At 42.4% G+C, this 123,334-nt stretch overlaps 3 protein-coding genes across 9 annotated transcripts; 1 reads left to right on the top strand and 2 right to left on the bottom strand.

Moving 5' to 3' along the window:
* Positions 1-2,733: 2,733 nt before the first annotated feature.
* Positions 2,734-59,411, bottom strand: SLC7A6 (solute carrier family 7 member 6). 3 transcript variants are annotated; one of them, XM_084644541.1, is made up of 11 exons: positions 59,289-59,411; positions 57,435-57,514; positions 46,311-46,880; positions 39,066-39,191; positions 36,706-36,850; positions 27,094-27,217; positions 8,561-8,664; positions 7,433-7,529; positions 5,649-5,798; positions 4,546-4,729; positions 2,734-3,558 (listed from the first exon to the last, which is right to left on the bottom strand). In XM_084644541.1, the coding sequence occupies exons 3-11, from the start codon at positions 46,840-46,842 to the stop codon at positions 3,467-3,469; spliced, it is 1,554 nt and encodes a 517-aa protein (XP_084500667.1). In that variant the 5' UTR covers positions 46,843-46,880; positions 57,435-57,514; positions 59,289-59,411; the 3' UTR covers positions 2,734-3,466. The 3 variants fall into 3 exon arrangements, with proteins under 3 accessions (XP_084500667.1, XP_084500668.1, XP_084500666.1); XM_084644542.1 differs by lacking the exon at positions 57,435-57,514 and adding an exon at positions 48,037-48,118; XM_084644540.1 differs by lacking the exon at positions 57,435-57,514 and having other exon boundaries at positions 59,289-59,410.
* Positions 58,686-90,650, top strand: LOC311528982 (uncharacterized protein). 4 transcript variants are annotated; one of them, XM_084644545.1, is made up of 6 exons: positions 58,686-58,897; positions 61,021-61,072; positions 74,363-74,437; positions 86,108-86,205; positions 88,961-89,567; positions 90,157-90,650. In XM_084644545.1, exons 5-6 carry the CDS (start codon positions 88,982-88,984, stop codon positions 90,285-90,287), a joined length of 717 nt encoding a protein of 238 aa, XP_084500671.1. In that variant the 5' UTR covers positions 58,686-58,897; positions 61,021-61,072; positions 74,363-74,437; positions 86,108-86,205; positions 88,961-88,981; the 3' UTR covers positions 90,288-90,650. The 4 variants fall into 4 exon arrangements, with proteins under 4 accessions (XP_084500671.1, XP_084500670.1, XP_084500669.1 ...); XM_084644544.1 differs by having other exon boundaries at positions 74,359-74,437; XM_084644543.1 differs by lacking the exon at positions 58,686-58,897 and adding an exon at positions 59,107-59,247 and having other exon boundaries at positions 74,359-74,437.
* A 5,008-nt stretch (positions 90,651-95,658) lies between these two features.
* LOC311528916 (receptor-interacting serine/threonine-protein kinase 2-like) lies at positions 95,659-116,356 on the bottom strand (the record flags this gene model as incomplete). 2 transcript variants are annotated; one of them, XM_084644421.1, is made up of 12 exons in its annotated part: positions 95,659-97,038; positions 98,384-98,590; positions 100,354-100,513; positions 100,694-100,762; positions 101,886-101,971; positions 102,902-103,063; positions 106,049-106,098; positions 108,011-108,153; positions 108,346-108,501; positions 108,753-108,906; positions 112,440-112,617; positions 116,233-116,356. In XM_084644421.1, the coding sequence occupies 12 exons, from the start codon at positions 116,354-116,356 to the stop codon at positions 96,716-96,718; spliced, it is 1,812 nt and encodes a 603-aa protein (XP_084500547.1). In that variant the 3' UTR covers positions 95,659-96,715. The 2 variants fall into 2 exon arrangements, with proteins under 2 accessions (XP_084500547.1, XP_084500548.1); XM_084644422.1 differs by lacking the exon at positions 98,384-98,590 and having other exon boundaries at positions 116,233-116,324.
* Positions 116,357-123,334: the final 6,978 nt, after the last annotated feature.

Genomic DNA, 123,334 nt, shown 5'->3' with positions numbered 1-123,334 from the left:
ATTGGATGCTGTAGCTCACAAAAGCTTATGCTCAAATAAATTGGTTAGTCTCTAAGGTGCCACAAGTAACTCCTTTTCTTTTTGCGAATACAGTTTTGTGGCTATTTCCCTTGCACTAGTAACGAGTAAGGCTGTAGTGACAGCAAAGCAACTTTTACAGAAATAACGTGGGTTATCTTTTATTGGACCAACTGTTGGTGAGAGACAACCTTTTGAGTTTACACAGCTCTTCTTCAGACCTGTGTAATCACAAGCTTTTCTTTCAAACAGAAGTTGGTTCCATAAAAGATATGACCTCACCCACCTTGTCTCTAATATCCTCGGACTGACATGGATACAACACTACATACAAACCTCCTTCTGTCAATATCAAACTGAAATACAGGTTTTTGTGGTGTTTAGCTTGAAGATTGGCCACAAACATCAACTAGCATTCTCTGCTAGAGCTCTAGTGAAGTCCTGTGGGAGAAGTTACACTAAAGCAATGCCACGGATTGAATCAGGGGACAAAGAAGAGTTCAATAAATCATTCAAAGCAATTGCAACTTGTGTGAGTGAGGTTAATGTCTTCAATAAATCACTCAAAGTTCTTATTTTAAACTCTATTCTTTCTCCCCTGATTCAGTCCCTGGCATTCTACAATCAAGAGTAGTTAGGCAGCTAGTAGGGTAGCAACTGGTGCAGCGTGCACGTCGGTGGTCTAGCAATGTTCACCAAATCTATAGTGAGTGTACACTATGATTTTTGGGAGACCTGGCTTGAGGGTTAGAACTAGAGTTACTTTTTAGGCCATGAAAGTTTAGGAAATCATCCTCTAACCTCAGTTTGTGGAATTTGGTCAAAAATCATGCTGTCTTCCATTACCTAAAACTAGGAAAAGGACTTATTGCCATTGTATAAAAGACTTCTGAAAATGTAACTGTGGTTTAGGATCAAATAAAACTAAAGTCTCAACTCTCACCTTACAAGTCTGCCTCAAAAAACTCATTTTCTTTTCCTACCTTTGAACACTGCCTGCTAATAGTCCACTTCTACTCCTCCCCCACCCCCATCATCCTTCCTCTGTCAGTATTTCCATAGCACTGCTTCTTTTTTTCCCCTTTGCATTTAAGTACAGGAGAGCCTATGCAGTGGCTAATAGGACGCTGATTAAGTGATTTTAAATTTAAATTAATGAAAACCATTGCATTTATCAGAATCTGACTTATAGCACTAACTGTAAGGAGCACTTAATTCCCATCACTGAAAAGGACTTCAGCATAGTTGAATTTGAGACTTTTTTTTTATTTAAAGTTAAAGCCTATCCTAAGCCCTCCCAGAAGCTATGCGCAAAGTTCTTAATAAAACCACAGCATGTTGGAGAGATCTTGAACTGCCTACTATAATCCTTTAAACAAATCTCCAACTTAAATGTATAGAATTTGTCATAATAGTACATTGGATTGTAATAAGCCACAGCAAGATTTAAATGCTAAATGCCACTTTTTATTAAATGATCAGATGAAACAAGGAAAAGGTTTGAGGTTTAAATAAACTCCTGGACTGGACTTTGCTTCAATTTACTAGGAATAAGATGGTAAATTAAAAGTATTGCTTTCTAAACCTAGCAAAAACCTGCAAGTTTACATAAAAATAAAACTACAATTGAGATGACGTACAAGTTATGGCACACTTAAAATAAGTGCCAGAGAACTAAATACCTCTGATGATGATTTAAAATATAGTTGGAGATGTTAGACTCCAAAAGAGACGCTTTCAATTCAGTGTGCTGTTGGTTTGATGGGATTTATTTTAAACCTCACTCTTCAGCTACAGAGAAATAAATTAGCATGGAATAGAAAGTAACTAAGATTGCAAGGTTCCCATTTACCTAGTTTAAAAAAAGACTAATGTTTTAAATAATAAGTTGAGATATAGCTAGTAAAATATTTAACAAGATTGCAAAACAGGTTCATCCCACTGTGTGCCACAAAGAAGGCACAACACAAGCCCCATTTTTGCAGCTGTATTTCATCTTAATTTAGCGATAGTTGTGACAAAATTGGTTTTATAGTATTTGAATCTCTCAAGCACAGGCAAGTAAGCAGACGTGTATCCATACTGCACCACAGGACTATAGTTTGCTGTCTCGCTAATCATAATTTTGAACCTCTAAAACCTTTAACTTCTAAAACCAAATGATACCCAGGTGTTTCAGCTCTCAATTTGTGTTATATTTACAATATTGTCTAACACTGGTATGTAAAGTGACTAGGAGCAGACCCAGCAAGAAGGTACGATTAGAAGAACCCCAGTACCTTGAAGGTGATTTGATCTTTACCTCAGTAGTACAATTATTTCTAACTTTTATTACTAGCTGTTGAGGTGAATTAATAGCACATCAGATCAAGAATATGTTTCCCCTTTCCCCACAATGTTTCCCACAGTTGAATGCTATGTACAAATAGATTTCTCTTCTGTGCCAGTTACTAGTATATATCTAATATTCAAACTGAGATGACAGCTGTGGTATTACAAGTCTTTATAATATGTAAAAGTATTGCCTCTGGTGAACAGTACTGAAAATCAGAAACTGAAAATTCTAGTCTCTTTGCTGTAACCATGCTTGTAAACTCATTTAAGAAACGATTAAATATGGAAGCTTAAGTTTTTGCCTCTTAAGTATTTTACTTTTTGGGGTTCTATTTGAACCATTTAGAAACAAATCAATCATCACCACAAAACCAGTAACAATCCATACATAGATGTAACATTTTAATCAAGTCTAAGTTTTTTCTGTAAAAAGGCAATTTGGAGCATGTGAAAGGTGCAGAACAAAACGGCTTTGGAGACTGAAGTTCTCTCTCTGCAGACCCCACCACTTTTCACTGAAATGATAGTTTCTAGAGGAGAAAGGGTAGGTCAGTCTTTATATGCCAATTCAATCTGCTGCAACTGCCAGTGATGAATGTTTGTTATGGACGCTTGTCTTCTGGGATAAGGGGCAGATTCCCAAGCAAGTCACTTCACATAGCCCACTGAGCATCCATCAGATATGAATGGCTTTTGGTCACTTCTGACTTAAGTTTTGAATTGTACTTAAAAGGATTCATTATTCTGCTACCTAGTTCTCCAATGTACGTTTAATTTGATCACTCAGCGCTACTATTCTAGAATCTGTTTCCCCTCTTACTACTTAAATCCCATTTTTAAGAGATTTTCCATTGGCCTCAAACAATAATGAATAGTTCAGACACCGTTTCCATGTCTGAAGTGACTGGCTAATGATTACTCATAATAATGTGAATTGACAGTACTTCAACTACAGACCAAGATGCGCCCAAGCATTCCCCCTCTTCAGTTTGAACAGCTGGTATATCCTGGCTCCAACAGTTCTTCAGTTGCCACATATTTCCTGTTGATCCTTTTTGTTCCTGTTAGTAACTCTTGCTTGGTTCTCTGCTGTTTTTGGAATTGCTTTATATTTTTAGTTAGTTTTGGTCTCTAATTTCTTATCTTTACTGTCCATCTCTGTCAAAACACTGTTACAAAGTACCTGGATGTCTCGAGTGATAGCACCTGCATAGGAAATTGAAGATAATACTTTGATATTCACCTGGTTTATCATAAAAGCAGCAAATTATTTAAACAGAACTTTAAGCCAACTGGACTACATATAGATCAGTGAAAGTTAGTCTTGAAGTGGGTTTAGTTCTATTTTCTTTAAAATATACCACAAAGAGGATACATTTGCAACACAAGGTAAAGTTCCATTTTTGGTCTAGTCTGACTTTTTTTTTTTTAAAAACAAACCAACAGTATGTTTAAACGCTGTCCTAATGGTGACATAGTTTTTTCTCCCAGGATCCTGTAGGGTATACAATACACTGAAATTTGTTTTCCCTGCTAAAAGAGAAAGATAAGGCTTACAAACCAAAAGCTTCAAATAGTGTGTGGGGGAAGGAAAAAGGACTTCTGTATACGTTTAAGAAATTAATAAGGTTTGATAATTGATCCATGCACTGACTGATGAAGCCATGTGACCTATTTCATTTAAGGGAGGATTTATGAACAACCCCTGTGGGAACTTTTACAGAACTGTAAAAAACAAAGCAGTAGGCTGCAAGAGAAGATTGAGTAATCCTTAACTGGACAATTCAACAAAGGGATACTGGCAGGCAAAGCTCCAGAGAAGATTTTTTTTTTTGAATAGCATAAACATTACATATTTTCAAGCAGCTGATCAATCTAAGCTCCAACTAAAGTGAAGTAAGACAACATGTTTGCTTGAGTCCAGAAAGATTTAGTGATTTTAGAATTACAGCCAGCCTTGCTTTAGGATTTAGATTTTTCAATGTGTTTAATAAGATACACATATAATGAGACTGATAGAAGCTATAAAATATACACTAAATGTAAAATACAGAAATAATGAAATATTCCCCCCCCACCCCCCAATCACTGCCATTCAGCTCATGTATGACCACTCACACTAATTTAAAATTTATTGTAAAGGTCTTCATTCAAGTCTAGCAAATAGTGAACTTCCAATCTACATGTGCTTACCTAAGATGTTGTTGATAAATGGAGGCCTTCTGGATATGGGCAAGTAGACTCCAATGAAATAGACTGGAATTCCAGATATAGCAATGCCAATTCCGATCAATGAATTAATGGTGTCACTATACAGAGGCACCACCACCAGAAATATTGAGCATATACAGAAAACTATTGGGAAAAACAGGCCCAGCTGTAGAAAAGGAGAAAAAGATTAGGACATTCTTGGAATGCTTTCATATAGCAACAGTTACATGCATTCTGATGGGAATGCGATTTTCTGTAATTGCAATTTTCAATACATAACATTTTTCCAAATCAGGTTTTTAATTCCCATACACACAACAGCACAGAGTGGACTTGTATTTGGCTAGTTAGAAACATGTTAAGTGGATACAAGGACAGTACTCCATACAGCAGACCCACAGAACAGTAGCTAAGATTCACATGTGCAACAGTGTAAGATTATATCTATGCAATGTTGAAAGAAGCTTTTTACTGCAGCAGAGTGGCTTTTAGACAAATCCACCGCACTGAGACATTGCCTTTCGAGAGTCAAGAATGGCATGGTTAGTTTAATGAAGTGCATCAAACTTTACCAGAGAAAGGTGCTAAAGGAATTAAGAATTCAGACATACCACAACAGCTCCAAATATTGCCTTGGTAGCAAAGGTGCTACCAGCATGATTAATTTGCCCTCCCTAATTTTCACACAATAGTGCTGGGACTAAGGAAGAGGGGAAGAGCGATAGAAAGCCATAATCCATTGGCCTATAATCCAAAGAGCAAGAGTAGCTCCTGATTTCAACCACATGAACCATTTATCAGATGGCAGAACGATGAACTAGTGATTGAACTGAAAAAATGAAGAGGAATATCCGTCAGTCATTTTCACCTAGTAGTTGAGCCAGTCTGCTAGAACAGGAATATTTACTGAGCATTTGACAGCAACGCACGGCATTTTACAAAATGCCCTGAAAGTTTACAATCTAACACTTCAGACATAATGCATATGGGTTCAAATTTCAGACAAGTGCTGTAGGATGTATTGAGGGAGGGGAAAGATCTTAAAAATAAACTAATTCTGCTTATATTAATTCATTAATTTGTACCTTGAGAGGCCTGGGTCGATCTGGTTCCTTCCAGCGGAGGTATAATTGCCCAGCTATTGATAGTCCCACAAAAAACCAGTAACTGAAACTGAAGTAGTTAATAAGCTGGAAAACATCTTCTACAGTCAGATAAATGAGGGCCATAGTACACTGTTGGGAAAAAACATGAGTATCATGAAGAACTATAAGTGACATTGGTTTTTCAAGTTATTTTTTTGCTTTGTATATTAATGTCATCTTTCATGCCGGAGTTCTTTATATGATTATATACTTACAGACTTCACCCTTACAGAAATGAACTTTTGGGGTGGAAACAATTATTTCTGATTATTCCTAGAGATGGGATTTTACTGAGATTTCCCAAGGTGGTAGGGACACAAGGATTACGTTTATTCACTTTCATCTTTGGTGAATTGCAAGAAAGTGCTGAATTTAACAAGAAAGTCCAGCTACCTAGTGTGACAAAGTTCCTCCTCTGCCTTGGTGGGTCCTGTGCTTATTGGCGGATTTGTTCACCTCAGAGGTTCACAGCAGCCGTCAGTTTGGCCACTTTCGTGGCTCAAATCTGCCATTCACTCATCACTGGCCAGCACGAGGAAAAGGAAGAAGAACAATCCCTGCAGTCTCTGCTGATCCACCTAGTGGATCGGGGAACAGGCCAGAGACTGTCCCCTCTGGTGGAACCCACAGTCCAGGTCAACTCCTCCGGTATCAAGTAGGGAGTTGGAGGGATGGGGGAACCCGGGCCTGCCCCCTACTCCGGGTTCCAGCCCAGGGCCCTGTGGATTGCAGCTGTCTACAGTGGCTCCTGTAACAGCTGCATGACAGCTACAACTCCCTGGGCTACCTCCCCATGGCCTCCTCCCAACACCTTCTTTATTCTCACCACAGGACCTTCCTCCTGATGTCTGATGTTTGTACTTCTCAGTCTTCCAGTAGTACGCCTTCTCCCTCTCAGCTTCTTGTGCCTCTTGCTCCCAGCTCCTTGCACGCACCACAAACTGAAGTGAGCTCCTTTTTAAACCCAGGTGCCCTGATTAGCCTGCCTTAATTGATTCTAGCAGCTTCTTGATTGGTTGCAGGTGTTCTAATCAGCCTGTCTGCCTTAATGGTTTCCAGAAAGTTCCTGATTGTTCTGGAACCTTCCCCGTTACCTTACCCGGGGAAAAGGGACCTACTTAACCTGGGGCTAATGTATCTGCCTTCGATCACTCTCCTGTAGCCATCTGGCCCGACCCTGTCACACTAGCTACTGACAAAGATGCTTAATGTATTTTGACCCTGTAAGTAAGTTTACCAGAGCATAAAGGAGTTCATAAACAGCTGGATTTTTACTTTACATAATTCAATCATATCCTGATGACTAAATAGCCTGACTGTATTATCTATTTGATTTGCTAACAAGAAGTCAAAGAAAATTTAAGATGGATCTTAGACTAGCTTTAGTCTTACCTTGTTCATGAGAAATGGAAGTCTGCAAAGAACTGCACCCAACAGCAACAAAGCCAAAGTATTCAGTCACTTTATTCCCGTTCCAGTTTTCTTTATAGTTAGAGACTTTGTAGTTTGACTTACGTTAAGAATTTTTAGGAATTATCAACCTAATGTAACTCTCCAGAGACTAATTAATTGTTAAGTCATACAAGTGAAAGATCATTTAATGTAGTATACAGTACAGACCTTATCTGTCAATGAACTCCAACCCAAGTAAAAAAATTCCTTTTTGGATCTATTTCATATCCCAAATACTTCCATACAGCTTAAAAGCAGCAGCAGCAACTTACATTAAAGAGCAGCGCTGGTACAGGTGTGAACCTCCCTATATGGATCATGGACAATAGATCAGGGAGATGACCTTCCCGGGATCCTACAAAAAATAGCCTGTAAAGGACACAAGAAAAAGTAAATCTTGACCCAAGGAAAGAGAGAGCGCTGTGTAAAAACGTGTTATGAGAACAACCTCAAATAAACTTGCATGTGTATTCAACTATTCTTGTACTGTATGTAGGTCTGTATAAGTAAATCTCTACACATTACTGCTGTTTGTTTTTTTTTAAAAAGGTAAACTTCTGTAATTACTGAAGTAGGTTTTCATTGTTATGAGGCACAAACCATCCACAATTACAGCTGTATACAGTTAGTTAAACATTCTGGTACAATTTTAAGTATTGACATCAAGTTAGTAATTTTCATGACGTAACAATGAGAAATGATTTATGATCAGATCCTGAAGGAGGTGACTGTACATAAGAATGTCTATAAATTATAACAGTGTTCTAAGTTTATCTATTGTGTAATTTCAAAACAACATTTCTTTTCAGTAGGGGGAGGTTAAATATGCATTTTAATGGACAAACAAGATTTTATAGGTATTATAAAAACTCTTTTGAAGCTTGTACTGGTCATGTCTGTAGTCAATGCATAGGAGAAAGTTTCCATGACATATCTGAAGCTTTAAAAAGGCTGTCATACAAATTAAAACGTTTAAAGCTTCACACACAAGATCACAAATGTATTACATTTTTACACTTTAAACACAGTATTTAAACAGGAAAACAAGAAAATTAAGTTATTAACTCCACAAGAAAACTGGAGAATAATCAATTCTTGACCAAGGGCATGAAACAATGTGGTTGATTACCTACTATACAACATTTATTATACCTTACAATGTATTGTTCATATTGCTATGCAGTCACATTTTGGGAGTGGGAGGGGATACGGGGGGAAGAAATGGGACAAACTAGTGATACGGAATACACAAACTAAAAAGTCTATTGAGGACAGTTATTTTATTGCGATATTCTTTAATGGCATGGACATTAAAAGTGTTCATCTATTTTGTGTGTGATACACTAAGTTGGCCAAGAGTGCTTATGAACATCTTAAAACAGAACCAAAATGTGTATTACCTAGATGATGCTAAAATTGATGCATTAAGTCCACCAAAACATGAAACAGCTACAGCAACAGGAACTGTCCAGCTGAAAATGCCGAACACCTGGTCAGCAAATGTCTAATGAATGAAGACAAGGGAAAAAATTAAAATGTTTGCAATGGCAGGACATAAATGGAACAGTAAAATTAAACCTGTTTTTAATAAGATTTGTGTGAGAAAAAAACCAGCATTTAACACTTCTATTAATAATCTTCCACAGAGCTGTATAAATTGGCAGCAATTCCTTTCACCTATTTTAGTTATACACAAAATGAAGCTCAAGTCAGGCAATTTAGTTTGGGTTTACTGCTCAGTGAACCCAAGAAGTCTTTTCTTTAAGCAATTCACAAAGAATTGTGCTCATAAATATAAGACAGATTTCTAAATTGCTTTGGTTTCTCTTGCTCACCCACATAATATGCTGTGTGATACACCTTAATTATAAAAAGTCAACATAACAGACTGGCTTCCAGAGCAACAAATAAATACGGCTCCAAGGGGAAAAACATACATACAATCTGAGATCCAAATAGGAAGGTGTGCTTTGCCTTCTGAAATACCAACTGAGGGAACTTCTTCCCAAAACCCTCACATGAGCATTTCTATAAAGTTACTGTTCTCTAAGCCAGTCTATAATCCTTATTTTTCTTTTCCCTTCTACTCCCTCCCCCTCTCCCCAAACTAGCACATTCTGTCCCTTAGGCAGCCCTTCCCCTTCTCTGAACTGCAAGGGCTTTGGTCCTCAAACACCGTAGCTGGCAGAGCAGCTTCCTCACTGCTGATGCTGCCAGACCACTTATGTGCCATTGCAGTGATTGCCAATACCAGTGACTCTAGAGCAAAGTGGCCAGGCGCACAGGATTTCTTAGTAGGTGAATGAGCAAAGCCTCCAGATGCCAATGCTCTGGAAACTATCATGCAAATGTTTAATAGCAGAATTTGCTAAAGAGCATGTTGGATAATGTCCTGTTCAGCATAATCTATTTCCCCCAGGTGAAGGAAATTGGAGAGAATCTCTTAGAATATCTGGTCTCAGAATATTTAAAAAAAAAATCAAGTGGATTAATATATAATGAAAGACAATTGCTTAGATACAATAGTTTCTCTCCCCCTACCTGGAGTGTGCGCTAGAGGATGGAAGGGAAGCCATGCCCCCCGCCCCCCAAAAAAATCCCTTATCCTCCCAGAGTTGTGTTCAGCTGGGGGGGAAGAAAGCCTTCATTCCAAATATGGAAGCTATCAATTAGGGCTGTCAATTAATCACAGTTAACTCACGCGATTAACTGAAAAAAATTAATCGTGATTAAAAAAGCAAATCGCGATTAATCGCAGTTTTAATTGCACTGTTAAACAATAGAGTATCAATTAACATTTATTAAATATTTTGGATGTTTTTCTACATTCATATATATTTTGTATTCTGTGTTGTAATTGAAATAGAAGTGTATATTATTTTTTATTACAAATATTTGCACTGTCAAAATTAAAAACAAAAGAAATAGTATTTTTCAATTCACCTCTTACAAGTACTGCAGTGCAATCTCGGTCATGAAAGTACAACTTACAAATGTAGATTTTTTGTTACATAACTGCACTCAAAAACAAAACAATGTAGAACTTCAGAGCCTAGCAGTCCACTCAGTCCTACTTCTTGTTCAGCCAATCGCTAAGACAAACAAGTTTGTTTACATTTACAGGATATAATACTGCCATCTTCTTATTTACAATGTCACCAGAAAGTGAGAACAAGCATTTGCATGGCACTTTTGTAGCGGCATTGCAAGGTATTTACGTGCCAGATATGCTAAACATTCATATGCCACTTCATGCTCTGGCCACTATTCCAGAGGACATGCTTCCGTGCTGATGGTGCCCGTTAAAAGAAAAAAAAAAAAGCGTTAATAAAATTTGTGACTGAACTCCTTGGGAGAGAATTGTGTCTCCCCGGCTCTGTTTTACCCACATTCTGCCATATGTTCCACGTTATAGCAGTCTTGGATTATGACCCCACACAAGTTGTTCATTTTAAGAACATTTTCACTGCAGATTTGACAAAACGCAAAGAAAGTACCAATGTGAGATTTCTAAAGATAGCTACAGCACTCAACCCAAGGTTTAAGAATCTGAAGTGCAGTCCAAAATCTGGGAGGGACAAGGTGTGGAGCATGCTTTCAGAAGTCTTAAAAGAGCAACACTCTGATGTGGAAACTACCAAACCCGAAACACCAAAAAAGAAAATCAACCTTCTGTTGGTGGCACCTGACTCCAGATAATGAAAATGAACATGCATTGGTCTGCACTGCTTTGGATTCTTATCGAGCAGAACCCATCATCAGCATGTCCCCTGGAATGGTGGCCGAAGCATGAAGGGACATATGAATCTTTAGCACATCTGGCACATAAATATCTTGCGACACTGGCTACAACAGTGCCCTGAGAATGCCTGTTCTCACTTTCAGGTGACACTGCAAACAAGAAGCAGGCAGCATTATCTCCTGCAAATGTAAACACACTTGCTTGTCTAAGCAGTTGGCCGAACAAGAAGTAGAACTGAGTGGACTTGTAGGCTCTGAAGTTTTACATTGTTTTGTTTTTGAGTGCCCTTTTTTTGTACGTAAATCTATATTTGTAAGTTCAACTTTCATGATAAAAGAGATTGCACTACAGTACTTGTATGAGGTGAATTGAAAAATACTATCTCGTTTTTTTACAGTGCAAATACTTGTAATCAAAAAAATATAAAGTGAGCACTGTACACTTTGTATTCTGTGTTGTAACTGAAATCAATATATTTGAAAATGTAGATAACATCTAAAAATATTTAAATAAATGGTATGCTATTATTAACAATGCGATTAATCGCAATTAATTTTTTTAATCGCTTGACAGTCCTATCAATTATTTCTTTGCTGAATTTTATCAAATGGCACATTACTTCTATTATACCATTTACTGGAAAAAACTAGTAGTGATGGCAGTGGCTACTTAGTGTCTTGCATTATATCAATCAATTGCTGCACTAAATCATTCTACGTCATTTACAGGCTACGAATGCGCACTTTTTTTTATATCTATAAAGGAAGAAACAGCTAGTTGGTATCCAAGTGAGTGTCACAGCACACAACTAGTTGCAGGAGATATCAACCTTCTTTGTTGCACATACAGTAGGTATTTTATATTTCTGTATTTACATAGTACATATGTAGGTATGCATGGTCACCTAAACATTTCCAGTAACTCCTCCCCAAATTGTTTCTTTGTTTCCTTCTTCAGCCTCAAGAGCAAGATACCAAATAGCAAGAGCCGCAAAAATCAGTCCCTGCTTCCTGCGTGTTTTCTGTCTTGTCAGTCATAAATATTCAATTTCAGGCTAACAGTGAACCACTAGCTGTTAGTATTTTGACCCCCACAATACGCCCTTTTCAGGTGGCTTTTCACTCATGAAACTATGGACTAAGCCGGTCACTCAAAATGGGTAAATATTCAGCACTGCACTTTGTTCACAGTGTACAAAGACATCTGGAGTTAAAGGTGGACTGAAATATTTTTAATTGGCTTCTTCTCAACCACCACCTAAAGCAGCACAGAACGCTTCATCTCCCATCTTCCTCAGTTGGCTCTAGACGTAAGCGATATCTCATCATGGCCAAGATATGTGCAGTTTAAAGAAATTTCACGAGGCCCAAGTTGGGCAAAATCTGAACTAGAGTTTCAGGTTTATTTTTTCATGTGACTGAATTTTTGTAAACACAAAACAAAGCTTGCCTATCCTTGAGTACCCTGTCCAAACTTTTAGACAGCAAAGTGCTTTCTCCAGCATTTAAGTAGTCCAGCCAGTTTAAGGTTCTGAACTCAATTCTGCTTAGCTGCATGTGATGACCTGCAGTATAAACCAAAATGTATTCCATCTCTATGTAACTCTGAGCAAATTTAATTGAGCATCAGCACAGGGGAATGAATTTCTTGATACGATGTGCCAAAGCAAAAATGTATTCATGCTTACAGAAGTCTGCACAAAAAGGTTAAAAGCTACTCAGGGCCTGACTACATGGTTGTTAAAAGCATTCTGTGGGGGTGTGATTTCTAAAATGAACTAACATGCTGGACTTGAACTGGTCCATGCAGACTTTGCTAGTAGTAGTACTACATTAAAACACACCAGGGGACCTTTAGTGTATACCAGAAAGGTCTTAATGCACAGCAACTTAGCGTGCTTTAAAAATCACACCCTCTTACAGCACATTATCCCACTGTGTAGACAAGTCCTTAGACAATTGCATAGGTAAAACTTAAAGTTGCCTTTCCTTCTTAAGTCTCCAGAAAAATTGTACACCGTGGTATAATTCCCTCATTATTAAGCAGCTACAGAGGAAAAAGTGAATGCAAAAAAAGAAGACATTTGCTTCTTTAAATGGTCAGATTTAAGATCAACTATTGCCCCAAGGCTCCAAAGAAAATATTTAATGTGATACCTCTTGCTGCTTCATATTATTCATATTCACTTGTTAAAAAGGTCACCAAGATTATTCTTTGTAAAGAGCCCTCAGTTCAAAATACAGAAATCCAGGCTTTATTCTGTACTGTTTGTGTCTATAACTACTTTGATTTTTAATGGGGCCCTTTTTTGCGTTTTCATCATTTTGTTTTTATCTTTTCCAAATAAATCCTAATTAAGGTTTCCTTTGTAGGCAAAAGATGGATTAAATCCGTTCATGTTAGCCACCAGAAGGGGGAAATAGTAAAGTCAGGACAAAAGCCAAATCAATAAAACTTATAGGAATGTGTAAGAAAACTTAGATAATGTATTAAGGTGAACTTCAGAGTTCTCTCACTGCTTCCATGAGGGTGGAGAGAGAGACAGAGGATTCTGGCCTCAAAAAGGGAGAAAACAGCCTTCCAAATGTGAGCAATGAAAACTGACCATTGCAAGGATTCAACATATAAACTTTGTATTGCCCAGCCTCTGGCTCTCCCCTGTCAACATGGTTCTTTCTGTGTGGGAAGTACAAGTGCAAAGCTGACGCTAATGTGGCTAAAGGCAACATTAATAATGCTGCAGCTATCCGCTGTCTCAAATTGGGGCTTTTTTGCAAAGAGTGGTTTGTCCTCTTGCTGTCATCCAGAGACCCTAAGGCACAGAGCTGTCTGCAGAGGTCACTCTTGCATAGGAACATGCAGCATTGGCTTCATGTCTCCCCACCTACTTCATTTGGAATTTTCTGCCCTAAATTATTTGCTTCTTTCCTTCTTTGCCTCATAGAATGAAAATACAGCGTGTAGACAAGAAATCCCCCATACTGAAACAGATCATGGCCCTGTAAAAAAGCAGTAGCATACAGGACATCCACAAAGACTATACCCTTCAAAACAAGAGGTAACTGCCTCTCTCTAAAGCCAGAGATATGATACCATGTGCAAAGAAAGCAAAGCTATTTTGGGATTTACATAATCCAGCCTCATAGAAGCTGTCATGAAAGTCTGCCAACTCAGGAGGCTAAGTCTACTTATCTGTCCTTCACAATGATTGATCAAAATAATTATAAAATTTTCCTTATCCAATAGGCTACCTATTGCTTGTCCATCAAAAAAGTCCTTGAGTAAAGGAGAATTATGCAAAGCTGATTACAGTCCATTATACCAGATGATAAAAATGAGTGGGAGGAAACAGAAGAGGGTACATAAAGGAACTGAATAGTGCAAAAATCTGACTGCAAAAACTGGGGGCTATTAAGTATAACAATAGATTGTTATCCCTATGGTATCGTTCTCCAGCCTGGATTGCCCAATTCAAATTGACTGGTAATTCCAGTGGGTATCTTTCTTGGTCTTCAAACATCCTACACATGGAGTATGTAAACTGATAGGTGCCTCTCTTGTATCATCAGATCCATATGCCTATTGGAATTAAGGCAAAGCCAGCTCAGAGGAATCAGGTGAACCAGGAATCAAGGAAGAACGTGATGGCTGATGATCGAATAATGAAGGAATTTTGAAAGATTCTTCAGAACAAATAAGCTGTGTCAAGAGATGAAAATTCTTACAGACAACTGTTGCAATAGAAGAAGAAGAAATCTGGTCTCCAAAGTTGAGCAATCCAAAGACCAAATGAAATTAAGAGACTCCAAAATTTAAATCTGATGAAGGATATGATTAAAAACCCACACACCACCGCACAACTAACTATGGAACTCTCTTCCACAAGATGTCACAGAGACAAAAAGCTTTCTAGGAGATTACAGAGACATGATGGGTGAGGTAATATCTTTTATTGGATCAACTTCTGTTGGAGAGAGAGAGACACAAGCTTACAAAGAGCTCTTCAGTTCTTGGAAAACTTACTCAGAGTGTCACAGCTAAATACAAGATGGAACAAATTGTTTAGCAAAAGTAGTTAACACATTTCAAGGGACCATTCAAGATGAAGACACCTGTTAATATAGGTGATTTGACATTTATATGGATGATTAACAGCTAGAGTTACATTAGCTAGAGTTACAGAAATAGATGATAAATTTATAACCTATACAAATTCATACGTTAGGATGCAAGTTAACCAACTGCAGTTAGGAAGAAATCCCCTTTCCCTCCCCTCCCCCATCCCCAATAGGTAGGTTGTCTGTCCACTATGGATTTTCCGTGGGAGGGAACCATTGTGTTATAATTTAAGAACTCTTAAGAAGTTCAGTTTGCTCTACTAAGCATATCTTCCACAAGATATTTCAGCCAAATTAAGTTCTTCAAGTTTGTCAGTCACCTGAACTTTCTGGTTAAATTTTTATTTCCAGTGGTGCAAATTCAACAGACAAAGCATAGATGAAGAGCACCTATCAAATGTGTTTTCTAATTCCATAGTTGCAGTGAATAAGTCTGCCTGGTTTCTTTGTTACTTCCAAGACAAAAATGCATTTTTTAGTTCATAAATGCATATTTATAAAATCTTTCACTTCCACAGGAAGACTCAATTTCTTACAACTTTTGTTGTAAATTATTCTGTAAACCAGCAGGTATCTTCAAGATTGTGCTATATTTTTCTTTGACAAATGATAAAAGAATCCCTACACAGTTACTCATGGCAGTAAAATTTTATGGAGGTGCAACAAAACCAGCCACATGAAAAAAACATTATACTTGTATTTTGTGGGGGGATCATGGAAGGGGGGCAGAGAAATACTAGAACAGGGATCAAAAACAACATCATCAAGTGCAATGGCACAAGAAAAAGGATTAGAGACTGTTTTCCATTATAGGCGTGATTACTTTTATGACAACGTATCCTCAATTAGTAAATGAGTCATGGAGCTCTCATCTGAGAGCTGACCAACTCCATTTTACCTACCACTGCTTCTGGTGAATGTTCAAGTTCATTTTTACAGACATGTGAAGCGGTAGTGACAAGGGAAAGAATGGCGCATTTGAGGGAATATGCAGAGGGTGACAGAAGGGCCTACCTGGAGACAGCTATTACAGAAGCATTTAGTCCGCCATAACAGGAGAAAACCAACATTATGGGGATGGTCCATTGCATAAATCTCAGGGTTTCTTCTGAGAAAGTCTGAAGAGCAAGAAGCATTAAGATTAAATCATCATCCTCACTATGATCTGACAAGTCCTGAACTAGAACTGTTTCTATAGCCAGAAAACAGTACAAGAAATAAATGAATTATAAATCTCTTCAGTTATGGACAATGCCTCCCTCCCAACTATCATACTATAGACACACGTGTATTTGTTTCCCCCCGCTAGCAACCTTAATTCTGAATTTCATTTTAAGACCACCTTAATGAAAGAACAGAAGCCAGGAGCTTCTAGCTGTACATTTTTCAGCTGAAGTGCTAGCATTTTTTTCCGACTGAAATGTTATGACAAATTAATCCCAGAAGAACGATCACAAAATTAAACACTCAAAAAATCTACTTTGTTAAAACACAAAAGCCTGATTTATTAAATCTGTTTTTCCTGCAGTGGGAAAGTTAGTTTGGCTTCTTGACTTTAACAGCTGGACTCAACATCTGAACAGGATTTGCAAGACTACTACTCTGCCCCCTGAAATGCTGAAACAACAGTTCTGTACAAACAGTTCTATTTAAAGAAGTCTGACTGGAAGCAGTGAGAACTCCTCCAATAAAATGTTGCCACAAAACAAAATTCACAGGGTACTTCCATGTTTTAGGATCTGTCCCATGTTCAGTAAGCGAGGGTTGCAGGAAGAGAAGAGTCCTACATTTATTTTAGGAATGTCAACACAAGGACTTTGTCTTCACAACATTCAGTTTGCGCTGTAACAAGATGACAAAGATCACCAGACACTGACACTGCAACAAATCATGATGTAACACTAACCGTTCCAAAACACCACTGTCCTAAAAGGTCTTTAGTGAGGGGGGGGCTTTAAAACCTAGTGAGGAGGGCTTTAAACTCGGTTCACCGGGGGAAGGAGACCAAAGCCCTGAGGTAAGTGGGAAAGCGGGATACCGGGAGGAAGCACAGGCAGGAATGTCTGTGAGGGGAGGGCTCCTGCCTCATACTGGGAATGAGGGGCGATCAACAGGTTATCTTAAGTGCTTATATACAAATGCACAAAGCCTTGGAAACAAGCAGGGAGAACTGGAGGTCCTGGTGATGTCAAGGAACTATGACGTGATTGGAACAACAGAGACTTGGTGGGATAACTCACATGACTGGAGTACTGTCATGGATGGTTATAAACTGTTCAGGAAGGACAGGCAGGGCAGAAAAGGTGGGGGAGTAGCACCGTATGTAAGGGAGCAGTATGACTGCTCAGAGCTCCGGTACGAAACTGGAGAAAAACCTGAGTGTCTCTGGATTAAGTTTAGAAGTGTGTGCAACAAGAGTGATGTAGTGGTGGGAGTCTGCTATAGACCACCGGACCAGGGGGATGAGGTAGATGAGGCTTTCTTCCGGCAGCTCACGGAAGCTACTAGATCGCATGCCCTGATTCTCATGGGTGACTTTAATTTTCCTGATATCTGCTGGGAGAGCAATACAGCGGTGCATAGACAATCCAGGAAGCTTTTGGAAAGCGTAGGGGACAATTTCCTGGCGCAAGTGCTAGAGGAGCCAACTAGGGGGGGCGCTTTTCTTGACCTGCTGCTCACAAACCGGGTAGAATTAGTGGGGGAAGCAAAAGTGGATGGGAATCTGGGAGGCAGTGACCATGAGTTAGTCGAGTTCAGGATCCTGACGCAGGGAAGAAAGGTAAGCAGCAGGATACGGACCCTGGACTTCAGGAAAGCAGACTTCGACTCCCTCAGGGAACGGATGGCCAGGATCCCCTGGGGGACTAACTTGAAGGGGAAAGGAGTCCAGGAGAGCTGGATGTATTTCAAGGAATCCCTGTTGAGGTTACAGGGACAAACCATCCCAATGAGTCGAAAGAATAGTAAATATGGCAGGCGACCAGCTTGGCTTAATGGTGAAATCCTAGCGGATCTTAAACATAAAAAAGAAGCTTACAAGAAGTGGAAGGTTGGACATATGACCAGGGAAGAGTATAAAAATATTGCTCGGGCATGTAGGAATGATATCAGGAGGGCCAAATCGCACCTGGAGCTGCAGCTAGCAAGAGATGTTAAGATTAACAAAAAGGGTTTCTTCAGGTATGTTGGCAACAAGAAGAAAGCCAAGGAAAGCGTGGGCCCCTTACTGAATGAGGGAGGCAACCTAGTGACGGAGGATGTGGAAAAAGCTAATGTACTCAATGCTTTTTTTGCCTCCGTTTTCACTAACAAGGTCAGCTCCCAGACTGCTGCACTGGGCATCACAAAACGGGGAAGAGATGGCCAGCCCTCTGTGGAGATAGAGGTGGCTAGGGACTATTTAGAAAAGCTGGACGTGCACAAGTCCATGGGGCCGGACGAGTTGCATCCGAGAGTGCTGAAGGAATTGGCGGCTGTGATTGCAGAGCCATTGGCCATTATCTTTGAAAACTCGTGGCGAACGGGGGAAGTCCCGGATGACTAGAAAAAGGCTAATGTAGTGCCAATCTTTAAAAAAGGGAAGAAGGAGGATCCTGGAAACTACAGGCCAGTCAGCCTCACCTCAGTCCCTGGAAAAATCATGGAGCAGGTCCTCAAAGAATCAATCCTGAAGCACTTGCATGAGAGGAAAGTGATCAGGAACAGCCAGCATGGATTCACCAAGGGAAGGTCATGCCTGACTAATCTAATCGCCTTTTATGATGAGATTACTGGTTCTGTGGATGAAGGGAAAGCAGTGGATGTATTGTTTCTTGACTTTAGCAAAGCTTTTGACACGGTCTCCCACAGTATTCTTGTCAGCGAGTTAAGGAAGTATGGGCTGGATGAATGCACTATAAGGTGGGTAGAAAGCTGGCTAGATTGTCGGGCTCAACGGGTAGTGATCAATGGCTCCATGTCTAGTTGGCAGCCGGTATCAAGTGGAGTGCCCCAAGGGTCGGTCATGGGGCCGGTTTTGTTCAATATCTTCATAAATGATCTGGAGGATGGTGTGGATTGCACTCTCAGCAAATGTGCGGATGATACTAAACTGGGAGGAGTGGTAGATACGCTGGAGGGGAGGGATAGGATACAGAAGGACCTAGACAAATTGGAGGATTGGGCCAAAAGAAATCTGATGAGGTTCAATAAGGATAAGTGCAGGGTCCTGCACTTAGGACGGAAGAACCCAATGCACAGCTACAGACTAGGGACCGAATGGCTAGGCAGCAGTTCTGCGGAAAAGGACCTAGGGGTGACAGTGGACGAGAAGCTGGATATGAGTCAGCAGTGTGCCCTTGTTGCCAAGAAGGCCAATGGCATTTTGGGATGTATAAGTAGGGGCATAGCGAGCAGATCGAGGGACGTGATCGTTCCCCTCTATTCGACATTGGTGAGGCCTCATCTGGAGTACTGTGTCCAGTTTTGGGCCCCACACTACAAGAAGGATGTGGATAAATTGGAGAGAGTCCAGCGAAGGGCAACAAAAATGATTAGGGGTCTGGAACACATGACTTATGAGGAGAGGCTGAGGGAGCTGGGATTGTTTAACCTGCAGAAGAGAAGAATGAGGGGGGATTTGATAGCTGCTTTCAACTACCTGAAAGGGGGTTCCAAAGAGGATGGCTCTAGACTGTTTTCAATGGTAGCAGATGACAGAACGAGGAGTAATGGTTTCAAGTTGCAGTGGGGGAGGTTTAGATTGGATATTAGGAAAAACTTTTCCACTAAGAGGGTGGTGAAACACTGGAATGCGTTACCTAGGGAGGTGGTAGAATCTCCTTCCTTAGAGGTTTTTAAGGTCAGGCTTGACAAAGCCCTGGCTGGGATGATTTAACTGGGAATTGGTCCTGCTTCAAGCAGGGGGTTGGACTAGATGACCTTCTGGGGTCCCTTCCAACCCTGATATTCTATGATAACTGGAAATAGATGTCAGCCTTTCCTGAATTCTGAACTCATGCAAAACTGAAAGACCAAAGATGATCCTACCCTGCATAAGACTGAAGACTTCTGCAGTGCCGGTTTGTGTAGCTCATTTCAGGTTTGCCTCAGACATGAGTGAGCTGTTCCAGGTTCCATTTATACAGGTTCTTATATTGCTCTCATCACTTTTGTATCTGAGCCCCTTTCAGTAATACATTAAGCGACTAACATCTGCCCTGTAGGTTTGTTCTTGCTCCTCCTCTCCCCAGAGAGAGAAGTGTGTGCAGTATAGCATTTTGTTTTAGATTCCCCATGCCAGCCTCGGTCTGTGTACTGGAGGGCAGAGGCAGGGAACAGAAAGATCTGGTGTGAGAACACAGAACAGTTTTCCCCCTTTTAGTTTCCTGACCTTTGAGGATTGTTTCCTAAAGGAAATAAGGAAACTGACTCATGGTAACCATTTGCAAGTAGGAAAACTGCATGTGCAAAAGACCCGAACAAAACAAAACTGCTGAGTGCATAAAATTCTGTGCCACTCTCAGAAAGCTTGTTTGTCAAAACAAAAACATTGGGTGAAGTCTGTTCAATTTGATCAAATACATTCAAGTGACCTGCGCTAAAGGAGTGACTACATCAACTGGAAATGTAATGGGGTACTCTAATTTCTGGTGGTGCAATAGATAGCAGTTTGTGTTATGTTTTTTAAAGTGTCTTTCAATTCGGCTTTCAGTGATAATCCTTCTGGCTAGTCCCCACTGCAACCCACATTGCTCCTCTTAAATCATTTGAGATGGAAAATGTCTTCCCTTTTCCCAGGGACAGAAGATGCTGCTGCAGTGCAAGGTACAGAGTGGAATCGTTCATTCAGTAAGATCTTAAATCACCGAAATCATGCATGGCATATAGTCCACTGCATGGATATGCTCTTCTGGATATACCCCAGCCTCTTTGGCCGGATCTACACTTACAAAATTGCATACCCACCTTCCAACAGTGCAGCTACGCAGATCAGAAATTCATGACAGTGGTGTAGATAAGGCACAAGCATTTTCACTAGGACTTACACTGCTCCTTACCCTAGAGTAGGAGCTGCAACAAGGCTGGAAAAGGGTACAAATTCTGCAGAATAGGCAAGGACAAAATGTGTTCCCTTAAAATTATACTAATATGCCAAGCCTTCTCTCCAGATTGGGTTCAACCCCTTGATCTCACACCTCCTGTTTGATGTGTCTACACTCACAACCTTTCTAGCTATAAAGCATCACCATTGCAGCATCAGTGGAAGCTGTAACAGACAGGGACTAGGTTTGAGGACTGTGGTAAAGATGCCCGAGTCCCATCTATACTATAGTTTCCATGGCTGTTTACACTGGTGAAGCTGCATAGGCAGTGAATTACCTCTCAAAAGTTTGCAAGTATAAATGCAGTCAAGGGTTAAAGTAACAGCAATATTTCTATTTACACAGCCCCAAAGGTGTGCTAGTGATTTCAGTGCTGAAAATGAGAAGAGTTGAGGGACCTACCAATTAACAAGTAAGAACTGGTAAAAAGATCCATAAACCCAGATTGAGTGAACTCTTTCAATATGCCTATTCCAACAATCAATGTTGCATATCAAAGAAATTCTAATCAGGTTTTAAGTCAGAAAAGTACAAGATTCACAAGCAGATAAGGGAATTTTAAAAAAGGTTACTTAACAAAATAACTTTTGTTCTCCAAAATATATTACTTCCATATATTACACTGAGAGATCATGTGCTCTTCACTGTGTGACAAACTCATTTCAGAGAATCTCACCACTGGGAAGGCATGTGCATGCATCTCTGTTCATGGAGTTTAGAACCAACATTTTAAGTCCCCAACTTACATAGTTCTTCTCTAACTTCAGGCTCATACTTTAACTCTCCAAAGTAGAGGAGAGAAAGGAGAGTCACCTGAATCTGCAGAGGCAATACATTTGGAGAACAACTTAGGCCAGTAAGCAACCTCTTCTTCATAACACTGTTTCTGCAGATACTCACAGTTAGACTAACTAACAGTGGCAAGTCTCAGCAAGAAGGCAGAGTATGAATAACTGAAATGTTGGTGAAAACACTGCTCTCCTGAACGACAACCTAGTCTGATCTGACTCCGTATTGGGAAATAAGAGAGAATATACAAAAAGAAAAGGAGTACTTGTGGCACCTTAGAGGCTAACAAATTTATTTGAGCATAAGCTTTTGTGAGCTACAGCTCAATTCACTGGATGCATTCAGTAGAAAATACAGTGGGGAGATTTAGATACACAGAGAACATGAAACAGTGGGTGTTACCATACACACTGTAACAAGAGTGATTAGGTAAGGTGAGCTATTACCAGCAGGAGAGTGGGGGGGGGAAAAACTTTTTGTAGTGATAATCAAGGTGGGCCATTTCCAGCAGTTGACAAGAACGTGTCAGGAACAGTAGCGGGGGGGGGGGGGGGAGGCGCTTGGATCATAAACATGGGGAAATAGTTTTACTTTGTGTAATGACACATCCACTCCCAGTCTTCAAGCAGAAGTTAATTGTATCCAGTTTGCAAATTAATTCCAATTCAGCAGTCTCTCGTTGGAGTCTGTTTTTGAAGAGAGAATATGCTTTGTGAAGGCATGCATCGAGCTTCAGGGAGCAGCATTGCAAATCTCAACAACCAGCACATGACAAATAAATACTGCAGAAGTTATTACTCCCCTGGTGAAAAGGGCTGTAGGTCCTTCTGGTACAATAAGCACACTGTCTGAAAGCAGCGACCCATTACTGCCTCTAATTAGAAGTTCTTAAATTAACAGGTGCCAAAGAAGATGCCTTCCTACCAAACTGGTCTTTTTGGAAGATATCAACACAACCAAAGAGAGTGGGTTGGATGCTGGCTGGTAAAGTCAATCAGGCTCCCAGTTCTACACTGCAAGAGAAGTTTGCAGTGACAGGCTTCAACACCCAAGAACAGTAATAGCCAAATGCAGAAGATGGGTCTAGAAAAGCAATCATAATGGAAAGGGAACTTCAGAAATTATAAACCCAAAAGGATAACTGCTACCTTGGCACCAGACCACCTTGCCAACCAGAACGTAAACCGCAAGGGGTACTTCTCAATGGTGCTGCAAGCATTGGTGGATCACAAGGGACATTTCACCATCATCAACGTGGGATGGCCAGCAAAGGTGCATGACGCTCGCATCTTTAGGAACTCCGGGCTGTTCAAGCAGCTGCAAGAAGGGACTTACTTCCCAGACCAGAAAATTACCATTGGGGATGTTGAAATGTCAATAGTTATCCCTGGGGACCCAGCCTAACCCTTGCTCCCATGGCTCATGAAGCCGTACACATGCAGCCAGGACAGTAGTAAGGAGCAGTTCAACTATAGGCTGAACAAGTGCAGAATGGTGGTAGAATGTGCCTTTGGACGTTTAAAAGCTCGCTAGCACTGTTTGCTGATTAGGTCAGACCTCAGCGCAACCAACATTCCCATTGTTATTGCTGCTTGCAGTGTGCTCCATAATATCTGTGAGAGTAAGGGGGAGACTTTTATGGCAGGGTGGGAGGTTGAGGCAAATCGCCTGGTGTCCGATTTTGAGCAGCCAGACACCAGGGCGATTAGAAAAGCACAGCAAGGCGCGCTGCACATCAGAGAACCAGTTTCATGACTGGCCAAGCTTCGGTGTGACAGTTGTGTGTATTTCTCCTTGATGCAAACCCGCCCCCTTTGCTGATTTTTATTCCCTGTAAGCCAAGCACCCTCCCACCTTCAAAATAAAGTAATTATTGTTTTGAAACCATGCATTCTTTCTTTAGGTTAATTAAAAAAAAGGGAGATAACTGACAAGGCAGCCCAGGTAGGGTGGGGGAGGAGGGAAGGATACGGCCACATTGCTTATTGTAGCCACACTACAAATCAAACTGTTTGAATGACAGTCTTCTGTTGCTTGGGCACATCCTCTGGAGTGGAGTGGCTGGGTGCCCGGAGCTTCCCCACCGCATTCTTGGGCATCTGGGTGAGGAGGATATGGAACTTGGGGAGGAGGTAAGGTGATTGTACAATGGATGCAGTGGGGGTCTGTGCTCTTGTTGGATTTCTTGCAGCTGCACCAGATGCTTCACCATGTCCGTTTGCTCCCCCAATTAGCCTTAGCATCGCCTCCTGCCACCGCTCTTCGCGCTCACTTAATGCTTTCCTAGTCTTTAACGCTGAATGCCTCCATGCATTCAGCTGTGCCCTATCAGTGTGGGAGGACTGCATGAGCTCGGAAAACATGTCATCACGAGTGCATTTTTTTGCCTTCTAATCTGCGATAACCTCAGGGACGGAGATGATGGGGGAGCCTGGAAACATTTGCATTTCTGGGTCGGAAGATAAAAAGGGAGAGTAAAATTTAAGATGATACATTTCTGAGAACAAAACAGAGACTCTTTCACAGTGAATCAAGCAATTCACAGCAGACAGCACATGTGCTTTAGGTACAAGGTCGCATTTTGCCTTTTATATTGAGGGCCTGCTGGTATGGTGACATCACACGCGGCTGGGCAACACAGTTCGGTTTCCAGGCAGCCATGGTAAGGCAAAAGGGTATGCAGGGTTGGCTTCTTACACATAAGATGTGGGAATGGTTTCAAACTGCAGCACCATCCTTTCCCATAGCAAGCAATAGGTTGGGTTTCACAATTAAAAGGAGGGGCTGCAGTTTTTGGATGGATGTGCAGCATACACCTCCCCCCACCCCACAGCGTGGCTATTCTCTGGGATGATCCCTTTTAGCCAAGCACAAACAACCCAGCATGAATGGGGTCCTTTTACTATTCCCTTACAAAAATTCCCCTATTTCAACCAGGTGACCATGAATGATATCACTCTCCTGAGGTGAGCACAGAACGATATAGACCAAATGTTGCTTGAATGTGACCAAAACCCAGGACCATTCGCTGCCATGCTTTGTGCTGCAATGATTCCAGAATAATTTCAGAGTACCTGCAGGAGAGCTTCATGGAGATGTCCCTGGAGGATTCCCGCTCCATCCCCAGACATGTGAACAGGCTTTTCCAGTAGCTCTACTGGCCACGAATGCATCCCAATTCTTCAGGGCAAATCTAACATTAAACATTATTGCTTTTGAACTCTGTACTGTAGTTACAAATGTGCACTCACCAGAGGTGCCTTCTCCAGCTTCAGGGTCGGGGATCATGCCTTCGGAGGGTATTGGCTCCAGGGGGACGAAAAGGTCATGGCTGCTGGGGAGAACAGATTCACCGCTTGCCTGTTGCGCATTCTCCTCCTCCTCCACAAAATCCTCCCCTCTGTTGCGTGAGACTCCCCCCCTTGCAGGTGTCCATGGACAATGGTGGGGTAGTGGTAGGGTCCCCTCCCAGAATGGCATGTAGCTGATCGTAGAAGCGGCATGTATGGGACTCTGATCTGGAGCAACCGTTTGCCTCCTTTGTCTTTTGGTAGGCTTGCCTCAGCTCCTTAACTTTCACGCAGCACTGCTGTGTGCCCCTGTTATAGCCTCTCTCCACCATGCCCTGTGAGATTTTGGCAAATATATTTGCATTTCTTCTTTTTGATCGGAGTTCTGCCTGCACAGAGGCTTCTCCCCATACAGCAATCGGATCCAGTGTCTCCCTTTCGGTCCATGCTGGAGCTCGTTTGCAATTCTGGGGGAACTGCATGGTCACCTCTGCTGCCAAGTTCGCCACGCTGACCAAACTTGAATTTCATTTCCTAAGTTCCCGGGGCTTTTCCTGTGTACCTGGCTAGTGCATCGGAGTTCAAAGTGCTGTCCAGAGCGGTTACAACAGAGCATTCTGGGATAGCTCCCGGAGGCCATTACTGTCGATTTGCATCCGCACTACCACTAATTCGACCCAGCAAGGTCGATTGTAGCACTCACCAGGGAGGAGTACAGAAATCAATTTTAAGAGCCTTTTAAGTCGACAGAACGGGGTTGGTTGCGTGGATAGGTTGATTTTAAAATCAACCTATCGTGGCTAAATTCGACCTAGCCCCGTAGTGTAGACCAGGCCTTAGTTTTGTTCTGAGTAGCTAAGCTCAGACTGAGATTGAACAGATCATTTGAAATCACTGGAATCTATTTGCTGTGATGCAAGCCACCACAGTTCATCACAGTCAACACTGGGATTTAGTTTTCATAGGGGAAATTTTTTTTAAAAACCACCCCATCCTTTGTAAACTGCCGACTAAACTAAATCTCACCCATCTCTGTTTAGAGCTTAGTTTGTTGCATTTTAAAGTTGATTAAGCTTGTACAGTCATACAAATTTCTTAATAAGGTTTACTATAACAATTGCCCTACCAGCCCAATGATCAAAATATAGAGGATATATTGTATCTGTAAGAAATTATATTACGGAGAATAGGTGAATTACTGAATAAAACTTAGGGTACTTTAAAAAAAATCCCTACACAAATGAGCATCCAATCCTTCAAATTCAGGATTTTTTTTTTTCCCCCTCAATTTTGTACTTCTGTTTTACAGAAGAATTGTAGGAATTGATGCAATTTTAGTAGGGCTAGGAAACAATGAGTGATAAAACTTGGTTAGAGAGTAGTACAAATATTAGCATGGCTAAATTGCAACATTATCTATTTGCAAACAGATAACAAAGCTACTTCACATTGAAGACAGATTAGTTAGTGTCTCAGTACAACATTTTTCAAACACATTTCAAGTTATTAAAAACTATAGCATAAAAATGACTAAGAACATGCTAAGTATTAATGATTCCTATTATTATTCTTTAAATACCTCAAGGAGCATACACCTACTCAGAATCTTTGCAAAATATGCCAGTGGCTTGGATTAGGTGCTGGTTTTAAATAGGATTGCTATTAAGTTAAAAGAAACCAATACACAGTATGCACATTCACAATATTTGTGTTTAAGACCAGATTTAAGTATTTAGGATAAATTAATTATTCAATTGGTCTCCCCTTCTAGATTTAGGGGAAAATATACATGGCACAGGAAGGAACATGAGTGACCAGGGACTTTACCTACAATGTGCACAAGTAGTAAATCTATCTCTAAAATATGAAGATTTGACAATACAGCAGTATGGTATATATTTGACTTACCACCGCCACAGCATCACTAGAAAGAACAGCATTAATATCCAGCACTGTATAGTAAGCTATGTTGGTCAAAATATAGATAACCGTCACAATGGGCATAGAAATTGCAATAGCCAGTGGCAGATTCCTGATGAGACAAAAACAGCAAATAGGCTTGGGAAAATTCTAGGGTTTTAAAAAATATATAATTTCAACAAATATCAGTATTTATTTTTAAATTGTTTATTTACATGTCTACAGTTGTGCAAAATTACGGGTTAAATTTTTTCCCACTTTTTAAATAGATTTAAATTTTCACAGTTGCAGAAAATTATGGGGGAAGTCAGACAATTACACTAAAAACACTAAATACAGATTCAAAAAGTTAACGCTTTATAACCGTTAAAACAAACTGTCAATGTAATATCCTTAAATGAAACTCTAATAAGGTCTAAGTAGCATTTTTCTTACTTTGCCTATCTGTCAGTGTCAGATATCATAGAATCATAGAATATCAGGGTTGGAAGGGACCTCAGGAGATCATCTAGTCCAACCCCCTGCTCAAAGCAGGACCAATCCCCAATTTTTGCCCCAGATCCTTAAATGGCCCCCTCAAGGATTGAACTCACAACCCTGGGTTTAGCAGGCCAATGCTCAAACCACTGAGCTATCCCTCCCCCCTCAATGGAAATATCTAAGTTATTTAGAGCTAGACTGAGCTGATTACATTTGATAAATGTTTCTAATTGAATGCAAGCTCTTCTTCTTTCAAAAACCTCCTGTCAAAACAAAATAAAATTTTGAAAAAATTGTCACTCGTTCAGGGTGGCAAAACCAGCAAACTGGATCAATAGAGAGTGACAAACTCCAAGTCAGCCTTTTGCATTTGTTGGATTTAATATTTTAAAGCGTCATTTACCTTTTAAAAATGAATTTGGCACAGAGTAAGGATTTTTTCATTACTTCCCTAATGGCACTAAAAGGGGATTCAACACCATTACAATGTCATCACTATCACAAAGTCAAATTACTGTGGCAAAATGTCAGTGCAATACAAAGTAATTAAAAACTCTTTAAAAGATAAGAGACCATGATTCTTGGGACTGTTCTCCTAGAGAGTGACTAATGCAACGCTCATGGTTCAAAGATCTGAGCATCGTAATAGCTAGTGGCTGAGATCCATCCAGAGAGCAATTACTTACTTCAAATACCAGTTTAAGCTAAAGTTTAATGATGTGAAACAAGAACAAAAGAAAAGTGCCAGCTCCGCAGAGAACAAGAGAGAGAAAATGGGGACTATATTATAGTTACCTTTTTCTCAGCAATAGCAATAATTTTCATTGCACCAAAGATTAACCAATATAATTATATCCCACCACACTCTTGGAGAACAAGCAATACAAGGATCATTCCTGAAATATATATTACTAATAGACATATTTAGTAAATCTAGTACCCCAGTGTGGTGGGGTAGCTGCCCCACACAGGCAGAAGGATTAAAGCAGCCCTGGGGAGGCTGCGCAGAACCCAGCCAATTAGAAGAGTCTTATTGAGCCAGCCAATAGGGAGAAGGCTTAGTGGAGCAGCCAGTCAGGGTCAGGCTGGCCTATATAAGAAAGGCTACTGAGCAGAACAGAGGCAGTCTCTCCCGGGAGGGTAAGGGAGAAGGACTGGCTACCCTGTAGGAGGGTTGAGAGCAGCGTGAACAGATGTCCCGATTTTATAGGGACAGTCCTGATTTGGGGGGTCTTTTTCCCTTATATAGGCTCCTATAACCCCCACCCCCGTCCCGATTTTTCACACTTGCTGTCTGGTCACCCTAGTCAAGAGAGAGACAGCACCTCGGACAGAGCAGTGCTGGAAAAGGGAACAAGAGGAAGCTCCAACCAGATGGCTGCCAGACTGAGGCCCTGATACAAGGGCGGAGAAGGTGCTAGGGCTGTGGGGAAGTGGCCCAGGGAAACAGATGGTGGAGTAGGAGGAGGGGCAATACATGGCTGCCAGCTATAGGGTCCCTGGGCCAGAACGCAGAGTAGTGGGTGGGCCCGGGTCCTCCACTTGCCACCAAGGGGAGTGGCCAGTGCATGCACTGCAGTTTGCCACTGCGATGAGTGGACTGCACTGAGCACTGCCAGGTCACCCGGGGGGGAGCGGGGAGAGAACCGAGTGGAGCACAGTCCAGGGAGCGACATGGGTCCTAGAGGTGGAGGTGAGAATGACGACAGGCGAGACACTACTAGATGAGGGCATGTTGGTGAAACAAGAGCTAATTCCTAGGACAGCCAGCAGGAGGCACCGTGGTGGTGAGGCCTGTCCCATTACACTCAGGCAGGAAATGGAAAACAGAGGAGATGCCTTTCAAAAACAAAACAAAAAAGAAAAAACACAAAACTACAGAGGGGTATTCATCGTCCCCCTTTAATCCCCTAAAAATACTATGCAGAAGATGGAAGAATCAGGGTATTTTCAAAATTTTTCAAAACTAGAAAGAAGCTGCAAGTCCAAACCTCAATGTCTGATAGAATATTTTACATTCTCTTGTCAAAGAACTCGGGCTTAAAATTGTATGTGGCTTCCCTGTGAGTATCCTAAATATTAATCAAAGGTTGCGTACTCTCTCTCACATGGCTGCCATCCTACACCTTGACCTGAAATTCACAAAGGCATGGCTAAAAGGGAATGCTAGAATAGGAAAAATTATCTGCTTACCTGAAAATTTCCATTGTGCAAGTAATAAGGTCCACAGATCCATTACCATGGGTACTCCAACCTGCGTGCAGCTTTCGGGCAGGATCAGACCTGTCATTCCCTAGCATCAGATGATGCATCACCTCTTGAAATTCCCTCCAGTTGAGAAATTCCACAGCCAAGATAATTCAAAGCTACTTTTTTAATTAGAGATTGTGTTAAATATACTTTGAGGAAATACAAACATTTCTCCTATGGCCGTGCATGGTATATTCTACCTAATCACAACAAACCCAAATACTGGGCTGTCAGTTTCCATCTGTATTGTGGATGATCCATTTGTCTCCAGAGTGAGCTGAATCTGTGGATCTTATTACACAGAAAGATAATTTTCAGCTAAGCACAGATACATTTTTCTCTTCTTCTTCTTCATGCTAAGGTCTACAAATTAGGGTTGTTGATTAATCACAGTTAACTCACACGATTAACTAAAAAAATCACAATTAAAAAAGTTAATTGCAATTAATCGCAGTTTTAATTGCACTGTTAAACACTAGAATAGCAACTGAAATGTATTATATTTTGGATGTTTTTCTTCATTTTCATATATATTGATTTCAATTACAACACAGAATACAAGGTGTATATTATTTTTGATTACAAATATTTGCACTGTAAAAATGATAAAGAAATAGTATTTTTCAATTCACCTCATACAAGTTGTCATAAATATAAAGGGAAGGGTAACCACCTTTCTGTATACAGTGCTATAAAATCCCTCCTGGCCAGAGGCAAAACCCTTTCACCTGTAAAGGGTTAAGAAGCTAAGGTAACTTCACTGGCACCTGACCCAAAATGACCAAAGAGGGGACAAGATACTTTTAAATCTGGAGGGCGGGGGGGGGGGGGGGGGGAGACGACAAAGGGTCTGTGTGATGCTTTTGCCAGGAACAGATCAGGAATGCAGCCTTACAATTCCTGTTAAGTTAGTAACTAATCTAGCTAGAAATGCGTTAGATTTCCTTTTGCTTAATGGCTGGTAAAATAAGCTGTGCTGAATGGAATGTATATTCCTGTTTTTGTCTCTTTTTGTAACTTAAGGTTTTGCCTAGAGGGATTCTTTATGTTTTGAATCAGATTACCCTGTAAGGTATTTACCATCCTGATTTTACAGAGGTGATTCTTTTACCTTTTCTTTAATTAAAAGTCTTCTTTTAAGAACCTGATTGCTTTTTCATTGTTCTTAAGATCCAAGGATTTGGGTCTGTGTTCACCTGTACAAATTGGTGAGGATTCTTATCAAGCCTTCCCCAGGAAAGGGGATGTAGGGCTAGGCGGGATATTTTGGGGGAAGACGTCTCCAAGTGGGCTCTTTCCCTTGTGATACTGCATGGCCAGAGGGCAGCAGGAGAGTGTTAGAAGGGAGCCTTATTCCCTGTAGAGGGAGAAAGTTTGCTATAGATTAATTCATAGATACTAAGGTCAGAAGGGACCATTATGATCATCTAGTCCGACCTCCTGCACAACGCAGGCCACAGAATCTCACCCACCCACTCCTGCAAAAAACCTCTCACCTATGTCTGAGCTATTGAAATCCTCAAATCGTGGTTTAAAGACTTCAAGGAGCAGAGAATCCTCCAGCAAGTGACCCGTGCCCCATGCTACAGAGGAAGGTGAAAAACCTCCAGGGCCTCTTCCAATCTGCCCTGGAGGAAAATTCCTTCCTGACCCCAAATATGGTGATCAGCTGAACCCTGAGCACATGGGCAAGGTTCACCAGCCAGATACTACAGAAAATTCTTTCCTAGGTAACTCAGATCCCACCCCATCTAACATCCCATCACAGGCCATTAGGCCTATTTACCATGAATATTTAAAGATCAATTAATTACCAAAATCATGTTATCCCATCACACCATCTCCTCCATAAACTTATCAAGTTTAATCTTAAAGCCAGATAGATCTTTTGCCCCAACTGCTTCCCTTGGAAGGCTATTCCAAAACTTCACTCCTCTGATGGTTAGAAACCTTCGTCTAATTTCAAGTCTAAACTTCCCAATGACCAGTTTATATCCATTTGTTCTTGTGTCCACATTGGTACTGAGCTTAAATAATTCCTCTCCCTCTCCGGTATTTATCCCTCTGATATATTTATAGAGAGCAATCATATCTCCCCTCAACCTGAAGCCAATTAAAGCACCTGAAGCCAGTCACCTGATAAAACCCCCCTGCTTCAATCAGACAAGGGAAGGAGTTGAAGCAGAGTGGATTGGTGTTGGAGCAGAGAGCAGTTTGGAGGGAAGCAGAGGAGAGTTTGGAGAAGTGCTGCGGTGGGCTAAGACCACCAAGACCTAGGTAAAGGGACACCTGGTTTGTGCAGAGGGAGAGCACGAAGCCCCACAAGCTGAAGAGCAGGAGAGGGAAGTAGCCCAGGGGAAGGAACCGCTAGTTCAAGCAGTTTACTGCTATCCCTAGGGCCCCTGGGCTGGGACCCAGAGTAGAGGGTAGGCCTGGGTCCCTCCCTCTCCACTCCCATCCTCTAGGACACTAGAGGGGCAGTTAATACCCCAGTTCAGGGGCGAGAAACGGTGCCCTGAACCCTCCCCAAGAGGAGAAAGCGTGAGACCCATCAAAGTAGTGCCGGTAATTTGCCACACCCTGTTTTGTTTTAAAGAGTTGGTGGTGGCAGCATACGGTTCAAGAACAATGCAAAGTCTGTACTTTAGGGAAGTTTTTAACCTAAGCTGGTAAAAATAAGCTTAGGGGTCTTTCATGCAGGTCCCCACATCTGTACCCTAGAGTTCAGAGTGAGGAAGGAACCTTGACACAAATACTGTAGTGCAATCTGTCATGAAAATGCAACTTACAAATGTAAATTTTTTGTTGTTGTTACATAACTGCACTCAAAAATAAAACAATGTAAAACTTCAGAGCCTACAAGTCCTCTCAGCCCTACTTCTTGTTCAGCCAATCGCTAAGACAAACAAGTTTGTTTACATTTACAGGAGATATGGCTTCCCTCTTCTTATTTACAAAATCACGAGAAAGTGAGAACAAGCATTTGCATGGCACTTTTGTAGCTGGCATTGCAAGGTATTTACATGCCAGATATGCTAAACATTGATATGTCCCTTCATGCTTCAGCCACCATTTCAGAGGACATGCTTCCATGTTGATGAAGCTAGTTAAAAAAAAATAATGCATTAATTAAACTTGTGACTGAACTCCTTGGGGGAGAATTGTATGTCCCCTGTTCTGTTTTACCCGCATTCTGTCATATATTTCATGTTACAGCAGTCTTGGATTATGAACCACCACAAGTTGTTCATTTTAAGAACACTATCACTGCAGATTTCATAAAACACAAAGAAGGTACCAATGTGAGATTTCTAAGATTAACAGTCCCAGTCTTTAATCTCTTCTCATACAGAAGCTGTTCCATATCTGACAAACAATGGAAAAGGTGGCCAGACAGTGAGGCACCCTGATAAGCTTTACAAGATTTCATCCCTGCCTCATGCTCCAAGTCTGACAGAGAGGCTGCAGGTCACTTTATTTACGGTTTCCAGATGCAGAGAAGCTGATCACCAGCCCACCAAACTGCTTTACCATGAATGAGATATTTCTTCGTGTAGGAGTACTCTGCTAATCCAACTTTGCCAAATGTGTTTTGATGTTCATCTCCCCTCTGGTGGGTAGAAGACTTTGCTCCACCCAGGATGGGAGAATCTGTCTCTGGAGTAGGGTTGATCATGTTCTTCCAAGTTATCATAAAGATGCTATCAGAAATGTTGATGGTCATGACCTAAACAGGTCTGTTACCAATGTAAGGAGCAGTGCTCTGAGACATCAGTGAATTATTATGTTTCAGCTGATGGATGCTTTGCTCTCTTTCTAGTACCCATTCTCTGAACTAAACCAGAGAATGGTACAAACACCCCAAAACCAACAACCTTAATTCTCTGCATTCACCAGTTGTGGGAGCAAAGAACATATAATGGGAAGTAGATCTCTTCCAATGAATGAGACAGGGCAAGATGCAGAAGGAGTACCCAGAATTAGTGGATAGGTATATCAACTCTGGATCCCTGAGGCATGCTTGCACTTGAAATCAGAATTCCCAATAGGCTTAAATAAGAAATAGATTTTTTATGTGTGACACCACTTGTTTTCCATTATGGCAATAATTTATTACAAGTCTTCTGAGATGAGACCTTTTACCTAATGCTCTTTATCATCTGTCCAAGCTTATAACTGACTTCCTTAGTGTCACGCATTTCTGGAATCCAAGATACTCCAGAAACTGTATCACTGTTTGTTTCAGCTTCCTCTCTCTACAGAGCCCCAATCAGAAAAACAGTCTGGAAAGAAAAGCAAATTTCCTTTTCCCTAAAGCCTATATTGCTATCCTGGAGAGACCCTGAGAACACATGTAAGATCAAACGGTAATGACTGAAGTTGGGAAAAGAAAAAAGGCTGCCATCCATCTGCAAAACATAAGACCTAAAATGGGACTGTCCTCAAAGAGGTTGGTCTTATTTGTCTCTCCATCCCCACATGGAGCCCTTCTGGGTGTCTCAAGGGAGGTACTGATCTGGGGGGGGCTCAATAATGGGCTCCCATAAGCTCGACCCCTCTGTTGCATGGGATCCACATGGGGCAGATGGACCTGTTTCCCCTGGAGGTCTCAGCATAGGATATGAAGAGGGGTCCCTGGGGGGATGTTAAAGAGGTGGCAGCAGAGGGTGAGAGTTGGAAACAAACACCCCTTACTGCATTCTGGCATTGGTAGGGTCCATGTTGTGTCAAGTACCCTCCACCTGACCTGAGAGGTAGGAGGGATTCAGCTTTGCAGTCAGAGGTATGGCTGCCGGTGTGACCTATATGGGGTTTTAGGCATGATCTTCCATCTGGCATGCTGTCATTCTGGCTTTGCTGCCCCTCATGCAGCTAGGGAAAGAGGCTGCTTGCCACTGGAGCCTGTTCTTTTCCATTTCTACGTGCCTCCTTTCCTGCCAGGGGAGGGAGCTGAGGCAATCCAGTCTGGCCTTGGCTGTATTTTGCCCAGCAGAGTTAGCCTCTCTAATCCAATCTGGCTCCTTTCCTGCCCAGGGAAAGGTAACAGAGGTGACTTGTCCTTCACATCTTAGCCCACGCAATTGCATTCTGCCCATAGAACAGGACCAAGCTCCAAAGTGAGACAGGCCTTTCATTTTGCCTTTTCCTCAGCTTAGCTCTGCTGCTAAAGCCTGCAGGGGCACCAGCCACTGCAAACACCTCAGCAGAGGAAGCAGAGCTGAGGGGACTTTCCTCAAAAAAATCAAATGCAGTTCTAGGACATGGCTGGGAATTAGACAGACACAGAGTGACAGAGAAAGTCAAACAATTCAAAATAAAGAATTTTCATCAGAAAAGCTCTACAGCCAGGAGGTCTGGTTGAACCTGCCAAGCACCATGGAGGCAGGGTAAAAAAAAAAAAATATGGAGAAACTTTAGGAGGAAGGGCATTCTCCTGTTGCCAATGACCGAGAGGTCTGGTTCTGCCCCCAAACTGGAAGCAGCCTGAAGTACTCATTGTAATGGATCTGTGGACCTTAGCATGAAGAAGAAATGCAGACACGTCACCTCATGAAACAAAAAAGCTGGAACAGCTCTTCAAGGGCATTAATCTTCAAGAAAAAAAAGCCCAGGGACCTTTTCAGATGTAATTGTGGACTAGAACTTTCACAGGACAAGTATGAGACAGGATGATTATGGAAAAATTCTACCATACTCAAAGACATTTCATGAGACCAAACACCTCCTTATTCTTTTGAGCATTAGTATAATATGGGCAACTAAAATTTGAAGCTTGCTTTATGAGTGAGAGTCACTGCCAGGAATAAAGCCTGCTGCATTAGAAATTTGAGCTTATGAACAACATATGGATGTAAAGGAGGTTTCATCGTCTTAATTAAACGTTCCTAGCAGAAAACTTGTTTTTAAATGATATCCAATAGAAAAAAGTTACTTAACTGTTAACTCAGCAGATTATATTATCTTTAAGAGGAAGGTGGAAAGATATTGCAACAGCACTCAAAAGGGAGTTTTTAAAATCAATTTTCTCTGCCAACAGATGCAGAAAGACAAGATGACTAACGTAAGCACAGAGCATTAAATCTCTTATGGGTAGGTGTACAACACTCACTAGCAAAGTGGTTTAAAAGAGACATTGTCAACCTGAAATTTAGTCAGTTAAAAAAAAAAAAAAAAAAAGAGAGTTGCTAATTGTCATTTTGCAACAAAAATTTTTAAAGGAAAACGTGTGTCTCCTTTGCGGTGTGAATGCTCAAACAGAGCAAACTGACTAATAACGTATAAAGCAAGCCGGCTGGGGAAAAAAGGAACTCCCTCCCCCCTGTCTTTTAGCTATAGCAATCTTAGCTGTTACTTGTAATAAGTAAAAACAAGTCAGACAGATGTGAATTTTACATTAACCATTTCTGTTTAATGACGGAGCTACACAATTAACTGACTTGTCAGTCGCACATTTTCAGCATTCACCTGTGTGTTGGGATTATGTTTTGAGACTTTGAAACTGTCTAGGCAATTGCACAGATAAAAACAATGGTGTGCACCATTTACACTGCAATATTATAGTTTATTTGTAAAGAACTATCCATGATACGTAACTGCAAAGTAACGATTGCTAATCAACTAGTATGCTGTAGTCATCAAGACTTCCTTATTTTTAAAGTGTTTCAGCCATTAATAAACCTTATGCTTAATAATCCCCTGTTGGTGATCCATTATAAAGTTGAGTTGTGTGTCCACACAGAGTAGTTTTACAATAATCAAATTCCTTGTCAGCTCAGAACACATTTCAGTGAAAAACAGTCACTACATTAGTGACTTAATAACAGTCCAAGTTTAATTAAATAACATCCTTAAAAAAACTGGATCCTTTACCTTTCTGCATTTTTGATTTCTTCTGTTACAAAATTAAGGGTGTCCCAGCCTGAGTAAGAGAACAGGGCGGAATACAGTGCAAGAGAAATGTCTCCTAGGTCCCAAGAAGATCCCTCAAAGGAGTTCTGAAAGTGTCCTGAATGTCCTGGGGGGGGGGGGGGGGAGAAATACATATGCATTATGGTATGACATAGTAAGTAAAAATGTTTTTTAGTTTGATATGCAAAAGTAGCAAAACAAGCCAAGAACTAGGAATTTTCACATTCCTTCAAGATCACTTATTGACCCATCCTTCCATTCTGCCTGTTACAGCCTTGAGAATAAGCAGGGCACTTAATTTTATTAAAAAAAAAAAAATCTATTCTATGGAGAACTCAGAAAGCATTATTATTATGCAGCTAAATACCTGACCTGTTCATAGTTACAGCAGAGACAGATCTGAGGGACAGTGAAGTACAGGCTTGTAACCCAAAATACAGTTCAATCATACTTGTAACAGCCTTGGCAGTATCCTTTTGGCTCAAGCCATTGTATACAAATGAAATGGTACAATTCTATGGGTTATACCATCTCTGAAATTCTGAACCACTTCGCCTGTGAGAGTCAAAACTAACCCTTTTATTTATTTATTTAGGGGTGGGCAGGGATGACTGTCTCAAAAATACACGCAAATTCATAAAATCAGTCATTTATCCAAATGGATAAATACCTGTATTTCATTTTGTTAAAGTTCTGATTGATTTGATGAGTTATAGTTACTATCATAGGTTCAGACTACTGTCCATTACATTGTAAACATTTAAATGCATACAAAAAGATGTGACGAGTCCATGAATTTGTGCATATTAAGAGGTAGACCAATTTAGTTTAAGTATCGAAAGGGCCAAATTGATAGTAATTAAGGGAACATAAAATGTTGTTAAATAATGGTAGGGACAAAATCTTCCAAAGTACACTTAAGTCTTGTGTGCTATCAATACTACTGCGACTAATATCATTTACGTCACTCTTCAACTTGGAGTGAGTTTTTTCCAACATGTGCTGACATTGTCAGCACTGTGGCAATACAATAGCAATATAAACATTTTATAATATTGACTACAGGAAGGTGAGTTACTATCTTGTACATTCCAATGCCCAAAAATATAGCTACAGTTCTAAACACCTTGTACTTTTTACAGCAATATGTTGCTATTTGTAGGGTGGGAAAAGCAGTTTATAAGGCATTGCCAAGGTTGACCAGCCCAAATATTTGAGTCCTTTAAATGTGTCACTGCATTGCTCTCCTCCTCAGTATCTTGGATGACACTGAGGAAGATGGAGCAACAGTCAAGTTAGGAGCAGGGAAGAAGGCAGGCAGCATCCAGGATGTTAGTGGTAAATATATTAAGGTCAGTGGAGCAGCCAATGGTGCAGAGGTATTTTGTATTGAAGTGACACACTGTGCAGTAGTGCTCATATAGGCACGTTTTGTTCAATACCGGCCCAAGAATAAGGAAAGAACGTGGGGTACAGTCCCTCAACAATGACTTCACTCTAAACACAAAGCATAATTTGGGCAAAGGACACATTTTTCATAATTTAAAATTGGGTTGTGTACTTTTTTGAGCCAACACGGAAAGCTTCCAAAACACACAGGAGTAAAACTCAAAAAAAAAAAAGTTTGATGGAAAACAACTTTAAAATATTATGACTAATAAAAAGAACCAGCAATAAACTATTTAATGCTGAACAACAAAGAAAAGAAATCAGGAACTAATACTGGGCTGATACTCCTTCTATAGATGCAGAACACCCACCTTCAGAGGCACACATCTAAGTGTATAGCTCCTTTTAAATGGCTTTGAGTCCATTCAACTTCACAGATAGATATCAGTGAAGATATACTCTGAAGAGAAGTATTGCAATTGTACAGTTTTGTGTAATTGCACATCTTATCCAAAATCCAGATTACAAAAAGTTTAGATTGAGGTTCAGTGAACCTCACAATATTACTAGACACTGGAGACATCATATTTCTCTCTTCAAACTGTATTTTGCAAGTTCTGCATGTTGCTGCTTGCTATTTCATTCCACTAACCATTCCAAACCAGAGGGTGTAAAATTGCTTAGGTGTGTTAGGCTAATTCAAGTATGATCTTCATTCACAACACTGGCCAAGTTGTTAATATCTGGATGGATATGCTGGACCTTATTGCTTAATAGAGAGATCTGGTATTACATAAATATAAATTTAACATTACAGATTAATTTAAAAATACTGTTTTGCAGCTTCTATGGATGTTCCTAATGAAAACCAAACTGATTATTCCCCAGCCTTATTGCTGCACACCAACCTCTAATTAGTTTTATAAGCTTACCCTGGCATAGTCTAACAATTCCTGTTACGATGATGACAATAAGGGCAAGGACTTTAGCATACGTGAATACATCCTGCACCCTTGTTCCCCATTTAACATAGGCACAATTTATAAATGTTAGAAGACCTAGGAGACAAAAAACGAAGATGAAAAGGAAGTTATACATGAGCTTTGTTAAGCACAGATTTTAATTACTGTCCATGTCAGTTATAGATGCTAAATTTAAACTATGCTAAAATAAGCTTAAGAGCCTGGGAAAATTAAACTAAGCAATGTTTACTGGTACTCACAACATATTGTCTTACTATTATGCATTGCTTAATTTATGACAAAAAACAAGAGTGGGAAACGTCAGTTTTCTAAAGACATTTTAGATTCTTTTTGCCGAGGACAGGAAGAAAGACCCTCCACCACATGTCAGACCTGCTGGGCCTGTTCCCATTTTCCTGGTTTTACCCCTCATTTTTGTGGCCCCATTCTGCAACCATTATTCAAGCCAAAGGCAGCAGAGAATGTCCTTTCATTTTATATTTTAAAATAATGTTCTGGTTCACCTCCAAACTTTAGACCAATGTAAAAAATTGTAAGTTAAATTATTTGGCCCTTTTCTTGGTAACTTGAAGATTAGTTTAACATCCCAGATAATTTCATAGGTTTTATAGTCTTTAAAATATGAAATTTGGAAAGCCAAAAATGGACATTGATGATTCTCTTGATATCAATTGCACATTTTAAGACAGTTGGAAAAGACAAGGTTAGAACAGATCTGACCAATTAGCAATGTAAGCTCCACAGATAAGGCAACATTTGACTGATGGGAGATTTTTTAAATTAAAACTGGTGTTAGTGTGATGAAAATGGAAATAAGGAGACACCTTGGGGAACACAAATTCACATTCGTGTATAACAGTACTTTAAGATTGGTTCTTCAAAGAGTTGAACCCCTCTGGCTATATACAATGTATTCTTTTACTTAAATTATGTAGAGGTTACCATTGTATTTTCCTTCAGTATTAGCTATTCACAGACTGCTCAATTCTAAATGATACGTTACAACATAAAGACACACAATATTTGTACCATATTAAGTAATGTTGTGTAACCTGAGGATATTTCCCAAATACCTCAATAACAGCCCTATTTGACAACTTTAAAATTATTTGAAAACATTCAGTTCTGTCTCTTTGGGAACACACTCCCGCTCCCCCTCCCCCTCTAATCTCAAGTATTCCAGCTAATTGTGGCTGTCTAAGCAGCAGTTCTGCAGAAAAGGACCTGGAGATTACAGTGAACAAGAAGCTAGATACGAGTCAGCAGTGTGCCATTGTTGCCAGGAAGACCAACAACATCTTGGGCTGTATTAGTAGGAGCACTGCCAGCAGATTGAGGGAAGTGATTATTCCCCCCCCCCACCTCAGCACTGGTGAGGCCACACCTGGAGTATTGCATCCAGTTTTGGTCCCCCCACTATAGAAAGGATGTGGACAAACTGGAGAGAGTCCAGCGGAGGTCAACAAAAATGACTAGGGGGCTGGGGCACATGATTTATGAGGAGAGGCTGAGGGAACTGGGGTTATTTAGTCTACAGAAGAGAAGACTGAGGGGGGATTTGATAGTAGACTTCAACTACCTGAAGGGGGGTTGCAAAGAGGATGGAGCTTGGCTGCTCCCAGTGGTGGCAGATGACCGAGCAAGGAGTAATGGTCTCAAGTTGCAGTGGAGGAGGTCTAGGTTGGATATTAGGAAACACTATTTCACTAGGAGGGTGGTGAAGCACTGGAATGGGTTACCTAGAGAGGTGGTGGAATCTCCATCCTTAGAGGTTTTTAAGGCCCGGCTTGACAAAGCCCTAGCTGGGATGATTTAGTGGGTGTCGGTCCTGCTTTGAGCAGGGGATTGGACTAGATGACCTCCTGAGGTCTCTTCCAACCTTAATATTCTATGACTTTAGATTTGCCCATGTAACCAAATTTATCAGATCATCTCTTCTCTGATTGCTGTTGCTACACACTACACTCAGTTTGCGTTATTGCTCTATTGTATTCATTTTTTCCCTCAAATATTTTAAAATATTAAACAGCCCCTCCCAAAGTACCATCTGAATATTCAGGGATTATATAGCTGTATCTTTATTGTTTTTCTATAATTCAGAGTAATTTTTGCACTATCCAGATTATAATTAATCTATTTCAATCCTGCATTTTTGGCACTTACCCAGATGCAGATATTGGCACTACAAACAATATATAGTTAGTGAAATTAAATTGTATTTTACTAAGCTTTCTTACTGAAAAAACATGGTATTATAAGGGTTGTGACGGGGCAAGGCCAGATGGCTATAGAAAAGTAGTGGGAGATAGATATATTAGCTTCAAGGTAAACAAATCCCTAGAACCAGGATAAGTTAAATGGCAGCTGCTCCAGGTCAATTAAGACACCTGGGGCCAATTAAGAACTTTCCAGAAGGCAGGGAGAACACTAGGTTGATTGGGACACCTGAAACCAATCAGGGGCTGGCTGAAACTAGTTAAAAGCCTCCCAGTTAGTCTGGTGGGTGTGAATGTCAGGAGCTGTGGGAGGAAGTTGTGTTGTTAGAGAGAGACTGAGCAGTACACACCATATCAGGCACAAGTAAGGAGGTGCTGAGGTAAGGGTGAAGTGGAGCTTGAGGAAGTGGGGTCTGCTGTGGGGAAGTAGCCCAGGGAATTGTATGTGTCGAGTTTCTAAAAGGTCAGCTACCATAGCTGATGCTATTAGGGTCCCTGGGCTGGAGCCTGGAGTAGAGAGTGGGCCCGGGCTCCCCACTTTGCCCCCCTGATTAATCACTGAGACTGGGAGACAACAGAGACTGTGCAAGGGAGGATAGCTTCTCCTTACCTCCCTTGCTGGCTTATGATGAAAATGGCTCAGTAGACTGTGACCCTTGTCTCTAGAGAGAGAAGGGTTATGTGGAGGGTCACAGTGAGCCTCTGAGGCTAGCGAAATCTGCCAGGAAATGCGGGACCCATGGAGACAAGGAAAGAGTTTTGTCACAGGGTATCAAACAATGTAGTCACATTGACTGAAAGTGATAATTATATACAATTATAAAGCTTGGTTAAAGAGCCATAACCCAACAAGCTAAAAAAGGGGGGCAGCACACGGAGATAGGAATGTACTTAGTCCAGTTACCCCATGGAAGAATAATAATTCAAAATTAATAAAAAACCAAGGGTAATGATCCCATACAAGTGAGAGACTGGTGAACTTGAAAAGTTGGCAACTGAAAAGGATGAACCACATTTCCTTCAACTTGTCAAGACTGGGAAAAACAGAGGTATCAAATTTTGAAAATCATGACTGTAGGAGCTCCTGAGAAACACTCAAGGGAAAAAAACTGGTATCAGATCTGCCTTCCAACATAACCAAATAGTAGTTTTTGTTACTCTATAATAAACCATACTTATGTGAACAGGATTTTTTATTCTAGCCAACAGTTTTTAGGTAATTTTCCATGTGCAAATGATTTTTTATGAAAAATTTTCCTATTACAAAGATGTTAGAACATTTGGTCTGTTTTCATGACAATTTGATTGTGAAGTGCTGTCCTATCTCTGGAGTTTAAAAAAAAAAAATCTAATTAAGAATCTGAACAAACCAAACTCTTTCATTGTTAGACTATGCTTTTTTCTGGTTACTAAGGGTATGTCTACACTTACCATGGATCGACGCTGTGGCGATCGATCCTCCGACGGTCGATTTAGCGGGTCTAGTGAAGACCCGCTAAATTAACAACAGATCGCTCACTCAGACTCTGGTACTCCACCAGAACGAGAAGCATAAGGTAAGTCTCCCGTCGACCCAACGCAGTGTGGACACTGCAATAAGTCGACCTAAGCTACATCGACTCCAGCTATGTTATTCACGTAGCTGGAATTGCGTAACTTAAGTTGACTTAACCCCGCAGTGTAGACCTGCCCTAAGATTGCTTCTATCAATTTTGTTGCAGCTGTGGTCAATTTGCTAGCTTATATTGATCACATTGTAAAGTGTGCCTGTGCACTTTGAGAGAATATCCCACGATAGTAAAGATTTCAGAAGTGAGTGGTAAAGTGTCACAACATTTGGAATTTTCAGGAAACAGATCTTGCAGTATATCCGCTAGTAAACAACTTGTATTTGTTACTGTATATATTGGGAAACAAAAATCCGCATTTTTGCACAGAAATTATCCAACACTTTTCAGACACACTGCTCATGTTGGTTTTCCTTAACAAGTTAGTACCCTTCACAGATTTTATTTGATTCTCAATGTTAGGTTGCAAGCTGCTGCCAAGTAGCAAGGGAGGACTTCTGTAGTGACCGAGCTACAAATAAAAGTAGTGCGGTGGAGCGAGGTCTAGCAAGGAAGTCGCGTGGTTGAGGGCAGGATTTTAAAGCACACAACTTATTTCTAAAGCAAAGCTTTTCAGCAAATGTTTGTCCCTGCTACCATAACCACAAAGGAGACTAATTTAGGACATTACTTTTCCTTCTCCAAGATAGGCACATCTTAGGATCTAATGCTAGGTTAATCAAGCATGAAAACCCTGGCCTCTTCAGCCAGAAAGAATCTGTCTGCTTTTCTCTCATTTCGGTCTTTAACATAAGAACAGTTATACTAGATCAGACTAATGATCCACCTAGTCCAGTATCCAGTCTTCCAACAATAACCAGTGCCAGATACTTCAGAGTGAATGAACAGAACACAGCAATTTACCAAGTGATCCATCTCCTGTCATCCAGTACCAGCTTCTTGCAGTGAGAGGTTTAGGAACACCCAGTGCACGGGGCTGCGTTCAGGACCATCTTGGCTAATAGTCATTGATGGATCTATCCTATATCAACTTATCTAATTCTTTTTGAACCAAGTTATATTTTTGGCCTTCACATCATCCTCAGGCAACAAGTTCCACAGGAGAATGTAGGTTGTGTGATCTACTTTCTTTTGGTTGGTTGGTTTCTTGTGTTTGTTTTAAATCCGTTACCTATTTTCATTGGTAACCCTTGGCTTGTGTGTTATGTGAATGAGTAAATTCCTTCCTTATTCACTTTCTCCACATCATTCATGATTTTATAGACCTATCATATCTCACCCCTTAGTTATCTCTTTTCTAAGCTGATCAGTTCCAGTCTTTTTAATCTCTCTTCCTATGTAAGCTCTTCTTTACCACTTAGAATTTTTGTTGCCCTTTTCCAATTGTAATATCTTTTTGAGATGGGGAGATCAGAACTGCACAGTATTCAAGGTGGGGTCTTACCATGGATTTATATAGTGGCATTGTGATATTTTCTTTATCTATCCCTCTCCTAACGGTTCCCAACATTGTTAGTTATTTTGTCTGCTGCTGCACCAGAGCAGATGTCTTTAGAGAACAAGGACGCCAAGATCTTTCTTGAGTGAAAACTGCTAATTTAGACCCCATCATTTTGTATGTATAGTTGGGATTTATTTTTTCCAATGTGCATTACGTTGCATTTACCAACACTGAATTTCATCTGCCATTGTGTTGCCCGGTCACTCAGTTTGGTAAGATCTCTTTGTAACTCTTCGCAGTCAATTTGGACTCAACTATCTTGAGTAATTTTGTATCATCTGGAAATTTTTCCACCTCACTGTTATCACCCCCTTTCCCAGATTTATGAATGTGCTGTACAGCCTAAGTCCTTGGTGGACCTTGCTATTACCTCTCTCCATTATGAAAATAGACTGTTTCCTATCTTTTAACCTGTTACTGATCCATGAGATCAGTTTCCTTATTGTACAAAAGGGGATTTTCAACTATCAGAGCCTTATAAAAAGCATATAATTTACAATTGTAGGCACAAAAGGTATTTTCTCTTCGGTATGATAGAGAAGGAAAGATTAGTGAAACTTTACTCACTCACCCACGGTGGATAAAAATATATATTTTTTAAATCAAAAAGTTGGATTTTTAAATTTGAAGTCACTGGCTAAGTACTAAACCAGCTTTTGATAGCTATAGCCTCTTCTGCAGGCGCTCAAAGAATATTTTCTTCTTTAAACCAGTTCAGTTGAACAACTAGAGTTCAATCAAAGTTGAAAAACTGTTTGGAAGTTGAAAAAGCTTGTTTTTCTCTTCCAAATCTGTCAATAAAAACAATGAGGATGAGATCTACTAGTTCTAAAATCTTGAAGGACCTGGTGACCAGAAACAAAATCAGTCCAATTCATTAAGTATAGCTAATACTTTGTTTTATTAAATAGTTTTAAATAAGAAACATGCTGTGATTTTTTTTCCTTGTGTATCCACCACACTTCAGGTAGTTTTAATTTAACAATAATTTGAAAATGCTGGTTTTGTGCATTAATTTAATTTCAATGTCTTCTAAATGCAGCTAGACACAAATCACAAATAATTGATCACTCTCTGTAATAAATAAATGTCATTCATCTAAAAAGTGTAAAAATTAAGAATCGGAATAAATGTATTTTAAGATATAGAATTGCTTAAGTGTGTATACATATAACATTCTCTGAGTTAGCAAAAAGTACCAAAATTAGTATACATTTAGTATTAATAAACTATATTTAGTTGCAAACCACCATGTTTTAATGGTTATACCAATCAACAAGAATCACATTTTTTCTTTAGGAAAAGAACTGAAAAGTACAAATGCAAAACAAGATTGATTAAAATAATGGATTTTTAAAGTTTCCTGCTTGCAGATTTAAATAATTATAGAAATCACCTTGATTTAAAAATCAATCCACCCAGCACCCCCCTCAAACAAACAAAGTTACTTGAGTCCCAAAAGATAGGCCTCTGTCAATAAAGCTATTCCCTGAAAGTGACATTTAAAAGTGAACAGTTTGTGTTTGAAAGCACACAAGGTTTCTAATAAGAAATTGAGTTTTCTGGAAGTCATAGAGAGAGGAAGAGACACAAAGTTACATAAACCTGGCCTCTCTGTTTAAAGATGCCACTGCTAAATTCTGCCAGCCATAATTAAAAATTCCCCCAAGAAGAATCAGGACTTGAACTAAGTTTTAGTTAAGAGTGAAAGATTTTGCCTTTAAGATGTCAAAATATCCTAGTCATGCACATCCAATCTATGCTGATTACCTGGAAACCATTTCCTTTCCTTACTTTAACTCAACCCATTCTAGATTCAGAATGCTACAGTTCTGGAATCTAAACAGGATTATATGTAATAGATGTTCAGTCAAAATAATAATCACATTAGTTTTCATATAATACTTACATATACAAGCAGCTGCGATGAGACGACAGGCAACATAAGGAGGCTCACAAGAAGGGAAGGCAGGCTGCACAATGTAGTTAGCAAAGGTTATTGCAATAATTGCCTGACTAGTTGGCTCAACAATTAATAATGAGGTCCATAAGCGAATAAAAGCAATAAAGCCCCCAAAAGCCTCCAAGATATATGCATAGCTGGCTCCTGACTTGGTAATAGTGGTTCCCAGTTCAGCATAGCAGAGAGCTCCAAACACTGAAAAAATCCCCCCAGTTGCCCAGATTATTAGCGACAATCCATAGGAGGCACTGTAGATGAGAACTCCTTTAGGCGAGACAAAGATACCTGAACCAATCATGTTGCCTACAATGAGGCTGATTCCATTAAGCAAAGAGATTTCTTTCTTCAGCTGCATTGTTTCTTTGTTTCTTTCATACATTTCACAGCTGTCACTTGAATCTGGCTTGCCTGCTTCCTTGATGGGAGAGTATCCAGCCAGTGAGTTGTGAGCCACTGCACCATTTGCCCTTTCTTCCATTGTGGAATTGTTGTGTATTCTCTAACACCAATCCCAATCTAAAACAAAATTACAGACAGCTAAAAATTAACATAACATTTTGTCTAACCCTTCACATCAATTCTTCTTTCTGCTTGGAGCGTAGGACTGACTTGTGTAACCTCAGATATCCCTCTTTTGCTACCATGTGCTATATGATTTTGAATGAGGGTAAATCTTTGGATGGTAAAACATGACATTTGAACAAGTAACAGTCTCAAAATATCCTAGAAGAAAAAAGTGAAAAGAAAAATAAATGGTGCTGATTTGCAAGGGGTGGGGGGGTGGGGAGTTGTGGGGAAGCACAGAACAGAGGAAATTCAAAGGTCATTGACACCCGTCAGTCGAACTGGAAAGATCAAAAGGGGTAATGGAGGTGTATAAAGAGAAAGCACAGTACAAGAAAGAACAGAAGGTGGAAGTAGTGAAGACAAGTTTATTACAATATAAAACACATTTCAATTAAAGTTTTATTCTTTCCTCTTCCATAACTAATTGTTTTTAAAAGCGCCCAAGAATACAAAAGTGGAAAAAAAGGTGTGGATAAAGCTTCTGAATGGTTCATATTTGATTTTCCTTGACTTCAGAGCTGAACATCTTACACCTCAAGTCTCTAGAGGATCTTCCCCTCCCTCCTTAAAAAGGATCACTGCTGGCCTTAACACTTAAACATAAGATTATACTAATATCAATTCTGAAATACAGACAAGTTTAGAGATGAAACAATCTTTAATTTGCATTGACACTAGCTTTCATTCAAAATCTAACTTCTGATTGGATTATCAGAAGTTTCATAAGAACGAGCCTACTCCTTTCCTAAAAATGTGCTATCATTTTCATATGCCCTTGCCAAGCACTAAATCCTGAGTGCACATTTCAGTGGCCTACTGCAGAGCAGAAACATGCAAGTCTGGGTGAGATTTGGCAAAGCAGTTGCTCTAGCAGAGAAATCAACTATTTTATCTTGCATTATATTTTCTTTATCACAGAAGCTTAATTAGGGGTATTTCATTCCAAAAGTAAACTTTTTATCTTGAAATTGATCCTGGCACTAACTTAGTGAAGAGGGAAAAGGCACAAACAAAGTATTTATGGTCTGATTTTCAGTAGGTCCAACATATAATTATGCACACAATTCAGTATTTGTGCCTGAAAGTAATTAATAGATGCATCTACCTGGGCATACAAGTATAAACACATTTGTCCATGCATTTATGGTCATTTTCACTCACTCTTTGTTCACGCAGTTAGATTCTTCCTTTTGAAAAAAATCAAATCCTTACTTTGTAGATTATAATGTTGACAATATAACAATGTAAGTTAATTAAAACATTGACCTAATATACTTAGAACATGTTCTTACTCTTTCAAGCCATTTTAAATATTTTAAACCAAGGGAAATAAATATGTAATCTACATGGAAATGGCATGTAAAAGCCATTTACTGGAATGGAATATAGCCTGTTCACATTATGTCCAGTATAAGCCTTCTATCTCTTTTCATAAAAGAGAAAATGCAGTAAGTATCCAAAAATAGTATTATTTACATAAATTAAAATATTGACTGCATTTGAAAGACTATAATATTACAAATAGGTCTGCTGAATTATTACAAATCCTCCCTTAAGGCTTTTTTAAAGATTTAAAAGGTTTAAAATGTTAAACTTTTATTCTGTCAGAGCAAACAGTAATGGCATAATACAGTCAAACTCAGCCATATTTGGAAAAGTCATCCCACACAAACTTCTGTATTACAGAATATACCTGTGGTAGAGCTCCGCCCTTCTCCTTGTGGGTCCCGCGCTTCTAGGCGGTTTATGCTAGCCTCAGAGACTCACTGTGACGCTCCACATAGCCCCTCTCTCTAGGGCTGGGGTTACAGTCTACTGAGCCCTTATCATAAGCCAGCAAGGAGGTTGGTGAGAGAACTCCCACAGTCTCTGTCCCTATGGGCTTATTCCCAAACAGTTTAGCCTCCTGTCCTGACGGGGGCCTGTCTTCCCGTCCCAGGAGGTGTTTCTGTAGTGGCAGGTTGGGGGGAACCTGGGCCTGCTCTCTACCCCGGGTTCTGGCCCAGGGACCCTAATAATAACAGCTGTTGGCAGCTGACCTTTCACTGCCAGACTTGCTACATTTCCCTGGGCCACTTCCCCACAGCTCTCCCGCTTCTCTCTTCTTCACCCTTACCTTAGGGCTCCCTTACCGATGGCTTGAGGGCGTCTTCATTAACTAGCCCTTCAGCCACACTGCCTCTTCCCTGGCTCTCCTCTGCCTGATGAGAGTGAGCCCTTTTATAGTATCAGAGGGCCTTAGAGTCAGGTGGTCACTTTAGCTTAATGGCCTCACCTGACTCTTTGCAGGTTAATTGGAGTCAGGTGTTCTCATTAGCCTGGAGCAGCCCCTGCTCTGGTCAGTCAGGGAACAGAAAACTGTTAATCCAGTGGCCAGTATATCTGCCTTCTGCTATACCCAGCTGGCCTGGGTCTATCACAATACCATCACAAGTAAAAGAAAAGAGTTTCCAAAAAAAAAAAAAAAAAAAATAAAATTTAAAAACTGGATTTATTCTCCCCAAATGTTAAGGGTTCTGAAAGGTTCAGGATTTCCCTCCTTCCCCATAGTTATCTGGCATTTATTTTCAGAGGAAAAAAGCCCAACCAGAAAATAGGTCATGGAAAATTTGTTCCAATATAGCCATACACTCACAGTATGTTGAAACATAGCCTCTTCCCCCACTGAAATCTAGGAAGTGGAGGCAAAGCCAGGTCTGACTGTTTATTTCATTTTAGCACAGACAGAGAGTCTAAGGCCCATAATCATACCAGCTCTTCTACATTCCTATCAGTGCTGTAAAAACTATTTGGCGAGACGACGTTGACAGTCAAGGATGTTATTTGCTAGTGAAGATATAGATAAAAGCTTTCCTGATTAAGAGAGCCTACCGAGTCTTGAGGAGCTAATTCTACTGTAATTATAAAGCACTATGGAAATGGATTTGTTTAGTCTATAACTTTGTGGATGCTAGTTTAATAAGCAGTCCTATATTTAGAAAACTTTTCCATCCTCTGTTATCCCACCATTTCTCCAGTGGGCTGGGCTCGTTGACTAGCTGATGCCAAGCTTTAAGTGTCTGAGGGAATTCACAAACACATAGTAAGAACTTCCATCACTACAATAATTAACATCAGTACAGCCTCTTGACAGACCCAGCATATGCCTATCCCAACCTTCTCTCCCCTCCCAACCTCCAAAAAAAATCAAAGGAAGAACTCAAGTTGCTTTCTCTATCCCTTCTTCAAAATTAGAACTGCCCTCTGCCTTGTTGTTCTACTCTGGCTGATTTCTTGTTGGTGTTGTACCAGAAATGGGCTTTGAAAAAGGACTCATGATATTTAAAATTTAGTCTATTGGAATGCTTTTAAAGACAGATATGACTATAAATAGTTATAATTTTGCTAAGAGATTAGACTGGCTAATCACAAATAGTAAATACTGCAATATTTTTGTTTTAAACATAAAAAATAGCTAACAATCAACCCTCAATCCTAGTTTGCATCATCAAATTGTTATGACAACACCTGGTTTATCATTAGAGATCAGTTTCAAAGCTGATATTTTTTTTCTTGCTTCTACTTTGAATCAAACTGGACACCTGCTGGAACTATGTTTAAGATAGCAGCCCCTTCTGGGTAGATACACTAACCTCTAATTCAGAGGCTCTCAACCAGAGGTATGCATACTCCTGGTGACACGCAGAAGTCTTCCAGGGGAGACATCAACTCCTCTAGATATTTGCCTAGTTTTACAACAGGCTACATAAAGTCAGTACAAACTAAAATTTCATATAGATAATGACTTGTTTATACTGGTCTATATACTATAGACTGAAATGTAAATGAAAATTTATATTCCAATTTACTTATTTTGTAATTATGTGCAAATATGAGAAAGTAAAGAATTTTTCAGTAATAGGGAGCTGTGACACTTTTGTATTTTTATAAACACATAGTTTTTAAGTGAGGTGAAACTTGGGGTACACAAAACAAATCAGACTCCTGAAAGGAGTACAATAGTCTGCAGAGGTTGAAAGGCACTGCTCTAACTCAGTGAGGATACTGAAACCATTGCTAGGACATCTAAATGCTATTTTGAAAATACTGGGTATTTATTCTTAGTTTTGTATAGTCAAGCTATAAAATAGTACAATATTTTAAAGCACCCACTTACACCATGAAACAAGATGTGCTGCAAGAACTCCTCTTAAACACAATTTCAGGAAATATTTGCAGTGTTTACGGTATTCTTACACTGGCCAATATAACTGCTTCTATTGAAACAGCTTTCAAAACATGGCCTGTTTCATTGTGTAGACAGGGTCTTAGTGACTCAACAAACATTGTTATGAACTTATTCACACACAAACCCTAATCCTGCAGAAAGATGGTGGATTTAGACTTTCGGTACCAACTCAGATCAAAAGCCACTCAAGTTTACATTCAAATGCTAATCCCAGAGACATATTTAAATACTGTAACTGGAAACCCCTGGTCCAGCCACGATTCAAATCCCTTCACTTGCCCTTGCCACCACCCCAAACTTAAGTTCCTTGACTACAAGGTCCTACATAACTTAGCTTCTATCTATCTGTTTTCATCTGTTACCATACTCTGCTTTGCTCCACACAACTGCTACGCTGTCCTCTCACACTAGTCTACATTTTCCCATATAGCCCTTTCTGTGGATAATCTCACACTGAGTCTGCTCCCCACCTTCAAGCCCCTTCTGAAGTCACAACTGTAAGTGTTTACTAAATGGTAAATCTTGCACAAAATGTGGTATTAATACACGCACATAACAGTTCACTCAGTTAGTTAGATGCAAGCTATCCTCTAGTCTTATATTGTCAGTTATGACTGGTGGATCTTTAGTACAGGGACTGCTTGTTTGTCTATATAAATATCTAGAATGCTACTTGTGCTATGTAAACAATACAGATAAAGTGTCTCTACAAGCAGTACACCTAATCTTAACTGGCACCAAAACTTATCAGTCTCCATCTAACCAAAGAAGAGTGTAGAATGCAGAAAAATATTAGTGAACAAAACTGAAGCGGTGTCAAAGTTAGAAAAAACACATACTGAGAACAGAAAATATTTACTAAAACCCAGGTTTCTGCCAGAGACCATTATTAGGCACAGAAAATAGAAGGCTGGGAGAGAAGGAGACAAAGGTGCAGTGCAGTGTTTTCTAGTACGTGACAATTCCAGGTTCATACTCCCCAGCATGCCCATTTAGCTCAATGCCATATACCAGCATGTCACTGGCACAATGTTGTTTTATTGCTGAATTATTACTCTCAAATGATTTTTTAATACCTTTTAAAATCACTTTAGGTATCCTAAAGGTCAGAAAGCAGGATACCTCAGTGGGAACCCCAGACACAGAATTTTATTTCCTACAGAATTTTAAGAGGCTGGATGTAAGGAAATATTTAAAAGTAAGGAATAAGATCTTTCCCCAGTGGAAGTCTATTTGTATGGCTCCTGCTCTATAGCTAAATCCATGGTAGTTTACAACACTACCAAAAGACCCATGAACTTCAATTAACTACAGTTCAAAGAAAGGTTAGGGGATGTTAACATTAAGTCCCTTGAGGTCAGGATCCCTAACTCTTCCAGACCTGGGATGGGAGCCACTTCCTCTTCTCTCTCTCTCTGGAGGTGGATTGGGTTACAGCACCTGACCCGTCACTGTCAGATCCCTCCACAGCTGATGCCTCCCTCCCTGCCCAGAGCTATGCAATTAGCGCTGTTAAAAAAATTAACATATTTTGTTTTCAGTTAATCACAGGCATTGACAGTGATTGATTGACAACCCTAGTTGACACTATAGTAAAGAACGGAATTATCAGAGACCGATGAACACAATACGGTGGGGAAGAGTCAACATGGCTTCTGCAAAGGGAAATCATGCTTCACCAATCTATTAGAACTTTTTGAGGGGGGTCAACAAACACCTGGATAAGGGTGATTCAGTGAATATAATGTATTTGGACTTTCAGAAAGCTTTGACAAGGTCCCTCACCAAAGGCTCTTAAGCAGCCATGGGATAAGAGGGAAGGTCCTCTCATGGATCAGTAACTGGTGAAAACATAGGAAACAAAAGGCAGGAATAAATGGTCAGTCTTCCTAATGGAGAGAAGTAAAGTGCGGGGTTCCCCAAAGATCAGTAATGGGACCTGTGCTGTTCAGTGTATACATACTTGGTCTGGAAAAGCGGTTAAAACAGTGAGGTGGCAAAGTTTGCAGACTGTATAAAATCACTCAAGATTGCAGTCTGCTTCAGATTGAACTAAGAGTTACAAAGGGATCTCACCAAACTGAGTGACCAGGCAACAAAATGGCAGATGAAATTCAATAATGATAAATGCAAAGTTATGCACATTGGAAAAAAATCTTAATTACTCATACAGAAGAGAAAGATGTTGGAGTCATCATGGACAGTTCTCTGAAAACATCTGCCCAATTTGCAATGGCAGTCAAAAAAGCTAACAGAATATTAGGAACCATTAGGAAAGGGATAGATAATAAGACAGAGTATCATAATGCCACTATATAAATCCATGGTATGCTCACATCTTGAATACTGCATGCAGATCTGGTCACCCTATCTCAAAAAAGATATATTGGAAAAGGTACAGAAAAGGGCAACAAAAATGATTAGTGTTATGGAACAGCTTCCATATGAGGAGAGATTAATAAAGCTGGGACTTTTCATCTTGGAAAAGAGACAACTAATAGGAAAAATGATAGAGGTCTATAAAATCATGAATGGTGGGGAGAAAGTGTTTTTTACCCATTCACATAACACACAAAAACCAGGGGTCATCCAATGAAATTAATGTGCAGCAGGTTTAAAACAAAGATAAGGAAGCAATTCTACAGGTTGACTGTGCGTTGTGTGAAGAACTCATTGCCAGGGGATCCTGCAAAGGCCAAAAATATAACTGGGTTCAAAAAACATTAAATAAATTGATGGAGGATAGGTCCATCAATGGCTATTAGCCAGTCTCTGGGTGTCCCTAAACCTGACTGCCAGAAGCTGGGACTGGGCATCAGGGAATGGATAACTTGATAAATTGCTCTGTTCTGTTCCCTCCCTCAGAGGCATCTGGCACCGGCCACTGTCAGAAGAAAGGATACTGAGCTACATGGACCATTGATCTGATCCAGTATGACCATTCTTATGTTCTTAAGAATGACATCTTTCTGTACAATCTAGTCTTTGCATTTTTTTTTCCCACATAAAATTGGAAGACGCTGCAGGTTCACTATATAAGAAAATGGAAGGAAGAGGAGCAGTTCTCAAACTGTGGTTCAGGACCCCCAAAGTGGGTCATGACCCCATTTTAATGGAATTGCCAGAGCTGGCGTTAGACTTGCTCAGGCCCAGGGCTGAAGCCAAAGCCTGAGCCCCACTGCCCAGGACTGAAGCCGGTGGTGGGCTCAGGCTTTGGCTTCAGCCCTGGGGGGTGTGGCTCAGGTTACAGGACCCCCACCATCATCTAGGGCTGAAGCCCTCAGGCTTTGGCTTCGGCTCCACCCACCTTGCCTAGGATGGTGGAACTCGGGCTTCGGTCCCACCCCTCAGGGTCATGTCGTAATTTTTGTTGTCAGAAGCGTGTTGAAGTGCAAAGAATTTTGAGAACTGCTGGATTAGAATGTTAAAAACATTAGGGGAGGAAGGTTTTTAGTTGGATCCTGGGGTGACGGATTCTTCTTAAAAGTGAGGGGGACCATGAGGCTCGACCCACTCTGTGGTCCCTGCCCCTACTCTTTCCACTGAGGCTCCACACACCACCACCACCCCCGGCCAAGCCAGAATCCAGAGCCCAACTGGGGAGCTTGGATCCCTCCACCTCCCCACAGCTGCCCGCATGGCTCTTACCCTGAGCCGGCTCTGGCTTCCAGGCTGGCCAGGGCCTCGGGGGCAGAACAGCCGCAGCCAGGCCGTGGCAAGAGCTGCCTGGGCAGCTGTGGGGAGCCACAGACCCTCCACCTGCCTTGGGCAGGGGGCCTTTAGGGTGGGGACACAGGCTGGGGAATGCTCTTGCCCCATCCCCCCAGTCAGGTGGAAGGTCCATGGCTCCACAGCTGCCTGGGCTCTCCGGGACACTCTTACCCCAGCTGAGCTCCAGTTTCTGGCCTGGCCAGGCGGTGGGCCCTCAGAAGGAAGAGGAGGGGCAGGCCCATCCACTTTTTAGCACCCCTGGCTGGATCACATTTACTACTGGAGGAATTCTGTGCCAAAGTATTAAAAATTTCTGAGCACAAATTCTGCAAAATTCTGCATATTATTTGTCAAAATAACACAATATAATCACACCAGTTTCAATTATTTTGGTAATTTATTTCAAAATACCTGTCAGCGAGTACATCTGTAATAACAGACAATAGAAGTTTTTTGACAAATAGATTCTAACTAGACATAGATACAGAACTCTGAATAATAATTAATTTAAACTACAATACAGAACCATATTTCCCTTACCATTCAGAAGCAGTGCAAAGGCTTGAGGGAGCTGGGGTAACAGAGGAGCTGAGGGAGAGGGAAGTAATTGCTGGGAGGGAGAGCCTGGGTATGAATTTGGAGAGTTGTTGAGTGTGGATTGGAGAAGTTTGGAACAGGTTTTGGGGGTGGGGGGGGAATAGCGTCTCCATGTGTCCTTGCACCACCACTCAGTGAGCCTTCTCCCCTCCATCCCCAGGTGGCCCTGCACCCCCCTGTCCCTATGTGGCCCTGTGCCTCCATTCCCATTCAGCTCCTACCCCAGTCTGTCTTCCCCCAATAGACCTTATGAACCCCAGTCTGTTAACCCCCCCAGCAGTCTCATGTGCCCCACACTGTCTGTGCCCCCCATATCTTATGTCTCCTGACCTGGCCCCACCGGCAGGACACTACTATGAAGGTAGCCTCTTTTCTTCCCTATCAGCAGCTGGGACTGGCCCAGGAGCAGCTGCTCTGTTCTAGCACCACAGTGGCCCCTGGTGGGTAAAAGGCATAACTGCAGCAACTTTCCAGTAGAAGTTACTTTTTGCAGGGGGCCAAAAAATTCTGCTCAGCACAGGAATTCTGTGCATGCACAGTAGCACAAAATTCCCCCAGGAGTAACATGTTGCAAGACTGGTTTACAAGTTTGCCACATCTTTACACCATTTTAGAAACCTGTCAAAACTAGTTAACGACAGCAGTCTTACCAAAATCCAACAGAATCATATGAATGTTGAGTTTTTAAACCAAGTCTCTCTAAAGTGACAAGCCAAAAAAGAGTTATGAAAATGTCCTATATGGGAGTACTTTTCTGAACCCTTTTATATTCCACTTCTCATTTGATTTGCCTCAAATTTACCAGAAAAAAAAATCCTGACATAAGAGCATACAAATAAAATTTCTGGGAGATTGGTTTAATTACTGTGGAATTGGGGATTGAGGTGTGTAAAGCATCTTTAAAAAGACCAATTTTTGGAGGAATGCTAGTCTTCTATTCTAAAATAATGCAAGGGTAAAAAGGTTTGAGGCAATACTAAAGTCCATTAAAAGCAGAATTTTTTAAAACTATCTTTGATATGAAATTCATTTCACGTTATTATTTAAAGGGTGTGTTACCAAACTGGATATTTTTTAAAAGTTAGCTAATAAAAATCCAATTGTCCCTTCTATTAAGGTTCTGATAACAGCATTCATCACACCTGTATATGCATGCAGTCAAACAGAACAACCCACATGGCTAAAAGGAAGACTAATTTTAACTTCAATAAGCATAAGAAAGCCAGAATGGTAGTTTCAGAACTAAAATGGCAGGGAATCTACACACATTAGACTTATTACTGGTTGTGACACACCAGAAAGTTATAATGCCTAGTAACTACATTACAGGAAGAACTGTATCTACGGACGTTCACTGTGATTTGAGTCCTTTCTGTACCACAGCAACAGGGATACATCTATGAGCTTCACCTCAATTCTGTGAAAAGATCTTGGTCACATCTCTCCTTACTAACAATCAGAAGTTGCAAGAGATTTCAGATGTTCTGAAGGGAAGCCAACTGAGGCTACGTTTACTCTGCACACCTTACAATGGCGCAGCTGTGCTGCTACAGCTATGCTTTTGTAAGGTGCGCAGCGTAGCTACTCTGTCACCGGGAGAGAGATTGCCCAACAAAATAAACCCCGCCCAATGAGGGGCGGTCGATTCGTCAGCAAGAGAGCGTTGACACCGGCATTTTTTGTCGTTAAAACTTCGGTTGTTCAGAGGTGTGTGTTTTTTTTCACACCACTGAGCGACAAAAGTCGCAACAAAAGTGCAGTATAGAGAAGGCCTAAGTGCTGTAACACCCTGAGTACAGTAGAGGGTTCCCTAAATTGACCAACTCTGTGTTCCGCATTTTAAGGAGACCTAAAGTTCTTCTATTTCAGTTTAAAAAATAAATCAGACTCAAAGATACTTCAGAGTCTGGTAAGCTCCTTACAGCAGGGGATGGGTCTTACTCATTTGTGTAAATGTAAATACTTACAGTGATATAACATGAAGTTTTCATTCCTACTACAGATCCCCAAAACTGCCACAGGCCTCTCACACCATGCTTTGAACCTGCTATAGATACATATGGCTGAGAGCCCAAGCAGACACTGACAAGGTCTCAGAAATAATAAATAATTAATAAATAAATGAATTAAATAAAAGCTCCAACAGGTGGATCTCAGAGGAGTCATCTTGAGGTGCCTGTAGGATGCTAAGCTCGGAATGGTTTCAGAGTGGTAGCTGTGTTAGTCTGTATCCTTGTGGCACCTTAGAGACTAACAAATTTCGTAAGCTTTCGTATACTTTGGCCAAACCAGGCAGTCTCTACGCAAAAGAATAAATGGACACAGACCAGACATCAAGAATTATAACATTCAAAAACCAGTAGGAGAACACTTCAATCTCCCTGGACACTCAATAACCGACTTAAAAGTGGCAATTTTTCAACAAAAAAATTGAAAAAACAGACTCCCATGAGAAACTGCAGAACTGGAATTAATTTGCAAACTGGACACCATCAAATTAGGCCTGAATGAAGACTGGAAGTGGATGGGTCACCACAAAAACTAATTTCCCTCTGCTGATACTCACACCTTCTTGTCATAGAATCATAGAATATCAGGGTTGGAAGGGACCCCAGAAGGTCATCTAGTCCAAACCCCTGCTCAAAGCAGGACCAATTCCCAGTTAAATCATCCCAGCCAGGGCTTTGTCAAGCCTGACCTTAAAAACCTCTAAGGAAGGAGATTCTACCACCTCCCTAGGTAACGCATTCCAGTGTTTCACCACCCTCTTAGTGAAAAAGTTTTTCCTAATATCCAATCTAAACCTCCCCCACTGCAACTTGAGACCATTACTCCTCGTTCTGTCATCTGCTACCATTGAGAACAGTCTAGAGCCATCCTCTTTGGAACCCCCTTTCAGGTAGTTGAAAGCAGCTATCAAATCCCCCCTCATTCTTCTCTTCTGCAGGCTAAACAATCCCAGCTCCCTCAGCCTCTCCTCATAACTCATGTGTTCCAGGCTCCTATTTACCTATTGTCATCTGTTTGAAATGGGCCACCTTGACTGCATTGGCCTCATTAGCACTACAAAAGTGATTTTTCCCTCCCTTGGTATTCACCCCTTCTCGTCAACTGTTGAGACTAGGCCACTTCCACCTTAACTGAATTGGCTCCTTAGCACTGACCGCCTCCCCCCCACGGTAAGGCAACTCCCATCTTTTCATGTGCTGTGTATTTATACCCACCAACTGAATTTTCCACTCCATGCATCTGATGAAGTGGGTTTTAGCCCACAAAAGCTTATGCCCAAATAAATGTGTTGGTCTCTAAGGTGCCACAAGGACGCCTGGTTGTTTACGCTCTGAAGGAATCGCTTGTCCAGCCACAGAGCCTCAAAACCTGCACCCAGACAAGGCGTCAGCGACCCAGCCCAGCTCACAGCGGGGAAAAGGTGGGTACATGAGGCGGGGGTGAGGGGCTGGTCGCTGAAGCTCAGGGCTGGCAGCCGGATTTTCCCCTCCGTCCTCAGCGCCTGGCTCCGCCGCTACCAGAGGGGAGGGTGGGACGGGAGGCGGGCTCCTCGCGGCTGCGGGCGATGCGCGGCCCGATACCGGCACTGGGGGCCCGCACGCCTCCTTTCACAGGGGGCGCTGGGAGGAGACGGCCGCGGCACCTGAACCGACCCAGGGGAACCGGCCCAGCCGGACCCCCGCAGCCCCCCGGGGGCCCGGCCACAGCGCCAGGCGGCTCGCTTGGGCTGGGTCCCTCCGCCCGTCTCCAGCCCCCGGCCCCTTCCCTGCGGTGAGTTTTACCCGCGCCCCGGCTCCCGCAGCCCCCGTTACCTCTCCGGCTCCCCGCCGTGACCGGCCCGCTCGCCGCAGCCCGCGGGATGCTCGCAGCCCGCCCGGCCTCTGCAGAGCGGCACGTGATACCCGGCCAGCCCTGCCCTGGATAGTGGGGGTGGCTCAGGCACCGCCTCCCGCCCTCTGCGCCGGGGCCCTCACCTCAGCCATGGCGGGCGAGCCCCCCCGCCACCCTTCTCGGGTGTGTCCTACGCTGCTCCCCGCGGGCGATTTGCGACCCCGCCCCGCAGCAGCTCTGGCCTTGACCCAAGGGCAGCCTGCCCCTTTGTGGGGAGCAGCACTCGCCTGCTCTGGGGACGGGGACTTCCCCGCCAGGCGCGGTAAATCCTCCCCCCAGCAAAGGTAGGGAAGGGTGGGTACATGCTTACACGCCCAGGGGCGGAAAAATCAATCTCCTGAGGGCTCCAGAGAGCGTCCACCGCGCTGGGGAACCCTAGGACTGGAGGAAAGTAGGGTGACCAGCTGTCCTGATTTTATAGGGACAGTCTTGATTTTTGGGTCCTTATATAGGCTCCTATTTACTCCCCCCCATCCCAATTTTTCAGATTTGCTGTCTGGTCACCAAAGGAGGAAGGGAGCACCATGGAGCATTTAGGCCTTTCCCCTACATTGAGGCAGGACTAAGTGTTATCTAGAGCAGTGCTACTCAACGTGGTGGTCCGCGGACCGGCACCAGGCTGCGAGCCAGCGGCTGCCGGTCTGTGTGCACATTGGAAAAAAAAATTGCTGGTCCCCCACCTCAGATCGCTTGAGAAGCGCTGCTCTAGAGGATGGTTTCCACCCAGTGGTACGCATCCCCCTGGGGATGTGCAGAGGTCATCCAGGGGGTACATCAGGTCCTCGAGATATTTGCTTAAGTTTACAACAGGCTAGAGCCCTACATCAGGACTGGGATCTCCTGGGTCCCACCAGCCCTACTGCCATAATAGCAGGAGAAAAATTCAAGAAACACAGGAGGAAATGGGGATTTTTTTTTTTTTTTTAAAAATGGTCCTTGTGCGCTAACATGAACGTCTCTGCCAGCAGCCACTACTCTCCAGCCACCCACCTTTGAATGCAGCACCACCACCAACAGCAGCACAAAACCATGGCTATACCAAACCATGCCCCTCTTACTTCTGCACTGCAGCTGGTAGTAGCACTGCCTTGAGCGGTCTTGCTCTGAAAAGGGTACTGTAGTTTGGAGAGGTTGAAAACAACTGCTCTAGATCATCCTGGACAGGTGTTTGTATTTGGTAAAAAGAAAAGGAGGACTTGTGGCACCTTCGAGACTAACCAATTTATTTGAGCATGAGCTTTCGTGAGCTACAGCTCACTGAAAGCTCATGCTCAAGCTCATGCTCAAATAAATTGGTTAGTCTCGAAGGTGCCACAAGTACTCCTTTTCTTTTTGCAAATACAGACTAACACGGCTGTTACTCTGAAACCTGTATTTGGTAAAACTATCCCACCTCCTCCAGGGGTAGGTAAAGGAGATTCCTAGTGTTTGTGGCATCAAAACAGCAGCCTGTGCAAACACTGCACACACAGCAGTAAAACAATCTGCTAGTGCATATGTGAGGTATATTATACTTCTGTGCAAGAGCGTACCATGGACGACAGAGGTTTACTTCCAGAGGGGCAAATTCATCCTGTTTTTACCCCACCGCAATTAAAACAGGATACATTTGGCCCTGGAGTCTAGCCACTGGTTTCTTTGACTGTTTTTTAGGAGAAGTCCAGGGAAGCCAGGCACACCAAGGTCTGCGGAACTGCCGATTAAGGTAAATGGCCTGGCACAAGGTTTAGTAAATGAGATTGCCCTCTTTTGCTGTGGATGGCAGAGGGAAGAGAAGAGTGGCAGGTGGATGAAGGTTTACAAACTGGTAATTTGGGGTGGGGTGTTATGCAGGTTCCTTACATGTTCTTCCCCTAAATAAGTCACTGATTGTAGAATGTCTGTTCCATAGAACTTCAGACTACCCCCTTGCTCTTAGGGTTTCCCATTACTAGCCCTTGTGCTGTTACTAGCTAGGTAGAAGGAAGGTGAGCCTCTATCTGACCTTGCTTGAGAAAGTAGCTGAGGACCTCAGGAGCTAGGGTAGTCGTGCTCTGTCTGACTTTTAAAATCATCTAATCCATCCCTCTGCCAGTCCATGGTCCCTTTCTTACATGGGTCATGGGGTGTTTATTGACCGTAAACAATTGGTGTGCCTGTCCTGCTGCTGTTACATAGGAACCAACTTGACAAGACATACTGCCTCAATACCAGTGTAGAAACATTAGGTGGAATTCAGACAGTTCCTCCTAATGTTTAAACCCTCCCGACTTCTCATTTTCCAGACATGTTGAGCCCTCTGAAATGATGCACCACAGACAGTGGTAATTCAGGCTTCTCTCCCTGCCCACATGCCTTACCATTGTTTCTTATGGTAACAACTTTTAGTCACTACTGATTAACTTGCTGCTTCCTGTCATGCTAGAACACTCTCTCCTGTACACAGATGTTTCATTGCTGTACCCTTAGTTACTAACAGAAGGTGATTGTATGTAGGAAGGAGAGCTGGGGGTAGATATAAATTCTTGCTAGAGTGCCTGGATAGCTGTGTAATAAACTGCATTCATCAGAGACAATATTCAGTCCTCAGCATTCTGGGCTCATGAAATTTCAGATAATTAGAGCATTGCACCATTAGAGCTAAAAGGATAGACAGATTGTTCTGCTCATGCTGGAGATAGAGGATGAAATTTCATTTTATGACCTCAGAAGAGATTCCTTGGAGCAGGGGTGGGCAAACTACAGCCTGCGGGCTGGATCCGGCCCCTCAGGGCTTTGGATCCGTCCCACGGGATTGTCACTCTTGTGGCGCCGCCAGTCCCAGAAGCGTCCGGTACCATGTCCCTACGGCCCCTGGGGGAGGGGAGGCAGAGGGCTCAGTGCCCGGCCAATGGGAGCTTTGAGGAGGTACCCACAGGCAAGGGCAGTGCACTGAGCCTTCTGTCCCCCAAGCCTGCCCTGGCGCATGCTGCTGCTACCCTGGAACTGCTCCAGGTAAGCAGCGCCAGGCCGGAGCCCGAACCTCTCCTGTACCCCCACCTCAACTCCCTGTCCTGAGCCCCCTGCTGCACCTTGCACCCCTCCCTGCATCACTGCCTTGAGCCCCCTCCTGCACCCCAACCCCCTTCCCTGAGCCCCCTCATAAACCTGTACCCCTCCTCTGCCCCAACCCCTTGCCCTGAGCCCCTTCCTGCACACCGCACCCCCCCTACACCCCAACCCCTACATTCATGGTCATGCATGCAATTTCCCCACTCAGATGTGGCCCTCAGGCCAAAAAGTTTGCCCACCCCTGCCTTAGAGAATATACCAACAAGATACTTTCAGGACCTAAAGAAGGAGTTGATAAACCCTAAACACTTGTCATATGGAGGGCTTGGGATAAGAAGCTACAATTATTGCTCAGTAATGTGAGCCAAGAGCAGTCCCATAGAGGTACTCATAATTTAAAAACACTTATTACAAAGCATAGTGCTTAAGTACATTGAAAGCAGGAAGCCTGCTAAACAACCAGTGGGGCCACAGGAAATCGGGATGCTAAAGGAGCACTCAAGGAAGATAAGGCCATTGCAGAGAAACTAAATGAATTCTTTGCATCGGTCTTCATGTCTGATATGAGGGAGATTCCCAAATCTGAGCCATTCTTTTCAGGTGACAAATCTGAGAAACTGAGGTGTCATTAGAACAAATTGATAAATTAAAGAGTAAGAAGTCACCAAGACCAGATGGTATTCACCCAAGAGTTTGGAAGAAACTCAAATATGAAATAGCAGAACTACCAGCTGTGGGATGTAACCTATCACTTCAATCAGCTTCTGTACCAGATGACTAGAGGATAGCGAATTTGACACCAATTTTTTTTTAAAAAAGGCTCCAGCAGTGATCAACAATCACAGACCAGTAAGCCTAATGTCAGTACCAGGCAAATTGGTTGAAACTATAATAAAGAACAGAATTATCAGACACATCAATGAACATGATTTTTGGGGGAAGAGTCAACGTGATTTTTGTAAAGGGAAATCATGTCTCACCAATCTACTAGAATTCTTTGAGGGGGTCAACAAGCATGTGGACAAGGATAATCCAGTGGATATAGTGTACTTAAATTTTCAGAAAGCCTTTGACCAGATCCCTCACCAAAGGCTCTTAGGCAAAGTAAGCTGTCATAGGACAAGAGGGGAAGTCTTTTCATGAATCGGTAACTGGTTAAAAGATAGGAAACAAATGGTAGAAATAAATGGTCAGTTTTCAGAGTGGAGGTAAATACTGGTATCTCCCAGGGGTCTGTACTGGGACCAGTACTATTCAACATATTCATAAATGAGCTGCAAAAAGGGGTAAACAGTGAGGTGGCAAAATTTGCTGATACAAAACTACTCAAGATAGTTAAGTCCAAAGCAGACTGCAAAGAGTTGCAAAGGGGCAAAATGGCAGATGAAATTCAATGTTGATAAATGCAAAGTACTTCACATTGGAAAACATTCTTAACTACACATACAAATGATGTAGTCTATATTAGCTGTTACGACTGAAGAAAGACCTCTAGATAGTTCTCTGAAAACATCTGCTCAGTATGCAGTAGCAGTCAAAAAAGCTAGCAATGTTGGGAATCGTTAGGAAAGAGATAGATAATAAGACAGTAAATATCATAATGCCATTATGCAAATCCATGGTATGCTCACATCTTAAATACTGCATGCTGATCTGGTCACCCTATCTCAAAAAAGATATATTGGAATTGGAAAAGGTATAGAAAAGGGCAACAAAAGTGATTAGGGTATGGAACAGCTTCCGTATGAGGAGAGATGAATAAGACTAGGATTTTTCAGCTTGGAAAAGAGATGACTAGGGGGGATATAATAGAGGTCTATAAAATCATGAGTGGTGTGGAAAAAGTGTTATTTACTCCTCATAATAGAAGAGCCAAGGGTCACCAAATGAAATTAATAGGCAGCAGGTTTAAAACAAACAAAAGGCAGTATTCCTTCACAACACACAGTCAACCTGTGGAACTCTTTGCCAGAGGATGTTGTGAAGGCCAAGACTAACAGGGATCAAAAAAGAACTACATACGTTCATAGAGGATAGGTCCATCAATGGCTATTAGCCTGTGTCATAAATATAAAGGGAAGGGTAAACCCCTTTGAAATCCCTCCTGGCCAGGGGAAAGCTCCTCTCACCTGTAAAGGGTTAAGAAGCTAAAGGTAACCTCGCTGGCACCTGACCAAAATGACCAATGAGGAGACAAGATACTTTCAAAAGCTGGGAGGAGGGAGAGGAACAAAGGGTCTGTCTGTAGTCGTCTTGGCCGGGGACAGAACAGGAATGGAGTCTTAGAACTTTTAGTAAGTAATCTAGCTAGGTATGTGTTAGATTATGATTTCTTTAAATGGCTGAGAAAAGAATTGTGCTGAATAGAATAACTATTTCTGTCTGTGTATCTTTTTTGTAACTTAAGGTTTTGCCTAGAGGGGTTCTCTATGTTTTTGAATCTAATTACCCTGTAAGATATATACCATCCTGATTTTACAGGGGGGATTTCTTTATTTCTATTTACTTCTATTTTTTATTAAAAGTCTTCTTGTAAAACACTGAATGCTTTTTCATTGTTCTCAGATCCAAGGGTTTGGGTTTGTGGTCACCTATGCAAATTGGTGAGGCTTTTTATCCAACATTTCCCAGGAAAGGGGGGGTGCAAGTGTTGGGAGGATTGTTCATTGTTCTTAAGATCCAAGGGTCTGGGTCTGTAGTCACCTATGCAAATTGGTGAGGCTTTTTACCAAACCTTGTCCAGGAAGTGGGCTGCAAGGTTTTGGGAAGTATTTTGGGGGGAAGGACGCGTCCAAACAGCTCTTCCCCAGTAACCAGTATTAGTTTGGTGGTGGTAGCGGCCTGTCCAAGGGGTAATATTTTGTACCTTGGGGAAGTTTGACCTAAGCTGGTAAAGATAAGCTTAGGAGGTTTTTCATGCAGGTCCCCACATCTGCACCCTAGAGTTCAGAGTGGGGGAGGAACCTTGACATGGTGGCACAGTGGTGGGATTAACCTGAAATCATTTTGAGATCCAGTTGAGATTTTTTGAACTAGAAATACAGATTTTAAAAAGGAATTTTTAGGAAGTCCAGAAGGCAGCTTTGAAACTGAAAGCAGCTTGGTTTCTCTCTGCTTTGTGGCCAAGCAGAGACAAAAGGGGATTATCTTGTGAATTGCAGGTTTTCTTGCCTGGAGGCAGGGTACTTAACTCCTGCAGGGAAATTCACAGTCTTCCAACCCAGAGGTTTTTTTTTTTCTTTTCTTCCTAAAAGTAAATAGGGGGTGTGTGCTCTACCCATTTGCCTGGAGACAAAAGTGGCAGGGTTTTTTTTTAGGATTTTGATTTTTTTTTTTTGTTTTACAAGGAGCACAGGTTTGAAAAGAAATTTTTTTTTTTCTTTGGGCTGGGTAAGCAGTTTTCCAAGTAGTTGGAGGTTTTTTGCTTTAATTTGGGCCCAGAGCAGAGACAAGGGAATTGTCTTTTTCTGTAGGCTGACAATCACTATCAGAGAATAGGTACTCTATTCCAGCACAGCAAAAGTTTACAGCCAAGTTTTGTTTGTTTATTTCTAAACCTCGGGTGTAAAGTTAGTTAAAAACAGAGAGGTTAGAATGGCCAAATCCTCAGCTCGACTACAGCTGGAATTAGCCAAATTTCAGGCTGAGGAAAAACAAAGGGAACATGAAAGACAGATAGAACTCATGCGGCTGGAGAAGGAGGTACAGGAGGCTGCCCACAAGAGGGAAATGGAGGCAAGGAAGCATGTGGAGGAGATGGAGAGGATAAAGGCCCAGCAGAATATACCAACAAACCCTAGCAATCCTTCTCCAGGTACCACTTCCCATCCCAGAAAGTTCCCCACCTACAAGGCAGGTGATGATACTGAGGCCTTCTTAGAAAACTTCGAAAGGGCCTGCCTTGGGTACAACATCTCTACTGACCAATACATGGTAGAGCTGAGGCCGCAGCTCAGTGGACCCTTAGCTGAGGTGGCAGCTGAAATGCCTAAAGAACACATGAACAAGTATGAACTGTTTAAATCCAAGGCGAGAGTCAGAATGGGGATAACACCCGAGCAGTCTCGTCGGAGGTTCAGAGCCCTAAGGTGGAAACCAGACATGTCATTTACCCGACATGCCTACCACATTGTAAAACATTGGGATGCCTGGATATCAGGAGCAAGTGTTGAATCTCCAGTAAATTTGCCCTTCCTAATGCAAATGGAACAATTCTTAGAGGGTGTTCCTGAGGAAATAGAAAGATACATCCTAGATGGGAAACCCAAAACTGTAATTGAGGCAGGAGAGATTGGAGCCAGATGGGTGGAGGTGGCAGAGAAGAAGAAAACTGGTCGCAGTTGGAGCGGAGACCAGAAGGGACCACCCCAGACCACACCCTATTACCGGGGGCCGCCCAAAGCCCCACCTACCTCCCAAAGAACCCTCCAGACCCCTTATCGTCCCACCACCCCGTTCTCCAGCAACCCACCTCGCCCCGGTGACCCGTCAGCTGGACGATGTTTTAAATGTAACGAGCTGGGGCATGTAAAGGCCAACTGCCCCAAGAACCCCAACAGGTTACAGTTCATTGCACCGGAATCACACCAGAGGTCCACAGGCCCAGATACCTCCCAGATACCCTTGGAGCGGAGGGAAACTGTGAGTGTGGGTGGGAAGAAGGTCACCGCGTGGAGGGACACCGGAGCACAAGTGTCAGCTATCCATGCTTCCTTAGTGGACCCCAATTTAATCAACCCAGAGATCCAAGTGACGATTCAACCCTTCAAGTCCAACTCTTTCAATTTGCCTACAGCCAAGTTGCCTGTCCAGTACAAGGGCTGGTCAGGAATGTGGACTTTTGCAGTCTATGATGATTATCCCATCCCCATGCTGTTGGGGGAAGACTTGGCCAATCATGTGAAGCAGGCCAAGAGGGTGGGAATGGTCACCCGCAACCAGGCTAAACAAGCCGTGAGGCCTAGCTCTGTTCCGGAAACTTCTATCAGGACCCAGTCAGAGGTGATGGACCTGGACCCCAGGCCAATGTCTGCAACAGCAGTAGTGGATCCAGTCCCAGAGACCCAGACGGAACCAGTCCCAGAACCGGAACCAGCCAAACAACCAACACCAGACCCCGTGTCAGCACTGAATCCAGTACTTGCAACCTCAACACCAGAGGGCCCCACCGAACCTGAACTGGCAGCAGCCGATAACCCTACACAAGAGGCTCAGCCGGAGCCTGAATCCCAACACAGTGCACCAGCGGAGAGCGGTTCACAGTCAACAGAAACAGCTCCATCCCCTATATCGCTTCCAGAGGGACCAAGCCTAGGTCCACAATCCCATGAGGAACTGATGTCTCCAGCATCAAGGGAACAGTTCCAGACCGAACAGGAAGCAGATGAAAGCCTCCAGAGAGCTTGGACGGCGGCACGGAGCAACCCACCGCCTCTCAGCTCTTCTAATCGATCCAGGTTTGTTGTAGAAAGAGGACTTTTATACAAGGAAACTCTTTCTGGGGGACACCAGGAAGACTGGCATCCTCAGAGACAGTTGGTAGTTCCAACTAAATACCGGGCCAAGCTCTTGAGCTTAGCCCATGATCACCCTAGTGGCCATGCTGGGGTGAACAGGACCAAAGACCGTTTGGGGGGGTCATTCCACTGGGAGGGAATGGGCAAGGATGTTTCTACCTATGTCCAGTCTTGTGAGGTGTGCCAAAGAGTGGGAAAACCCCAAGACCAGGTCAAAGCTCCTCTTCAGCCACTCCCCATCATTGAAGTTCCATTTCAGCGAGTAGCTGTGGATATTCTGGGTCCTTTTCCGAAAAAGACACCCAGAGGAAAGCAGTACATACTGACTTTCATGGATTTTGCCACCCGATGGCCGGAAGCAGTAGCTCTAAGCAACACCAGGGCTAAAAGTGTGTGCCAGGCACTAGCAGACATTTTTGCCAGGGTAGGTTGGCCCTCCGACATCCTCACAGATGCAGGGACTAATTTCCTGGCAGGAACTATGAAAAACCTTTGGGAAGCTCATGGGGTAAATCACTTGGTTGCCACTCCTTACCATCATCAAACAAATGGCATGGTGGAGAAGTTTAATGGAACTTTGGGGGCCATGATACGTAAATTCGTAAATGAGCACTCCAATGATTGGGACCTAGTATTGCAGCAGTTGCTCTTTGCCTACAGAGCTGTACCACATCCCAGTTTAGGGTTTTCTCCATTTGAACTTGTATATGGCCGTGAGGTTAAGGGGCCATTGCAGTTGGTGAAGCAGCAATGGGAGGGATTTACACCTTCTCCAGGAACTAACATTCTGGACTTTGTAACCAACCTACAAAACACCCTCCGAACCTCTTTAGCCCTTGCTAGAGAAAACTTACAGGATGCTCAAAAAGAGCAAAAAGCCTGGTATGATAAACATGCCAGAGAGCGTTCCTTCAAAGTAGGAGACCAGGTCATGGTCTTAAAGGCGCTCCAGGCCCATAAAATGGAAGCATCGTGGGAAGGGCCATTCGTGGTCCAGGAGCGCCTGGGAGCTGTTAATTATCTCATAGCATTCCCCACCTCCAACCAAAAGCCTAAGGTGTATCATATTAATTCTCTAAAGCCCTTTTATTCCAGAGAATTAAAGGTTTGTCAGTTTACAGCCCAGGGAGGAGACGACGCTGAGTGGCCTGAAGGTGTCTACTACGAAGGGAAATGTGCTGGTGGTGTGGAAGAGGTGAACCTCTCCATGACCCTTGGGCGTATGCAGCGACAGCAGATCCAGGAGCTGTGCACTAGCTACGCGCCAACGTTCTCAGCCACCCCAGGACTGACTGAACGGGCATACCACTCCATTGACACAGGTAATGCTCACCCAATTAGGGTCCAACCTTACCGGGTGTCTCCTCAAGCTAAAACTGCTATAGAACGGGAGATCCAGGATATGTTACAGATGGGTGTAATCCGCCCCTCTGAAAGTGCATGGGCATCTCCAGTGGTTCTAGTTCCCAAACCAGATGGGGAAATACGTTTTTGCGTGGACTACCGTAAGCTAAATGCTGTAACTCGCCCAGACAATTATCCAATGCCACGCACTGATGAACTATTAGAGAAACTGGGACGGGCCCAGTTCATCTCTACCTTGGACTTAACCAAGGGGTACTGGCAGGTACCGCTAGATGAATCTGCCAAGGAAAGGTCAGCCTTCATCACACATCTCGGGCTGTATGAATTTAATGTACTCCCTTTCGGGCTGCGAAATGCACCCGCCACTTTCCAAAGACTTGTAGATGGTCTCCTAGCGGGATTAGGAGAATATGCAGTCGCCTACCTTGACGATGTGGCCATATTTTCGGATTCCTGGGCAGACCACCTGGAACATCTACAAAAAGTCCTTGAGCGCATAAGGGAGGCAGGACTAACTGTTAAGGCTAAGAAGTGTCAAATAGGCCTAAACAGAGTGACTTACCTTGGACACCAGGTGGGTCAAGGAACTATCAGCCCCCTACAGGCCAAAGTGGATGCTATCCAAAAGTGGCCTGTCCCAAGGTCAAAGAAACAGGTTCAATCCTTCTTAGGCTTGGCCGGTTATTACAGACGATTTGTACCGCACTACAGCCAAATCGCTGCCCCACTGACAGACCTAACCAAAAAGAAACAGCCAAATGCTGTTCAGTGGACCGGAAAGTGTCAGAAGGCCTTTAACAAGCTTAAAGCGACACTCATGTCTGACCCTGTACTAAGGGCCCCAGACTTTGACAAACCGTTCCTAGTAACCACAGATGCATCCGAGCGTGGTGTGGGAGCAGTTTTAATGCAGAAAGGACCTGATCAAGAATTCCACCCTGTAGTGTTTCTCAGCAAACAACTGTCTGAGAGGGAAAGCAACTGGTCAGTCACTGAAAAAGAATGTTATGCCATTGTCTACGCTCTGGAAAAGCTACGCCCATATGTTTGGGGACGGCGTTTCCACCTGCAAACCGACCATGCTGCACTAAAGTGGCTTCACACCGTCAAAGAAACTAACAAAAAACTTCTTCGGTGGAGTTTAGCTCTCCAAGATTTTGATTTCGACATCCAACACATCTCAGGAGCTTCTAACAAAGTGGCTGATGCACTCTCCCGTGAAAGTTTCCCAGAATCAACTGGTTAAAATCGTCCTTGAGATGTGGAAAATATTGTTAGTCTTTATGTACTTGGTAGTATATTTAGAGATGCATGTGTCTTATTAACTCTGTTTTCCTAGAGCTCCAGGAAGAAATCCCAGCCAGTGTTTCACCCTAGCTGAGATTTGGGGGGCGTGTCATAAATATAAAGGGAAGGGTAAACCCCTTTGAAATCCCTCCTGGCCAGGGGAAAGCTCCTCTCACCTGTAAAGGGTTAAGAAGCTAAAGGTAACCTCGCTGGCACCTGACCAAAATGACCAATGAGGAGACAAGATACTTTCAAAAGCTGGGAGGAGGGAGAGGAACAAAGGGTCTGTCTGTAGTCGTCTTGGCCGGGGACAGAACAGGAATGGAGTCTTAGAACTTTTAGTAAGTAATCTAGCTAGGTATGTGTTAGATTATGATTTCTTTAAATGGCTGAGAAAAGAATTGTGCTGAATAGAATAACTATTTCTGTCTGTGTATCTTTTTTGTAACTTAAGGTTTTGCCTAGAGGGGTTCTCTATGTTTTTGAATCTAATTACCCTGTAAGATATATACCATCCTGATTTTACAGGGGGGATTTCTTTATTTCTATTTACTTCTATTTTTTATTAAAAGTCTTCTTGTAAAACACTGAATGCTTTTTCATTGTTCTCAGATCCAAGGGTTTGGGTTTGTGGTCACCTATGCAAATTGGTGAGGCTTTTTATCCAACATTTCCCAGGAAAGGGGGGGTGCAAGTGTTGGGAGGATTGTTCATTGTTCTTAAGATCCAAGGGTCTGGGTCTGTAGTCACCTATGCAAATTGGTGAGGCTTTTTACCAAACCTTGTCCAGGAAGTGGGCTGCAAGGTTTTGGGAAGTATTTTGGGGGGAAGGACGCGTCCAAACAGCTCTTCCCCAGTAACCAGTATTAGTTTGGTGGTGGTAGCGGCCTGTCCAAGGGGTAATATTTTGTACCTTGGGGAAGTTTGACCTAAGCTGGTAAAGATAAGCTTAGGAGGTTTTTCATGCAGGTCCCCACATCTGCACCCTAGAGTTCAGAGTGGGGGAGGAACCTTGACAGCCTGGATGTAAAACCATGCTCTGAAGTGTCCCTAACCTCTGTTTGCCAGAAGCTGGGAACGGGTGACGGGATGGATCACTTGATGATTACCTGTTCTGTTCATTTGCTCTGAAGTACCTGGCATTGACCACTGTTGGAAGACAGGATACTGGGCTAGATGGACCATTAGTCTGATCCAGTATGGCTGTTCTTATGTTCATAGGATTAGACACCAAAATTAACCGATTTCACAACAGTCATGTGAGGTAGATGTGTTATACCCATCTGTAAGATGGATATGGGCATAGGCACAGTAAATCACTTCTCCAGTGTCACTCATAGGCAGAGTCAGGTATAAGCCTCTAGTCCTTACTCCGGGTACCCTTCTTTGAAGCCTCTAGTCCTTACTCCGGATACTAGAGAAGGCTACCCTGGCCCTGATCTTACAAACATTGACATATAAGTAAGTGTACAGACTTGAATAGTTTCACTGAGCCTATCATTTTTAGCCATTGGAATATTTACCAAGGGTCATGATAGTGATGTAGAATCTATGCCATTATGAATTTTAAAATCAAGACTGGATGTTTTTCTAAAAGATATGCTCTAGGAATTATTATAGGGAAGTTCTATAGCCTGCATTATACAGGGGGTCAGACTAGATTATCACAATGGTCTCTTCTGACCTTGAAGTCTATGAGTTAATATTTCCAGGACTTAGCATTGAAAATTACATCTGTTCAGGATGTATGTTCTATTAAGAATGTATAGTTTTGCAAAGACAAAATAATAGTGCCATAAGCAAGCTAAAATATAACCTGCTAACAAAATAGCAGCTAGGAATATAAAGAATATTGATTGGATATAAGCGTATTTTAAAATGTACATCTTCTCTTGGGAAAAAAAGGTGTTGTCATAATGCGAGTTAGCTCATACATGACAATTATAGCAAAAAATAAGGCAGTTTGTAGTTTTTGCTTGACTTAGCAAGTCAAATTAAAGACTACGGAGAAACCTAGAATTTTCTTCACACAGCCTTTACCACATATTGGTTAACACCAGGTAAGAGCACACCTTTGTCTCCTCCCCCACCCTGCAGTGAAGATAATGCCAAACAGGGCTTTGTGAAACTTTCTGATGTATCTGAGTTTTACCATTTTTATGAGCCTTTAGTTCTGCAGCTGCTACTAATCTCCATTTCCCCTTTATCAGAGTCCCCTTAAAAACTCACATTTTCCACTCACATTCTGAGCCCTAAGTCCTTTGATTCACTGTCCATCAGGCTGGCAACAGAGTTTGTCAAAAACAGAACTCAAACATCCCAAAACAAATACAGTCTTTCACCAGCTCTAGTTCCACATAGTCTCCTATTGGGCTTCCCCACCTTACTATCAGACCACCTACCTCTAGCAGCCAGAGCTGCTACTTCCATCCATCCATCCAAACAAACCCTCCCTACAACCTCTGGATGCCTTTTATATTTGAATCACCTGATTCCTCTCAGATGGAGCTCATCTTGTAACTAGGGCTAGCTCAACCCCAGGCTCTCCAGCCCAGGGGCAAGTCACCCTGTTACAGAGCCAAAGATTTCCAATTAAACACATCAACACAGAAATCAATTGAGCAAACTCAAAAAAAAAATCTAAACATGAAAATCACTAAACAAATGAAAATAAAACTTGAAGGAAAACCAACATACAAGACTCATGAAACTAAACAAAAGATCAAAATCTGACAAAACCAGGGGAATATCTGCAAGTAAGAGAAATCCAAACACATTAGCCAATTATTAAACTGGTGAAATTTGTCCTGATATGAAGGGCCAGCATAAGCCCTTCCATACCATTTAACATCCAAGAAGGCAGGGTGCCATTGCTTCTGCATCCCCTGTATAGTGATAGTCCAGTGGAAATGGGCCTGCGGTAGGCCAATAGGATTGACAGTGACATGGAACTAGATGACCCAATACCCAGTGCAAATGTCATAGAGGAGCTGCTTATAGTGACACATTGGTGAGTACTTATCTGGCCCACTGCTGAAATTCTGCTATCAAAGTTGGGTGTTGGGGTCACTTTCCAGCTTCTGCTGATGTTCACTGGACACTCCTATAGTATTCTTGCCAGAGATTTGTCCTTGGGGCTCATAAATATGCTTTGGAAGAGAGAATGTATTACCTATGGAATGGACCAGATTTGACCAATTGGTAGATTTTCCAATTTCTAATGGGACTCCTTCCTCATAAGATGTTCATGCCAACCTCATCACCTAAAACAGTACAACCTGAATTCAGTGCACTACTGTCCTTACAGTCTGAGTAACTTTCAGGAGAGCAATGGAAATATTTCAAGCTAATGATTTTACAAGTTTTAAGTGCTTTTGTCACTATTTTGGGTTAAAGTTATGAATGGCTTTTTAAAAAAAGGAAAATAAATTAGTATATTCTCCCTTAGTGCTTCACATGCTTTTCTGGAACAAGGATTTAACATTGGATTATTGGGAAAATTTTGAGGTTCTCTTTCCTAATACATGGGCAGCACATCACTGGTACTGCAGTTGCTATCCTGTCCATAAGTATTTATGTTTCATACCCTGATTTAGAAACTAAGAATCATTCTTGTTAGGCAATTGAAGGGCCTGTTACTTGCTCTGCTTTGCTATAGATGGATGTAAAGATCATTATTCTTACTGTTCACCCCTGTTCCCCAGTGCTTCATTTGTGAAACAATATTCTACACAAAACAAAGCAACTTTTGTGCCAACAACAGAGACCTTTTTTTTTCTTTTTTTTTTTCAAGAAAGTAGGTGGTTGGAATATTAGGTGTGACAGAGTGTTGCAACAGAATCTTAACAAGACCATGTGTATGCCCACTTCAGGTAAGCATGAGTGCAAGCACCTTACAACAGACAAAATGTATGCAATGTTGAGGGGGGAGATAAAAAAAATGCAGTTGAAGATTTAAAAATATAAATGTCTACATTTGGGCTTCTAATTCTATATTTAAGCACTTATTTAAATTGTCTGATTATTCCAAAGTACTGAGCAGCCAGCAGCTTCCTTTGTTCGGATGCTTTGGAGGCTAACTTTAGGCCCTTATACTGAAAATCTTGGTCTCATTCACTAGTCTGCAAAAGTTCATAGAGGCTGTGAAATAAACTCTCCGATCCCATCGTCCTTCCTCATTTCCAACGCATCTGCCTCTGTTATCTTTCAAGTAACATTTTACTTATTATTGCCTGACATTATCCTTTTACCCATTTTTGTCCACAGTCAAAGGGTAGCTGGTCTCTGTGGACAGACAGAGCCAGGCTCCCCTGGAAATTCAGCTAATTAAAGAGGGCCAGGATAGACCTGGGCCTACAAAGGTCTGTTAGTGGGCATCTGAAGGAAGGAAGAACTGAGACAGGCTGAACCCAGCACTGGCAGAGGAAGCTGTACTGGAGTGGACCTAACTTCTGTGGCAGTCCCTAGAGCAGGGGTCTCAAACATGTGGAGTATTTCCTGCGGCCCACCATAGGCACTGACTCCACCAGCAGCCAAACTCCTCTCACCCCCTGCCCCTCCCCGAATGCACTGCATCCCTGCTCCTCCACCTACCTCCCAGCGCTTCTCGCCACCAAACAGCTGCTTGGCAGTGCTTAGGACTTTCCAGGAGGGACAGGGGAGGAGCAGGGATGCAGCACGCTCAGGGGAGGAGGCAGAGAAGAGATGGGGCCGAGGCAGGGATTTGGGGAAGGGGTTGGAATGGGGGCAGGGGAGGGGTGGGAAGAGGTGGGGCAGTGGTGGGGCCTCATGGAAGGGGTGGAGTGGGAGCGGGGCTGGGGGGAAACGGGTGGCTTTAACTGAAGTAATTTTAAAAGTAAATGCGTGTTTTGTCATTGGAGTGAGGTGCATTACTGAGTGTTTATATTTTATTAAAACCCCTCTTCGCATTACAGTTTTAAAAATGTTAATACATTGACTTTTAATAGGATATTATATTACTCTTCATTTTTTTCGTTTTTGACTATACTTTTGTATTGTTGTATGGAAAGGTTTCAGTGATGCGGCCCTTGGGCCAATGTGCTAGTCCTCATGTGGCCCTCAGTTTGAGATCCCTTCCCTAGAACAAGAGGCCAGGGAAACAGCCCTGTGGCTGCTGCTCCAGGTGGGGAGTAGAGCTGAGTGAAGCTGGAAGGCTGCCAGGAACTAGAATGCCACCAGAGACCCCTAGAAGACGTGACCCTGAACCTGGGACCAAGAACTGGGTTAAGACACAGTGTTCTGTTCATTTCTTAACCTCAGTTATGAAAAATAAACCTCCTTGACTGAGACTGGGCATGGCAGTGTATGCTTTGGAGCCAGGGAGAAGCGATGGCCCTCGGTGACATCAACACTAATCAATAATTACTGGTTTGTTGATACACACAACTATCGTGCATGAGTCCAGTTTCTACTCCTTCAACTCTGTCCATGCTGTAGAGCTGAGCTGGGGAGTGACATCTTTCAAAGGCTGAACACAATTTCCAAATGATACCAAGAAGACCCTTGAGTGTTATGGGTTTGGTAAACGTTGTTGAAATTGGTGGTTGTAACAACCAACCTATGTTTGGGATAAAAGTAAGATGCCCTTAAGCCAATTTATGGAACAAAGTAGCTGAAATACTAGGAGCACTGTCCAAAACAAAAGCACATGGAAGACTGGTCAGAAACAGAGCCATTTGGTGGAGAAGTTTCACTGGTTATTGTTATAGGAGAAGTTTGTGTGTGTGTTTGAGGAAAAATAGGAAGAACACAGGAGAAGCTGATAGAGAAGCAGCAGAAATCCAATGACACAGCCATTGGGAACGTAGCCCTGAGAAAAGCCTAAAGAGACCTTTGAAACTAAGTGCTGGCTGGAAAGGGGCTTGGAACACTGAGCAAAGAAGATGTCACCTGCTGTTTTACTCCTGTTGTGTTAATGGAAACAGGAGTATGTACATTCTTTGCAAATAGTATTACATCAAAGACATACCTGACTCCAATATCAGTTTCTCCTAACTCAAACAACATGCTAGCCTGAATTTTGGCTAACTTCTTCAGCCAAAAAGGTAACAGAAGGAAAGCAACCAATCTGCCAGTGTAATCTATTCCTTTTAAGTCCTTCTTCAGCATCCTTCTGGGCAATGTCCAAGGCCTCTTTTTTCTTTTATAGTCTACTATTAGGTTCTTTATTGGAATTCAGTGGAATGTTTATGGTTTCTTTAATCTGCCTTTGAGACTTATTTGTGCAAATTGATCACTTGTAATTTTGAATGTTTTAAGATTGGTTGTCTTTATTATGGAGACACCTAAAATTAACTACATTTAATGAACACTATTAAACCACATCCTTGGCTCATGTAAATTGACATAACTAAGCTTGGCTCGTGTAAATTGACATAACTAAATTAAACCCACTGAGGATCTAGCCTACTCCAGTGTAAAGAGAGAACACAAGTATAACTTCCTGGAAAATCATATAGCAGTTGAAGCCTCTGTTTCACCAGAACTTATAAAAGAGCAGGGATTTGTGCAGATAGTGTTTACTTATCCTTGTCTGACTCACAGGCTGATGTACTAGACTGGAGTCAGGAGAATTCTCACAATTGTTTTGAAAAATGTCCTATTTGCCCACAGTTAAAACAAAAGGATTTCTTTTGTTAAATCTTGGTATTGGTATTCTTTGGGTCATTGAGGAGTGAATCGTGTATCTGAAGCGGACGTTTCAGAACTTGGCTAGGTCATCTGCAGTCCCACCAACCACTGCTCAGCCAGCAGATATTTCCCCTTCCAATCTATAAGTATATAGATAAATAAAAAACTCTGTTACAAGAAAAATACAAAACTGACTATAGTGGAATATAAATGACTCTTTCCCCATCATGACATTTAAATAAGAGAAGAATTGATAAATCATATTGGTTGAGACAATTTAACTAATACTGTTTGGCTAAAATCAAGCAATATTCCCAGTATACAATTAAAATAAAAGAAATTAGTTTTCCCCACCCAGTTTTCTGTTTCTAAACTTAACACTGGTATGGTTTCCCTGTTGAATTGTTAACAATATCACTGATCTGCTGCAAAATGCTTCAGATGTAGGGGAAACCGCCTGCTTTCTGCTCCTGGGGCTCAGCGTCTCCAAACCCACACAGTACACATGGTCTTTTGCAAAGCAGCTGCCCTGACTACTGGCCTCATAGAACCTGAGTCCAACAACAAGAAACCTATTAAGCATATCCAAAACAACCACAACCAATTCCTGAAACTTCTGAGCATCCAGTGCTAATTGTGCATCTGCCTAGCAACAATGAACCAGACCCAACTCATTCCTACCCTTCCTCACCCATATATCTCTTCAAGAAATATTTCCCTATTAGGCAAATGGGTTACACATCTGAAACCCTTCCTTGTTATAAAGGAGTCCATTTTCATTTTTCTCTAAGCCCCTTTGTAGCATGGGACTGCACTACAGTAGGGATTCTTTTTGGTTTAATGGTACTGAGGAGAGCTTTAATTTCTAAACATTTAAAAACCCTCATTTCTACAAGGTCCAAATTTAGGCTGTCTTTAAAAATAAACTTTTACAAAACGTAAGCCCAACAGGCCTTTCCCTAAAGTTCTGACACTGTTTGCAAATCAAAATTTGTAGCATAGTGCTACTACATGATAACCTGAACATGAAATTATTGGGATTCTTTCTCAGACATTTTCCCAAGAACTCAGTTTGACTCTAGACTTCATTACCCAGGTATTTTTATTTGGCGTACAGCAATGCTATGCTGAGTTGATTAGACTTAAATGCAGGGGGATGGATACAGGGAACATCACAGATCCAAAGTTACACAGATACCCACTCTTTGTATATACGTTTACACATCTCATTGCATTTACTATACATAAAGCTATGATTTTGTCACGGAGCTTGTGGAAGTCACGGAATCCGTCACTTCCAAAGACCACAGTGACTTCAGCCCTGGCAGCTGGGAGCTGCAAGGTCCTGCTGCCTCCTGCAGTTGCAGGGAGCTGTGAGGTACCTCTGCTGCCTAAGGCAGCGGGCCCTCAAGCTCCCAGCCCCCATGGACAGCAGGGATAGCCTGCAGCTTCCAGCCACTGTGGCAGGGCAGGCAGACGCCAGCGGCTCCCCTCTAGCGCGGAAGGGCAGGGGGACCCTGCAGCTCCCCTACACTGCGGTGAGTAGGGGGACCCTGGAGCTCTGAGCTCTACTGTGTGATGGGGGACCCGGAGTTCCCAGCCACCCTGCAGCTGCCCAGTCCCTTCCCATTTTATCATGGATATTTTTAGTAAAAGTCAGGGACAGGTCACAGGCTTCTGTGAATTTTTCATTCTTGCCCATAACCTGTCCCTGCCTTTTACTAAAAATATGCATGACAAAATCTTAGCCTTGACTATATATGGTTCATTACACATTTTTGGATTGGCTTGGTTACATGGTAGGGACTAATCCTTGTTCACACACTGTTGACACTGGACCTACTCTTTACCTCATCTTTACATTCCTGACTTATCTTGTCCATTATCTTGTTTGTAGTAAAGAGTTCCCTCAGTGTTCCCCCTTTTAGTTTGAGAGAACATTACATTCTGTCTCCTAGCTTACTTACCCATTTACTTATCTTAGCACAAATAGTCCCTTTTCAGCCTGCTAACCAATTTACCTCCCTTCTCCTGTCTTCCAAGAAATGAGGCATCCCCCATGTTTAATTATTTATGTCAGGTCAAGCCTACAATCCTAAAGAAACTAACTACAAACTGAATATAAACAAAAGTGAAACTGACGAGTCTATACTCATCCTCAAAGCTAAGTGATATGCAAAAAGTGAGGAAAGTGCATAAATAGTCTAAAGTCCAGAGTTTGAATTCTAAGTTTTAATAACCTGGGTGTTAATTGTAACATAAGGGAATGTGTGGGTTTTCACAAATATAGGATTCAATCCTGAAGACTTTTTACTTGGTCCTTACTCAGACAAAGCTCCTCTTGACTTCAAGGAGTCTTGCCTGTGCAAGGATTTGACTTGTAGTGTTTAACCCAGCAGTACCCCCTTTAAAACTCAAATGTGTAACAGCATTTTGACAGTCTGGAAGATTAAGTAAATTCAGTTTTTTAAAACCAGATGAGGATTTGTTGCAGGCCCACGTATGTCATGTCCCCCTGCAGTAGGTATCACAGTCATGTGAAATGGTTCCAAATTTCTGTCTCCAAGCAGACATTTTTGTTCCAACTTCTGTTCTTTGCTAATGTTAAAAGGCAGTCAGCCCTAAAGTGATAATTACAGATGACTTTGCTAGCTTTCTTAATGTGATTTCCGGAGCTCCCAGCACTCCATTATGTATGGTCTCCCCTTTGCTCCTTTGTCCCACACTTGGCTTTTGGTTGCTTGATGCATACAGTGTGTCCCACTGAGCAAACCACAGTGGACTAATTTAAAAACTACTTCAAGCTATGCAAGATCCTCACACATATGAAAAGCCTTTAAAAGCCATATGGTTGTTTACTGTGAAGTGCCATAAAATTAAACTTTCAAAAACAAAGCTCTGTGCATATACTCCTAAGTATATTTTAGTCCAGGGAAAAAGCTGTTACTTCTGTTGTAGGTTGCTACTAATCTTTTTTCCAGTTCCTAATGGTCATTACTGAATACTACATAAAAGAGCTTTTTGAATACTGACAATTTGATTCCATCAGATGTGATTACATATAATGGCAAAACTGGAGACATTTACCCTTAAATTTACTTGATCCAGAAAATATAATTGAAATACGGAGCCAGCATTAGTGAGTTTATATCACAGTTCAAAGAGAAAAGGAGTACTTGTGGCACCTTAGAGACTAACCAATTTATTTGAGCATAAGCTTTCGTGAGCTACAGCTCACTTCATCAGAAAGCTTATGCTCAAATAAATTGGTTAGTCTCTAAGGTGCCACAAGTACTCCTTTTCTTTTTGCGAATACAGACTAACATGGCTGTTACTCTGAAACCTATCACAGTTCAGTCAGTGTGACAAGGGAAACCAAACCTCATGCCTCTGGATGTAATATGATTGCCTGAGGCGTTCAGGAAGATGTTTTTGTCTCCATATCATAATATAGCATAATTTGGGGAACCTTGACCTTCTCTTGAAACTTAATGGCCACTGGAATCAGGAAAATAGTCTAGATAGGCCATCAGATCCAGTATAACAGCATTCGTGGTCAGAATCCTGCAAAGTTCAGATGCCACTGGCTTACTTTGTATGATCCAGACCTGTGCTCTTAAAAGCTGAGACTCTCATGGTCCTCCTTTTAGTGTTTAGCTGTTACTGAAGTGCTTTTGGAACAGTGGGGAACCTCTCTTCCCCTCTTTGGATTTGTGAAAGTAGAATGAATTATATTGAAATTATAATTCATTAAAGAAATGCTACTTGAAGGGTTTGAAATATAGTTGTCAGGAAGAGAAACATTAAGGAGTGTGAGACAATGGGTCCTCAAACTAATTAACTTAGAGCTTCTACTGAGCTAGGAGATTGGTAAACGTTAGTATGCAAATAAGATATGTATGAATATTTGTCAGTTTCTGCTTTCTTTTGTCTCTTATGTTAAATTGGCTTTGGCTTAGCTGTATAAATAAGTTATCTTGAGCCTCAGAGAGGGGCTCACATCTGGGTGTATTAGCAAAGCGCTTTGCTAATCAACAGAGTGGTCTGACAAATTATGTGAGTCCTGAATCTGACTTTGACAGATTCAAGTCAGACAGTCCTACACTGGTGATGATCTTCTGTTTTGTTTACTTTGCCAGTGTGTTTACAGCTCCACAGTTGTTGTTGTTGCCGTGCCTGTGAGATCTAGCAAACTCAGCCAAAGACAAGACAGACCAAAAGATTTCATCTCATGTGGCCAAGCTACTCAAAAGTCACAAATTAAGATCAATTCCTGTGAGTCATCACCTCCACAGCTAGCATAATTGGTACTAGTTGGTGCAAATAGTTGACACTGTCACATTCTAAGAACTGTTGTAGCCGTGTTGGTCCCAAAGTATTAGAGAGAGAAGGTAGGTGAGGTGTAATGTCAGAAAAGTATATGGGGAGATTAAGCTTCCCTCCCTTTCTCCCTTCCAGGTGATAATTGTAGGTAATGGGCTGAGCGAGAATGAGAGTTTACATTTCTGGTGCCCACTTTTGATTAATGGACTTTGACCTCCTAGACTGCCAATCAACTACCTTTTACCAGGACTGAAAATTCATTTTCTTTTGTCTTAAAACCAGACAAAGAATTAGCTATAATTACCAGAGAGATTCCATTTTAAGACATGAAGGAGGGTAGCCAAGACTATTCCTCCCACTGAATTACAATAAGAAAAAGGAGTACTTGTGGCACCTTAGAGACTAACCAATTTATTTGAGCATAAGCTTTCGTGAGCTACAGCTCACTTCATCGGATGCATGCAGTGGAAAATACAGTGGGAAGATTTTATATACACAGAGAACATGAAACAATGGGAGTTACCATACACACTGTAACGAGAGTGATCGGGTAAGGTGAGCTATTATCAGCAGGAGAGAAAAAAAATCTTTTGTAGTGATAATCAAGGTGGGCCATTTCCAGCAGTTGACAAGAACGTGTGAGGAACAGTAGGGAGGGAAAGTAAACATGGGGAAATAGTTTTACTTTGTGTAATGACCCATCCACTCCCAGTCTTTATTCAAGCCTAAGTTAACAGTGTCCAGTTTGCAAATTAATTCCAATTCAGCAGTCTCTCGTTGGAGTCCGTTTTTGAAGCTTTTTTGTTGAAGAATTGCCACTTTTAGGTCTGTAATCGAGTGACTAAAGAGATTGAAGTGTTCTCCGACTGGTTTTTGAATTTTATAATTCTTGACGTCTGATTTGTGTCCATTTAGTCTTTTACATAGAGACTGTCCGGTTTGGCCAAGGTACATGGCAGAGGGGCATTGCTAGCACATCATGGCATATATCACATTGGTAGATGTGCAGGTGAACGAGCCTCTGATAGTGTGGCTGATGTGATTAGGCCCTATGATGGTGTCCCCTGAATAGATATGTGGACAGAGTTGGCAACGGGCTTTGTTGCAAGGATAGGTTCCTGGGTTAGTGGTTCTGTTGTGTGGTTGCTGGTGAGTATTTGCTTCAGGTTGGGGGGCTGTCTGTAAGCAAGGACTGGCCTGTCTCCCAAGATCTGTGAGAGTGATGGCTCGTCCTTCAGGGTAGGTTGTAGATCTTTGATGATGCGTTGGAGAGGTTTTAGTTGGGGGCTGAAGGTGATGGCTAGTGGCGTTCTGTTATTTTTTTTGTTGGGCCTGTCCTGTAGTAGGTAACTTCTGGGTACTCTTCTGGCTCTGTCAATCTGTTTCTTCACTTCGGCAGGTGGGTATTGTAGTTGTAAGAATGCTTGATAGAGATCTTGTAGGTATTTGTCTCTGAGGGGTTGGAGCAAATGAGGTTGTATTGTAGCGCTTGGCTGTAGACAATGGATCGTGTGGTGTGGTCTGGATGAAAGCTGGAGGCATGAACTGCATAGCGGTCAGTAGGTTTCTGGTATAGGGTGTTTATGTGACCATCGCTTATTAGCACCGTAGTGTCCAGGAAGTGGATCTCTTGTGTGGACTGGTCCAGGCTGAGGTTGATTGTGGGAAGGAAATTGTTGAAATCATGGTGGAATTCCTCAAGGGCTTCTTTTCCATGGGTCCAGATGATGAAGATGTCATCAATGTAGCGCAAGTAGAGTAGGGGCATTAGGGGACGAGAGCTGAGGAACCGTTGTTCTAAGTCAGCCATAAAAATGTTGGCATACTGTGGGGCCATGTGGGTACCCATAGCAGTGCCGCTGATTTGAAGGTATACATTGTCCCCAAATGTGAAATAGTTATGGGTGAGGACAAAGTCACAAAGTTCAGCCACCAGGTTTGCCGTGACATTATCGGTGATACTGTTCCTGATGGCTTGTAGTCCATCTTTGTGTGGAATGTTGGTGTAGAGGGCTTCTACATCCATAGTGGCTAGGATGGTGTTTTCAGGAAGATCACCGATGGATTGTAGTTTCCTCAGGAAGTCAGTGCTGTCTCAAAGATACTGGGAGTGCTGGTAGCATAGGGCCTGAGGAGGGAGTCTACATAGCCAGACAATCCAGCTGTCAGGGTGCCAATGCCTGAGATGATGGGGTGTCCAGGATTTCCAGGTTTATGGATCTTGGGTAGCAGCTGCTGCCAGCAAGTTCCCTCCGTTCTGAGCCCTGTCGTGTCATTTCCCTCCCCCCCCCCCGCTCTGTGGAGATGGGGTACAAGAGCAGGGGAGGGGGACACCCTGACATTAACACCCCTCTTCCCCCACCCTCTGCACAGCAAGCAGAAGGCTCCCGGGAGCAGCTCCAAGGCAGGGGGCAGGAGTAGCACACGGCAGTGGGGGGAGGGACAGCTGAACTGCCAGGCAAGTGATAGCCTGCTGGGCGGGTGCACAGGGAACTTAGGAGAACTGAAAGGGGGCTGCCGGTCCACCCTGGTTCAAAGCCCCCACCAGCTAGCTGCAACAGGCTGCTCTTCCTGCAACCAGTGGACAAAGCAGGCGGCTGCCAAACAACGTTATAAGGGAGCATCGCGCAACTTTAAACAAGCATGTTCTGTAATAGATCAGCAACATAACAACGAAACAACATTAACCAGGATGATGTTAAGTGAGGAGTTACTGTAAATGCTATTCTATTATTGTTTAAATAATAGAACATGTTATTTATTGTTTAAATAATAGAATACCATTTATTTAAATATTTTTGATGTTTTCTACATTTTCAAATATATGCATTTGTATGCATTTTTTTGCCAGTGTGACTCAGCCTAGAGGTGGAGAGCCTAGTTCTCAGATTAGATGACAGTTCATACATAGCCTTCTCTAACTACAGTCATTCTACTGAGAAAGCCACCAAAGGAGATAATTATGTTGCTTATTTACTCACTGCTCAGTATGGGCACCCAAGTCCTATCAATAGCATCATGACAATCAGGAAACAGGGTGGGCAGGAGAGTTTTCCTACGTGCAATACATTCATAGGGCTAGAGTGTCGACACTAGAGGGCAGTAGCTTTAGGCACTCCCCAGGATAGGGTTACTTTGACTTGCGTCTACGCACTGCAGTGTGGATACCACAGCCCAAGGTTCAAGCCCAGGTCAGAAAATCCTCAAGCTATGGTTAGAATGCAGTGTAGATTCTCAAGGGTTCCCTGACAGAGGTCAGCTGACTTGAGTTCCACTAACCATAGGCTTACATTGCTGTGTAGACATACCCACAGAGCTCTTTTTCAGGTCTGGGAAAGGAACTCCCAGCATCACAGCAAAATGCAAGGTGGAATAGAGTGTTATAAGCTAATATAAATCAGATTCCAGTTTGAGAGTAATACACATTTAGACTGCACACTCTGTTATTCCTTGAAGAACAAGGGAAAATATTTCTACCTATGCAGAGTTGACAAAAGATAAATTGTTAGAAGTAACTATTACAATGAATTGACCTTTGCATGAGGCCTAACATTCTGTTTTTTTCTGGAGTTTCCAGACTGCTGAACACTTAACTTCTTTACCTTAATGCTATATTAACTCTGAGTAAATTAATCTTGGCTAAATTCTATGGACTAAATGGAAAATGCTAAGGCTAAAGGAAGTGCACAACTTTGGACCTTGTGCACTATAGAATCCCAAACTGCCCTTCCTCCCTGCTGCTGGAAACCCTTGCCCATCCATTAGTCCATCTTCCCTGCTATTAGGTCTTGAACCATGCCTTTGGCTGGGAATCAGCATAAGGGCATTGTATCAGAAGCCAAGGGCAAGCAAAAACTAACTTGTCCAAGCAGAGCTAGCAGAAGTGTGAAGTGGGTGAACCCGGGGAGGAGGCCACACTTGTCATGGTGGGAGATCTCACCTTCTGTTGAGAGAGGAGGGAGAATCTTCTTCTATTGGAGAGAACAAGATTTCACTTGGTTTAGATTAGACTGAGTCATAGAACCAACCAAAAATTATAGTAGGTATAAAGGAAAAGATGGTTGCTACCAATTGAGCAATGAAACTCCCAATTCTGAACTAGCACACTCCAACTAAATGCAGAGTGCAATGTTTTCCTTTCTCACCTGGGACCCTGGGTATGTAATTTAGTGACTAGCCCATGTTGCCACCCGTGCTGTGGTTGCTTCATTGCTGTTGTTATTTGAGTTAGTTAAATCAAAGCTAGCTCCGGTGTGTCAACATGTGCTGCAGTCCCACCTCTGATTACAGTGTAGATATTCCTATCCTCTGAGTGCAACAGAATTGAATTAGTTCATAATTAACCTGCCTGTGCTCAGGACCGGCTCTAGGCACCAGCTAAGCAAGCTGCTGTGCTCTAGAATGTTAATCTTTGCAATCATAAGCCCTATGGAGAAAAGACAGAGGAAATGTTGAAAATGAGTGCTCCTTAGAACACTTCAGGCCTCAGGTTTCTAAGAGTGAATAGGTTTTTATTCATGTAAATAACTAGCCACCATTTCATTTAATCTCTTATTTTTGTCCATTAGGTAAGGCCTACCTGAAATCTCAGCAAAGCAAATGGCTGTATGGCTCCGCATATCTCTGCAAACTGTGATCTGACTATTTTTGGGTGTGTGACCAAAAGGTAGGAAACAATTTATCACTATTTTCAGAGTAGCAGTCATGTTAATGCATCCGATGAAGTGAGCTGTAGCTCAAGAAAGCTCATGCTCAAATAAATTGGTTAGTCTCTAAGGTGCCACTAGCACTCCTTTTCTTTTTGCGAATTCATCATTAGAAACCCTTCCCAACCCCATTCTCATGTTGGGACAAGAGTTAGAGGTAAATCATCTGAACCTGATCTCTCCCCCACCATTTTTTGCCATTTTGGGATCTCACAAAACAAAAGGCTTGGACTGGCAGGAATCTTTTCTTAATAATAACACATACCAAACTTAACTAGATAGTAAATGTACCTGGCTAGTTACACTAACTTTAATAGAACACAGATAGTTCATTAGCTATTTCCCTTGCAGGCCTGTCAACTAGTTTAATTTATGATAGATTGACCTTCACATTCTAGGAGACCTGTTTAAGTTGGCCCCGTCCACCTAACCACATGCTAAGCAAAATGAGTGCATTTCCAGGCAAGGAGCTACTTCCCAGGATAAAGAGGAAAGATGAAATAATACTGAGGCTACCTGAGCACCGATATCACTGTGGAAAAAATAAATAAAGGAATGGAAGGGCAAAGTAATAAGACTTAATTGAAGGAGAATGTAACTAATAGCTCTGTAGCACTATACACATTATTAAATAATAGTAATCCAGTGTGCTAAATCTTTAGAGACAATCCAGCAGAGAAGGACTCTGCCTCAAAGAGATTACAGTCTAACACTCCCAATCCTGCTAATGCTTACATATATGCTTACCTTTACTCACACAGGTTCTCCCTGACTACTCACATGCATAAAACTAAGCATTTGTGTAAAACATTTACAGGAATTGAACCTTAGATACTGGGGTGCAGGCTCTGGGAGGGAGTTTGGGGGCTGGGGTGTGTGGGTGGGAAGGGGGCGCAGGCTCTGGGAGGGAGTTTGGGGGCAGGAGGGCGTGTGTGGGGAGGGGATGGGATGCAGGCTCTGGGAGGGGGTCAGCGGGGGCGGCACTTACCTGGGGCTCCAAGGCGGGGCGGACCAGGGGGCCTCCGTGCGCTGCTGATCCCAGGCACCGCCCCTCCAGCTTCCCATTGGCTGCAGGGAGGGGCCAGCAGGCAGGCAGACGCCACTCAGCTCCGCTGTGCTGCCGGGGCCCTGGGCCATTTTAAATTGCCAGGGAGGGGAAGCGCCTAGGGGAGGCAGGTGGAGTGAAGGAAGAGACCTGGTCCCAAAACTGCTGGAGCCCCACGGGCTGCATTGGGGCGGTTCGTGGGCCGCAGATGGCCCATGGGCCGTGAGTTTCAGACCCCAGCTCTAACGTGTTTTGACAGAGTGTAACTTGGTCCCATGTATACTAGGCTTGTTGGGTCTACGATAACAATGGCTTTTTTGAAGTATATGTAAATATTTTATCTTGAAAGTATACTTGATGCCTTGCCTGGTTGCACCTAGTGTGTTCTCTGCCTTGTTCTATAAGAGGTTTGCTTCCATAAGGAAAACTGAAGGATGCAAAGTCGTATGTTATGCACATCAGCCAGGAGGCAGATGATGAGAAAGGAGTTCCCTTGTGTGAGGGTGCCCAGCTGAGGAGGAATAACTGGGCTGGATGTACAAAGACAGGAAATTGGCAGCAGGGGTGCTGCAGAGAAGTAGTCTGCAGTTGCTCCCTGGGGGAAGGGAAGTGTGTTTGGGGCGACAGAGATAGGTAGCCTACAGTTGCTCCCTGGGAGGAAGGAGTTTGGGCTGGTAAACCCAGAGAGGGGGAAAGCCAGGAAGGTAGGAAAGGCTCTGGGGAAAAGCATCAAGGTATGGGATAGGGAACCCAGAGTAGGGGGCGGGCCCAGGTTCCCCTATCAGCCACAGGGGATAGGGAACCCAGAGTAGGGGGTGGGCCCAGGTTCCCCTACCAGCCTCAGGGCAAGAGACATGAAACAGAGAGTAGACTGCCTGGGACAGTTTGCCTTGGAAGACTTCAATACCCTGGAATGGGAGGACCATAGTGAGCTGGCAGGAGGGCCACGTTGTGAAGAGGAAGCTGCAGTTCCTGGAGAAAAGGGGGCCTCAGAGAGAGAGAGAGGACCCAGGATGGAGAGACTGCCAGAGGAGAGTGCAGTTCCTGGAAGGAGCTAATCCCCAGAGCAGCCAGGAGGAGGTGCCCCTAGCAGTGAAAGGATCTTGTGACACTGTCATAAAAAGGTTTTGTCACGTTCACATGATATTGGGTGCCAATGTAAGCAATTAGATGGCTCCGCCACAACAGTTCACCTCACTGAGTTGTTTGATGATTTTAAATGGCTATTCCCAGGAAGCCTGGAGTATATTCCTCCACACTGACTAGCTGACTTCTCAGCTGTTTATAACTTGTTTTCCCTCTCTCTTTTTGCTATTCCCTTCCTGAAAAGACTGAGCCCTGGTCTACACTATGACTTTAGGTTGAATTTAGCAGTGTTAAATCGATGTAAACCTGCACCCGTACACACAATGAAGCCCTTTATTTCGACTTAAAGGGTTCTTAAAATCGATTTCCGTACTCCACCCCTGACAAGTGGATTAGTGCTTAAATCGGCCTTGCCGGGTCGAATTTGGGGTACTGTGGACACAATTCGACGGTATTGGCCTCCGGGAGCTATCCCAGAGTGCTCCATTGTGACCACTCTGGACAGCACTCTCAACTCAGATGCACTGGCCAGGTAGACAGGAAAAGAACCGCGAACTTTTGAATCTCATTTCCTGTTTGTCCAGCGTGGCAAGCTGCAGGTGACCATGCAGAGCTCAGCAGCAGAGGTGACCATGATGGAGTCCCAGAATCGCAAAAGAGCTCCAGCATGGACTGAACGGGAGGTACGGGATCTGATCGCTGTATGGGGAGAGGAATCCGTGCTATCAGAACTCCGTTCCAGTTTTCGAAATGCCAAAACCTTTGTCAAAATCTCCCAGGGCATGAAGGACAGAGGCCATAACAGGGATCCAAAGCAGTGCCGCGTGAAACTTAAAGAGCTGAGGCAAGCCTACCAGAAAACCAGAGGGGTGAACGGCTGCTCCGGGTCAGAGCCCCAAACATGCCGCTTCTATGATGAGCTGCATGCCATTTTAGGGGGTTCAGCCATCACTACCCTAGCCGTGTTGTTTGACTCCTTCAATGGAGATGGAGGCAACACAGAAGCAGGTTTTGGGGATGAAGAAGATGATGATGATGAGGTTGTAGATAGCTCACAGCAAGCAAGCGGAGAAACCGGTTTTCCCGACAGCCAGGAACTGTTTCTCACCCTGGACCTGGACCTGGAGCCAGTACCCGCCGAACCCACCCAAGGCTGCCTCCTGAACCCGGCAGGTGGAGAAGGGACCTCCGGTGAGTGTACCTTTTTAAAATACTATACATGGTTTAAAAGCAAGCATGTGAAAGGATTAATTTGCCCTGGCATTCGCGGCTCTCGTGGATGTACTCCCAAAGCCTTTGCAAAAGGTTTCTGGGGAGGGCAGCCTTATTGCGTCCTTCATGGTAGGACACTTTACCACTCCAGGCCAGTAACACGTACTCGGGAATCATTGTACAACAAAGCATTGCAGTGTATGTTTGCTGGCGTTCAAACAACATCCGTTCTTTGTCTCTCTGTGCTATCCTCAGGAGAGTGAGATATCATTCATGGTCACCTGGTTGAAATAGGGTGCTTTTCTTAAGGGGACACTCAGAGGAGCTCATTCCTGCTGAGCTGTTTGCCTGCGGCTGAACAGAAATGTTCCCTGCTGTTAGCCACGGGGAGGGGGGAGGGTTGAGGGGGGTAGCCACGCGGTGGGGGGAAGCAAAATGCGACCTTGTAACGAAAGCACATGTGCTATGTATGTAATGTTAACAGCAAGGTTTACCCTGAAAGACTGTAGCCACTGTTTTATAAAATGTGTCTTTTTAAATACCGCTGTCCCTTTTTTTTTCCCACCAGCTGCATGTGTTTCAATGATCACAGGATCTTCTCCTTCCCAGAGGCTAGTGAAGATTAGAAAGAAAAAAAAACACACTCGTGATGAAATGTTCTCTGAGCTCATGCTGTCCTCCCACACTGACAGAGCATAGACGAATGCGTGGAGGCAAATAATGTCAGAGTGCAGGAAAGCACAAAATGACCGGGAGGAGAGGTGGCGGGCTGAAGAGAGTAAGTGGCGGGCTGAAGAGAGTAAGTGGCTGGCTGAAGACAGGGCTGAAGCTCAAATATGGCGGCAGCGTGATGAGAGGAGGCAGAAGTCAATGCTGAGTCTGCTGGAGGATCAAACCAGTATGCTCCAGTGTATGGTTGAGCTGCAGCAAAGGCAGCTAGAGCACAGACTGCCACTACAGCCCCTGTGTAACCAATCGCCGTCCTCCTCAAGTTCCATAGCCTCCACACCCAGACGCCCAAGAACGCGGTGGGGGGCCACCGGCCAACCAGCCACTCCACCACAGAGGATTGCCCAAAAAAAAGAAGGCTGTCATTCAATAAATTTTAAAGTTGTAAACTTTTAAAGTGCTGTGCTTAAAGTGCTGTGTGGCATTTTCCTTCCCTCCTCCACCACCCCTCCTGGGCTACCTTGGTAGTCATCCCCCTATTTGTGTGATGAATGAATAAAGAATGCATGAATGTGAAGCAACAATGACTTTATTACCTCTGCAAGCGGTGATCGAAGAGAGGAGGGGAGAGTGGTTAGCTTACAGGGAAGTAGAGTGAACCAAGGGGTGGGGGGTTTCATCAAGGAAAAAAAAGAGAACTTTCACACCGTAGCCTGGTCAGTCATGAAACTGGTTTTCAAAGCTTCTCTGATGCATACCGCACCCTCCTGTGCTCTTCTAACTGCCCTGGTGTCTGGCTGCACGTAACCAGCAGCCAGGCGATTTGCCTCAACCTCCCACCCCGCCATAAACATCTCCCCCTTACTCTCACAGATATTGTGGAGCACACAGCAAGCAGTAATAACAGTGGGAATATTGGTTTCGCTGAGGTCTAAGCGAGTCAGTAAACTGCGCCAGCGCGCCTTTAAATGTCCAAATGCACATTCTACCACCATTCTGCACTTGCTCAGCCTGTAGTTGAACAGCTCCTGACTACTGTCCAGGCTGCCTGTGTACGGCTTCATGAGCCATGGCATTAAGGGGTAGGCTGGGTCCCCAAGGATACATATAGGCATTTCAACATCCCCAACAGTTATTTTCTGGTCTGGAATAAAGTCCCTTCCTGCAGCTTTTGAAACAGACCAGAGTTCCTGAAGATGCGAGCGTCATGTACCTTTCCCGGCCATCCCACGTTGATGTTGGTGAAATGTCCCTTGTGATCCACCAGAGCTTGCAGCACTATTGAAAAGTACCCCTTGTGGTTTATGTAGTCGCCGGCTTGGTGCTCCGGTGCCAAGATAGGGATATGGGTTCCGTCTATGGCCCCACCACAGTTAGGGAATCCCATTGTAGCAAAGCCATCCTCTATGACCTGCACATTTCCCAGGGTCACCAGCCTTGATATCAGCAGATCTTTGATTGCGTGGGCTACTTGCATCACAGCAGCCCCTACAGTAGATTTGCCCACTCCAAACTGATTCCCAACTGACCAGTAGCTGTCTGGCATTGCAAGCTTCCACAGGGCTATCACCACTCGCTTCTCAACTGTGAGGGCTGCTCTCATCTTGGTATTCATGCGCTTCAGAGCAGGGGAAAGCAAGTCACAAAGTTCCATGAAAGTGCCCTTACGCATGCGAAAGTTTCGCAGCCACTGGGAATCGTCCCAGACCTGCAACACTATGCGGTCCCACCAGTCTGTGCTTGTTTCCCGAGCCCAGAATCGGCGTTCCACAGCATGAACCTGCCCCATTAGCACCATGATGCATGCACTGGCAGGGCCCATGCTTTCAGAGAAATCTGTGTCCATGTCCTGATCACTCACGTGACCGCGCTGACATCTCCTACTCGCCCGGTATCACTCTGCCAGGTTCTGGTGCTGCATATACTGCTGGATAATGTGTGTGGTGTTTAATGTGCTCCTAATTACCAAAGTGAGCTGAGCGGCCTCCGTGCTTGCCTTGGTATGGCGTCCGCTCAGAAAAAAGGCGCTGAACGATTGTCTGCCATTGCTCTAACTGAGGGAGGGGCGACTGACGACATGGCTTACAGGGTTGGCTTCAGGGAGCTAAAATCAACAAAGGGGGTGGCTTTACATCAAGGAGTATTTCAGGCAGGACTTCACGGAGGGTTCCAATAAGAAATGGTGCACCTAAGTTATTGTTCTTATTGGAACAAGGAGGTTAGTCTGGCCTCTGATTGATATGTGGCTAGATTTACCTTGCTGCACCTTCCCTGTGAGTGACTGCAGTGTGACCTAGAGGAATGAGTCCCCTAGATGGGGGCGGGGGGGAAGCAAATGAGTACAAAAGAAATCTGGTCTATTTCTTGTTTTGATACACTCCATCTATCTTTTACATCTTTGGCTGGCAGCAGACGGTGCAGAAGGACTGCATGCCATCCACATCTCATGGCTGCTCAGCAGAAGATGATGCAATAGGACTGCTAGCAATCCGTATCGCCTGCCTGCTCACCATAAGATGGTTCAATAGGACTGACTGCAGGACTAAAGAGAATGACTTGATCAAGTCACTCCAAATTTAGTCCCTGCGCTCATGTCTGTCCAGGCGCTCCCGGCCGATGTGGCCAGGAGCACCTCAGACATGACGATGACGGCTACCAGTCCTATTGCACCGTCTGCTGCCACAAGGCAATGGGTTGCTGCTACTGTGTAGCAATGCAGTGCCGCGTCTGCCAGCACCCAGGAGACATACGGTGACGGTTACCTGAGCTGGCTCCATGCTTGCCGTGGTATGGCGTCTGCACAGGTAACTCAGGAAAAAAGGCGTGAAACGATTGTCTGCCCTTGCTTTCACGGAGGGAGGGAGGGAACGGGGGCCTGATGATATGTACCCAGAACCACCCGCGGCAATGTTTTAGCCCCATCAGGCATTGGGATCTCAACCCAGAATTCCAACGGGCAGCGGAGACTGCGGGAACTGTGGGATAGCTACCCACAGTGCACACTCCGGAAGTCGACTCTAGCCTCACTACTGTGGAAGCGCTCCGCCGAGTTAATTCACTTAGTGCACTTAGAGCATTTTCTGTGGGGACACACACACTCGAATATATAAAACCGATTTCTAAATAACCGACTTCTGTAAATTTGACCTAATTTCGTAGTGTAGACATACCCTGAGACTTTTCTCTGTGCTTTTCCTTTCTACGGTACTTGCTTTCACTATTTTTGGCACTTTGGCAGTTAACGCTGTCATAGATCCCACAGATGCTGCCATCATATGCCAGTTTCGAAGTAACTACACCTGTGGTCCCTCAAGGGCACGCATTTAAAGATTTCTGACTCCCAGCAGTCACCTCTTTTGGGTGGAGACCCATATCTCATTCCCTCTGTGTGGAGATTTTAAGGTTGTACAGCTCCCTGACTTACACTGATATCCCCAACAAGCCAGACTGCCTGAAAACACCAGCACCTGCGCTTTGCTTTCTCTCTGAGGGCTATGAACAGTGTATTGCCAGCAGTTATAAGATACCATATGGCTCTTTTTACCTTTAAGAATAAATGTGCTTGTTCAGAAACAGAGACAACAAATTAAAATAATAACAAAACCTACATGCATACTAAAAAGCTTACCAGAGGTCACCCTCAGTTCTAACTTAGGGCTCTGGTAAATTTCAGTTGTTCAAAACCCACAACATGGGTTTTCTGCATGGACCTGTCTTAGAGCCAGAACCAGAACTAAGGCTGGGTATATCAGCTGTTCCTCATGCAGCTCAGACCTTTGACCCCAGCCTTCTGTGACAAATAATCAGCAGCCAATGACCCTCTTCTTCGGGGGTAGTTTCCAAAGGCTGGGGTATTGCATAACCAGAGTTGGGGAATTTGCATTAACCTCTCCCTAGGAATTCCCCCACTTAACACTTATTGTCCCAGAAGTCCATACATGACCAGCACATTTTGAATATAGTCTTTTTAACTTCCAGGTCTCACATCTACCACATCTTCCCCATAGAGAGGTTACATACAATCTTGGCCTGCAATAATACATAAACTTAATAAGGAATTCCAGGGATATTGCAGGAAATTGCCATATCTGTCACAATACCCTCTTGTACCTGATAATCCCTTTTCCATCTTGGTGTTTAGTATTTACGTCCTTCAGGTACCTCTGAACAACTATTTTCCCCCTCTCCCTCAGTCCTCACATCAATCCCTTTAATGTCAGTAGCTCTTCTCTGGACTTCAGGCCACATCTGTCCATTAATTGGATGCCCAGAGCTTAATGTAATATTCCAGTTGTGGTCACGCCAAAACCATATAGAAGGGAATACTACAGTCATACTCCATTACATGAAATCTGTGAACCCAGTCCCAAAATGCACTAGGCCTTTGTTTAGCTATATCACAAATTCATAGAGCTCTGCAAATGCACAGATAGCGGCTTTATATCTATGGAAATCCACATCCGCGGATCATTTTTGCGGATTGCATGCAGATACAAATTTTATATCCATGCAGGACTCTACAAATTCACGTGCAATTAGCTGTCCACTACTTGGTCACTATTACTGCTTACCTGATTTCTCCCACATTGCATCTCTGGGGTTCAGATTTTCAGCAGATGTATTAGACAGCATTTTTTAAAGATGAATCTGTATTATTTTCCGACTATTTCTATCTACTTGCTCTGCTTTATTTCTGAGGATGCTAAACATTTAAAAGACCACTTAGGAAGTAAATCTATTATATTAATAGATATTTATATAATGGATTTCACTTAATATGCAGAAAATACAGTGTTAGTATGGGTTGCTGAGGTTCTCTGTAACTGCATGGAAGTAAATAGAAGTGAAAGTTTTGTGCAAATCTGAAATCTTTCAGAAACTGATAGAGGATATGGGTGGACAAAGACTAAGATATGCATTAAAATCAGGCACTCATTTCAAAATATATCTTAAACTAGGGTTGTCTACTGCCCCATCAATGTTATATAGAAGTTTAAAAACTCCAGTACAACAGTTGAATGGATTCCTGATATTTGAGTCTTGACAGTTGTGCTTCCTTTCACAGAAAGAAGGAATACAGTGGAGGGACTCTTTCCTTTTTTGACCAGTGACAACAGCCCTATGTTGTACCAAAAGCTGTTCTGTGGTCTGTTGGAGAAACAGAAGTCTCTCATTTAAAATGTAGCATGAAACATTAAACTTCTAAGAGCTAGAAAGTTGGCCCCCTCAATAAAGTAAAAAATGACATTTCTAACATACTTTGACACTGCTTTAAATTTTAGCCATTTTTATAGTCACAAAACAACCTTAAGACAGTTTGACTGAATTTTCTAAAACATTTATTTTAAAACTTCTAAAGCATTGGTTTCAAATTATATCATGTGGAATAAATAATCCCTTGTATAAATATACCTTAAAACACTCTACTCCTGCCTTTAAAATTCCAACACATCAAACCATAGGATTACTTGAACATCTTGGAAAAGAAAAGAACAATTGCAATGCAGTAAAACAAAACAATGTAGCTTGGCATCTGAAATATCTATATATCTTGTAATGATAATGTTCTTGGGCTTATCCAGTGTTGTGAATATTGCAGGCATCCCACTGTGCTTTTGAATGGAGACACCTTGTGCACTTCATTTTCATTTTAACAAAGATAATCTTTGATGTTAGTATCTTTGCTCACAGTTCAATGGAACTGTCCTTCCAAAGTGGTCAGTTTGGCACCTCTTATCTTACAGCTTAACTTCACATTGTATACCTGTAACATTCATAAACGGAACAACATTAACATGCTGTATCCAGGTAACTTTAACCTGTTTAGGGCCATTTTATTGCAAAAGAGTCTCTGAATTTGCACCTGCTAAAATGTAAGTGTGCCAGTTTACAAGGACAAATGAGCATTCGTGCAAGAAAAATTTTTAAAAAATTGTTCAGTTTGCAAGATGTTAAATGTAAGAGGCTCGTTTGAAGAGATCCTGAAAACTTATTCCTTAATGATTTTCACTCTCACTGCAACAGCTTGCTTGGCTGTTCTTGGCTGTTGGCAAAAGCAGCTTCTTTCTTCCTTCCCAGGCAACAGCCCATCGTTAAGTGCTTTCAGACTTGGAAGAGCTTACCACCAGCCTTCCTCTCAGCCGTCCACCAATAAGTCACAATCAATTTACCTCCATTAAGAAACCAGGAAATAATAAGTGACATGTGACTTGAACTAGACTCTGGCATACTCCCATAATCCTACCATCTCAGAGGTCCAAGTTGGAATATATATTACCAGGCCCTGTTATTTCTGCAGGCAATGGGTGTCTCGAACTCTTAGAGGACTAAAGTCACTGAGCAGTAGGAAAAGGAACAGACTTTTTAGTCAGTGGGTAATGAGAAATGAACATGAATTAATGTCATTCCACGTTACCAGTGCACCGATCCATGAAATATGCCATGAAAAATAACTTAAGTCACTGCAGTCGTCTATTTAATTTAGCAGGGCTGTCTGTGATGTGGCTGCCTCGTGCCAGAGGGCTACATTTGCTAGTTGAGAGCACAGTCACTACGATCTGAGCTGCCCCCTCTCCAAGGCAGAGGCAAGTGTCCAACAAAGCACGAGCACGGCTGGTCAGGGTGGGGAAAGAGGTGATCATTTCATAGTCCATTTTAGACAACACTCGCTGGGAGCGAAGGACATCAAGGATGTGGTTGAGGCGCCCTTCTGTCATGCAGCTCAAGATAGTCTGTCGCCCACAGGCTAGGATCTGGCAGCAGTTGCCTTTGCAGCAAGGACCTTGAATAAAAAGGAACAAAATTAGATATGCCAAACTGTCAGACTTTTTTTATTAAACTGTTAGCTAGTGGCAGCATTAATGTCAAGAATGAAGTGACTAATAGAAATGTAAATTCAGTGGAGCAACAGGAGCTGGTAAAGAGTTCATTTGCTTGCAGTCTTTGTTCAAAACTAGCACAGAAAATAATATTTAGTGAGCAAGATGACTTAAGGGGAGGGGATTCCCAGGTCTGATCCTGGTAATCTATCATCTGTATAACTGTTATGTAAAGTAGTTTAGCTATGTCTAGAGAGTATTAGTCTGCTCAGCAGAGGATGGAAGCGCAGACGGCACCACAGGCAGATCTGAAGGATTGTACTGTTCCGTACTTTCATTGCTTCAGTGGGAGATGGGAGCATCTTAGCAGATGCATACACCAAAACCAGATCTATGCAGAAACTCTGCATTAGGCTGCCCTTCCAGTAAGGGAAAGGAAATAAGAAAAGGTCACCTGTACTTAGGAGACCATGCCTCAGTCTTCCTAGTCTGTTACCAATTGGGCCATGAGTTGAATTGTCTTAGTTTACAGGAGGTCTTTTGTTGGTTTGCCCAGAAACCATGTCCCCAGCATCCAACAGATCAGAAGAATGTCCAGCTTGTTGGAGATCACCATGGTTCATTTTGTCAAAGTGAAAAACTTGTTTTTTACAAACTTTTTCATTATGGAAAAAAGAGACAGCTTTCGCAGACCAAAAGTCAGCCTTATTCACAGCTGCTCAGTAGGAAGATTGAGGCCTTTTTTGGGTCTAGCCCAAAGAAAGTATAAAAACAAGGTGGAGGGGAAGTCTTTTTCCAACTAATCTTTTGCATCCCCAAGAACTACCTTGCTGGAGGTGTGAGAAATTGTCACAATAAAAGGTTAAACTCCATACAATGGTTTTTTCCCCCATTTGTTATAAACTCTGTGGGCCTGTTTCACCACAAAACTTGCTATATTTTGTGAGGTTTTTCTTTAGACCCCTTTCCGGTGAAAGTCGACTTCTGAACAATGTGCCTATTCTGAACAACAGTTCGCTTTGAAGGCCAAAGTCTGAGCTTTTAGTAACACAGGAATTGCCAAACGGAGCAGACTCATGGTCCATCAAGTCCAGTATCCTGTTTCTTACAATGGCAAGTACCAGCTTCAGAGGAGTTACACTAATTACCAGTAAATACACAAGAGTATGGCCAAAGTACAGTTTTTATCTGAGACATTGGGTAAAGTGTGGCAAAGTAGAATATTACTATACCACATTGATATTAGCTTCTGGTTTTTGGACCAAACTCGACTTTAAGAAAGGATCAGCCTTTTCTTTGGAATCTCACCTGTTAATGTTTGTTCACACTGTGTGCTTTGAAATTGGCTATGATGGGGGCTGTGCTCAGGTGACAGCAATAACTGTAGTGGCTGCTGCTGCCACACCTTTGGGTCCCTTTGACACTGACCACCATCTTCTCTGCCTGCATGTGGATCAGAGGTACAAGGGGTGGGAAAGGAATGCTGCAGAGGTGATTCTCTACTGCCTGGCTGAGCTGTGAACAAATAAAGATGGGTGAGATAAGACTTTTAAACTGGACTACAGCTGAACATAGTAGGGATTCATCAATGGATAGTTCTGGATCTCTAATTAAAACAGAGTTTAGAGGACTAACTTGTAGTAAATATTACATCCTGTGAACACTTGCTGCTAGATCCTCCCTCTTATGAATTTTTGACATTTGTTATGTACATACTCCATCTCTCAAACTTTAAGAAAATTGTTTTATGCAAGAGTATGAATGATGAATTCCCAGGAGTGGAGCATCATCTTTTCATGCAGCATACCACCTCTGTTACACTACACATAATGGGACTGTTGTTTAATGGCCAAATAATAAATTTGTATTTGTAAAATTAGAAATGTATAAGGGACACTAAACTTAAATCATATATTGCAAAAAGAATTTGCATGGGTTACTGAATTAAAAGTGGAAATTTTTTTTATCTCATCTTGAATATTGTCAATCACTTTTGTTTAGTCAGCTTGTTGGTGCTGTAGTGTTTGGGTCTCATACTTTTTTCCTGTCCCAAAGAGCTACAATCTTTTTTTGTAATATGTTTGTACAGCATCTAGCACAATGGAGCCCTGGTCCTTGATACAAATAAATTAATAACATTGCAATCGAATGTCTAGCTCAAATGTTTCAACTGAGTTTTAATTCTAGAAACTCTTCTGTGGGTTGTAGATTTTATAAAAGGTTTTTAAAAATGTAAACTTTGGGCTACATCTAAGTTGTGAGTGTCCTTTTAACTTGTTGATTATAGTTGTGGACTTATGTAAATTTGTGGATGAAGTTGAGGAAAATCCTGTTCTACCCAAAAGAAACAGCCACTAATTTATTTCAGTACTAAGTATTAAGAAACATGTATCATAAGTCCCATGTATTCAGATGTCACCAAAGATAGATAATAGATTTTCTGTGGCTCAGATCTTGTAAACAAAACCATCAAAGAACAAAGAAGAAATGTTTAAGTCAACACCTCCAGTCTGCTTATATACATGAAATACACGTGGATTTAAATACTTTGTCGAACATTTGCCAAGACAAGCCCACAGTGGAAAAACAGAAGGATATGGTTAGGTAGGAATGGCTAACATGAATCATTCATGGACTTCTGAAGAGACGGGACTCTTCCAAAGCAATTACTTTCTAATGTGGAGACATTTGACAGCAGGTATTAGAAAGTAGAGAAAAGCACTGTGGTGATTGAGGGCCATATAAGTACCATTGTAGAGGGCTAGACTCACTCATGGTGACAAAGGCAAAAGAAATTGCACCTCTTTGTTCCAGCAGGGTCCACTAGACCCAGGATAGATTTGCTCTCTGAGGAAGAGCAGCCAGTTCTTGAAATGCCAGGGAAGGGCAGCTTTAAGTTATGGTCAGAGCACCACCAGTGTCTTACTGGTGGAGGGTGTTCAGAGTATACAGTAAATCAGCAAATTCTATGGCTGCCTGGTTTACCCCACTGAACCCAGTGAATGTCCACTCAGGTATGGGAATACACTGGCTAGCTGTGAGTTCTCCCAATGGAGGAACAGTTGCAAAAATCTTGCACCACTGCTGTTCTCAAGGCAGACTCTTCTACTGCAGTGGACTCTGTTGCTCTGGTTATATCAAGAGTTATATCACAGTTGCACTCTGAAGAGGGAGACATTTGGCATGTTTTTATGGACACTGAGCCGACAAATAATTGTTTAATATTTTTATAGTACTTAGAGGTAAAAATATTTTAAGATGGTCTCAGTCCTGCATACCTCTTTTTTGTGTTGTGTTTAGCGCTGTGATATCTGCAAGTGCCATCTGATTAGCCTTCTCTCTTCCTGCAGGGCTGTCAAGAACAGTTGACAATCTCTGTGCTGTTAGAGGGACTCTCTTGTCGATAAGCTGGTTGCTGTTTTTCTGTGCACAGAGGACCTGACAGGGATGAAAATGGATAAGAAATTACTTCTATCTTCTTGATAGAAAAGACCTGCCTTACTAGGCAGCCTCCCTTAGGGAGTCTAAGTGCCTAAGTCACTGTTGATAATGGGACTTAGATACCCTTGGAAAATTTTCCTCCTCAAGTACATATGTAAGAAAACACAGTTTGCTTACCTCTAGATTGTGCACATGTGTCTGAAGCATGTGTGGAACTGAGCCTTTGCTGGCATTTACTGCTCTCTCCTGAAACAAACAAAAAAATACACTTACTTAGTAAAATATACACAACGTTCAGTCCAAATGAGACTAAAAAAATCATACATTGAACATTCATGCTGGTACTGCCAAAATATCAGGCACATACACCACATGATCTGCAGCTAGGAGTAAAATCACCCAGAGTACAGTTCTATTACCTACTGAAACAATATTGGGTTGTTTTGCCTTTCTCTACAGATATTTATTTCGTACTCATAGCTGTGAGCATTGGGGAAAGTAGGGCTTTTTTGGTGCATTACAAAATCACGTCATAAATGTCATGCCACCAAAAAGACCAATGCCTGGGAGCTGCTTCTCCTTTTCTGGGGTACTTCTACATCTGGTCTTCCGCAAATCACACATCCCATTTCTCAAATTGCAGCCTCTACAACTTTTGAGTTCAGAAGAGGTATAAAAAAAATCTCCCAAAATCTGGGATGTAAAACTATTCTCATCAAGTCAGCACAAATGAGGTAAAACCAGGAGACTTTTCGCATTTTCACTTCACAGACTGTGAGTTTAGTACCATGAGAAATCCCAGCTGCATCAGTATCCTGTGCTACCTTCCCTTCAGGCTGTACTGACAACTGATCTCAATCCTGACATCAGATATTGCTCTGCGGTCCCAGACCTGGACCTGATGAAACTGAGACTAATATTCACTCTCAGCTGTGTGGTGGCCTGATTGATCATGGGAATGGACACTAGGATGAAGCTGCATGTAACCTCAGACAGAAACTGACTTGGGGACTTCAGAGATGAAAGGCTAGTTCACTAACACATCTGGTTAACCTAGAACCATCCTTCTATTTGCTATTGCTGAAAGAACAGTGTGAGGGGGCCCAACTGTCTGTGACTCACATACTTATCAGTAATACAGTATGGAGAGTCTCACTTGTGAATCCTGGATTAGACTTTTGAAGCTGAGTTTAAATCTTGGATTGACGTATTTTAGCTCTATCTGCTTTTAGGGACTGATCTTCAAATTTTAACTTTTAGCCCTTTGAAGCAATAACAAAGAGACAAATTCCTGTTTGATTTCAACGATGATAATCACAGAAAGCAGGCAATGCAATTGTATGGGACCAAATCTGAATTTTGCACTAACCTTTGCATCAATCAAACTGTAGATTGCGCTTGAAATCTTCTCCTTGCTAAAAGTGCTCAAAATTCTCTTTAAGAGTTCCGCACATTCTTTGGAAAGAAAAATGCATTTTAAATACAGGATGTATGCGTATCCAAATAAGCAAATATCTATGCACCAATGTGCTTCCACTGATTTTATTATTCTGTTGCAATCATATTAAAAACTTTAAAATCACCTCTAAGTAACTTTGCCTTATATATTTTTATTTTTTGATCTAATATAAACAAATTAGGATCAGATTTTCAGAAATGTGCACAGAAAAACCTGCATATTTGTACCTAATTTATTCATGATTGCACAAAGCAATCACAGTAAAAGCATGTGCAGATGGCTAGTTGGACACTTCTGTGTACAGGTCTGAAAAATCTTGGCCATAGTTTGTCATTCGTGTTTCAGGGCTGTCTTTTTAGAAACAGAGGATTAGATCCTCAGCTGGTATAATATAGCTACTCTGTTTTAACCAACAGTGGGATTTGCTCCAGTGGGAATGGTGATTAATTTGAGATGGGACTGTTAAAGGTAAATCAGCCATTCTTCAAATACTGAATTTAGCTGGCAATCTCCAGTAATTTCTAGCCTTTATCTATGCTAAACTTACTACACTATATTTAAACTAAAAATCTTGAAATGACTAAACCACCACTTGAAATGACTAAACCACATACAGGAGGGCATGGCATCTGAATTAAAAAAACCCCAAACCAAAACACAACAGTATTCTGGTGACAGTGCCCCAACCGTTTCATCCCGCGCTGGGGTTACAACATTCTGTTGTGCCATCATTACTGTAGAATGATCTAGGACATTAAAGAGACAAGGTGGATGATGTAATATCTTTTATTGGACCAACTTCCGTTGGTGAGAGAGACAAGCTATTGAGTTCACACAGAGCTTCAGGTCTACAACAACACTGCATTAATTAGGACACTCAAACTGTTTGTTGTAGCAACAAGGGGAGAGCAAATACTGAATGTTACCTGCAGTTTGGGGCCTGTAATCTGGGTCTTGGTGCCAACACAGGATGATGAGCTGTAACAGCCTGTTTCTCTGGGGCAAACTGTTCTGTTTATACTCTGCTTCAGTCCCAGGCCGCAGGCCGTTACAGACTCCCGTCACAACTTCCAGCAGGTTTTTTTTGCCTGCCAGAGAATGAAAAAATGTTATTTAAAAAACCCTCAGAACTATTTTAAGATGTTGTTTAGTACAGGTTATTTTCTGTATTTTAAAACTAAGACTACTCTTTAAAAACAAAAAATAAAAACCCAACAACACATTCTTAAGTAAAGCTGACCAACTGTGACAATACTCATTTATACCTACTGGCAGCAGTCCATTTATTTCTGGTTAGAAGGGTTGTTTAAGCAATAAGTCACAACTGGGTATGCATGCATAACTGGTAACCTGCATGCACAAATACCCTATTTGCAGTTATAGTTACTGTGTGAGAAGCCTAACCACACAGTTCTGTATGCAATTCTGCATGCAAATTTTAAAAAATTATTCTCTTCATGCACAAAAGAATCTAATTCCTCTGGGCAGCTACAAAATGGCGGTGAAAAAATATGAAAGCACTGCCTTGCGTGAGTATATTGTGCATAATATTTTTAATCTGAGCCTGTAAAGTCTGTCGAAATGAAAGCTGTTACATACATAAAAAACAGAGTAATCTGCTAGGTGACTTGCAATCAGCAAAGCCAAGACACTGGCTTATTCTGAGATCATGTACACACACACAACTCACGAATGTGATTGCAGAATTACAGCATGCTGCCCCCCTCACCTCTCCCTATGGCATATGCCTGCGTATTCTGTACTTGAGAGCCAGCCAATGGTTGAAATATACAAGTATGTAATTCTCATCTTCATTCATACTAGAAAATGAGAAGCTGAACTTGAGGAGCATTACATATGGAAAATGAGGTGTATATGGGGTATTTGTTGATGAATTTTGCAGGAGCCCTGCATGTCTTGAGAAAGCACTAGGGAAGTTTGAAGAGATGTAAAATCATGAGCCTGATCACTTGTGGTCATGGCACTCTTTGTAAGAATGAGGATGTTTGCTAGCCTTGATGTAATGGCCAGATTCTCGCTGGGGTAACTGCATCCTGCCTGCTTTCATTCCCTCTGCAATTTTAAACTTTGAAATTTTTAAATTTTAAATTTTTAAATTTTAAATTTGAAACTATCCTTCATTTTTTGTCCAAAAGGGTTGTGCAGTGTTAGTGTGTGTTGAATAGTTATATGTTCCACTCGAGAGATGGTGAGTGAAGTGATTCTCATAAATAAATGTGTGTGTTAAATTGTAAAGAACTTTAGGGTCCTTTTGGGTGAAAGGTGCTATACAAATGTAATGTGACTTGTTTTAGAGTAATATTTAATAGAAATAGTCATTAAACAATTGCCAGGAAAAGTTCCACATCTTGCTGCTTTCAAAACCCCTGATTCTTGGGTTCTGTAGTGTTTAGTGCACCGTAGGCAAGCAGGTAGTTTCCTTTTCTTGGACCATGTAGTGAAAAAGAAAGTCCCATAGATAGATAGACCTGGAGCCCTTGCCATTTTCCAGATAGAGGAGAGTACTAACTGTAATGTAGTTTGATAATCAAGTACAGAGGCACATACTTCTTCACATATGACTGCTCAAACTGAAATCTCATTGTTAGAGCAATCAGCTGTAAGAGAAGGAGTAAGAAGGATCATATTCAGGAACACGATACAGCACTGTCACTGTCATAGAACTTGAGAGAATAGAAGAAACCGATCCCTCTTTAAAGTATGTTTACTGTAAGTTAAAAGGAGCCATTCTTTAAAGGAATGAGAATGGAACAGGAATCAGCACTCCAAAGTCTAGTTCTCAGCTCTGGCTGTCATGTTAAACAAATCATTTACCACTGCCTCAGTTTCCTTATTGGTAAAATGGGGGTAATTTTCAGTCTATTATACAGTGCTTTAAAGATCTACAACTCTGTAAAATTCCTTATTTTCATTTTCTGGTATAAAATATGCAGAAAGTAGCATATTTCATAGTAATTTCAGTCTAGCAGGAACTAAAAGTTCCTATTTGAGACCTGAAACTCTCACTGATTTTTAAACATGTATAAAAGCTCAGTTCTACTCACTGGACAAGTTACTTGCCACTAAGGGCATGTCTACACTGATGCAGTTTCCATCTTGAGTAGGCATGCCTGCACTAGCTCTGATTGACTGGGATTGTACCTGATCAGGTAGCCCTTCCCACCAGTCATGCTGCCATGGCTACATTTTAATTTTTATCTTCTTAGTTGGATCAGAGCTAGCATGGGTGTGTCACTCAAACTGGAAATTATACTCTCCAGCTCCAGTGTAGACATACCCTAAGATGCTGCCTAATGTCAGTATGCTGGATTGTGATGTTAGTATGCTGGCTGTCACAAGCCAAAGAGCTGTTGCTATGCATTAAAGTTAAGCAGAAAGGTCAAAATAACAATTTAATAGAGTGCTACAGTGAACAGGCTTAGGTAGTACATAGTAAAAATTATGCCATTAAAGCTACCCCTGAGACGGTATCTGTTTCTTTTACAAAAAGAATCTTCATTTGGGGCTAGGACTCTCTACAGGAGATGCAGAGCTATGGAACTGTGCATTATTGGGATACACAGTTGGCAGAATTTGATTTTTTATAATTTTGACAGATAATACTGTTTATTTTTAAATTTTTCCCAATTTTATTGAATTTTTACAGTTGCACAAAATTATGGGAGTGTCAGACAATTGATGGTAGATGTTGAGGTTCAAAAAGTTAAAGTTTTAAAACCATTCAAACACAAATTGCCAACATCACATGTCAAAATATACAAAGTAAATATCTTTAAATCATACTCTAATAAGTTATCAAGCAGCATTTGTCTTACTTTGCCTATCTGTAGATTTCAACTATCATTGGAAATATTTTTGTTCGTTTGTATGTGTACGTTGAAATCAATATTTACTGACACTTACTGATCAAAAATTAATCCTTCCAAGCACCGTAATAGGGATTTGAGATAAAGCGAGGTCTGAAAAGACAGGTCTGTTGGTATCAGTGTTGCTTAGAGGAGGATAAATTCAGAAAAATATAATTAATCATCAAGAAAGAGAGAAATACGTACCTTCAAAAGGTTTCTGCCTGCTTACGCTTTCCCAACATAGCATTCCAAAGCTAGAGGCAAACAATAATGAAATTGTGCTTGTTAATTTGGAATCTGTGTTGGTGTTATGATTACTTACTGAAAAATTGAGTTCATTAGTTCAAGGGAAGGGTATTTTCCATGTTACGCTAAGTCAGGGGAGGGCAAACTATGGCCCGCGGGCTGGATCCAGCCCATCAGGGCTCTCAGTCGAGCCTGCAGGATTGCCAGTCCTGTGGCACAGCTGGGCTAAGGCAGGCTTCCTGCCTGCCCTGGCCCCGCGCCGCTCCCGAAAGCGGCTGGCACCATGTCCCTGCGGCCCCTGGAGGGAGGTGGGGGAGCAGAGGGCTCTGTACGCTGCCCTCGCCCGCAGGCACTACCCCCTGCAGCTCCCATGGCCTGGAACGGGGAACTGAGGCCAATGGGAGCTTCGGGGGTGGTACCCACAGGCAAGGGCAGCGCATGGAGCCGCCTGCCCCACCCCACCCCCAGGAGCCACTGCTGGACATGCTGGCCACTTCCAGAAGCAGCGTGGGCCAGATCAGGCACGGAAGCCTGCCTTAGCCCAGCTGTGCCACAGGGCTGGCAATCCCGCACCTGCCTTAGCCCCACTGCGTGCCGCTGCCACCCCAGAGCCGCTCGAGGTAAGCAGCATCGGGCCAGAGCCCAAACCCCTCCTGCACCCAAAATCCCTGCTTTGAGCCCCTTGCCGCAACCCTCCTGCACTCCAGCCCCCTGCCCTGAGCCCCCTCCCGCACTCTGCACCCTCTCCTGCACCCCAACCTCCTGCCCTGAGCCCCATGCTGCACCCCTCCTGCACCCCAAACCCCGGCCCAGAGTCCCCCCACACTCCACACTCCCTCCTACACCCCAACCCCCTGCCCTGAGCCTCGAGCTCCCTGCAGCATCCCACACCCCTCCTGTACCCCAAACCCCTGCCCTGAGCCCTCTCCTGCACCCCGCGACCCCTCCCACACCCTGCACTCCCTCCTGCACCCCAATCCCCAGCCCCAGCCATACATTCATGGCCCTGCATACAATTTCCCCACCCAGATGTAGCCCTTGGGCCAAAAGGTTTGCCCATCCCTGCACTAAGTCCTTCCTTATTGGCAGGATTTCCATTTTTGCAAACTTTTATATTTCAGTTTCCAACTGGGCTGTCCTTATACAAAGACCAGTTAGAATTCTGTTTCAGGGGAAAGCCTTGCTCTTAAATTCTGTAGCTTATTTTCCAATAATACCTCACCTAATTTCCATTTGTGGGTTTCAGAAAATTTCATTTCTTCTTTTTCATTTTTTCCCCCAGTACTTATAAAGTGTTTGGTAGTGTTGAGCATACTGACAAGGGAATGAACTAGTTGACCCACTAAAGCTTGATCCAAAGCCCAATGAATCTTTCTTTACATCAGTGAAATTTGCATCAGGCCCTAGATCTTTTTTTTCTATTTGTAACTTCTAGGATATGTCACTGTAATGTTTAAATGTACTTAAATCAACATCAATATTGGTGTAAAAACACTTGGATATATATGCAAAACAAAAAGTCAAGATGAGAATATACTTCATAGCATGTCATCCGCAACAGTTTTCTACTTTTTTACTGTAAATTAATATTTTGAAGCTGAAGTTTGGCAATTGCTTAACCTAGAGGTATGGCCATAAATCTTAATTTTTAATATAACAAATTGTATTGAAATAATTTCCTTCAAACATTAGGAATTTCAAGTTTAACTAAATGATGCAATATTCCTAGTCTGGAATGTTATGCAGATATGATATGTATAACAGCTGTTATTTGAATGGAACACTGTGACCTGTAGGTTTCACTGTCGTACAATTTTACAATATTTTCATGAAAGAAACATTAAATTCAATACTATGTGAATTGCTCTCAAGAAGTAGGTCTCCTTTAGCTATAACTTTCCTTTAAAAACCTGTACTAACCTGTAAATATCTCCTTCTTGTGAGGGCACACCTCCTTCAATTATTTCAGGAGAGAGGTATATCAAATCCCAGCAGCTTCTATTGCAGTTCTGCAGGACTGATCTTTGCTGCTTCCTCCAGGAGGCTAGACCATAATCTGTTATCTGTAGGGAAGAGTGAATGGTGAATTGTAGCAACAATATGGCATTATTGGTGTCAAATATTGATCTGGTATTTTATATTAGGATAGATGCCTGATAAATAATCCTATAATCAAGCATACCTTTGGAGAAATTGTTCTGGTTTCATGTCAAGAAAATAATGAAGACAAAAAGCTAAGTTTAAAACGTCCCCACCTTAGCTCTGTATTGTGTATCCAAAAGAACATTGGAGGGTTTCAGGCTGTAGTGGAGGAGAGGAGGGTCTAGTCTATGGAGATGATATAATCCATCAGCCACATCTGACAAAATCCGCATGAGTAGGGGAAAAGGCAATTCTGGGTACAGGTGGTGCTAAAAATCAACATTCATTTCAGTGTAATATTCCACGATATATATAGATATGTATATATCTTTTAGAATTATAAAGCAGTCACTATTCACACTATCTATTGAGATCTACAGATGAAAAGTATTAGCAACGCTGTTGCAAAATTAATACCCATAATTGAGGTACAGTTTGCTCATTTTATTATTGCCCTAGCTTCTAAACAGTTTTAACACCCATAAAGGAGCCCCTCTAAAAGATCCCTACTCTTCCTTACCTCGTGGATGAGTGAGTGGAGGGATCCATTGCACATCCATTCAGTCACGACCCCCAGAAGTCCCTGAGATTGGTAGATCCCAAGAGAAGGCAGGAGCTGTTCAGACTGAATGCGTCGTGTGTTTGCTACATCTTGGAGTAGCACCTTCAACTCACTGCAAACAGAGAACAAGGGATAAAGAAGTAGCATTTCAGACAGACATGCTGAGTAACAGTCATACTGTGTGATATTGGAAAGACGGATGACTTGGTAGAGTTTTCCCACCACTACCATTATCTGGTGCTTAATACCAACAATGTTTTCTTGACTACAAAACATCTTTCACATTAAAACTGTAAAATGTACGAGAAAGAAGCTAGTTCCATTAGTATCAAATATATATTTATCAGGATCTAAAATGCAAGGGCAGGAAGAATGTTTGGGATAGTTAAACTAACTGAAAAAATTACCTCTCTGAACTGATTTTTTTCCCTGCCTTTCCCCTAAAAATATGCTTTCCTTATGCTATCAGTGATGTCCCTTCTACACTGCAAATTCTACCAGCTTCAGTCACAGTCAATCTTGCCTGTATGGATGGGATCAAACCACATCAGAGAGTAAAGGTAAAGCCATGAGGCCAAATTCAGACCTACTGTAAGTGGTAGATGTAACTTTAGGGACTTCGTGGAGCTGCATCTACTTCTACTCAGACGGGATTTATTCTTAAATTCCAGTGGGATGTATTTTAAGAAGTATAAGGAAACCAGATTTTGCTAATCGGTAGAAGATTGAGACTATTTGAGAACTTCAGACAATAACTTCTTTGTTCAGTTGTACAATGGTAGCACTGATCTGTGGATCAGATCAGAATGTTCAGTTTCAAGGAAGATAAATGAACTGGTTCTGCTACAGGATCACTCCTCCTTAACTTGCATTTAACTTTAAAAATATGATCCCATCTGCAATATCTTCTGAATTGCTGATTCTATGCATGAAATCTTCAGCCCACAGAAATCAATGGTAAAATTCAATGGGACCAGGATTTCAACCCCTGTCATTATTTTAAAGACTAACCCAGTTAGTGTTTCCTGCTGAAAAACAAATCTGTATATTTAGGAAGAGGGTCCAGCTGATAGTTTGGCTTCTGATCCCAACTGTTCCAAACTTTGGGAACTTAATTCAGTCCCAAACATTGCACACCATATAAATCACAGATTTGCTATTCTATTCTTTGTGTGTTTTTAGGCTGTCGGATATATTTATTGCAGTAGGTACTCTTTGATAAATCTTAAGATCTTAACTTCAATTCCTCATGCTTCAGCAAACTTCCGTTGAACTCAGTGACAGCCTCATTGACTTCAGTGGGAGTATGCCTAAGTAAAAACTGAGTAAAGACATCAGGATTTGGCCTGATTACGCTATTGGTAATGCTAGCACCCTGGACCCCTGTAGTATTTGCTTCCTAACTGTATGCAATGGCTCCTGGTCCCTGATCAGCCTCAGCAGCATGCAGGAGGCTCTTTGATCCCTGAACTGATACCCATTTCCTGATCCATCCCAGGTACTGGTGTAAGAGATTGGGAGTTATCTGACAACTCCTCAAACTAGCATCTGTTTTCCAAACCAGCTCCTGTTCCCACTCCCCCCAGCAACTGCTAACAGAGGAGGGAGACTCTTAGAAAAATTCTCTAAAAACTATTTTAAGCAGGTGTGGTTCAAATTTCTCACCCACCATTACACAGCCCAACACTGCTTGCCTGTGCCCAAGAGGCTGCTGGTAACTTCCCTTCTGCTGGAGCACAGTACTATGAAATGCATGGTGGAAATGTAAGACAGGGACTAACTGCTGTAGCCCAGTCCTATCATAGTAAAAGTTGCTTCCTGTATTTTTGCTTTTTGTTGGAATCCTCTCTGGTGTGCATGTGATATACAATTCATGGAAGTATATAAAAATGCAGTTAAAGGGAGAAGTGACTAAAAATTACACTGTGGGTTCCATATTTGGGGTCACTAATTTCCAGATCAAATATATTTGTGAATGGATATTGCACGGGCAATGGCAGTAACAGCACACTCAAGTTAGATGTGCAGCTGTGCAAGCACTTTTCACAAATACAGTTGAACATGCATTGTTTAGAAAAATCAGGCCAGGCAGTCCAAGCTGGGTTCTTTTTTAAAGAAGGAAAACAGCCTTTCCATTGCAAACATAATGGCTATTCAGTATGGTAATGCCCGTGTTTATAAATAAATTGTGGCTCCAAAGTTTATATTACAAACTGTGCTTATTTCTACCTCTTAACGTCATTACTAACAATATGGATTTCTACCATTGGAACTAGATTAGCAGTTCAAATGATGGGCAGGATAGAATCCATCTTGTTCTCATTGCTGGTAATAGTGGGGGGAAAAAACCAAACAGAGACTTGACACTTAAAGAGCAGATATGAGTAAGAAGGTTCATTTTTCCATAATCACTTTTATAACTAGAGCAACACTTTAAATCCAGAAAGGAAAAATAAATTATTAGTTTTTGTTGTCTGATTTAACTTTATTTTTTTATTTAAACAAAAGGTGGGGGGCACACAGGGGAAAGAGGGCAAGCCTTTTAGAAAAAACTACCAAATAAATATATTTCTTATTTTAGATTAGTAAATTATTGCACTTTAATTGAATTTAAAAAATAAAAAAGCAGAACACTCAAACTTAATTCATTTTGGGCCTGATCCAACCTCCACAGAAGTCTTTCCATTGACGTCAGAGGGATTTGGATCAGGGCCCTGAGCCCTATAGAGGTCGTCACTAAAGACAGACTGGTTCTGGTTTCAAAATTCAAATTTGAATGCCGTAAATGAAAGAATTTAGACTCAAGCACAACCAAAGACCAGACATGGAAACCTTGGATGCAAGCACCACAGAATTTTAGCGGGTGTTTGAAATCTCACTTGGATTAGATAAATTATTCCTGTCTTTGTTTTGGAAAAGCCAACCTCTCCATATACTACTTTAAGATATTTGAAATCTGAATTTTTCAGCTTAAGCATATCTCCTAGAAAAAGCAGCTAAGGATCTAGACTTCTCAGATACTAAAAAGGCCATGTTCTGCTCTTGAATGCCCTTTCAAGAAACTGAGAGCCTAATGAGTGCATTCACTAGAGTGATTTGGTCCCACACCATTAAAAAAATAGTATGGGCCTGACCTCAAAATCCCTATATGCCTGTGACTCCAATGAAATAAATTGGAGTTATGTGAGTGTTAGGCTGACGTCCATTTGTGACAGAGTTCGTGGTTATGACTAATATATGCACTCAATCCTATCTCTACTGCAATTGTCCATTCTCCCTTTCTTCTCGTATGTGTCCATTTATTCACCTATCATGTTTTGTCTAAAACTTAGATTGTGAGCTCTTTGTGTGTGTTTGTTTTGTGCATAGTACAATGGTGCACTGAACCTGGATTGGAGCCCTTTGATGCAATCACAACAGAATTAATCATGACTGCAGGATCAAGCCCCATTGTCATTACATATGTCAAATTTCTCACCTAGTGCAATTCAATGCATTTCTTTCACTTTGTCTCTTTTAATCAGTTGGTAGTCACTGAAGTGGAAAGGTTAACTGGGATCAGAAATGGTACAGTCCATGTTGGTACCCTCTTTGCACTACTGTCCTCCTGAGCTGTTTATATAGTAAATCAAATATGATACCTACCTCTCTGTTGTATTCTGGCTGGTCAGCAGCTTCAGTGATATGTTAATGTTCTGAGGAGCATGAAAGGCTTTGAGGGTGAAGCCAGAACTTGTCCTGGTGAAGATAAAGTGATCCAGCTCTTCCTGGGCTATTACGGGCATCAGACTGGCCATTTTCTGCCGTTTAGTGGGGGAGAGAACTGAAGAAAAACAAAAAGAAAAGGAGGACTTGTGGCACCTTAGAGACTAACCAATTTATTAGAGCATAAGCTTTCGTGAGCTACAGCTCACTTCCTCAGATGCATATCGTGGAAACTGCAGCAGGCTTTATATATACACAGAGAATATGAAACAATACCTATTCCCACCCCACTGTCCTGCTGGTAATAGGTATTGTTTCATATTCTCTGTGTATATATAAAGCCTGCTGCAGTTTCCACGATATGCATCTGAGGAAGTGAGCTGTAGCTCACGAAAGCTTATGCTCTAATAAATTGGTTAGTCTCTAAGGTGCCACAAGTCCTCCTTTTCTTTTTGCGAATACAGACTAACACGGCTGCTACTCTGAAACCTGAAGAAAAACAGACCTCCTTAGATTTGCTTTTGCTGTCATTGCCAAGGTACACTGAAATTACACCACTCTTTGTTCCCCAAACTACTCTTCACCCTCATTCAGAAGGTTTTGTATTACCATGCTCTGGGTCAGATTGTCCTTTAAAGTTAGGGAAAAATTTTACCTACCACACAGGGGCATCCTGAGGTTTACTTACCATTTGTAAGTATGAGGTGCTAAGTGATCAATATTATGGCCAGTTCCCATTATAATCACCTGGAACTATGGGGGCACTATTTACATTTATATAATACAATGCTTGATTTCCCAGGATAATGTTATAATTTGGGGAAACAACAGATTAAAATTCTTATAGTTCCATGCTGGACAGAAAGATAATTCCCATGAGAAACGGTAATAATGCAGTAATCCATTCCAATCTACCTCCAGAGCCATGCCTTTTACAGATGTGCTATTATTTACTAGGATACTGTATGTCAACAGAACAGCAAAACAAAAGGCCAAATTCACTGCTGCGGTATATTGGCAAAACCCTACTGAAGCCAGTGGAGCTGTGCCCATTTATAGCAGCAGAGAATTTGGCCCACCATTTGTATATAGTAGATCCCTAGGGCCACGTGCATATGTGCCTTAATACCCATTGACTAGAGATAGCAACCTCCCACACAGCCTGAGTGTTAATGTCTGAGTCAGGTGTTATTAATAACAGGTGAGGATGTTTTAAAAATATAATGAGCTTAAAGCTCCCCTATACTTTGTGCTGAAAGAAAGCAACAAGAACAGACAGAGCTGAGACAAGGAAAACAGAGAGGGAAGAAAAGGGTCTTCAGAAGTCCGTTTATGAGAATACTGCATGGTTGGAGATCAGAGTGTCATAAGAGCTCAAAATGGAATACTTCCCTCAGACTCAGCAGATTGCCATGAAGGAATTAATGCTGCTCTAAACTGCAGATTTAAATGGTGAGTAAGGGGTATAGATTGAGAACTCTCTTTTTAAGTTGGGGATTCAGCTAAAGTGCGGTCTTGTGGTTAAGGCATTAAACTAGGATGCAGGAGATCTGGTTCTAGTTCCCAGCTCTGCCATAGAAAGCCTGTGTGATCTTGAGCAAATCACAATCTCTCAGTGACTCAGCCGAGCATCTACAAAATGGGGATAACCACACACCTTTATTTTATCCTTTGTCTATTTTGCCTAATTAAATTTCAAGGTCTTCCAAGCAGGGTGTGGCTGTTACACTGTATATTGATATCACCTAGAGCAGTGGTTCTCAACCAGGGGTCTGGGGTCCTCTCGGGGGCCACAAGCAGGTTTCATGGGGTCCGCCAAGCAGGGCCAGCATTAGACTTGCTAGGGCCCAGGGCTGAAGCCGAAGCCTGAGCAACTTAACTTCACAGGGTCCCCTGTGGCGCGGGGCCCCAGGCGATTGCCCTGCTTGCTACCCCCTAACACTGGCCCTGGCTTTTATATGCAGAAAAAAACAGGTTTTGTGGCGCAGACGGGTCGTGGAATTTTTATAGCATGTTGTGGGGAAGGAGGGGAGCTGAGAAAGAAAAAGGTTGAGAACCCCTGACCTAAAGCACAATGGAGCCCCAAACTCAGTTAATGCCTCCAAGTGCTACCCTAATTCATATAATAGACTAAAATGTCCATCGGTTGATCAATAAAATTTCCCCGTCTAAAGTAAGTTTGATGCAACAAGATGAGTTAGACCTTTTGCTTTTTATTTTAAACATCAGCATTCTAGACTGAATCCGAAGGCACTAGCTGTGGTTCCTGCAGGAACTATTAGAACAAGGCACTCATTCAGTAGCTACATGACGGCCTCTGAGAATGACTTTGTTAGCTCAGTTCAGAGGCAGGCAGGGTTGTGACTGATCCTCTCTATGCCGCTGTGAACGAATTATTGAGCTGGATGGCAACAACTATGTGGAAGGAAAGATTTCAGACACATGAGATTTCTCTGATGCCCAAAATGAAGAGGTTAAGTACATAATCTATTTTTTCAAGCTTCAAGCAGTGTATTTTGTAAAGGACACATCCTACATCTGCTTCAAGCAGTATACTTTGTAAAGGACACATCCAGTATGGCATGAGACCAACAGAGCCAGGCCAGTCATTTTATGGGCAAAATTACACAAAGCTCTTCCAAATCAGAGACAGGCAAAAAAAAAGAACCATTTATTCCTCAAATATTATGGGGATTGGATAAAGTGGAACCACCCTAAATTTAGTTTTGGTTTCTGTGGAGAAAAATAAACAATCAAAAGGTTTGCAAAACCAAAATCATTTTTCATCTCTAAAAATCTGTAAAACCAGAACCGTTTATTCAGATCTCTAAATGTTCGGGTTTGAAAGAGTCTAATAATGAGTTTTGGCTCCAAATCGCTCCTGGTTTTGCTTATTTTTATTTTAAAAAGAAAACTAGGTAAAACTGGAATCAATTATTGAAACTTTGGTGGCACAAATAAAATGAGAACCAGATCTGAATCACCCCCGTATTTTGGTTTTGCAAAATCTAACCCTGACCAAAGAGGTTTTGAAAACCAGAATGACATCTGTTTTCACCCATCTCTGTTCTAAACCACTTGTTGTTTTTATACAATGAACTACAGCTGGAAACAGGATTTCCCCCCATACATCTAGAGGTTTGGGCAAGATTCTCAACTCATCTGTAAATTGCCGATTTACATCAAGTGGGGATCTGACCTTAAAATCAGAAACCCCAGTTTTGCTACCTTTACATACATTGGGAACTAGCTTGTTGCAGAAAGAGTCAGTGGGACTAATCACAGATTAAGGTATTGTTTAATGACAGTAAGAGTGGCAGAGTCAGTCCCTAAATGGGATGCAAAAGGATCCTTGATTGGGAAAAACGCTGTTGGTGCTGCCCTCCCAACAGCTCAGTTCTTCTGGGTAGAGAGATTTAGCTCCTTCTTCTTTTAAAATCCGGGCTCATTTTACCGCCCACACTACAATGTGGTTTCTAACCACAGCTTGTCAAGGCTGGCAGTTTGAATGAAGGGGACTGCAGAAAGTTGTCAGAGGCTTTAAATGCCTCCTTGAAATGCATTGGAAAATCCTGCATCGTAAGAGCTGATCCTTTAAAAACTACCTTTACACTTCATTCACGGTGAAAGAGTTTCCATCCTTATGAGGGAAGTGTGGCTGGGGGTTGATTTAATGTTTCAGTGTCCAAATAAAAGAAGTGAAAACAAACATACAAAGAATATTGAGACTTACCTCCAGACGTGTGGGCATAGAGACTACAGGAGTGAGCTAGTGCGACTGCAACAAAGAGCGGAGATCTGCCTGGAACAGTGATGCAATCACAGTCTAAGCCTGGCTGGGTATGAATCAGCTGCATTGTTTATCTCCTCTTTTATTGGCTGCCTACACACATCCAAAATTTCCCCTAGTTGTGTGTGCAAACTGTAACTCCTTAGTGACTGCAGTCATCTAGGTTCTCTTCATGGGCTGGTCAGTTAATTGCTGAAATAGGCAAGAAGAGATTATAGAAAAGGTTAGAGAGGTTGAGCGGACGCTGTGACGGCCACCGCCACCAGTACGAAGAGAAAACAATAAAACTGAGTTGTATCAGAAACATCACCCTGGATCCAAATACCTCCCAAAACACAGGGATGTTAAATCTGGATCCAAACTTTGCAAACCACGCTTATCTCTACAGTGGGGTGAACCAAAATCCAAATACAAAGCCCGCTCAGCTTTGGTAAAGTTTGAATCTGAATTTTGTGGCTCAGGCCCATCTCTAAATAAAGACATGGAAAATCATTCCCTTTTTGGTTACAGTAGAGTGTGCACAGAGGAAGTGGATATGTAGTAAGGGCCTAATCCTGCTAGGTGCTGGGCTATATCCATTCTCACCAAAGTTAATGGAACTGGAGGGTGATCAGCAACTAGCAAGATGGGAACTTTAAGGAGAAAACAATCATATTTTTGAGTGTGCAGCTTTATTTACAGAGTATAGTGTAAGTGTAGTTTTGTGAATGGTACCCTCTAAAGGGTCTAATCCAAAGCCTACTGAAGTTTATGGGAGTTTCTCTGTTATCTTCATTTGGTTTTGGATCAGCCCCTAAACCAGGGGTGGGCAAACTGTGGCCCACGGGCTGGATCTGGCCTGCCAGCCGTTTTAATCTGGCCCTCGAGCTCCCACTGGGGAGTGGGATCTGGGGCTTGCCCCGCTCCGAAGCTCCAGCCAGGGAGCAGGGTCGGGGACCCCTTCATGTGGCTCCCAGAAGCAGCAGCATGGACCCTCTCTGGCTCCTACGCATAGGGGCAGCCCGGGGGCTCCGCTCTGCATGGTGCTGCCGCCCCAAGTGCCACCCCCACAGCTCCCATTGGCTGGGAACCGCAAGTAAGGGCCTGATCCTGATCCCATTGGCTGGGAACCGCAGCCAATGGGAGCTGCAGGGGTGATGCCTGCGGACAGGGCAGCCTCCACATAGGAGCTGGAGAAGGGACATGCTGCTGCTTCCAGGAGCCGCTTGAGGTAAGCTCTGCCTGGAGCCTGCACCCCTGAGCCTTTCCCTGTACCCCAACCCCCTGCCCCAGCCCTGATCCCCCTCCCGCCCTCCAAACCCCTCAATCCCAGCCCACAGCACCCTCCTGTACCCCAAACCCTCATCCCCAGTCCCACCCCAGAGCCCACACCCCCAGCCAGAGCCTGCACCCCTTCCCGCACCCCAACCCCATGCCCCAGCCCTGTTCCCTGTCCTGTACCCTGACCTCCTCATTTCTGGCCTGACCCCAGAGCCCTCACCCCCTCACACACCCCAACCCCAATTTTATGAGCCTGCCATACAATTGCTATTCCCAGATGTGGCCCTCGGGCCAAAAAGTTTGCCCACCCCTGCCCTAAATGCAGAGAGGAAGCAGAACCACTGAACATACTCCCTTCCCCCTTCCTGTGAGCCTGAAAAGCCTCTCTTCACCAGCATTATGTGGCTTTGGCTCTGTGGTTTCAGAGGAAGAATGCCAAGGATAGAAGGCAGGGAGCAGCTCATCACATGATTTCCTCAAAGCTGCATGGCTATCCTAACAGAAATGAGTGTTACTAGAAGCAGCATTAGTATCCAGTCTGTGCCTACGTGCCCCTCAGAGAGGGAGAAATGGCACAGGAGCCTGGAGAGGAGACAGTGGCAGCAAAAGTGTCAAGGATTGGGGAGACTGAATAGAGAGGGGTCAAGTTATTATGAGTACCACTTCCCTTCACCCTTCCACGTTGATCTCTGTTTAACAATGTCTTCACTACCTGCCCATGGCCTACATTTCTGGAAGCATGACATCAACAGTATGATAACTGTCTTAGGTATTTATAGACCATTAGTCATTGTCATAGACTCCGTGTTACATTTGTAATCACACATGGAAAAAAAAGAAACCCTTTATAATTAAAAAACCTGTCCTTAAAAATGCCTTTGGAGATTTTTTTTGAAGTGCTCGCTTTCACAGAAATAGTGAAAAAGGATATGACTCCCTGACACTCACACGTGGTATACTCTGATGCACCTATTCAGTTTTCCATGGAGAAATGGTCTGAAATAAATAGGATGAAAAATCAATAAGGACAAATGCAAAGTACTACACTTAGGAGGGAATAATCAATTGCACAAACACAAAATAACTGCCTACGAAGGAGTACTGCAGAAAAAGAGTATAGTGGATCACAAATTAAATATGAGTCAACAATGTAATACTGTTGCAAAAAAAATGAACATCATTCTGGGATTATTAATAGCAGTGTTGTAAGCAAAACACAAGAAGTAATTTTTCCAGTCTACTCAGCACTGATAAGACCTCAGCTGGAGTACTGAGTCTGGTTCTGGGCACCACACTCTGGGAAACAGGTGGACAAATTGGAGAAAGTCCAGTGGAGAGCAACAAAAAATTATTAAAAGTCTAGAAAACATGATCTATGAGGAAAGATTGAAAAAACTGGATTTGTTTAGTGTGGAGAAGAGAAGACTGAGGAGAGACATAACAGTCTTCAAATACATAAAAGGTTGTTATAAAGAGGACAATGATAAATTGTTCTTCTTATCCACTGAGAACAAGAGAAGAAGTAATGTGCTTAAATTGCAGCCAGGGAGATTTAGGTTAGACACTAGAAAAAACTTGCTAACTGTCAGGGTAGGTAAGCACTGCAACAAAATAGCTAGGGAGGCTGAGGAATCTCAGTCATTGGAGTTTTTTACAAACCTCCAATGATTAGACAAACAACTGTCAAGGATGGTCTAGATCAGGGATGGGCAAACTTTTTGGCCTAAGGGCCACATCAGGGTTCGGAAACTGTATGGAGGACTGGGTAGGGAAGGCTGTGCCTCCCCAAACAGCCTGGGCCCCGCCCCCTATCCAGCCCCTTCCACTTCCTGCCCCCTGACTGCCCCCCTCAGAACCTCCGACCCATCCAACCCCCCCGCTTCTTGTCCCCTGACCACCCCCTCCCAGGACCCTCCACCCCTAACCGACCCCCAGGACCCCACCCCCATCCACCCCCCTGCTCCCTGTCCCCGACTGTCCCCCGGGATCCCCTGCCCCTTATCCAACCCCCCCGCTCCCTGCCCCCTTACCATGCTGCTCAGAGCAGCAGGACTCGCAGCCATGCTGCCTGGCCGGAGCCAGCCACACCGCCACGCTGCGCAGCAGGAGCTCGCAGCTCCACTGCCAAGAGCGCTAGTGGCACGGTGAGCTGAGGCTGCAGGGGATGGGGGACAGAAGGGAAGGGGCCAGGGGCTAGCTTCCCTGGCCGGGAGCTCAAGGGTCAGGCAGGATGGTCTCACGGGCCGCCATAGTTTGCCCACCTCGGGTCTAGATAGTTCCACCTCAATGTGGGGACTGGACTACATGACCTATTGAAGTCCCTTCCAGACCTACATTTCTATGATTCTACATGCTATGCACAGAGGGTAGCAAAACACTCAGTGTCCTTTGGTTGATGCTATCTTGCTTATTGTTTTCAGCTTACGTGACATAGTGCCAGCCAAACTATTAAAGCTTAATTTTAGTGCTGTGTTTGGTATGACTAAATCATGGTCACACTGGCCAGTTCCTATATCCAAGTTTAGGTCAGACTCAACCCCTCAAAGTCTGGTTTGTCGCTACGATTGTGCATTCTAATTCCTGAAAATAATTATTAATATCTTACATTTATATAGTGCCATTCATCCTGAGGGATTCTAAAATGCTTTACAATCTCTCACACAAAATATTACAGTCTCTATATATTGAATAAGGAAAGAGAAGAATTATTTATGGTTGCCGTAAAGAATGTCAGTAGTAATGAGAGAAAATTAAGAAAAATAAAATTTAATCTGAATATCAGGAAAAACTTTCTGATAGTAAGATCTCTCAGGGAAACCATAATGTAAGGGCCATTAATTCTTTTCAGTGTCTAATTCAGTGTCTATGCACAGAATTCACTTCACTTCGTTATTGCTCTGATGCAATGATGTTGAGGTCATATAAATACATAGATACCAGTGAAGTACAGTTAACTGGGTGAAACACTGATTGTTTAACAGAGCATAGCAATGGTGCACTATGGTCAAGGACAGGAAAAGAAAACTATGGGGCCAAATTCATCCCTAAAGGAAGTCCATTAACTACCATTTAGACTACGTGTAAGGAGAAATTCTTCAGAGAATTCAGATAGTGATCTGAGACCTATTTTGGAGAGGAGAGGAAGAGGGAAGACCATTACATAAATACCAGTGAAACTCATTATTCAATAAACAAATAAATACAACACACCATGGATACTGTTACATACACCAGGGATGGAATTGACCGTGTGTGTCTGATGGTAGTTGCAGGGAGAAATCTAAATGGGCAGAATGTATAATTACTCATACTGAGATTTATCCAGAACACTATAGCTAACACCCCAATTTTTGCAAGAGGTGCCAGGGGACTTTTAAAGACTACAGTGATCAACCATTACATCTAACACAAAAGACAGAAGCTCAACAACCACTAAGGCCACTAAGTTTCCAAAAGGTAAAAAAAAAGTTAAATTTTGAAAAATGACTTTTTCCTAGTCCCATCAAATAAGGGCCCATAAAGAACCAAAAATTTGCCTTTTCAATGCCAATTTACTTACCTGCCCCAGCCACATCTCTAAAAATCATCTAAGCTGGGCTGTGTGTACAAAACACGCTAAGAGGAAAACAATCCAAATACACAGCTAGCTGGTCTTAAATCATCCATATTATCCAAACAATATAGGAATTAAGACAATAATGTCCAAAGGATGGTGCAGATTAAAGCTCCAGTGTTTTAAAGGACCTCAAACAGGACAACTCTAGGTATGCTTGTATTAAAAAGTTGTATTAAATAATTAACTTGGTCCTACAATTAAGTTCTGATGTGTCTCTATGGGAGCAGTATTCAAGGAGGACCACAGAGTAACAGAGAGAGTATCTGAGCATGTATGAACAATGAGAAAAAGTGACGCAGAGTATCAGATGGCAAGGCTCTCTGTGCGGAGACATGCAAGTGACTCAAATACAGCTTTTGATGTACCGATGTTCAGTGAGCACCTGTGAGAAGTGATCACATGAATTCTTCTTTGAAGTGTCAAGCTGGTTATTCCAGTTGAGCATCTGAACCTGACTGGCTTTGATGAAGAGTTAGGGCCTGATTTGCTGTTGTCTTGCCCATTGTGGAGTCATCTGTACCTATGCAAAGTGGGTGTAAACTGCTATCATTCTCATCTGGTGCCAGGCAGTGGAGTTAATGTAAGGAAATTTAATGGGTATTGAATATTGTATTTTTTTATATTTCATGGGAATTGTAATTTATATGTATACATTTCTGTCCTCAGTTATACCCATGTGACCATATTTATTTAAATGACTGGATACCAGGTAGGCACAAAAATACTTAAGAAGTGTTGTTTTAAATGTCTAAATGCGGAATTCTGATGTGCATTTAGGACGGTCGTTCACATTTGAACTAAGGCATCCCATTTATTTTTCCAGGAAAGCATTTCCTCATTCCCAACAAACTCCCACACGCTGTGATGTTAGAAAATAGCTTTGGCTTGTCTTCCTCTCACTAATTAGATGATTAAAAGAAAAGCCTCCTGGCCTTTAGGCAGTTTCTGGAGAATGACAGTGCTGAACAACTCTAATAGTGTAATTAATAACACCATGAATTATTTATTAGATGCTTTACCTAGCTTTTTAAAACTTCTTAATATATAGCACCCAATACATAATTTGAATAAATGCAGGAAACTCCTCCCAGACTACTGGAGGCTGAAGGTGGTCTCATAATTTATACAGCATCCAATAGCATGCTAGATGCTTTAAAGAACAAGTAAACCCCTCCCCACCACAGTCCCTGCTCCAAAGAGCTTGCTATCTAGTTTTAGATGCAACAAAAGTAATAAACAATGGAAGAGCGTGAGGAAGGACAAAATCACCAGGTAACTCAGTTATGGCATAATCACAGCTAAATGGTTCCAATAATGGCAAAATGACAAAGTAAGGGCTAGATTATGCCTGGCCCTTATGTGAACGTGCCTTGGGGGGGGTCGGGGGAGGTGGCGATGGCACAGGAAGACATCCCACCCTTGCATGGCCTATGTAAGACCCAGACAAAATTCCAGCCCATGTGTTCAAGAGAATATAGTAGCTGCACCCTCTTTAGTCTTCTGGGAGTGCACAGCACCGCAAAAAGAATTTGGAGGAGGCTAAGCTGTAGCTGCACCCCCATATACACCAGCCAGCAAAACTGGCTGGCCAGGACAAAAGGCAGTAGTCTGCCCCCTACAGCACCGTGTAGTACAAGCAACTCCACTGCCTCTGTATCCGCCTTCTGGAGCTCCCCCTGGGGTACTGCAGTTCAGCAATGCCTCTGACTATGGTCAATGCCTACAACTAGCCTTATGTCATTTGGAAACTGATTCTCCCTCAGGGAAGCAGGGTGAAGCACAGATTATCTAATAGAACTAATAGATGGTTAGTCAAAGTAGAGTTCCTCTCTTCTCCTCAAGTTGGCCTCTTGAAACTCAACCATCACTTTTCCCCAGCTACCCCACCAGTCTTACTTCCTCTTACATCCCTGCTCACCAATGCAAACTTAACTATGGGAGTCGCTACTGATGCCTTCATACTGTATTAACAAAAACCTTTACAGAGTCTTTGTTTTGGAGTTACATTGTACATCTACTTGGAAATGGGATGGGAAGTGATATAATTTCCTATTTTCTAAGAATTTTTGTACAGTGAATGTAGTAAACCAATACTGGTCATTCACTTCTTCTCTGATAGTGTTCAAGAGAAATTTCACTCTCTAACTCTGGAAGCCTCTTCTGCAGGTT

The sequence above is a fragment of the Lepidochelys olivacea genome (assembly GCF_965140295.1).
Source record: "Lepidochelys olivacea isolate rLepOli2 genome assembly, chromosome: 12".
NCBI lineage: Eukaryota > Metazoa > Chordata > Testudines > Cheloniidae > Lepidochelys > Lepidochelys olivacea.
This window is presented reverse-complemented; position numbering and strand designations above follow the sequence as displayed.

Bases quoted from the DNA above. Each gene is read 5' to 3' on its own strand.
- SLC7A6 (XM_084644541.1), bottom strand. From the start codon at position 46,842: ATGGAAGAAAGGGCAAATGGTGCAGTGGCTCACAACTCACTGGCTGGA. The intron at 36,851-39,065 runs GTAAGCTTATAA...CCCCCCCCCCAG, and splicing joins AATTGTTAGACTATGCCAGG to GACATTCAGGACACTTTCAG. The intron at 7,530-8,560 runs GTAATACACATT...TGTCCTTTACAG, and splicing joins TCAATTTTAGCATCATCTAG to GCTATTTTTTGTAGGATCCC.
- LOC311528982 (XM_084644545.1), top strand. From the start codon at position 88,982: ATGCAGAGCTCAGCAGCAGAGGTGACCATGATGGAGTCCCAGAATCGC. The intron at 89,568-90,156 runs GTGAGTGTACCT...TTTTCCCACCAG, and splicing joins AGGTGGAGAAGGGACCTCCG to CTGCATGTGTTTCAATGATC.